Raw genomic sequence first — 144179 nt, 5'->3', positions numbered from 1 at the left:
GGCCTGTTCTTCTATAACAATACTCGTATATGCATTTAGTTCACTATCAATCTTAATAAAGGGTTGAGCATAATACAACGTATCAATCCACCATTTTCTACATAAGAAAATGCCTGTACCAAGTCAGGAATATGACTGTTGTTATCCATTTGTTTGATGTGTTTATTTTTTTATTGATTTTGCCATTTGATTGGGGACTTTCCTTTTTGAATTTTCCTCGGAGTTCAGTATTTTTGTGATTTTACTTTTTAATACATTGCAAAAAATAAACAAAGTATGATGTGATTACTTCACACACCCCATGCCCCAAAACGCACTTAATGCTAATGATAGTCATACAAGTTGTATAGATGTACAATTAAATGTTCAGTAACAGGAATGTGTGATACTTAAATTTCTATTAACAGTGATTATTTAATATCTTGATAACAAATCTTTCATTTAATAAGACTTTTTTCAAACATAGTTATCACTAATTGAAATCAACTGATGTTCTTGTTGTACTTTTTGCAATGTTGAACATACGTTTCAACCTTGTATCCTGCTTTGAGATAAATTTCTATGCTTACACTACATGGTAAATGACAATATATATATTTTTCATTTTATTTGTCTTGTTAAATTTTTAAAGTTGTTTTTCCTTGCTTCATATTTTTATTTAATTCGTAGTTTCCTTTAGAATTGACGTCATCAACGTTTACATACCGAACGATGTGTTTGCTACTGTCCTTTTGGAAATAGACATGTCTGTTTTTGTAATCATAATCCAAGCCATACACCATACTTCGTGCTGTGCCCACCAGTACGGTCACATTGCGTGTAAGCACGTCCAATTCTATTATTGAAGTGTAATTTGAAAACAAAAGTTTTCCACGGAAAGCTGAAATAAGTCGATCAGATTATTATACTTAAAATCAAACTGATAAAATTCGATATTGTGTAGAGTCAAACATTTTAAGTAACTCGTGTGTACTGTACTTACTACAAGTAGATGCTTAACGACCTTGACTATCCTGAGGGTGTCGCACGGTTGGTAATACTTGTATTTACTTTGGTCAATTGGTTGAATGGAAATCTCATGTTGGCTATACTAATTCGAGAAAATAAAAGTAAACATCCCAACCCCATCATATGCGTAAGGTTTTAAAATTACGAGCAAATATTGCTCCAATCTAGTAAAAAAAAAACATCACAACCCACGACAAAATGGAATATCTACATTGGTCATGTTTTCGGTTATTTATACATCCTTTGCATTCCAAAATTTGGTGCTGGAGCCCTAATGATAAAGGTTAATCCAAAAAGGCGCACCAAACTTATGAAGTGTTTCCAGGCCAGGATAAAAGACAATAGGTGCGCTCTTAAAAAAAAGCGAGAGCAATTCAAATGTCCAAAAGTTATAATGGACATTGGTTTTCCCTTTCGAATGGTTTTACACTAGTCATTTTGGGGACCTTTATAGGTTGTTGTTCGGTGTGAGCCAAGGCTCTGTGTTAAAGACCTTACTTTGACCTATAATGATTTACTTTTACAAAATGTGACTTGGATGGAGAGTTGTCTCATTGACACTTATACCACATCTTCTTATATCTATATTGTTATGTCAATGGCTTGTAATTAGTTTCAAAGGTACCAGGATTATAATTTAATACGCCAGACGCGCCTTAGACTCATAAGTGACGCTCAGATCAAAATAGTTATAAAGCCAAACAAGTTCAAAGTTGAAGAACATTGTAATGTATTTAATTATTATGTTACTCTTATTATTGGTTTTCCTAAAAATAATTGGAAGTTGATTACTTTGCATTTAGAAATTATTACATGCATTTAACATTGCGATGTTTGAAAAATTGAAAAGAATGTGAGATAAGTTATTGCGATTCCATAAAAATATGAATTTATATATATATATCTATATAATTATATGTGCAAAATGTATCGGAATGCGAGTTTCTTTTTATTGCTTTTCTCACCTATTCACATTTTTTAAAATATCGAAATAATTTCTGAATTTACAGTAATTAGTTTATTTTGGGAAAATATATAATTCAATCACAATCATACAATTCCTAAAATGTATCCTAAAAGGCAGAATCATGTAATAAATAAGAATACAAGAAACAAAACAAAGATACTACACGAGATCAGAAGGTCCTAAACTAATTGATACCAACACCGTTGATAACACAGAATCCCTATCATGAGCAAATTTGTAAATTGCAAAAGAACGAACATAAACAAATCTTTTATACTATATAGAAAAACGTGGCGATATGAGATCTTTGATAGCTGCTTTTTATCTAGTCGGTAAATTATGCAATCAACAAATGTGCTACTAGCGTAAGAATCGATATTGTCATTCATAAGCTAAAATTTCAGAATCGTAGTATGATTAGAAATTGCGTAATGTCTTTAAGCGTAAAAAAATAACTTACATTCTACAACTTTGATATAATAAAGTGTTAAACATATCATAAAGACGATGTATACATCCATGATCCTCAATATGTTAAAAAATGGAACGAGGAAGATAACAAGCTTTATTCGTTAAGAATGTCAATAAAGTGTCAAAACTTATAGATAACACGTATATTTATAGATGTGTAACTACCTACAAAGGAATGTGGACATGTCAACAATATAATATTCATACACAGTAGAGGTGAAATGACTTAAAAATCAATACCGTGTTACTTCTAATACCACTAGAACACACAATGTATTCGTACTGTCTATCTCAGAAAAGAAATTATAATGCACTTTCAGTCATGTCAACTTTCTTGATCTTAATTCTAAAGATCCATACAAATAACACTATATAAAGTGCATGCGTTTGAAGCGCTTTTCTGGAGTTACCTTCAATAGGACTGTTTAATACCGACTAATTGATCACCAAAGATTGAAAAGAACCAAAACAGTTTAATAGCTAGATGTCCAAAAAGGACGAACAATAATAGCCAAATCCATGGTTAATGATCAAATGTAAAGGTTGTCAATTGTCGATTCTATATATGTATTGCTTGACATTACACAATGTTGTTTGTCAAAAGTTCACGACATCTTTACACTTATTAATCTTGGAAAACATGTTTTTTTAAATCATTGTTATAGAAAATGGCGAATAAAACCTGTTCCAACAGATTTGTAGGTTGTATGTTTTACTGCTACACCATTGGTTAGAGGAAGGGTCAATCGCTCACACACATGTGTAATCTGGTGGCAGTATGTATGTGTCTGACCATCGTCGGACGCTTCTAATTCAGTTGCTGTCGTTTATTGCTGTTGGTCATATTTGTTATCTACCTTGATTTTGTAAATTAGAACCCATTCCTTGTGTTATTGCTTGGTGTTTCACTATCGGACTTTTATGGTTAGCAAATAGGCGATGCAATAGTGGAAGAAAAATGGTTAATCCTTTTGGAGCACCCATTATTGTCTCTACTATTTATTGAAATTGTTGCCATTTGTTATCAACTTAGTTTCTAGGGAATGATTTCTTTTAATATGGATAATTTTGTATATAATTAATAATTTCTGATAAAAAAAGAAATGTGGTATGCTTGCAAATGTGGCAACTATCCACTAAATGAAATGAATGTAAGCAATTATAGGCAACCGTACGGCCTTAGTATTATTACACCTACAGTAACAGAGGATTTATATAGTAATCACATTTTGTTTCCACCGTCGTCTATTATCTGCACCTCATTGTATGTATCTGTTATTTGAAAGTATAGTATGCGTAGCTGTTATGGTCAAGGCTCGGTAACCTGCTCACTTTTGATTCCTTATTTGTGCATTTGATTGTCTTTTTAAAACGTTTAGCAGTGTTTGCCTCAACGGTGGGGGAAATAACCAATGCAGAAATTAAATAAAAAACAAAATCAAAATGAAAATGATGACTAAAAGGACACTCGCAAATTTGATTGATACCCGAATTAAACCCCAAATAGCTCATTATGAATATCATTGGCGGAGTGCACCTACAGTAACATACTAATTTTAAGGTAATGAGTATTATTGATCTGAAAGACGGATAAACGAAACCTTTCTTTGAGTATTTTTTTTTTTACATTTTATTAAAATATTTCAACATTTAAATATTATCAGTAATATTTAGGTCTATGTAAGGGGACGGGAAATTATATCACTGATTTCAAAAATAAGGAACATTTAGTTCACAAACACTTAGTACAAGATCAAAACTTTGTTAAACAACAAATATGCTAGTGTTTAGTAAACTTCCAGTGTTGCGAGTCACCACTGTTACACAATTCGCGTGTGCACGACTACATTTTTTTTTAACTTTCAAACAGTTCTATGTTCTTTGTCGTTATCAGATTGAAGTCATGTTAACGTCTGGTAAACTCCAAGGTTTACAAGCAATGTATAGATGGTTTTTTCTCGATGTCTAAAGGTCTATCCGTCAACATTGATAAAAACTATATATGTTTCATTATCATGTTTTAACAAGAGTAACATGACATTTGCAACATATGGAGCAGGAAATTCAGGCCATTCCAGAGCACCTTGTATCGTCACATGTTTTGGTATGGTTCGTCATGATTTATTTCAAATCGGTAACAACTGTAACATAGTCAACTTACACAAAAATTGAGTAAAACAATACTTTTTTCCTTTGTGTTTTCTGGTTTATTAATAAATGTCAAAAGTGTTTAAAAAAAAATCATTAAAACAGGCAAAAACCTATATAGAAAAATTATCAGAATAACTAAAACCATTCCATTTTTTGTTTAACTCATTTAATCAATATCTATATATGTAGTAATCATTTTATATATTAAGGACGTTAACTGGTGAATTTGTAATGAACCAAAAAGACTGCATATATTCATTGTACCAATGTGTTGATTAGGTTCTTTCCGTTTTGAATTTTCCCCGCAGTTCAGTATTTTTGTGATTTTACTTTTTTTTTTCACTCTTCATTTAGAGAAAAAAGACGATATCTTACTTTTATACACAAAGCAAACGATAAAAAGCATACGTAAAATACAAATAACTGAAAATACAGTTGTTCCTTTTACACTAAACAGATGCCAGATATACACAAACATGTCTAAAAGTGTCTACTCGGGCATCGAATTAGAGCACCTTGATCTCTAAAGTCAGGCAATGGTTGCAAAGTCTGGCGTCCTTTTGTTACTGCGGGATAAGTCTGGTCATATTGGAGACGTTGCATAAAGTGTCTTATGAAGAGAAGTGACTCGCTTTTTGAACGTTAAAGAAACCTTGCATCAACTCTCAGAGGAGTCCGTAGGCATAAGTTCTGTCCCATCAATCGTACCCTCAATTTCAAGATAGAGATCAAGATTGCTTATTTTGTATTGAATGCTTATTTGTTCTCGTCATGAGAGTTCATGACCTATTTGCAATTGAACGTTGATCAATCACATATAAAAAAAAATAAAAACGTAGTTGATTGGTGTGTATGTGTCATTGATAAATAAGTGACACTCGTCTTGATCATGTCAGAACTAGTTAAAGGCAAAGGAAACAATTGACTACATGTTCAATTATCTAATCGATGTAATATGTTACATATAAGTACCAAATTGTTTAAAACTTAGTTCAAGTATATCCATTAGTTCAAAGTACGTCTGCTGTGGATTGTGGATGATTGAAATAAAAATAAGAACATGATTTTCTGACATGTTAATGTGGTTTAGATATCTTACATTATTAATAACATACATTGTTTGCCTAAGATCATGTTCAAAGAACTTGGGTTCAAAATCCCTCAACCAAAGTCTTCCGTTGATGCAGGTAGCTATTTTTAGATCAATTTTAGTCAGGAAGCCCCTCATGCTTTCAAGTAGTTATCGTCTTTGACTTTCAAAATGCAAAAAAAAAAACAAACATGTACTGTGCACAATTATCTGTGTGCGTAACATAAATTTTAAATACTGTTTTGCCTGATAATTTGTCTAATTCGGCTAAAGTGCATGAAACGTTTCAAGGAAACTGTTGTTTTGCCAAGTAGTCAGCTGTGTTGACATGACTTATCGTTTACATGATCATGATTAAAAATTAACTGTTTACAAAACTTTTTTTTTTTTTAAATACTAAAGATATGATGTTCTACCCCAGGAATAGTTACTCTTTTCAGTAGTTGACAAGACCTTTCGGAGTGGTAGTTCATTAATGCTCTTCAGCTTCATAGATGTTTATTTTTGCCTTGATACCTTTTTTTGATTCGAGCGTAAACTACATAAATCGGGTAGCTATGATGATTTAATGTGTGGAGGACTAATGTTCTGATTCGTCTTTACGATCGAAATACAAGAAATGTATTACCTAAAACAATAATTAATTGAACGCATGTTCCAAAGATATATTTGTATGTAACAACCTATGATAATGCAATATTTTTTTTTTTATTCTTTATTCTTTTTGACTACAGGACATTTTAAATCTCACCAATATGTTATAAAACTATTAAGTCGTTTATCTTTATCATGTTTATTACAAAAAAGAAATAATCTTTATCGTGACAAGTATATTTTGTTAAATCTCTTTGAAAATCAATTTTGAATATGATTTCAATTTACATAACTAGATTGCCAAACGACGGTGCATTATTCAAATATTTTGTATTTAAATGCCCTTTACATCAAACTGAGGCAGATACAACACGAAAGTTATGTCGGATCAAGTACAGATCACAGGGAAATACGATGTTTCTTAAACGTATATATATTTCTATTAAACAGCACCACAACAACATATCGTCGTGTGAATTGAAACATTTTGACGCCATTGAAATGTAATTAAATGCTATCAAATCAAAACAAAATGTTAAGTATTAGATTAATCATACTGGACTTGGGTGAAATAGTCAAAGGGTGTACGGTTGTCTATAATTGATCACATTCACTTTATGTTAATGTTGGTTGAGAGTTGTCGCATTGGCGATCATACCAAAAAAAAAAGTAAAATCACCAAAATACTGAACTCCTAGGAAAATTCAATCGGAAAGTCCCTAATCACATGGCAAAATCAAATGACAAAAAACACCAAACGAATGGACAACAACTGTCATATTCCTGACTTGGTACAGGCATTTTCAAATGTAGAAAATGGTGGATTGAACCTGGTTTTATAGCGCTAAATCTCTCACTTGTACGAAAGTCTCATGAAATTCCATTATATTTACAACGATGCGTGAACAAAACAGACATTATAAATAAAATAGTCAAAATATGGGTACAGCAGTCATCACTGTGTTACAATATCAAAACAAACAATTATTTACAAAAAAGCACAAACGCATCTATCAAATTAAAAACCACATTCACTGCTTCGCGTGTCTGACATCAGAAAATGAAAACGTCACATAAGAAGAAATTTTGTCATTCAATGTTTATTCAAAACAATTTTATAATTTCACATGGGGAAAGTTGGTATACAGGGTTAAAAAATCAAAAGTTATGTTAGAATGAATTTCAGAAATAGACCGAGACTTAAAATTGTCCAGAAGTTCTTTAGAATTTTTAAGAATCCACATATGGTTAATACCACTACGTGAGTAAAATAAATTTGTCGTTTGTCGTTCAAAGTATTTTCAAATTTATAATAGAACAATGACATAATGACATATAATAGAACAATAACATAATGACGTGATCTTTCAAAGTACAGAGTCACGTTATAAGAACCACAGAAACACTAAAAGTCGCATATACAAAACACATCAGCAAAAATGAAAGATAATACAAACACATTGACGGGATGTATAAGTACCTAGCCACGTCAAATGGATATCACAGAAAACAAACCGAACAGTAAAAGTAATATAAATAATAGAACAAAGACAAATGAAAGAACAATATAACACGTTGTTAAGATGATAAACAACGTCAGTATGCAGAATCTATACTTCAAGACCATCATGCATTATTTGTGAAGTTGAAACGGAATATTTATCAACAAGGTCTTGGTACCTTCCGATTAACTTTTTTAGAAAAAGGACGAGACGTTCTTTGACATACCCCTGGTTCATCAACTTTCTGCTCAGACACTTGTGACGTTTTACAAGTGTCTGAGTAGAAGCTGCAAGCTCTTGAATATCGAATAAGTTGGGAAATGTATATCCAATATGCAGGTGAAGTTGGTATATTGCTACTAAGGTGGGGACAATTTATAATTTTAAAATTAAAATCGTCTCGTTTGTCATAGATTCTGGTACTGAGATGACTGTGTATGTCAAATTCGAGATATAAGTCTAAAAATGAGGTGGAGGAAGCCGTGTCTGTTGTTTCTTTTATTTCTAGTTCTGAGGGATATATTAATTGAACCCAGTTAGAAAAGTTCGGATTGTTAATGGAAAGAACATCATCAAGATATCTAAAAGTGAAATTAAATAATCTGGCTCCTTTGATCTTCTTGTTTTTGACAAGTGTCTGAAGGAACTCCGATTCATTTGAATCTCCGTATTTTAATACAGTTTGTTTGTAATGTAGGAACCGAATTAATGTACATAAGGGCATGTGAACTTATGATAACTTGAGTATACTGTGTACTTATATTTTGTCAGATTTATACTTTATTCTTGGAGAACATATTTTGTTATTGTTAAACAGTTTTCATCGACTGCAAACATTCTTAGGTCGGTACTGTGTGTCTATTGTCGTAATTATATTGAGTATATGTATGTTGTGCTTCGTTCAAACGTGGCATGTTTAGCTATGTCCGACAAATTTTTACATCCATTATCTAAAGATATAACGAAAGTTCTTGATAAAGATATGAAAAACACATTACGTACTAGTGAAATAACAATTTCCGTCAATTCAAAAGAAATATAGATATTTATTGATAAAACTAGATGTGTAATATAAACGAAACTTACGATACATAACTTAAAACACGTAAATAGAAGAAGAAAAACAAAACCCAGAGTAAAACCTTAAAAGATTACAAAATAAACGTAAAAACTTATGCTAGACCTATATACAACGTTCACATGCATGTTAACTTTAATTTAGATTAATAGGACTAACGTTTCTGTGTTTAATCATACAAGCATTTATAGGCAAACGGCTGTAGGAATAGCACCTTTTGTGTTGTAATTTGATATGCATAATTCTTATTACATGCATTATTTGCTATAGAATTGCAGTAAATTCAAAATTGGTCTATCATATTCAACCAGAGGAGAACTATTCCAGATGTCAAACATGTTATTTTTCTGAGCGATATGTGTGATTGAATAAAAAACTTGAAACGCTCAATTTACTTTTGGAAATGTATTTCATGAAAAAATGTATTAATCATTGATTGTAAATAATATCTATATGCCTTGATAGTTCATGATTTTATAATCTAGAATTGACTTCCTGCAGCAATGTCTGTTAATTATTTCCAAATTTACACAGTTTAAAATTAACCTGCAAAATGCCACTTGATAATACTAAATACAGGTATTATGTGTTTTATCGTAATTAATATACGTAGTTGTTATTGTAAACGGTAATTCCAGTGGCAAACATTACTTTCGTATTCAAATGTTTATTAGAGTCAAAATGCATCAGCTTATTCGTTGTTTAAACAAAACATTTAAAAGATCAGGAATGTATGTACCCAGTTAACACAAAAACATTGTGTTTATGTTTTAAAAACATTTTGTAATGTTGTGAAAATATCGTAGAAAATATCAAAATCACGTTAAAATGTATGGCGCTAAAAATATTTTCAAAACATTTTCCATAACATGTCCAGGATATTTTTAAAACATCATTAAAACGTTTCTGAATTTTGTTGACAATGTTTGTAAAATGTTTTGTAAATGTTTTAAATATGCATGTTTATAAAATATCCTTGAAACATTTTTAAAACATAAAAAAAAATGTTTTTGCAGGATAAAATGTTGTGAAAATGTTCAAAAAACATTTTACAAAATGTTTTAATAATGTTCATATTCTCAAAACATCATTTAAATGTTATATGAATATCATTAGAAAAATGTTTTCTTACATCATCATTCAAATGTTTTATAAAATATTCAAAAAACATTTTAATCATGTTTGATCTGGGGGTGGGGGTCCTGGGTCCCCTTAGGAGCTACAATTATGGTTAATCTAATTCCTACTATTTCACTCAAACTTTGTCTAGTTTAGAGCCTGTGGCCCCTCTTTTCATAATCCTGGATCTGCATATGAAAAACAACTGCTGTCATACTGATCTTTACCCCACATCTCCTTTTACAATTGTTTGTTGATTGCAGTTGAATCTACATATATTTTGTTTACTTTTGTCGGATTTATGTATCATTGACATAACCCTATTTTTTGTAATACCTTGAACACGTAATAATTTGTCATGGTTTTTTTTCTGATTTTAATCTTTGTGCATTTTTTTGAGAAGTATTTCTTGATCTCATGTTTGATCACATGTAGCATCGGACATTTTTTTTCTGAAGTTTTTTGACTGTTTTCTTTGCTGCCTTAGTCAACACTATACAAGATAGAATTACAATTATAAATGCAAAACATTTATTCAATATTTTCGTATCACTGTTCTTTTTCAAAGTTTCTTTTGTTCCATTCTTTTTATTTCTTTTGACATCTGCTGGCTTCTGTAAAATAAAGTGTAAACAAATTAGTCCTTCTGTTTAGTGATTAAACGAGTGGAAATTCAGCTAATTTCATTGAATTACACAATAAAGTATTTTTCTTCAATTTAATCCAGTGTTTTCACAAATCTATATTGAAAAGTGTCATCTAATAGTGTTAATGGATTCAGAAGCAACAATTGTAGCTACTTTATACATCTGTAGAGTTTGGGGTGTATTATTATTACAAAAGTGTAACGGTAGATTTCACCAGTTTATAAAATAAGACATGTATACTGTACACTACAATTATCTCAACTTAGAGTAGCCAGCCGTGTAGGGCCTGTAACATATTCTTGGTCTTACAAAAAAAAAACAAGTTTCGTAATGGTTATTGTATATTTTAGCGCAAATACATGTACTATAGATTGAGGATTTGAAAGAATAAATACGTTCAAAAAATTTGCTCCTCCAGGATGGTTTGAATCATTTCTAAGCTTATATTCTTCTCTATAATCTCCATTTCCATTCTCAATTTTAATCTGCATTTCTGAAAATCTATCCTAAATTTTGGTACGTCTAATCATGCTGATGATCCTACAAAAGTTAAAATAAACAAAATAAATAAAATAAGGTAAGAAAAAGTCACATTGTATTAGTCAGCTACAAAGGCCACAACATTCAAAAATCAACAGCTGCGCCATGAGCGCATGATACGCCCGTCGCATTTTTCGAAAAAAAAAGTTCAATCATTTCTCAATGTCAAATCAGAAATTCATGAAAATTGAAAGGGAGCTTAAGTCAATAGATTTAAACTATTCATTCACCAAAGTTTAAAGAGAACTGCTGAAAGCGTTTTTGAGTTATTGTCCGAAAACTAGAAAATTTACGCTATTTTTAATGAATAAAACTCCAGAACTCGGAAACGTAAAATCTAAAATTTATAAAGTTTTATTCAAATTGGTTAAAGCATTTATGAGTTAATGTCCGACATGTTGACGACAGATATACGGACAACGGTATACCATAATAAGTCCCGTAAACGGGCGTATAATTAAAGACAATTCAAACAATGAAACTAATGGCATAATTTATAAAACAAATATGTCAGAAATGAACCGACAACTACTAAATCAAACTTCTGTCTTGTGACCGGCACATAAATAATTATCGGGCCTTGGGCTGGGCTGTATGGCTAAACACAAATGTACAAGTTACATAAACAATATATTATAGCACAGGGCACGTATCATAGATATTTTGGGGCGGAAATATATGCCAGTCGACTGGTGTGTGTTATATATTGTGTGTTTATAGCTAAACATTGCGTGTTTGAGATTCCCTTGACTAGTAGATACGTAGCCAGCGATTAAGCTAAGGAAGTACTGCTTAAATAGCTCAGTCTGTTAAAGCCAACAAAGCGTCAAAGGGCTGACTTGTAACACAGAACTTTTCAGACATGCTCACTGGTTACAAGTGATTACATTTATGGATTTTAAAATCATATAAATAACCCTTAAGTTTAACCCCTTTTCTATAATTCGTAATTTTCACTGGATATAAACATCATAACATCTAGGTAGACTAAATCGTAATCCCCCTTTTTGCATTGTGCTTGCTTACACTCGTATTAATTCTTGGAATATATTAATTAAATTAACCAAGATATTTCCAGAAGCATAACACTGTTTCATAAATGTGAACTAATGTCATATCTTACCAGTTTTAACGCATGATAAGGTTATTCTTTATTTTGTACGTTTCCTTTGTCTTTGTTTACAGCATGGTAAATAAAACTTCCGGTTACTGGTTTCAAAATTGCTTCGGATCATGTTCGTTGGTCATCGGGAACAGTTAGAATTTCAATGTGTAAACTGTTGTTGTCTGTACTGGAACAGAAAATCCGGAAAATAGCAATACGTGCACTGTAAAAGGCTATATATGGGAAGTACCGCTTCAATCACTGTCATTTGATGAAATAAAGTTTTTCTTCCATAACCTAAATTAATGTTTGCAAAATATTGTTTAAACATTTTCTATTAAATGTTTTTAGGTAAATGTGTTCACAATATTTTTTAAAATGTTGTTAAAATATTAGCAAACAAAATGTTTCATAAATTCATTTTCTCAATATTAAATGCGTAACGTTTTTTAAATGTTTTGGGGTAAATGTATTCATAATATTATTTTAAAATGTTGTTAAAATATTAGTAACAAAATGTTTTATAAATTCATTTTCTCAATATTAAATGCGTAACGTTTTTAAAATGTTTTCATCAAATATTATGAAGAAACGTTGTTAAAATATCTTAAAGGCATGTTATTAAAACATTTCATGAAACATTTTTAGAAAATGTTTTAAAAACATCGCAGCAATATTGTTAAGAATGTTTTACTCATATGCTTTTAAAATGTTTTTCAGAGGTTGAACGTACATATCTTCTAAACATTTATAAAACATTCAAACAAAATATCTTAAAAAATGTCATTGAGAACATTTTCATGAATATTCTTACATCATTGTAAAAACATTTTCAAAAAATGTTTTAAATAAATGTTTTTAAAATACAAGAACAAATATCTACATAACATCAGGAAAATATTTTTTCGACAACGTTTTGAGACGACATTTATACAACCTTATAAAAATGTTTTGAAAATGTTTTGTGCTACCTGGGTAATCAATTCTATAACTTTGTTCTAAACAACACTATGATTTCATCGGAAAATAATCTAATAATTTCATTGTCTACTTATTTGAAATTAGAGCTTTCTCTATTACTTTTTCAAATATAAGTTCCCGGGATCATTGGAAAATGATAAGTCAATTTCATGTACTATTTATTGAGGTGATAGCCCATTAATTTGTTTATTTCAAATGTTAGTATTCCTACAACATTAGTGTCATAGTATGTAACAGTTTAATAACTAAAACATGTCTAGATCTAAAGTATCTGAAGGTTGTACCTTACAAAGGGCTGTCTAGAAATAAATGTATTTGAATTTTATAGCATGAAGTGCAATCTGAAGACTAAAAAATGATCGTGTTCGTCACATCTCTTAAATTGATCATAGGGCCATTTATATCTTTTGGAATTGATATTTCCTTGTAAACTACATTCGACTTTATTTGTTATACTGGACAACGTATCATCCAGCATTTTAGCTCTTTTCCTTCTAACTGGCATGCATGTCAGCTATTGGGCTGGTGAATTATAAGGAAAAGTACTGGTGTCTTTTGAAAAATGATTGGTACATTATCCATACGATAGTTGATCGTATAAAGTATACATCTTTCGGTCACTTTTGATTACGACTAAAATACGTGAAAGTCGAATATTCCCACTTGAATTGTTTTAATATAAATCATGTCTATCTTAACACTTCAAACTGTCTTTTGTTGACATAGTATAACTTAAGGGAGTTGAAAACCACTGTTAGCAATATTTTGACAATTCAGCTTCACCTGAAATAAAAAAACGGACATGATAAACAATGTCACGATAATTCTCTAGTTTAAGTAAAAGTCTGTAGTAAATCTAGATTGTGCAAAATACTAATGCAAATTCTGTAAGACATGAACTAAATTGACATATAATATCAACAAACAGTATTTCGTTTATCAATTATATAAAAAGCATATAGGGCAAGGATAAATAGTATGCGCGGAATATTGGGGATATTCAAAAATGCAATGCAACGAGATAAAACAAAGATAATGAAATACAAACAAAAAATAACTCGATTACATAAACTTTTCCTAGATTCCAGTATATTTCAAACGTTAATGATTTCTTTTGAGACACGAATTCCCTAATAGAAGATGTGTTGATGGTATGCATCGTAATTGTTAAACTTTAGTGAATCTGAGTTGATAAAATTATCAAACTGTAAATGGTGATATGAACTGACCATATTTTAATCAATAGATACCGGCATCAAACAAAACCAACAATGCATATGGTCAGTTTATCATCCTTAAATATAGTGACAAATTAAGTAGAAATACATGTTATCGACATGCATAGCTGTATTCAAACATATGAAATGCACTTAACTGAACATGATCAACTTTACGATGTTGTTCTTAACATGAATAACTTGTTTTTAATCTTGAAAAACAAATTTTCCGAATCCAAAATGCATACTTGAAACTGGGGATGCCTGAAGTAAGGTAAATACCAAGCTCAAACATTGAACAAAACAGTACAATAATTATTGATACGTGTGATCATTGCCAAATGATGCAAATTATTCAGTTTTTTTTTCAACAGAAACTTCACATCAGACGGAATTTAAAAACAAACATGTCAGTATACCATTTCCGGATGACATTATCTCAACATGTCCAATGTCGACTACTGGTATTTTTTTAAAAAAAAGTTTTATTTTCAGTACTCTTTTGTTGACAACACTGTAATTATTTGTATGTGTTTTTTTAGTATTTTATCCTTCTTTGTCAGTAAAATTCATCCGATTGTCAAACAGAAAAAAATTACTATAAACTGTTATTGTTTTATCAAACTTTGGTAAAATTTGGTAACATCTTGATACACACTACCAAAATAGAATACTATTCAAGACATTGTTATACTACTTAAAAAGAAAACGGAAGTTCAAACATACGAACAATACAATTTAGTGATTTCAATCGATTTTTAAAACATAATGAGATTAATTTAAAAAAGACTAACGAATACGTTTTTTGGTCTCAAATGGTGTGTTGTCTCAGTTTGTCAATCATACCACATCTTCTTATTTTGATACTGATAGGGTTTAGTTGATTTCGCGTTTTTGAGTTGTACAATTTCATAAATAACAATTTAGCCTTGCACATTGAAATTACTTTATCTTTATTTACGTTAACAACAATAACACGCATTACACTGTATTTTATAAAAGTAACATGCACAAATTAGATATCCAGTTATAGATTAAAAGTGAAAAAATGCAGCAAATAAAAATATCGAACCTAATTTCTTGTATTCAAATAGAAAAAAAATACTACGTTTTATTTATGAAAACAATGTATAGCTAAAAGAATAAATACGTAACATTAACAATATATATGCAACAAAATGAAGCAACGTGCACGAAAATACATAAGTAAAGTTGGTTAGAATAACAAGCTATTTGTATATTAAGTAAAAGTTGAGTATAAAAATCAAAAAGCAACAAGCATTCACAATCATCATTAAAACACATATAAAACACTATTTGTTGACGTAGAGATTATGAAAACAAAATATACATGTAATGACAGCTGATTGCAAACTGACACAATATTGAAAACGGCTGTCTATGTCGTACATAATTTTAGGTTGCTTTCATAGACTGTATCCCATACATTTTCTTTTTTGTATTTGTAAATTAATGTAAAAGGCGGCTTTTTATATATTTCAATAGGACTACAACACAATCAATTTTAGGTTAACATTTAAATACGTTTCAATTGCTTTATTAATGTAAGTAAATAAGACCGTTTGCATTATTTACATTTTACGTTCTTTGAAAGTTAAGGAAAGATTAACACAATTTGAGCAATGTCTTTGCTTATGTAGTATACAAATGAAAATTAATCATGTATTTATTCACCAAATAATGGGTATTGAGATAAATGGTGCAGCAAAGTGCCTGTATTTGCCTTGTCTTCATATACCCGAGTAAAGAAATGCAAATCAACCTTTTTATTTAGTATTAGGTTGATGACAATACATTATGGCTCATTGTATGAACATATCTACCCACAATACTATAGGTACCTACATTGCACTTACCTTATAATATATAAATAGTTGTAGTGGATCAATATGCATTCTATGTCTTTTTGTCGTTTTGAAACAAACATAAACGTGTGACATCTTTCGATCATTGAAACTCGAAGAAAATTCAAACTTTTTGCTGACAGTCTAGACAAGCATTTAACTCATGCTAGGCAAGTATAATCTGTTAAGTTTCAGTAACAGCAGTCTGAAGTGAAATATGGTCCATTTACTTCATGACAGTTTTCGAAAAAAGATTAAAACTTTCGCGGAGGCAATTTTTTTTCCAAATGTTTCGATGTCATAGCATGAAATAAAATGTGTGCACCATTCACCCATTAATTCGAACGATTGTTTATACATCATTACATATATATTTCAACATATCAATTAACGCTGCAAATTGTAGGCAAGGAAATGTTCAGTCATACCCCCCCCCCCCCCCCCCCCCCACCCCCCACCCCCCCCCCCCCCCCCCCCGAAATTCGAAATCATTAACAAATCAGAGGTAATTGCTGTCCTACTTCAAGCAAATCGCAAACAAATTTGTTTCAAATTGTAAAGAAATTATAAACAAATTGTTATCAAATCTTTAAGAAATCAGAATATAATCATAGTCCTACCTCAAGCAAATCACAAACAAATTGTTTTCAAATTATGAAGAAATTATAAACAAATTGTTATCAAATCTTTAATAAATCAGAAGTAAATCATATTCCTACTTCAAGCAAATGGCAAAAAATCGTTAACGAATTGACATCAATCATCGATTTACAGATTAAATCATTTACATCTGAATCAAAAATTTGTTCTGCCCCTAAGATCCCTAAACTTTGAAGTGCACTTGTCTTCATTTTACTTAGGTATTCCACTGATTGTTAAGGAGTTGCGATTTCTGGTTGCCATGAGGGACGAATTGTTCTCTCATATCTCATATCTAACGAGATTTGGCAACCACATGGCCAACCACGTTTACTAGAAGGATATCTAATAGGCGATGGGTTTTAGTCTTGGTCCAAATCTGCAAATGTAGCTTTTTCCCAACAGCCATAGACCTGGCCAGCAAACATCATGAACAATTTAAACATACAACTTGCCAGTGAATTTTTAATCTGACTCCGGAAGCTAGTCTTTATTTGCAAGCCTCGATCTGTTTACACGTCTTTAACACATTTTTAGTTTGAAAAATTATTCTGACAGTAAAACATTATAACGAGATACTGGAATGCACAGTTTCCGAATTTAAAAGGTTTACACCTATGACATGTTAGAATAGTAATAATTGAATGTGTGAAATAATAAGTTAATGACTAAGATATTTACTACTGTCATCATGGATAATATATCTTACTCTGCATCTTGAAACCTTCTTTGATCAGTGAATGTAGAACAGTATTTGAAATTTGAATCTGATCTCAACCGGAAGTCTGGGAAATAAACAAACCCAGAAAATCCGCATGCAACAACATTGTTTTCATTGTAGCAAATCACCAATGAATCACACCATGATAGCTAACAAAGTTAACAAGTCATTTTCAGACCATTTCCTTTGATATTCCAAGTAAACAAACCATAACGAAATCACATAGTTTTAGCTAACAAATTTAACACATGTTTTTGAAATCATTTCATACGATATTTTAAGTTCAAATCACGATTTGAAAGCAATTTGTTCATTTATTTTTTTTTCTTTACGGGTAGTAAAACATATGCATATTAAGCTTTTTTCGAGACTAATTATCCCATTGTTTTCCTTTTTCACGAATTCCACTGATGTGATTTTTCATTTCAATCTATCTAACACTATTAACTACTTTGAAACCATTGTTTGCTGTTAATTGAGGATAAGCGACCATCTTTATGAAATTGAAAGGGGTTGTTAATATAAAGAGAGAAGAACATTAATGTTTAAATCAATAAAATTTTGAAGATTATTTCTGTTTTAATTGTACACAGAGTGAAAACTTAAGACTAAACATTGGTCGCAGGTAAAGGATGAATGCCATCAACCCCACTTTAAGTAATCAAAATTATCAAGCTCACAAATTCGTTCACATGTCAAATTATATTTTGTCGGTCCCGCATTTGTATTCTTTTTGGTCTATTTAAATTTCTATTTAAGTTATTCGCTCTTGAATTAGAATTTCAATTATGAAGTCGACTCTTAAGTCATACAAAAAGCGTTTGTATATTTTACTGGGGCCCTGTGAACGAACTTGTAAGCTTGGTATCTTTGATAACTTATTATAAATATTCAAATAGATACACAGAAGTATCTCCATATGGCCACAAGCTGTAAACACTGTTCAAATATACTAGGCTTATAATTTGAAACCTTGTTTTGTCTATAAAATACTCCTCATATACACATAAGGAGATGTTTTATGATTGCCGATGAGAAAACTCTGAGTCTTCACAAAAAACCAAATAACAAAGAAATTAACATGTTTAGGTCACCGTACGGCATCTCTTGTAGAGAGTTGTCTCATTGGCAATCATACCACATCTTCTTTTTTATGTACACCATTTAATGGATTTACTGTAAAACAGTCATAGAAAAACATGACCCTATGCAATGTCAAAATACAGGTATCAAAAGATTGTAGAGCCATGCATGTGCATGTGTATATGAAATTAAAACTTAGTTTGATTTTTAATTTACTGATAACAAAATCAATATTAATACCAATAAAACAATATTCAAAGATCTAATTACAATGTTGAATTGGTGACCTTTCAGACCATGTGTATTTCAATGATAGATAAGTTAACCCGGATCATATCTAAAATTTCGGGGCTCGGTAAAAAACATATCTGTACAAATTAGGATGTGCAATTCCGTTTGAAATAAGTTTTCTATAGGTACTAAACTTCAAAACCAAATATGTATATCTATGGAAGAATTATGTAAAGGTTTTAAGTAAACTGCGGTAAAACTTAGCAATAGGGAACGGAAATTCGTCCTGTTTCCAGTGTAAAACTGAAATATCTAAATCTAGGAAAAAAACAGTTATAACCGTTTACATTTAATTTTTATTAAAATAAGTTTTTTGGGGTTAATTTCGGCAGTATATTTAAAAAATTATTGATTATTATACGAAAAAATATCACCAAGATAATGATAAGTATTGTTGAATTTATCCATTAAATAAATATTTAGACGGGCCTCCTCTGAATTGGTAATAAACTGTACAAGAACAAGTATGCTTTAAAAGGGGCACAACCAATACTAGTACTCATAGGAATACCTACAACCTGTCGATCAACGGTATTGCCGTAACGTACATAAATATCATCAAGGAGACAATTAACAGCTTCAATTATCTCTTCATACGTGTACTTCCAGTAAGTATATGTAGTATATTTACCTTTTTCATTACAGAAGACGGCTTTAAATGAGTTGCAACAAATATATTCGCATTCAAATTTATCAAAAAGTGAAATAACAAAAAAAACGAACTCCAAGAAAAACTTAAAACGGAAAATCCCTAATCAAATGGCAAAATCAAAAGCTCAATCACATCAAACGAATGGATAACAATTTGTCATGGTTCTGACTTGATAGAGGCATTTTCGTATATAAAGAATGGTAGATTAAACCTGGTTTTACAGCTATATGTAGCTACATCTCTCACTTGTATGACAGTCGCACAAAATTCAACCACATTGGCAACGATGTGTGAGCAATACAAAGAGACAGAATGGGTAAAAATGTCAAAAAAGGGGTACAGCAGTCAACATTGTGTTATAATCTTTATCACGATAAAAACAAACAAATATGTCTACAAAGAAACGCAAAAAGGCATACTAACACAGCACACCAGCAAAAATAAAAGACAAGAATACAAAAATTCTCCATAGCACAACAACACAATGACGAGATGTATAAGTACCGAGCCACGTCATATGGACAGTACCAAAAATTGACATAACAGTAATGTTTACAAAGACAAAGAAAAGAATACTATAAAACAACGTCAGTACCTAGAATCTACACTTCAAGACCACCGTGTATTATTTGTAAGGTTAATACAGAATATTTATCAAGAAGGTCTTGGTACCTCCCGATGAACTTTTTTTTAGAAAAAGAACGAGTCGCTCTTTGACATACCCCTAGTTCATCAACTTTCTGCACAACCATTAGTGACGTTTAACAAGGTCTGAGTAGCAGCTGCAAGCTCTTGAATACAGAAGAAGTGGGCACATGTATATTTCATATGCAGGTGAAGCTTGTATATTGCTACTAAGGTGGGGGAAATTAGTAACTTCAACATTACAATCGTCTCTTGTGTCATACATTATGGTTATGGGATGACCAAGTATGTCAAATTCGAGGTAAATGTATAAGTTTAAAAGTGAAACAGAGGAAGCCGTGTCTTTTGTTTCTTAAATGTTTAGTTCTCGGGGATATATTAATGGAACATAGTAACACAAGTTTGGATTGTTCATGGAAAGAACATCCTTAATTTATCTGAATGTGAAATGAAATGATCTGGCTTCTTTGATCTTCTTATTTTTGACTAGTGTCTGAAGGATTTCCGACTCATATGAAAATAAGAAGAGGTCGGCAAGGAGACGCGCATAGTTCGTTCCCATAGGAATGCCGACAATTTGTTGATAAAGTCTACCTTCAAATTCTACAAATATGTTGTCGATAAGAAACTCCAGCATTCTGATCTCTTGTTCTTCTGTGTAGCATGTTTTACCCTTTTCAAAATATCGAACACAACCCATTAACATCTTAAGAGGTGACCCCAGATCGGTAAGCAGTTTTTTTCTATGCGGCACCTATCTATCCTGTTAAAAGACCATGCGGTTTGGCTGAAAGTCATAAAATAGACAAGGAATTTGGGAATGTTGCATCTGTGTTCCTTTTAAAAAAAATGCTAAAAAATAAGTTAGTTACCTTAACTTTAGAAATACCTCATTAAAAGAGCTCGTACAGAAAAGTAATCCACATAGAGACAAGCACATGTCAAAAGCAAATAAGCGACATGGGCACTACTTACATACAGTAGCACTACTCAATTTCTAGAAATATTATGCACATTTCGTATTTACTTTTTGAAAAGAATTGTATTGATTAGGTTTCTCCTGCGGTTATAAAAGACTGATTGAAAACGTCCCTTGTCAAATAACAAATTCAAAAGCTCAAACACATCAAACGAATTGAACACAACAGTCATATTCTTGACTTGATGCATTTTCTTATGTAGAAAATGTAAGATTAAACTTAGTTTCATAGCAAGCTAAACTTCTCTCACTTATATTGAAGTCACGATCACATTATTTTATTTAAATAATAAAATGACTAAACATTTAAAAAAAAGAGACAGACAAATGAGCATACAAGTTATTAATCTAAAAATCAATATAAAAATAAACTTCATGCACAAAGTTAAAGTTCCGTGTGATCTTATTTTTGTTTTCACCTTCTATGTACAAAATCAAGGTTTGATGATTGACGAAACACAGTTTGTAAAAAGTCATTTATCCGATACTGCCTCTTTTATGTGTTCATTTTTTTTCTTCAGAAGTACGTAATTGTGTCGAAAAAAAAAGACAAAAAGGACAAACTCTTCCAGACATGAGAACACAGACGAAGTTTTGATTTGATCACTATAGATTAAAATAATAGACTGACGTGCATATCTAAATTCTTTCTCTTTTCAAACACATAATGGTAATTCAGTGGTTTTCTTTGTTGCTGTGTTACATATTGGTGCTTTGTTTATCAATTTGTACATACATTAGGCCGTAAGTTTTCTCGTTTGAATTGTTTAACTTTGGTCATGTCTGGGCAAACTTGAAGCATATGTTTATTACTTCATCGGCGTGTAATGTTTTACATTATCATTTCGATTCTTTTAACTATATGTTACAAGTCAGTGCAGGTCAGTGTTCGATATCACAACATTCAACAGATTAATAGAGAGGGAGAATACCAACAACAACCTTCTTATTTTACAAATAATAGCAGATACAGGAAATGGTATGCGTCATGTGAATACTTTTTTATATACTTTGACTCATGATATTAGTCGATAAATTCCGATACAACGGGAAAAACAGTAAAATAATTTGTGCAACGCCCTGTGAAGATGTACTTTACAAATTCGTGTCATAATATACACTTATCATAAAAAGATTAACACAAATATGGACCGTAAAGATCAATTAAAATAACTTGACAAAATCAGCCGCTTTACTATATCAACTGATGTAAATAATGACAATTAACTGTCATATTCGTGACTTAGTATAATAATGTCACGTCCTGAAAATGCAATGTACCTTTAACATGGACGATTACTTAACTTTAGCTTGAATTTCTATCTTTATGATCAATATACTACTATCCAATCAAATGCTTACATACTGCAAGTAGTTTGCATGCAATTAACTAAAACACTTAGGCAAAATAACATGTTGATTCTAAAAATAAAAGGGGCGAAAGATGCTTAAGGACCATTGAAGCTTAAAAGTAGAAATTAAACTGACAACGCAATAGCAAAAACAAAAAAAAACAAAAAAAAACGAAAAACAACAGTATACAAAACACAACATAGAAAACTAAAGATTGATTATCACACCCTTCCCAAAACCGGGTACCAAAATTACTCATAACTTATGTGCATGTATGGCATTTGCAACAAGCCATCAGCAACAAAATCAATTCAAAAAGAATTTTAGCTGTCCGACTGATTATGTCCTGGTTAGATTTTAAGTTGTAAAGACATATATAATCTGCATTAATATTTACCCACCAAATAATAAAAAAGTACCATTTAATATTCATTTGATTCAAGTCCGATTTGAGATTTCATCTCAAAAGAAAACATTGTGATTTGAATAACCAACCGCTGATGTTGAAATGTTAAAAAAAAGGAAGTATTCGTGCTTATTCTAGCACAAATATCGTGTAACAAGGTGTTTGAATATGAAACGCACGACAAATTTTAAAAGAACAACTCAGAAAAAAAGACATTTTTTTCTTTTCTATTTTCGAAAAGTATTTGAAGACATAGTCAAAGAAAACCCCTGAAATCAGTCGAAAAGTAAAGAACTCTCTAATTTGTTATCAAGTTCTTTAGAGTGCATTCACATTTTATCATATAATTGTCTACTAACCCTCTATGTGTTGACTTGAGTTATCATTGATATGTTCATAATTATAAAGTAACGGTTAACCAAACAATGAATTTTTGAAATACTAAGGCTCTTCAACCTCAGGAATAGATAACCTTAGCTGTATTTGGAAAATATTTAGGAATTTTTGGTCCTCAATGCTCTTCAACTTCGTACTTTATTTGGCTGTTTTAACATTTTTTGATTCGAGCGTTACTGATGAGTCTTTTGTAGACAAAACGTGCGTCTGGCGTAAATATAAAATGTATGATGAGTTTATTTATGAATTTTACCAACTCTATATGGTCCGTATGGGGTTTGTAAATGACCGTACAACAAATGTATCGCACATGGGACTTATCCTGCCACGTTTTGTTGAAAAATTAACAATGCAATACTACATCAATAGATTACGTCACCATTGTTAGTATAAGTGACGTTATGAACCCCATATGAAATCATTGAAACCCATACGAATCGATACGGAGTCACCGCGTGACGACGTTAAACCACTCATAACGTCATCAATTATCCGACGTGTGATATTATTAGATATATGGTTTGCTACTGACCCCCTACGGATCCAAAGAGGGTTCATAAAATCCATTGGAAGAGAAGCCGTAGGGGGTCAGAAGTGATCTGTATAACATATTTACGCATACGGGACTTTTCCTGCTAAGTTATGTATAAACATGAGCGATGATATATAATAACATTAATTGATGATGTCACCAATAATTATTAACCTGACTTCATGCACTCCATATGAAATCTAATGAATCTATACGGATCCAAAGGGGGTCAGCAAGTGTCGGCATTAAACCAATCATAATATATTAATCAGCAGAAGTGCGATAAAACACGATGTTTGTACGTCTGATATGTCAAAGCAGAACATTTAAAAAATAAAAAAACGATGTGCTAAAAGTTACAAATACCGCTGTATATAGTGATCCAAGGACTCCTCCCGCCAGCACGAATAGCATGAAATCCAAAGCATATCTAAAACGTGTAGAATTTTAACTTCGTATTACAATGCTTTTTACGGCAACGTTTAACGCTGAAAACCGCAGTGTCTAAGTCAAGGAAATATGAACGAAATATTTGGTCCTTAATGCCCTTCTACTTTGTACACTATTTGATATTTTAACTTGTTTTTATTCCAGCGTCATTGACGATATATTTCATTTGTTTGGTGATGTGAATTATAATGGTATTATATCAACATGTAGTTTAAATAAATAAAACCAAAATAGTCTGAATTGAGATTGTATATACTTGTTATGTTAATCCCACCTTTAAAATGAAATAAGAGAAGCATGTCCTTGAATAATTATTTGGGTACGCAACTAACTGAACGGTGTTACACAATTCACAATACTATTATTTACAAAGTCAAACATAAGCATGTACCTTATCACGTAATTCTCGTTACTGAATGTAGCACTACTACAGCCCTTGGATGGTGATAACTTCCCCAGAAAACGTGTATGGTGTAATGGTGTATGGCAGATGGTGCAATGGTAGAAGGTGTATGGTGCTAGGGTGTATGGTGTAAGGGGAATGGTGTAATGGTGTACGAGGAATGGTGTGATTGTGTAACGTGCGATCGGGAATGGTGTGAATGAATTGTGTACGACATTTCATTGGTTGAAACCGAAGTTCATTTTATTTTAATGTTTCGGATTGTAAACATAAACAATAATAATAATCTTAATGTTCTTTTTTCCAAGTATAGCAAATTATTTGACTCGTTAGACTCTATGTTATAGATATTATACACATTAACAAAACCTTTTTTTTTTCATATTCTTATTTACATTAAACAATGGCTATAACATTACATACTTGTGATCACATGCAACTATCATAAAAGAAAGGATTTTTTTTTAACTAAAAAGCGGATATAAAGGTTATCCACGCATCGGAACAATTTTTTTATATTATGGGTTATCAACATCATTTTTAACGTTGCTTCGTTCCCCATTTTTGACAGTCTCTTCTTGACTATTTCATCGTAATTCACCTTTGTTTGCCTTAGATTTACGATTCTGTTTTCCAAAAAATGTTCAAAGAAAAATTGTACAGTGTTATTGCAAATAAGGTGTTGTATAATTATGAACAATCTCGTCAATTTCGTTAGATTTGTCTTTACGGATTATACATAATATCTTGAACGTCTGCAAAAATATACTTATGTGAACAGGAATTAAATATTTGCCACTTGATATTTAGATACCGACAAAATCAACCAAAGAGAACTTCCAAAACTGTTCATTATAAAGTACAAATGAAATTTTCCATGTCAGTCAGAGTGGTGGATGGTGTAGTGGAATAGTTTTATTATACAAACCATCCTGGACTACTGAGTTTAAATCACCACACGTCAGCAAGCACGACTAATTTATACACAGATCAACCAATCACACAATAGCCGAAAGGAATCGGTGACGTACTCATCCATATTCAGAAGTGGGAAATGCAGATACAGATACTGACTTAAGTGACAGTTTTATATTACGTATATAAACATGAATGCTGGCACTCTATATTGAAGCGGACAAGATTTCGTAGTCATTGTTTTAGTCATATGTATTATACAAGCCTTTCTAACATCAAAATATTACTGCATTATAATGCAGCTATATATTTATATAATAAAGTAAAAATATGGTCAGTTTAGTTTGATGCTGTCGAATAATTTTGTTATACAAGTCAGCCTGAGGTATCAAAACTACTGAAATTGTGTTGCGAGACAATATTTTGAATAAAAAAAGGACATGCTGGCAATCTATAGCTAGATTGATGGGGACATTTGGTTGTCGTCATTGTGTTGCAATGTTGCTATTATTTGTATAATGCAATCCATTCTGACATCAAAAATATTGTTGATTTATTATGCGGCTATATAGATTTACACAATAAAGTGCAAATATGGTCAGTTTTTGTTGATTCGTTTAAATAATTTTGTTATACGAGTCAGCCTACGGTATCAAAACTACTGAAATGTATAGTGAGACAATTTTTTGAATAAAAAGAGAACATGCTGGCAATCTAGGTTGATGGGGACAAATTGTTGTTGTCATTGTATTGCAATGTTGCTGTTATTTGTATAATGCAATCCATTCTGACAATAAAATATTGCTGATTTATTATGGGGCTATATAGATATACATTATAAAGTGCAAATATGGTCAGGTTTGGTTGATTCGATACAACAATGTTGTTATACAAGTCAGCCTGAGGTATCAAAACTATTGAAATTTTGTTGCGAGACAATATTTTGAATAAAAAGAGGACATGCTGGCAATCTAGATTGATGGGGACAATGTTGTGTTGTCATTGTGCTGCAATGTTGCTATCATTTGTATTTTACAATCCATTCTGACAATAAAATATTGCTGATTTACAATGCGACTATATAGATATACATAATAATGCGCAAACATGGTCAGTTTTGGTTGATGCATTACAATTATTTTGTTATATGAGTCAGTCTAAGGTATCAATATTACTGTAATTTTATTGCGAGACAATATTTTGAATATAAAGAGGACATGCTGGCAATCTAGATTGATGGGGACACATTGTTGTTGTCATTGTGTTGCAATGTTGCTGTCATTTGTATAATGCCATCCATTCTGAATCCATCAATATTGCTGATTTACTATGCGGCCATTTAAATTTACATAATAAAGTGCAAATATGGTCAGTTTTGGTTGATTCGATAAACTAATGTTGTTATACAAGTCAGCGTGAGGTATCAAAAGTAATGAAATTTTGTTGAGAGACAATATTTGTAATAAAAAGAGAACATGCTGATCATCAAAATATTGCTGATTTACTATGCGGTAATATAGATTTACATAATAAAGTGCAAATATGGTCAGTTTCTGTTGATTTGTTTAAACCAATTTTGTTTTATGAGTCAGCCTGAGGTATCAAAACTACTGAAATTTATAGTGAGACAATATTTTGAATATCCAAGTTTTCATAATTAGTTAAAACAGAACATATAATAGACTTATCATTGTCCAGGATGTGTTTCTATTTCAAGTGTCATTGCAGTTTATACTATTGAGTTTGTTAATGCCTTATTCCGATATTCAGTTGCATCATTTGGGTCTTCAAAGATATATGTGGCATGGGTGTTTAAAGACCATTTTTTTTTAGATTCCAAATTGTTTCAACGACCTTACAGCCTTTACACACACCACCTAGATGATATGCTTATTTTCTGTAAATTTACCGATGAATTTTAAAATGTTGAAATCAATCAAAACACTAAGGCTTTTTCTAACCCCACAAATAGCATCAGAGTTTTAACAACCACTGGGTCGCTGTCATTGAACATGGACGTTTCATTCCCTAATGTTTCGCCAGCGTAGTTAGTCATCACTTTTTTTTTTGACATGCAGTATCACTAATTCGCAAATTTATCGTTTACAAAATGCTGAATTATACAAAAAAAACGTAAGTGTTTTCTGCCCTAGGCTTATATTGCCTTAGCCGTATTTGCCAAAGGTTTTTGAATATTTTGATGTAAATGCACTTCATCTTCGTATCTGATTTTGCGCTCGAGCTGTTTTGATTCGAGCGCCACTGATGAGTCTGATGTAGATGAAACATGCGTTTAGCGTACCAAATTATAAGCTTGATATTCTTGATGAGATTTAAGCAGTTGCCTGGCGCTATTTTCGACTGAATATAAAGTTGAGTTTTTAATTTTCAAAATGTTCAAAGAGGCAATACAAAAGAAAACATGATTTGACATTTAAAAAAAAAAAATAAAATGTGTATGTAATTTGAAAAAAGAGAGGTGAAAAATACCAAAGTGACAATCAAACTCGTCAGTCAAAAAACAGTGTAAGCTTTCTCCATCACGCGGCGTCCTTGGTCGTCCTTAGTCGTCTGTAAACTTTTACAAAAATCTTCTTCACTGAAACTATGAACCAAACTAAACCAAACTTAAAACATAAATTGGTTGTCTAGTTTAAAAACAAAATGTCAGATGTCCCCGCTTTTGCCAACCTACATGGCCAACATGGCTAAAATAAGAACATAGGAGTAAATTGAATGTGTGTTTATTATCTTGAAAACCGCTATAGATAGAGAAAATCTGACTAGGGCGAACATGTTGAAACACGTTGGGATCGTCCTACTGCAAATTGACATATAAACTGTAGGTCGACTTCTCTTAGAAATTATTGCCTTCAAATGACAAATTTTACCAGCTTTGTTTCAATTTTGCCTGTGATCTTGAAAACTATAACAGATTTAAAGAAACTTACGATAGTAAAAATGATCAGCAAGACAAGATGTACAAACAGTGAAGCAGCCTAAATCGTCAGTCTATTCCTTTTATGGCAAAATTGCCCTATAGTCATGTTTTACCCAGTTTTTGCGTGTTTGCCTATTATTTTGCAAACTTTAATAGATAGATATAAAGTTTAGCAAATAACAATCAGCAAGACAAGATCTACAAGTAGGTGAAATTGTAGGAATCATCTGTTGACCCCTTTTATGAGTTATTGCCCTTATATGACAATTTCTACGGATTTTGTGTGTTATTGCCTTTTTTTGAACCATTAATAAAAGAGAAAAATTTTAAACAGCAACATTGGTTCACAAAGCAAGATTTACAAATAAGTCAATATATCTGAAATCGTTGATCAACTTCTTATAGAAGTTAGTGCCCTTCATGTAAATAATTACCAATTTATGGGGTGTTTGCCTATTTTAAAAACAACTATAATAGATTAATAGAAGTTTACATAGCAAAATAAAAAAAAAGGGATCAGCTAGACAAGATCTACAAATAGGTCATCATAGATAAAATTGTCAGTTGTCTACTTATATTAGTTATTGCCCTTAGATGAGAGAGAAACTATAAACAGGCAAAATATCAGCAATAAAATAGAGATATTAATCATGAGTAATACCACATCTTCTTATGTTTAGAGGCTACAATATTGAAGATTGTCCATTGTTGAAAATGAACATACACCTAAGTGAGCGTCACAGACTCTTAAGAGCTCTAGTTTTTTTTTATTCGGAAGATGATTCATAGCACAAGTTCAAATATAACTGTGACACTCAATCTTATTGATCAGAGTGTTAACCCTGCTGTGGATTTAAATCAAATTGTTGACACAAACTGATTAAACATTCCTTTGTTGGTAGCTAAATGACTATAATAATGTTTGTAATCTTTGAATATTGTCTCTTTTTGGAAAAAAAAACTCATTGATGGTTATCTTCCTCGTTGTATCACAGCATATAGAGAATCATGGCTGAACGAATTTGGTTTGGCTTATGCTTAATATTTTACCAATTCTCAGCTGTAGAATGTAAGTTAAAATAAATATTTCTTTAACATTATAAATATTATACACAATTTTATATTCTAATATCCATTCTTAAATTTCAGTTGATATAGATTTCTAGCCTTAGCTAGTGGTTAATTTATTGTTGCACAGTGTTTTGATTCAAATGTATTTCTTATCAAACTTTGGATGCGTCAACTGATATTGTATGTTACATATGATTGTTCATATAAACCATAGGATTATGTTGTTCCACTCTTTAGAAAATGAATCATTACCACTAATTGTGTACTAACTTTATAATAAATGTTTACATATGTCCACATTGGGTCGATAAGGGTACTTCGTTTTAGAAAAGTGGTAGGTAATGGTAACTATTGGTTTTGTATCTCAGTCTATATCGTTACGATGTATATGTTTGATGAATCATTTTAAAGACAGGCACTTACATTTGTATAGTTTGATTTTCAAGGTGTAATTCGTTTTCCAATTAAGTGTAAATTCAAAAAGGATAGCAAGCACTCACACTGTCACACTACTCATGATATAACCCATAGCTGTTTCATAGAAATGTTGAAATACAAGTTTTTTTCTGTTGCATCACATCAGCTCTAAAAAACAACGTTAATCCCATGTCAATTTCTACAATCACATTATCCGAAATTGTATGGCAGACGACAATTGTAATGCTATTCCTAATATGTGTGTTCCTTGTGGCAATGTTGATAAGAATTAGTATCAAGTCGTTTGTTTCTCCGCTTTTTGTTTAAATATCTTTCGGAAAAAAAGCACCAGCGATAGAACATTTTCATCACACACATACATTTTGTATCGCATAAAATATTAAAGAAATTTATATAAAACGTTCACGTACTTAAATTATAGATAGATTTGCATGGATTTAAAAAGGTACTGATATACTTTTAATTTGATGTTATAAAAAGGGTTTACGGTCGCGATTAAAATTTATTATTGGCGAAAGAATTTGGAGACAGAAATAAAACGATTCGATTTCATCCATCTTGTTTACATTTTTCGAGTTTATCGGACTTCACCTAATCAGACTATATTCGGAATTCACCATGAATTCGTTTCGATTTTGACATAAAATCAATAATCAGTTGATTGCATTGTATAGCTGTAGGCAACAATGGACTAATTAATAAAGGTGTTGACTGTATTATTTTACGAAATGATTAAATGGTTAAATGGCGTCACATGTCACCTACGGGATTTATTTACAACTGTGCAACGGCACGTATTTGTGGCATTTTACGTCTCCTTGTTTTATTTTTAACCTTTGTCTGGAAAAGAAAACAGTTGTTATGATGAAAACTGTTCAAAAGCAAGAACATCTCCGACTTTTAACATTATCCTTTTATCTTTGATATCAATGATTTATTTGTAGTGGATATTAGTACTTTACAACCATTTTGGTGACGCACGTGTTATAAGCATAATCTTACGTCTCTTTTTACGATGGTCCGGAAACAAAATTGTTGCTAGGATTGATTTGAAAAATCTACTTATAACAATAAAGAACAGTTGCAGTCTACAAAATCTACAAACGATAATCAGTTATAACTGTATTTACGGTAAATGCACGGACGCAACGATATATACCAAGTTGTAGATAATTCATGTGTCCAAGGAATATCATATTCAAGAACTCAAACTAACAATTGATTGGCAGGGGCTAAATAAGACGCAGGTGATATGACCAAATGGAATCTAAAATGAGCAAAATTCATCGAAATTTAACATTTGAAGGAGATGGAGCCTTAGTTTTTTTTTACCTCAATCGAATGTCTTTATCTATTTAAATAACAGCTAGGACAAGCTGTTATCAATTAAGTCGTGTATTCATGTCCATTAAGAATATTTGCATGTTTTATTTTGCTTTCATTGGGAATATATGCATGTACACATTTTGAAAAGCAAAACATAATCAACTGGGTTTTGCATTAGATGACTCTATGGTGAAATGGTGATAGTTTTTAACAACATTATTGTTTTATCTAAAAAAATAAACTTACAAAGTCCATGTATTAAACAAGAATCTGCACACAATCTTGTAACATTCATATATTTCCTAGTAATTTAAATTAATTTAAATTATCTACGTTTAAAACATTATTATTCCACCTTTTCTTTCGCTTCAATTTGAGTGATAAAACTATTATCAATGATCACTAATTATATTATTAACTCTTATATACATACTTCCATGCATTGATTGTAAATACAGTTATAACTGATCATCGTTTACATACTCAATAGATTGAAACTGTGCTTTATTGTCATAAGTCGGTTTTTTAAATAATTCCTAAACCCCGTGCCTCCATATCCCTCTATACTACCAAAACCCACATCCACACCGAAAAAAAGGAGAAAACGATAAAATCTTTAAAAAAATTACCAAGTGTTTTGGTTATTCTTCTTTATTTTAGCCACCAAACATTGATGCAAAAAATAAAAATGAAGCTCAGACAAGAATATATCTGCACTTTGTAAAGTTGTTTCCATGGATCATGTATATCAAGAACAATAGATAATCCTACAAAAGAGTAATAAGTTTTGTTATACTGCTTTTAAATTGTTTTCAATCATTTTTAAAAAATTCAATCATCAAAAGATATTTTTTCAGCTTGCATTGATAACCAACTGAAAGATCAGATTCATTTTACCTTGTCCATGTTCAGATGAAAAACTAAAAGTTAAGACTTCAAAAAGATAAGATTTTAATCTAGAGGAATATTTATATTCAAGCAGTTATAACGAAGGATATACTCTTTGTATCTATCCAAAAATATTGTAAATAAAGATACAATTTGAGTGTTTTCCGACAATCTACTGGACAAGATTTTTGTAAGGTGGAGGAAATGACTGAACAATCGGCATGAACAGTTATATATATTTTTTTTATATTAAGCATATAACAATCAAAAGAGGTAGTCAACTAAAATGGTAGCTGTTTGCTTAAAATACGCTGATCAAAATAAGTTAAAGAGGATACCTCAAATATGAAGTATGAACGACCTATGTATCTACATTTATATTTTGGTAATTCAGATATTTAAAATCATTTAATAATAAAAAGAAATTGATCAACATTTCTTCCTCGTTTTCACATATTAACTCTTTTTATAGCCATGAGTAAATGTCAATTCGGTCTTTCATACACTGTTTACGGATTGAATATCCCAGTGATATGTGATATGCCGGTACAATACACACACGAAATAGATACGCTTGAATAAGCACACTTTTTCATTCGTGTTAAAACCCGAAGATTCACGTTAAAATATTCAGTCGAATAAATGTTGATACAATCCTAGTTCTGATTGAAATGGAAGTAAAAGTTGTGCTTTGTTTGTGTATTTTACTACATTATAGACCACTAGCATCGTGTAAGTATTATTGTGTACTGTATTGTTTTTGAAAGCTAAATAGAAATTTAAACAAACACAATTGTAGAATCAACGATATATGGTTGATAAGTGATCGTTATCAATAACACCACATATTGTTATGTTATATTTACGGAATATTGAAGGTAACCTTTAAATGTATTATGCGGTAAGTAAATGTACTTTTTACCTGCGGAACATTGAGATACGAATTTATAAAATGCAGATTAAAGTGACGTGTCATAATCTTTTGTATGTGTCATGAAAGTTGTTCTCTTTTTTATGTGGGTTACATCCTTTATATTGAATCAATAACAACAACTTGTATGGGTAATTAGGCTGGAGAATGTTGCAACTAGAGGATATATTTTGAAAGTCTTCAAAAAAAATGATGGAATTTACAAAAAAAGTTATTAAATATATGTCTGAATTGACGATGAGGATAATGACATCACTAAGTTATGAATTTTAATATTACGTAATAGAGCTTGACATTTGAGTTAACGATACAAAATGGCGTCATTAGTTTGTATCGGTTGTTTTGATCTTGTTTTTAATGCGTTATATTTGTTTGGATTTGTCTTTAAAAATAAACAAGTATACGACTGCTTAACCACTCAACATCTCCAATTTATTTCTGTTTTTGTTACGTTTTTAGCGCATTCTGTTTGCGTGTTTCGTTCATTTTGGTTGCGTTCATAACGTGTTAAGTTCTGTTCTACTCCCTGGATAAACGAATTCGACCAAAGGCTGTGCAGTTACATATGACTTGTTGAATTCGTCTTTTTTTAACGTTTCAGCATGTGTGAACGATGGGATTATCACTTGAAACAAAAGGTTATTCAATTCATTTTGTAGACAAATTTCGTATTTAATAATCACTACATCACGCAATTGTGTTCTTCACCAGCAAAACTGGCGACCTCACAACTATCATAGTGGTTATCATGTTGTATATTAACTTATTTGAAAAAAATAAGAAAAATTTGTGAACCGTTAAAATTATGTTCAATATAGTTGTATCGGGACTATAAGGCCGTCTTTTATCAATAAATCATGTGAAACTAAGTTTTAATAATGATTTATTTACAACCACTAGGTCAATGTCACTGAAAGTGGAAGTTTACTCGCCGAGGGTTTCGTCAGCTAAGTAGTCATCACTTCAGTGGTGAAATGAGTTATCATTGCTATGGTAATAATACTAGTTAACTGTTTACAAGACCATGATTATTTTCGAAGTGATATGGATTTTCCATTCCAGGAAAAGGATACAATTGCTTTAGTAGAAAAAAATCGTTAGGAATTTTGGGCGCTGAATGCTCTCTTACTTCGTGCTTTATTTGACTTTTCTTTCTTTTTTTATTCATGCGTCACTGATGACTGTGTTGTGAACATTTCGATCTTAGTATCTATAATGAGTTTGTAATATTATCAAGATGAACATATTTAAACATGTTCATCAAGTGTGGTGGTTAGCCCAATACAAATATAGGAACATGATTATTAAATACGAAATTTGTCTACAAAATGAATTGAATAACCTTTTACTTTCAAAAAGATTTGTAAAAAAAAGCTCAACATTCGAAATCACGATATAAAATGGCGTCATTAGTTTGTATCGGTTGTTTTGATCTTGTTTTTTATGCGTTATATTTGTTTGGATTTGTCTTTAAGAATAAACAAGTATACGACTGCTTAACCACTCAACATCTCCAATTAATTTCTGTTTTTGTTACGTTTTTAGCGCATTCTGTTTGCGTGTTTCGTTCATTTTGGTTGCGTTCATATCGTGTTACGTTCAGTTCTACTCCCTGGATAAAGGAATTTGACCAAAGGTTGTGCAGTTACATGTAACTTGTTGAATTCGTCATTTTTTAACGTTTCAGCATGTGTGAACGATAGGACTATCACTTGAAAATAGAAGGTTATCCATTCATTTAGTAGACAAATTTCGTATTTAATAATCACTACATCACGCATATGTGTTCTTCATCAGCAAAACTGGCGACCTCACAACTATCATAGTGGTTATCATGTTGTATATAAACTTAAATTAAGAAAATAAGAAAAAATTGTGAACCGTTAAAATTATGTTCAATATAGTTGTCTCGGGACTACAAGTCCGTCTTTTATCAATAAATCATGTGAAACTATGTTGTAATACTGATTTATTTACAACCACTAGGCCAATGCCACTGAAAGTGGAAGTTTACTCGCCGAGGGTTTCATCAGCTAAGTAGTCATCACTTCAGTGATGAAATGAATTATCATTGCTATGGTCATAATACTAATTAACTGTTTACAAGACCATGATTATTTTCGAAGTGATATGGATTTTTCATTCCAGGAAAAGGATACGATAGCTTTAGTAGAAAAAAATCGTTAGGCATTTTGGGCGCTGAATGCTCTCTTACTTCGTGCTTTATTTGGCTTTTCTTTCTTTTTTGACTCATGCGTCACTGATGAGTGTTTTGTGAACATTTTGATCTAAGTATCTATAATGAGTTTGTAAATTATCAAGATGAACATATTAAAACATGTTCATCAAGTGTGGTGGTTAGCCCAATACAAATATAGGAACATTTAAATGTGTTATGTACCTTTAGGCTACTAAAGCTAACTTCGAAAACAGTCTGGTACAAAGTTAACTTCGTACTGGATAAATCCGATTGCATCACACCTGTTTTACCTTTAAATCTTGGCTGTTCTATTCCACACTAAGTTCAATTATAATAAATGATAAAATGTTTTGGTTCTCAATATGCACAAAACAGTTCAAATATAGTAAATTGATAAGAAAACACATATTTTCCGGTTTGCCTTTCAAAAAATAGAAAAATATATTGATTACCAGGTAACCCCGTTGAAACATCAAACAGCTAATGACATCGTCTATATAAATAGCATAGAATACAAGTAATTTATATTTATATTGAAGATCTGTAATAGCTTGAACAAATTTGTTATGATATCATTGCTTAACAATGCCTGCATGTGTACTTTAAATGGAAATATATATATGATGGCATTTAATATTTCATAACTCAGGTTAGATTGTATGCAATTGATAATAAAAATATAAAAATGATACATGACAGCCATATTAGTGTACAGATGATAACATTCCTTGTCGAATTCAATTCAAAGTGTCTCCAGATCTTCTGTATATTCAAAAATACTGAATTGTTGCTAAAAGATATTAGTCTTGATGTTTTTATCGCACGGATAGATTGTAAAACAAAAATATTGCCGAAATCAATCAACGCTTGTTATATTTTTCCTTTTTAGTATAGATTTTTATGACATTTTGGGATAATAATTCTATTTTTTTTTGTTTCAGCTTACTCAGGAAAACTTTTGTATTCAGTCTACACTGTAATTATGGAATATGATATTGACACACGCAATGTGACGGTACTGGTAGAGGTGGGAAGTAGTTTTGTGCTTGCCATGGACTATAATTACAAAAACAGATTCATTTATTTTCCAAGATACGATACTGGTGACATCGTTAGGTATGTAACATTTATTCTGACGAGTAGGGGAAACATCGATTGAAAATGATAATATTAACTTTAGGATATATATAGGCATATTTGTTCTCATTTATATTGGCTTTCATTTAACAACGGTATACTACTGTTGATTTTATTTATTACAACGTTAAACGAACTATCTGTCTTGTATCATGACCATGATGACAGATTTGTTTTTAAAGTACCAATTAAATTTTTAATAGAATTATTATTATCACATATTACTGACATGTGGACAATTCATTGACACCTTAGTTTGCTTCCAGTAACTTTATTCGGTGTCTACAAATCCTGATAGGGTTTGAATAATGCATGCATGATCTTTTGTTCATCTTTTGTATTTTTCCCTTGTCATATTCTTAACTTCATTAAATTGGATAGTAAATGAACTTAACTTCAAATTAAACATTCTTTATTAGAAAACCATGTTCAAATTCACCTCATAAAGAAAAAAAGTTCACTTACAGACATACACATGTCAACGCGCCATAGGCATACATTATTTGCAGTAGAACTATTTAACGCATAGAAATCAAACCTTTGTTACTAAATAGTTTCCGAATTCACATTAAACATGTATGTTGTAACTAGTTACTTCGTGCTGTTGGCGCAAGTCGAATACTTTTCAATGCCATTTGAAAAAAATCGATGTTTATTACATGTACTATTTTCCGGAATCATGTTGTAGCTTTTACGGTTAATCTTTTGCTTATATATGTTTTTTAAGAAAAATGTATCTACTTTTATTTGCCTGAATATTTCGACTGTAACCATTAATAATGACAAAAAGTATTGAAATTCGACAGACTTATACTTAATACTTAGCAGCATGACGTTTATTTTGGAAAATCAGCAATCAATTGGATTGTCCATATCTTATTTACTTACAGTGGCTGTTAATGATTGTATATTCATATCATTTCGTTTTTGGCATTTGTCTACCGTAGAGAAAAAAAGGATTTGGGATAGGAATTTGGGGGTTGGGGGGGTTGGGGGGGGGGGGAGGGGGGGGGGGGCTAAGTTCAACAGAATAAGTTCAAAACTGTCCCATGACTAAAAATTACGGAGTTAATTTAACAATATCTATTACAACAGGGACAGTTGATTTAATATTATTTACTGTTAAAGATATCCTAAGGTACAAGTGTTTGGTTGAAAAACAAATTCGATCGGTGGAGATTAAAGAAGGTGTAATATAAACCAGTAGAAGAAAAACACTTCAATGTATAGAATAACAGTAGAATACGTGATGATAATGAATAAATATTCAGGACAATAATATGTAAATATAATATGAGTATTAACCCTGCTTTGTACTAGATCGACACGCTAAGCCAGTTTTTTTTACGCGTAAGTTCACATGAAGATATCAGTTCGCAGGAAGAATAGTCACCTTATACCCGGAAATATTTCTGGCTCCGAGCCGACAAGTCTGTTTTTACTGTTAAATACCGCTAGTTTAGCACTGAGACAGCAAATACATGTACCAATTTGTACGTCATTGTTAGACCCCGTCGAGGCTCTAACCAACGACCCCCCGATTTGGAAGAGAACACACACCAAAACAAACCAGGAGAGCGATAGTACAGAATATAATACCAAAAAACCTATATACAGAGATAAATAAAATACAGTTTCACAAACATTTCACAGTTACTAAAGTGATGCTAAAAGTATCAAACCGAAATTAGAAATATAAGTGAAAAGGGAATGACGGACGACTAAAATAAAAGTGTTTGTTTTCATATAATACATTGTATTTCAATTTAAGAATGATGATCAACTTTGCGAAAATATCCCATCTATACACGTTTTGATCGAGCCAGGTATGATTGCTACTGAGACAACACTCCACATAAGTTTTCATTTGGTCTGGTCTTTACGAATCTATTTCATGATTACTGACATATTAAAAACATCAAATATATATAACAAGAATTTTTGGTGCAGAACATGCATTGGTCAGTTGTAAATGAGGTCTGTATAGGGTTTTGATTTCCTCATTTATAAAATAGAAAATCGTTATATTAAAAAGTTGGAGTTTAAAAATATAAATTTACCCCTTTATTTCATAAAACTATCCTATGGTCTTATCTAAATGTTAAAAAAAAATAATAAATAAATATTTAAATGATGTAATGTCATTTAATCGGTCCGTTTTGAATGCAGTTAGGTAACTGTTATTTGTCAATATGAGTCTGAGTACTGTTTAACTAGTATCATTTGTGTTGAATATATTGAGATAAAATTGAGAGTGAAAATAGGGAATGTGTCACAGAGACGACAACCCGACCATAGAGAGACTAGATCAATTCAGGGTATTAGGCTTCTGCAAGTGTTTTAAGTGTACCTTTCTAATGTTTTTGGCGGTTTGTAAGTCAGTAACAGTTCAATGATTAAGTTAATATTGACATTAAAAGACCGCCTCACAAACAGGGCTGTTCAAATCCCCTCGCCATTCGGGTTCGGTGATCTTAACATCCCTTTTTGTTCGGAGGTCTTTTAATATCGATATAAACTTATTATTGAGCTTTTACTATTACATAAATTTAACAAATAAAAATAATTGTAACCCTGTACTCGGATAACAACTCATTTTTTACTCAAATACATTTTACATATTACGATTTCACAATATTTTGCCTTTTGACTTATGGTAAGTTTTTTTTTCTTATTTCAGTCTGCTTGACATAGTTTGCTCAACTGAGTCATGTCTCATCATTCGGATTAGAAAATAACTGTATATCTAAATATTGTTGTTGGTTAACAGACTTTCTTTTTCAACAAAAATCTAATTTCAAGAGGCAAAAGAACACATAAATATTGAAATTGTTGTTATTAAATGACTATAAATGTTCTGTTTTCTTGATAAAACATTTTATTCACTGTGCCAAAACTCACGAGAGGTTAAGATAAGATTTGGAACAGCGTCCATGTACCTAGATATAGATATTTCTTCTTCTTTTCGGTGTAATTTTTTTTTAGTAAAAAAATTGCAAATTAGCAACTGTTAAAGCAGATGATATATTAAGTATAAAAACAAGGAGCAGTTCTGAAAGTATCTTGTTAACTTTTGATTTCAAAGATATGACATTCACCCTCAGCCGTTTGATAACTTTGATTAATGCAAACATACTTCACATGCAGTTTACAAAATAGACAGTACATAATACACCACAAGGGAAAATAAAAGTACAAGACACAATATACATATGTATATATCATGCAGTGCGTGCGGCTACTTTCCTCAATGACAAACACGTTTTAATAAATGAAAACCGAGGATATCCATATCATCTATTTTGAAAAAGGTATTTTGAATTTCTTGTAAACATCCTTGTCCTAAGCAGACTCGGGGTAATTGTCATCTTAATCAATAATCAGCTGCAATCGATTATATTACATAATAATAATTATTTTTAGTCAGCAAAAAATCTTATTAAATATAATTTAATTTAACCAATTACTTTTGAAAATACCTTGTTATCCCGATTGCGTTTTGATTACATTCTGATTGAACATTTCAAAGATAAATGATGATGTAGTGTAATGGACCATAACCAACGACAAAATGTTCATGTATATATGTTGTGAATCATTGTGGTTGATCATGTGTTTATCAAATTGATTAATGTTAAAGTTGTATCTAATAACATATCAAATAAATCCTTTTTCTATATTTTTAGTAGATTGGACAAAGACGGTGTGCCTTTTCTGGGGGTCCCAAATTGAAGGTGTGTAATTGATCAAAATCCTCAAATAATTAATTGGCTTTTTGTTCTAATCAACACCACTCTATTGTAAACTCTGCTTTAGTGAATGGCTTGCTTTTTTTTTTGGCAAACGTAAGACAACTGAAAGACATCTTATTAGCGTGACTGGTTTAAAGTCCTTGCCAAAATGTTCTGGAATGTCATTTATCATGTTTATAGAGATATTTAAAAAAGCTGTCGTCTTGTGTTAAACTCTTTCTATAATTACAGATCAGATATCTTTTCTTTATACATATTATATTTAACTGAAACTTCAGTGCGCTCAAACACTTTTGATAGTTAAAGTTTAAAGTTTATTATCAGTCTAATGTGATTTACAAATGTATATAGAAGGCGTAGTTTCTAAACGGAGACAAATGACTTTTTCAAATCTACAAAACATCATGTTTAAACTTGTAGGAAAACACTGAATAAAGTGTTGTCTTGGAAGTTTCATTTTCTATATTTGGATATGGAATGTTTTATTCTAATTTAAGGTCCGCGAGCGCGGTGGTGTTTGTGAAGTCACGTGACGCTCAAATATAGATGTCCGGAATAATAATTTCTTTTCAGGGTAGACCGTTGATTTTTATTTCAGAAGTTTGTACAGAAGAGGGATTGCATTTTAACAGTAAAATGTACGGGACTGAGCTTCAAGGCGAAATGGGATTCCTCCCAAAAAACAAATTAGGGGGGGGGGGGGGGGGGGGTCCGAGGATAATTGAACTCGGTTGATAAATTAAGATAAGATGCATGTATACATCATGATAGCTGCAAAGTTTGAAGCTATATTTAGTGAATTTTGTTCAGTTTACCGTTTCAGTGGCATAGAACCCCTAAATCAATGACGCGTACCATTTCGAACATTTTCCCCCAGTTATATCATGTCGCAACTAACATTTTGGTCAATTTCTTCTTATACGGCTTAAGGTTTACGTGTTATAGAAACATAAAGACACAAATGTATTTGGTAAAGATAGATAATTCCCATAAGATCTCACTTTATAGCTTCGATCCAAATTAGCCAAACATTCCTGAGAATGTAATGAAATATTCAGAAAATTTTTTCCGTTATCTCTTTCTGTTACGAAGGAGATGCACACACAAGATAAACAGTGAATGAGGAGATAATTCTCACAAAGAACATTGTTCGTCTTAGCAGGGTTAAAGTTAGAAGCGCATACACTGTACGATACAATATAACAAATATCTAAGCGACATATTAAAAAACAAAAATTTCACGCAAGAACAAAATTTGGCGGAAGAAAAAAAAAAGAATAAATATAAATCAATTGTTTTGTAAACAATTGTTAGCGGCGGTCTTTCCCCTCCGTAACATAATTGCTTGATTGATTGATTGGTGGATGGGTTGGTTGGTTGGTTGGTTTGTTGGTTGGCCAAAAAACACATTGGACCTAGACTGCAGGAACATGCAAAAAACAAAAGCAGATCCCTCATTCTCTATTAAAAATATGGACCAGACACCTGCATGAGTGATTGATTGGTTGGTTGATTTGTTTGTTGGTTGGTCAATTGATTGGTTGATTGATTGATTGCATGTATGGCACTTTCTCTTTACAGCTACATTAACGTCTATATTCTGACCGAACGTGAATACGTATTAATACATCCCGCACAGCCAAACGGACGCCTGAGATGTCCTCATAAAAATTGTTTCCACAGAAAAGTGGAAAGACCTAATTAAAAACCAATTGTTCAGAGAACAATTGAAGGTCTTTTTACATCAATTTTCAAAGTTATTGAAAAGAAGCTAGTTCCGGTTTACTCAAAGTTAAAATTGGCATCCAATCCTAATTTTCTTCATACTGATTCAATAAATAAATGGTTTCTATAAATTTTGAGTGACACAAGGGAGATATAGTGCTACTTCTGGTGAAGGAAATATCCCTACCGGTCTCATATGATAGCTTCTTTCACACTGATTCCAAATATATATAGTTTCTATATACTGTTGCCTATAAACCCGGAGATAATTGGCCACTTCCGGTTTATCGAACGTCACTTCTAGTCATTATTGATAAGTTAATGTATTTAAATCACAAACTATAGGAATTCCGAGTACTTTTGTTTTTGAAAAAAGTGCAAAAATGGCTACTTCCAGTTTTCTCAAGGTCACTTCCGATTGTCATTTTTTTAGGGTCATATGTCGACCAACCTTTTGTAAAAGGTCATATGGCTTTATAATGAGCCAAGTTGAAGTAATAATCAATTAACCTTATATAAAGACATTTCAAGGGCACTAACTCCTTTAAGATGCCATTAGATGGTTTCAGACCAAATGTAACATATCTTCATTACAATAAAGCAAACATTTTGCACTTGTTCTTTTCTATATATGTTTAAAAGTGTCGGAGAAAATGCAAAAACAAAGACAATTCAAAATTAAGAACTTGACCTTCACCTTTTACCTTGACTTCATGTTTAAAGTTAGGACATAGGGGCCTCAAATGAAAAGATTTAGGGTTATACGGTTAACGGTTTATGAGTTAAAAAGACATACCGACAAATTTATTTGGTAAAGTTAGATTACTGCTATAAAATTGCATCGAATCGCTTCGATCATAATTAGTTAAAAATTTCTGAGGATGAAAGGAACAATTTACAAAAAGACTTTTGTCTATATTTTTGTTTGTTACGAAGGAGATGCACACACAAGATAAACAGTGAATAGGGAGATAGCTCAAAATTGTTCAGCTTAGAATGAATGAAATTTAAAATTGCATAAACTATACGATACAATATAAGAAATATCAAAGCGACATATTGCGAAACAGAAATAGCAAGAACAAAATTCGGCGAAAAAAAAAAAAAAAATTAAAATACAATTGTTTAGAAAACAATTGAGGGTCTTTCCACCCGAAACGATATATATTGATACAAAAATATTAAAATTCAGTTTAAAATACCATTTCCAGTGTCAAATGATAGTTAATTGTATGCTGATTTCAAAAATATATGGTTTCTATACACTTTTGTTAAAAAAAAGGGATATAATTTGTTACTTCCGGTTGAAAAATGTCACTTCCGTCTTCTGGTATTATTTGATAGTTAACTCGACACTGATTCCAAAATATATGGTTATGTATACTTTTACATTAATTAAGTCCAAAACAAAGCTACTTCCAGTTTACACAAGGTCACTACATATTGGACTTTTCAAGGTCATAAGGCTTACAACCTATTGCAAAAAGTCCTATGGGTGCAATCAACAGTTGTTTTCTATGACGTCATATTTTGAGGGACAATCCATTAGTGACCCTTAGTGGTGGATTGGTTAATAATGATAAAGATGTGCATATCCATGTAGAAATGATACAGACACATTTCACATAATCAAAACTGTATGAAATTCATAGGTGTTTACCTGGCCTTTTAAAACAATATCGCTTCAGGGTACGGTTTCCTGCTTCGAAAAGAGCTACAGAGGCTGCAAATAAGTTTTCAATTATCACTGTTAAAAAAACAGGATGTTTACAGTGTTGTCCCCCTCAAAACATGTATATTTAATATAATTTTTAAAATCATTTTAATCATTCAAAACTGTTTTAATTGAAAACTATTTAACTAATTTTTACAATCAAATACAAAAAATATGATACTTTTTCACCAATTAAGTAAAAAAAAAGGGGATTTCCCTCCATGGTTATTTTTAGGCGGGGAAAAACCCCTAGTTTTGTTTACGAAACTGTTTATAACACCCTTAAGCAAAACCTTGAATGCGATATTTAAAAAAATTCTCAGCTTTTCTGAATCTGTACATTATACCGATTTTAATGGTGTCTTATTTTAACTATTGCCTCGATAAAAAGTGAAACTACAGCTCTTTGTTTATGTCGCATAGAAGTGGCATATTGGCTAGTGGCAAATAGTTTGACTGGCATATTCCAAACATTTCCTGTATCACATTTTCATTAGTTTTACAATGAAAAAAATTCATAAAATTGGGTTTCTTTTGAATGAATGGAATAAGAACTATGAAATAAGCATAAATAAAGTTACTTTAAACATATTTTGTCCCTAATAGTATATGAACTAAGTTGTAGCTGAGTTGAGAGAAACATATTGAAATAGTGTATTTCTTAGGAATGGCACTTGTAGCTTTTTGACTATAAAAAGTACTAAATATATAATATAATGATTAAAAATGTATGTTACACTGATCAGTAGTCAAGGTCAAAGTAGAAAAAATCCACACTGTTCATGTGCAACTTATGGTTTTAAATATATGAGCGAATGAATAAAAATATCATGACGTCATAAAAAGATGAAAAACATTCCAAATTTGCACAGAGTCTGGTTTTCTTATATCTGGTTGCTATGTACAAATCTGTAATATTTGCATTAAACATACCAATTTGATGCTTTTAAATTAATGTATACATGCCAAACAATATTTTTCAGAATTGTTTAACTCTATTCACTAACACATGTCTATGCTAAACCCTCACTACATTATATGTGTGTCCCTTTGAGGGTGCAATCAACAGTTTTTTTTTCTATGATGTCATATTTCGAGGGACCATGCATAAGTGACCCTTAGTGGTGGAATGGTTAATAAAGATACTTGTATAAAACTAGATATGACTGGAATCAGAATTTTCTCTAGTTTATAATAAAATAAAAATAAAGTGTACTTTTAATATAATAACACAATTCTTTTCAGAGAACATAGGGAAAAAATTGCCTAATCTGAACATAAAAAAAAACTGAAATCATTTCATGTGCATACCCATGTAGACATGATACAAGCACATTTCACATAATCAAAACTGTATGAAGTTTATAGGATTTTACCTGGCCTTTCAAAAAAATATCGCATCAGGGTACGGTTTCCTGCTTCGAAAAGAGCTACAGTGGCTGCAAATAAGTTTTCAATGTTCACTGCCAAAAAAACAGGATGTTCACATTGTTGTCTCCCCTCAAAACATGTATATTTAATATAATTTTTAAAATCATTTTAATCATATAACCTGTTTTAATTGAAAGCTAATTAACTACTTTTTACAATCAAATACAAAAAACATGATACTTTTTTACCAATTAAGTAAAAAAAAGGGATTTCCCGCCATGGTTATTTTTAGTCGGGGAATAACCACTAGTTTTGTATACGAAACTGTTTATAGCACCATATGGCTTAAGCACGTAAAAATATGTAGTAAAGACAAAGGTCAAAATCTAGAACGTCAAATTCAACTTAGACCTTGACCTCAATTTCAAGGTCATAAACCAAGGACCTCAAATCAAAATATCTTACGTCTGTATTTGATATGGTTAACGAATTATATCACCATACACATTATTTTGCATATACAAGGGGAGAAAACTGCCTTCATATGTCAACGTACACTTTCAACTAAAATTTATGTTTTACGACATGTCGCAACTAACAATTTAGTAAATATATGTTGTCGTTATCTTTAACGGTTTATGAAAAAAAAGTGCAAATAAGCCAAAATCAAAATTTAGAATGTGACCTTGACCTTTGACATTGACCTAATTTTCTTTTTTTTTACTAAGGACCTAACATTAATAGACCCCAGATCTCTTTCAATTGTGGTTTACCAGTTATAAATGCATATCACTTATATCCAATGCATAAGGGGAAATAACTCTCATATGGAGTCTCCGTAACGCTTTGGTACAATCCAATCTCAACATCCTGAGGATATAACGAGCAAATTGGTTAAACAATTTTGTCGTTATCTTTAACAGTTGTGAATGAGAAGCAAACACAAGAAAAACAGTGTTAGGTGAGATAACTCTTACAAAGAAAAGTATTCGGTTAAGCGGTATCAGTTTTTGAAAGCGCATTAACTGTTCGATATCATATGCCAAATATCAAATCGACATCTTGTGAAACAACCAAACAGCGAAAGAAAATAAATTAGGCGGAAGAAAAAAAAATATAATCAGAACAAAATCAATAGGAAACGTGGAAAGACTTAATGATAATCAGAACAAATACAATAGGCCTTTCCACAGAAAGTGGAACGACCCTAATAATAATAATAATTTTCAGAACAAATACAATTGGTCTTTCCATAGAGAAGTGAAAATACCTAATAATAATGATGATTAGTACTGAAAATGTTCTTGTCTATGATGTGCAGCGTTAGTTAATATGTTGAAATATATATGTCTAAATTATCGGTCAAATTAGTGGCACTATCTCAAAGTGTCTGTTTGAAAAAAAAAAACATCGATTCATCATTGTCTGTGTTTTACACTACGCCACTATCATGATGTAACAGATTCAAAATAGAGTGTGTGTAATATGAATAAGACAGTAGAGATTTTTTAGTATAACAAACAAGATCAGTACAGTTAATGAACCTAAATTATGTCAATAACTTTTTATGATTCATATAGATTTGCATATCCCTCAAAGAACATAACATTACAGACGGTTATCCAGTCATTGTCACTTCCAACAGGAATAGCTGTTGATTCAATCAATGAACATATCTACTGGACTGATGCTCGTACACACAGACTCTCAAGATGCAATCTAGACGGAAGCAATATGACAGTGTTGTTAACTCTTAGTTCTCCTTGGGTGTTAAGATTTGATGTTAAAAACAGGTATGTCGTTTTAGTTAGAAATTGGGCTAATGTGAAAATTGAGAATGGAAATGTGAAATGTGTCAAAGAGACAACAACCCGACCAAAGAGCAGAAAACAGCCGAAGGCCATACATGGGTCTTTAACACAGCGAGAAATTCCCGCACCCGGATGCGGGCTTTAGCTGGCCCCTAAATAAAAATGAGTACTAGGTCAGTGAAAATGAACGTCATACTAAACACCAAAACATATAAGTGAACTTAAATTAAAAAAAAATTACAAGACCAGAGGCTCCTGATTTTGGACAGGTGCACAAATGCGGTGTTTAAATATGTTTTGTGAGATCTCAATCCTCACCCTATACATTTACCTCTAGCCAATGTAGAATGAACAAACACACAGCAAAACTCAGCCTTTCTAACCGATCGATACAACTGTTTCATCAGTTGTGAGGTCTTACTCAAGAAAGCAACATCATAATGTGTTCTTTACTATATGTTTGAATGGTTAAAACGATGTATTTCGTGCTATGACATCGAACCAGTTAAAAAAAAGATTGCCTCCGCAACATGTGATAATTTCTTTTCGAAAACTGTCCTTTAATAATAGAACATATCTTCTGAACAGGAATCATTCAACCTTATCAGGTATTACTTGCCTAGCTAAAGTCAATGCAAGTGAAGACTGTAATTATTTTAAAAAATATTGCATTTACTTCGAGTTGCAATGATTGAAAGATGGCACACGTTTATTGTTGTTACAAAACTTCAAAAAGAAATAGAAAGCATATTGATCCAGTGCAACTATTAATATACTATAAGATAAGTGCAATGTACATATAGGCATATATAGTATTGAGGGTAGATATGTTAATAACATGAGCCACATGGTATTGTAACCACCCTTAGGCTATGGTTATGAAGTCTGTTAAATTTTAAAAGTTTGATCATAAGGGTATAACTAAGAAGGATTAGGAACAGCAAAATGTGGCAATATATATTATTTGTTTATTTATTTCTCTGTCCTGAGTGTTCTTGTGTTTATTCCTGTTATTTAATGTTGTCATTTTAACGGTATTTTTTAACATTGCCATATGAAAAGTAAAATAACAAAAATACTGAACTACGAGGAACATTCAAAACGGAAAGTCTCTAATTAAATGGCAAAATGAAAAGCTCAAACACATCAAACGAATGGATATTCCAGACTTGGTACAGGCATTTTCTTATGTAGAAAATTGTTGATTGAACCTGGTTTTATAATTAGCTGAACCTCTCACGTGTATGACAGTCGCATAAAATTCCATTATATTGACAACGATGCGTGAACAAAACAAACAGACATAATAGGTAAAAATGTCAAAATTAGGGGTACAGCAGTCAACATTGTGTTATAATCTTATTCACAATAAAAGCAAACAAATATTTAATAAAGAAGCACAAAAAGACAAATTTAACAACCTCATTCATTGCTTTCTTATTTGTGTATATTATTTATATTTGTTAAATCCACCCATTAAGGATTGAAAGATTTTCAGTACTGGGACCGAATGGTTAGATTAACTTTAACTCTGACGTAGAATCGCGCGTTTGACGTCAGATTGTAAACGTCACACAGGTAGAGATATAAAATAATTTTGTCGTTCAAAGTATGAAAATAATATAGTCTTTAGTTCTATTAGGCATATCCTCTGCAGAATGAAAATAAGAGGTTTACCTTGTCCTTCTTGCCGGTTGTCTATATGTTTATTGTGTATTTCTTCTAAAAAAGAGCCACGTCATTATGTTTCAAAGTAACACAAAAGGGCATATAGACAAAGCATTAGCAAATATGAAAGGCAAGACTACAAAAATTATAATAGAACAATAACACAATGGCGGGATGTTTAAGTACAGAGCTACGTCATATGTATCAGGGAAACACTAAAAGTTACACGGACAAAGCAGATAAGCTAAAATGAAAGATACTACAAACAACACAATGAGTACAGAGCCACGTCAAATGGATATCACCTAAAACAGACCAAACAGTAAAAGTAATATCAATTAAGACAAAAAAGAAAAGAATAGTATAACACGTTATTAAGATGATAAACAACATCAGTACGCATAATCTATACTTCGAGACCATCGTTTATCATTTGTGAGGTTGATACAGAATGTTTATCAACAAGGTCTTGGTACCTCCCTATGAACTTTATTTACAAAAGGACGAGACATTCTTTGACCTACTCCTGGTTCATCAACTTTCTGCTCAGACACTGGTGACGTTTTACAAAGTCTGAGTAGGAGCTGCCAGCTCTTGAATACCAAAAAGGTTGGGAAATGTATATCCCATATGCAGGTAAAGTTAGTATATTTCTACTACATGTACTAAGGTGGGGGAAATTGATAATTTCAAAATTAAAATCGTCTCGTTTGTCATAGATTCTGGTACTGAGATGACTGTGTAAGTCTAAAAATGAGGCAGAGGAAGCCGTGTCTGTTGTTTCTTTAATTTCTTGTTCTGGGGAATATATTAATGGAACATAATCAGAAAAGTTCGGATTGCTAATGGAAAGAACACCACCAATATACCTGAAAGTGAAATTAAATAACCTGGATTCTTTGATCTCCTTGTTTTTGACAAGTGTCTGAAGGAACTCCGATTCATATGAACATAAGGAGAGGTCGGCAAGAAGAGGCGCAAAGTTCGTTCCCATAGACTGGGTAATGTCTATCATCTCTTCATGATAACTATGTTTTTGTTCATGCGGACAAAGCCTTAAAAAATATTGTCTTTGTAACTATGTAATTCGTATTACTACGAATGTCTTGTAAAAGAATTAGGAATAAATGAGCACTCAGGTAATCCAACATACAAAGACATATCATTTGACAAGGATTAGATTTTGACAAATCATAAGTCCTGCATGGCTTCAATGAACATTGCATTGAACATCAAATCAGAGGACTTACCCTGATTGTATTGGATACCTAAGCTTCATCTGCATGTTCCACTAAAGAATTGTATATTAGATTGACTAAAATTCTGTCCGCAGTGGAAGAGGTTCTTCAGAAATACTGTGAAACTGTTTACTTGAGTAGTGGTATTAACCATATGTGGATTCTTCAAAATTCCAAAGAACTTCTGGATAATTTTAAATCTCGGTCTTCTTCCGAAATAAGTTTTATGAAAACTTTAAATTTTTCAACCTTGTATACCACTATGTGCAATTGAAAAATCATCTAAAAGAAATAATCCACAATGCTTTTCAACCTTAAAATGGTAGCACACGCTATAAATGTATTACTTTGGGATACCATAAGGCATTTTTTGTTAATAGTGAACAAAATGGTAAAACATGCTACAGAGAGGAACAAGTGATCAGTATGCTAGAGTTTCTTATCGACAACATATTTGTTGAATTTGGAGGTAGAATTTTTCAACAAATTGTTGTATTACGAATTACATAGTTACAAAGACAATAATATTTGAAGCTTTGTCCGCATGAACAACAACATACTTATCATGAAGAGATGATATACATTACCCAGCTAATGACTCTGAAAACGGACTTTGGTCGATCAGTCACACAGTTTTTGAACTTATGAATGCGACGTTTTATCAAATACCTGATTGTTTTGACCCATTCTGACAAAGTGTCCAGTTCAACGTGTTCTCGTTTAGCCCATACTCGGGTGAAGTCCTCAATGGAATCCATAATTATTTTGAAGTTATGGTTCCAATTGATATGTTGGGGTTCTCTAAACTAATTAGGACCATGAAAAATCACCTTTCAGAGATTTTCATGTTGAATTATATTTAGATCCCCAGTAATAACATTGGCCAGAGGGGCTGTAATTATAAGGCGAGTGGGAACAGTCATATGTCAGAGTTTTTTTTTAAGTATTGTTCTAAATCAAGGTCCTGCAATGCTTGTTTATATTTAAATACTTTGGGTGCAATGGTTTTGGTGTAACTGTAGGATACAATAGGAACAGACTGATTTTTAAAATAAATAGACATTTTAGATGTTACCTCCTTGAAAGGTAGAACGTTGCAGATGTTGTTGATTGCATCAATTCCTCTATTGGTAAAGTGAACAATTTCCTCTTTTCCTCTTTTCCTCATGTAAAGGTTCCGGTATTAATGGTTTAAAAAGATGGAAAAAGAGCTACATCACAAATTAAACTGACAAGTCTGTATATTGGGGAAAATGTATTTATGCATCCTTTTTCAAGTGCAAAATCTCTCGAACATTTTAGAAAATTAACAGGCAGTAAAAACAGAAAAGTTCTAATGTAATGTAACCCTAGCGGATGATAAATATGTGAAAGAAGGTCATCAAAGATCCCAGAGGGCGATCTAGATTTGGAAGACTTTTTTTAACATTAGGCCGATGGTAACGTTTTTGCCCATGACTACGTTGTTGTCGTCGGGTAGTATTAGATAAACTTATTACATTAACATCACTGCAGGCTGGACTTGACAAATTTCCAACTCCTCTGTCATTGCAACCATATGGCATTGCAGTTCCAAGTTCCCTTATTCAGAAATTGTCTCTATCTTCTCGAAAAGGAGTACTTAGTACAGTGCTTTTTGTGTGGCTAGCCATAACACCTGGTTAAACCCATCATGTTTTCTTAAAATGTCCTTTACCAAGTCAAGAATATGACAGTTGTTATCAAATAGTCTGTGTCTATGTATGTTGGCGTTTGTTTTTGTAGCAGTTCAGTGTTTCTGTTGTTCTGTTGGTTTCCTCTTATAGTTGATGTGTTTCACTCGGTTTTGATTTGTGACCCGGATTTGTTTTCGCTTACTGTGGATTTATTAATATTCGTTGGATACCAATTTTCGTGGGTTTCGTGGGTACAGGTGAACCACGAATTCAAATGTTCAACGAATAACATATTTTGAATATGCTTTGAATACAGAGATTGGAAAAACCACGAAATCAAATATCCACGAATATGCAAGTTTTCAGCAATCTACGAAAATTGATACCCACGAAAATAAATTAATCCACAGTAATCGATTTATGACTATTGAACAGCGGTATACTACTGTTACCTTGATACAAGTAGGTAAATTTTGAATAAAGATCAAGGATAATACTACGTCTCTTGGTATATACGTAGACGCAGCAAAGTGCTTGAATAAAGTCATCAAAGGTACTAAAGCTACTACAAAGGTATAAGAATTAAACGCACGTCTCACCTAAAAAATGTTAATCCTTGTATCTTTTATGACTATATTGGTATGCCATATGCGCGTTTTGTCTTTAAAAGATAAACCAGTGACGCTCGAATCAAAAACGTTTAACAGACTGAAATAAAGAGAGCTTATAAGTACAAACTACTTAGTAACTCGTTAGTGATATGTAATATATTCAAATATTTTCTCAAAGAAGTTCGTAAATAAATGATTTAAAATGGTCGTTTATAGATAGAATTTAAAATATTCCATATCAAGTTTATACTTGAGATAAATTTATAATCCTACTTTGTTTGCTATATATAGACAAAACGAAAAGTAAGGTCTGTTGATTCCTGCACGTGTGCACTAAGTAAATAATCTCATATAGATTCACTAACAAATTGTGCTAGATACGGTGAAATCGTTATCAAATAACAAGTTACAATAGTTTTTGCTGATATGCAATTCGATTTCTTAAATTTAGTCATGATGAACAAAAATTCTCCTGCATTTAAGGATACCGCCAAAAGAATAGGTAAGTTAAGTACCAACCATACCTGATACGTAGCAGATCGAAGAACGTCTAATAAACGATCACAAAAAAATAAGATGAATATCATTTTATAGTATTATAAATTGCAATACTTCGTTGATTAACATAGATAAACAGTCAGATTGAAATTTGAATTAAATAATAACTTGTTAAAATTTATATGTAACCTTTATAAATATTTTGATAAAACTTTTAAACCTTAAATGAAATATTATAACCGGTTACGCTGATATTGTATGATTGTTGATGACCAAAATGCCACATAATGAAACATTTACAGGTCACCATATGACAATCTGGAAATTTTTTGACAACGGGCTAAGTAATACATTAATATTTTTGTTATATTCTATAAAAAAAGCAAAAATCCTGAACAAAATACATAAACAATAATTAATTTGCAACTATTAACGGGAAAACAATAATGGGAGACCGTAAACAACGACAGTCACTGGATTTCGGGCTTCTTTTGTGTGGACAGACAAATATATAATGTGGTTGGGTGTAATATGTTGTTAAGTCCTAAACCATACACTAAGGTTTGACATGATTGAAACAACACAACACCATAACAAACTTTTAGAAAGGGTTTGAATTATCTTATCAATACTAAACACACAAACAAATTAGTAAAAAACAATTGAAATCCATTTACTTCAATTGATTACAATTTATCATTAGGACTTGCCGTGTTTGAACGCTCCAAGAGGTTTCATAAAAAAATGATTTGGAATGTTGAACATGCTGCACCAGTTCTGGTTGGGTATTATGTTACCACTAGAACTTCCTCCTCCCCGATATTCAACAGTTACAGACACAACATCAGATGCGTTTTATCTCAGTTTCACACTTTAAATTTAGAAGTCACATATATCATATCAATTGTATCATAACTCCTGCAAAATAACCATGATTACAGATGGATTTTATGGGTAATGGTTAAAAAAAAAATAAAAAAACAATAGTATCTTTACATCGGGTGCTCAAGCATTATATCATACATTGCAGATTCATAATAATTAATGATATAGATTCATTTATCCAGTAAGAACAAGTATCTTTGTTAAGTTTGGAGGACGTGATTTTCAACTAAAAATCGACATTCCCATGGGAACCAACTATGCCCCTCTTCTTGTCGACTTATTCCTTAATTCATATCAGGCTATTTTCATACAGGGACATCTCAGAAAAAAAGAAAATAAATTGGCAGCATCTTTTATTTTTACTTTATCGCTATGAAGATGATGTTCTGTCACAAAATAATTTAAAATTTGGTGACTATGTTGAACGCATCTATCCCATCGAACTTGAGATAAAGGATGCAACAGATACAGTTAATTCTGCCTCGTATCTTGAATAACATCTTGAAATTGACAATGAGGGTCGGTTGAAAACAAAGCTTAACGACAAAAGAGATGATTTCAGCTTCCCTATTGTGAACTTTCCATTTATATGTAGCAACATTCCAGCAGCGCCTGCATACAGGAGTATATATCTCCGAGTTATTATGATATTTCAGGGCTTGTATTTCCTATCATGATTTTTTGACAGAGGGTTGCTGCTCTCAATGAAGCTATTAAACCAAGAGTTCCAAGTAGTGAAGTTGAAATCATTCCTTCGTAAATTTTACGGACGACTTCGCGAGTTAGTTGACCGTTATAGAATATTTGTTTTACAGATGATAGCGGATATGTTCCTAAAGTCGTAACCACATCATGTACATTCCCACCACTTCTCTCCGAGTGCGACTACCGAATTAGCCTTATTACCGGGTTTGTACTAACATGAGGAACACAATAGGTGCCACATGTGTGACAGGATCTGCTTACTATTCCGGAACATCTGAAATCACCCCGAGTTTTTCGTGGGGTTCGTGTTGCTCATTCTTTAGTGTTCTATGTTATATTTTGTGTGCTGTTGTATGTCTGTTGGTATTTTTAATTCTCTTTTAGACATTGTGTTGTCAGTTTGTTTTCGACTTAAGAGTTTGAATGTCCCTTTGGTATTGTTTTACTCTATTTTACAGTTAAAAACCTTACTTTTCCAATTATGTTCCTTTCTTATAATGTGTATATATTATAAGAGCGCGTTATCGTTCATTTTTTATTCAATTTTTCTAAGTGTGTCTGGGAAATTACTGTTTAGTTGGATTTTTTTTCATAGAATTACAGAAAGTTATAGGCAGTTGCAACAGTTATCAACTGACCATGATCTCATTTCAAAAGGTCTATTGATCAGGTGCTTTTTCATGTATCTGATTAAACATTTATTAAACTCTTTATCACAATTTGCAATTTGCAGTTATTGTTGATTTACCAGAATAGCCATCTCACTATTTTAGAATAATAGTTGTTCATACTGTCAAAAACCTTTTCCAAATACTGATGCAATTTAAATTAAGACCAGTATTTCGACATTCTTTAAATCTGATGAATGAGACCATATCTACTGGACTTAAAGTCTAAACAGAAATATAAATCGCCTGATAACTGACCTTTTTCTAATATGATGTCACGATGCAAGACATTTCAATATATCTTGTTGGCTCTATCTGATCAACATCAAGACCTGAGCATCGTTGCAGACATAAATTGTCGAAAGTGCATCCTTAGCAGTAAAATTGGTAGACACTAACTTGGGTTTGCCACGACATAATATTGACATTTTCTTTAAATAACAAACATGTATTCAAAATTGAACATTTTTTTTTAAAAGGACAAGGTTCACTTATGGCGCAAAAGGGCCTGAAATATTAACTTTAACATAAAACACCAAAAAGGTCACAATTTGGTTCGTGAATGGGTCTATTTCAAAATCCTTAATGCTAAATAAATCAGTTCTTTACATAAAAGTAGATGATATTTCCAGAGTAAGCCCATTTTGTACATTTTGTCAAAAGATGATGATTTTGTTCAATTTTTAGAAACACTTTGGCCGCCACCTACGATCCAAAATGTTTTGTAACCGAAATATTCCAATTTTGATATAGAATTTATCAATATAAAAACTTTTTTGGATCGTGGATGGCGGCCAAGGTTAATTATGCCAAAAACAATTACAATTATGGAAAAAAATTACCGACATTAACCTTAACATACAAATAATGGTCATATAAGGGGTCATAGCTTCATAAATTTTAAAGGAAGGTGCCAAAAAAAATACATTTTTGTCTTGATAGTATTATCACAAGTATTTCTATGTAAAATTTGTAATTTTTGGCCTGATTTAAAAAAAATCAAAAATTTAGGGCCAATTTTAACCCTTCGTGAATTTTCTCCTTTGAGATCATGCATGCAGTACAATCTGTTTCAAACGATAACCTCCATTTTGAAATGTTTGTAACAAATCTAATGCACTGACATCTTTGATTTTCTAAAACACACACACATATATATATATATAGTTGGCAAAAAAGAAACGTTACATGCTCGTAAGATCATTTATATTTTTTATAACAAAAAGTTGATAACAATTAGTTAATGGAATAGTTAGCTAACATAATTTAAAGAGAACGATAACAAGTGTTCTCTATTTAAAAACAATATTGCACATTTTTGGACAGTTTTAACAGGATGAGTACAGAATTCAGGTTAACATGTCAATACCTTGTATGACCTCCTTTTCCATTTATGACCGCCTCCGTCGCATTAAATCAATAAGACGTCGAATAAAGTCTTGAGGGATGTTGTTCCATTCCCTGAAAGTACTGTTCGGAGCTTGGCGAGCGTTTCCGGTGAATTTTGGCTATTTCTGATACGTCGTCCAAGTTCGTCCCAAAGATGTTCAATTGACGATAAATCTGGAGACATTGCTGGCCATGGCACCACACGAATATAGTTAACCTCCAAAAAGGTCGTCGAAATGTGTGCCACGTGACAACAGGCGTTGACCTGCTGAAAAACGTGGTTAAAACGATGTCTTCGGAAAACGGGAGAACAACTGGAGCCAGAATGTCGTCCCTATACCTTGTTGCATTTAGGTTACCAACGATGATTTTGAGCTCTTTGCGTTCCTGGTAGGCTATTCCGCCACATACCATAATTCCGCCACCACCAAACCGATCTGTTTCCTGTACGCACGCATCAGACAATCGTTCATTGCGCCTCTGGTAGACCCTGGCTCTGCCGTCGCGTAATTTCAAGTTGCATTTAGATTCATCGGTAAAAAGAACCTGTCTCCATGTTTGCCTATTCCATTCAGTCCGTACCCGAGTCCATTGAAGTCGCACCATCTAGTGACGCTGCGTAAAGATAGGTCCCTTCAACGGACGACGAGCTCTAAGACCAACTTGACGCAATCGGTTACGAACTGATTCAGCCGATATTCTGTCTTGAGTCATTCCTGGTGCCAACATCCCAATATCGGTTTCTCTCTCATTTTTTTAGTATACGGGGCATTGTCTTACGTGTAACTTTTTTAAATTTTTTAATGCGACCTTTTGTTAACAATCGTGTTCGACACAATTAATGACCAAACGGAGAACTCGATTCCATCTCTATACAGGTAAATTTTAGAAAACATGGTTATTTGTTTGAAATCAGAAAATGACGTCACGTCATTTTCGATATTTTTACAAACGAGTAAATTTGATAGATAAATCATTCAGGTTACTAGTTTTAATCTTGAAAATGTTTGAAACCAATGTAACGTTTCTTTTTTTACCTTGTATATACATATGTCGTTTAAAAAAACAGCCCAACAATTTTAGATCTGTAAATTTTTGGAAGTAAATTTTTTTGTTCTTCCCTGGCCGTAAAAAAATTGCTTTCGCAAATTTACAAATTTAACATTGTTGGGTTGATATTTAGTCGAATTATATATACAGAATGTATTGTCAGCCTTCTATCCGATGGATGAAATATGTCGTAGTGTTGTCACTGGTTCAGACGAACTTATATATCTATATATACTATATATATATATAAAACGTCTGAATAATAGTCAACGGGTTTTCCCACAAGGGCGCTGGATCGTTACGAATAACGATACATGTACACAATAAATGAATTATATAAACGCCTAAAAAATGTACAAAACAACACCAATAACAAAAAAAAGGAAACTATAAATGTAATTATTTATAAATATTTCGGATAACAGATATCCTTCATCAGTATGATTGTGATGTTAAATGAATCATATCAATCTACGTTGATTAAACTATAACAATCTTGAAATTTATACAATAAAACAGTTAAACTGAACATCATAGTTTAGACGCTTGTACAATTCTAAAATGTTTAAACATGACATAGGTTATATGGCTATTTACAACAGAGACTGCAAAGATATGTTTCAACTAAAAATAGTAATGTGCGATATAAACGAGCACAATTCTAAAATTTAAACGATGGTACAAGAACGATTGCGTCAATAAACATTCAAAATAAACAGCACTGACCGATCTAAGTTTGTAAATATTTCAAATTTGACAACGGTAGAGTAATGACAACAGAGGCTGCTTATTTAAACATCCCAAATAAATAGCAGTTAAAACATTATAATACATTTTGACTAAGGTTAAATAGTTGAACGTGAGTTGGTACTTTTATATCCCTCTAAAATGACTAGAACCAAGCAATTTAAACTGGTATACTCACCAAATAATTAATATATATATATAAGGAAGTTGATATCTTAGAATATAGATTGCTCTCCGTAAAAAAAAATCGAGCTTTTGTGTTATAAGGACATTCTTATCGTTTAGTCCAAATAGTGTACACCTCCTTTAAAACAAGTACTCATTTAAAAAACCTGATTGAACAATTAAGCACGTCAGTCGCACTTTTTGTTAAAAACAAGCTCACCAATCGCTGTGAAACCAACACAAAAACCTTTGGAAGGCCAGGTTAATTATGAAATTGAAGTTAATCTAATAAACAATTATCAAAAATGTGTGCCAAATATTGCAAATGCAATCAATGTGATGGAGTAGACATGTTTGATTTACAGAAAATAAGCTAAAATACGTATAAAAGGACACTTATCGAGTTTTTTGAACTCTAATATCACAAACTATCTTAAATTAAACAGCAAGATGTTAAACCTATATTAGTCTGTTCCATCTTAGTAGTTGTACATATATATATATATATATATTAATATTTTATACTTGGACCTTTCAGTTTCTTGTTTATGAAGAATACATAAATTGAAGAAAACATATTTATTACGAATATGACTCTTTTTCAAAATTTTTTTTATATAAATTAATATAAGTCATGGAGATTTCTTGTTTTGATTTCCATCAAACATAATCTTTTGTTTAAATATGCGTAAGAAGTTATATGATTTATGCCATATATGTGTGTATATTTTCCTGTGAAATCAACAATACGCTCAAATTACCAGAGTTTATTATATTGATGATTCAAATATTCAGTGAAATCAAGAGTGCATTGGGATATAGAAAAATGCTCTTGATGACTTTTATTCTGCAGTAACACTCATGCTAAATGAAGTCTCTGTTTTATTGTTCGGGATGTAAAAACTAGCTGTCTCGTCTGGTCCGAGTTAGATTTTGAATACTATGTCACTTTGAGGGAGAGTATCATGCTCCTTTTGTCAATGACGCTTAGCAACATCCACTTTTATGGTCAGTAGGTGTCCTGTGAAAAGGCCAAATTTAAGACACTTCCAGTATATTTGTTTAACAAACATTTTCAAATATGTATCTTTATCTCAGTCGCCCCTCTACGCACAACATACCTATCTCTTAGGAGTAAATTTAGTAAATTAATGTTTGATTTAAGGGGCAATCAAATGTTGTTTTTTTTTATAATCCTCATGTAGCAGTGTCCGCCTTTCTCTTAATTGTTTATAAATAAAGTAATAGTACGTTCATAATCAAACACACATTGAACATGCTGAACTTTAATTTCCTGTATTTGTCACCCTTTGATTTGACTTTCAGGTGGATGTATATAGTTGAACGGCAGTTTGGAATATCAAAGTCTAGAATTGATTTATCCGAAAAACAGACGATCGTTAACTTTGCACCACTATATGTTTCTTGTATGGATATAGGTACGTTGTTACTAGTTATCTATATATGTTATTGTAAGATATTGTATATGCAATTATTGATGATGGGTCGAACTATATATCTATCTGCATAATTATGTTTATGAATAGATGTACCAACATTTTTCGTGCAAGCTTTTTGTGTGTGTGTAAAAACACAAAATAGGAAACATTTAAATACTCGTGTACTCGCTGTTTGTATGAGAAAAACATGCCGTCGATCGTGCATTTATAGTTAGAAACTCATCATGTTCATCAAGTGTATGTAATATGAAAAGAGGGAAAAATTTCTGTTCAAAGTCAAGTAAAATATTGTTCTTGCCGGGAAAACAAAATTGTCTCATAATTTATATTTTATATCTCTCAGTTTATATGATATTCCTGGCTTGTATTTCCTATGAAGATTTCTTTGATAGAGGGTTGCTGCTCACAAAGAAGCTATTAAACCTAGAGTTCTAAGTGGTGAAGTTGACAGCTTCCCTTCGTAAATGTTACGCCATCACGAGTTGGTTGACTGTTATTGACTATCCCTTTCACAGATGATACATGTAGTGGTTATGTTCCAATTGTCGTAATTACACACTCCTGCGCCCTTGTCCACAAATATGACCTACCGAATTAGACTTATTACTGGGTTTCTTCTTTCATAAGAAACACGACGAATTTCACATGAGGGGCAATATCTGCTTACACTTCTGGAGCACCAGCTGCGATCACCTCAGTTTTTGGTGGGGTTCTTGTTGCTCAGTCTTTTTTTTTTCTATTTTGTGTATTGCGTACAGTTGTTTGTCTGTTTGTCTGATTTTTTTTGATAGCCAAAGCGTTTTTTATCGACTTATGAGTTTGAATGTTCCTGTGATATCTTTCGCCTCTCTTTTTTCAGGTTTCTGTTTAAAACAAAACATATGCAACTTAACATATGAACGGCAGATACACATGTTGAAGTTATGCACCTGATATAAATAAATTGTCAGAGGAACTTGTGTTAATCTTTTAATTTGCCAGACTAGCTATCCTTTTGTTCAGCGTGTTGTTCAAAGCAATATCATTTAGTGTAGTTAGCGTGTGCTGTGATTGTTTTTCTAATCCTTTCTAATCCCACTTGTTACAATGTATATTTGTATGCTTATTATCTCATGAATTCAGTTGTGTTTATTTATTCCCAGCTAATTAGACATCTCAAAGTAAAACATGTAGAATTGTGTTATTTTGCCCGTTTTTATAGCGAACAAACACTAATGACATTTAGTGTTTTACTAAAACCATATTTTTTGTTGATGCATTATGGCCTGCGGAAATGAATGATATTATTTATATTTTTTTAACTGAAGGCTTTTTTTCCATTACACTCATTTGGTGTTTAATTCAACCATTCTACAGGTAGCATGGCTAAGCAATAGTTTATATAAATTGACTTATAAAATGAAAAGTAAATAAATTTGGTGTTTTTTTTTTGTAAGAAACAAGAAGACTAATGTTTTTTTTTGTCTTTTTTTTCCATTTGCAAAAGATTATTATAAAAATTATCTTCTAATTGTTATATCGACATATCATAATTTAATTTATTCTAACGAGTCACATAGTAATCCTTTAAAAGGGAATTGAGTAAAACCTATAGTTAGAATCATAAGAAGATGTGGTATGATTGCTACACCAGAGATAGAAGTAAATAATTATAGGCCATCGTACGACCTTCAACAATTAGTGGGACCCATACCATATAGTCAGCTGTGAAAGGGTCCCGAAAGGACGAATGCTAACAATTAAAACGATAAAACTAAAGAATTGATTTATGTAAAAAGATGATGATCAAAAAACGAATATGGTACGCCGAACAACTGACAACCATCAAATTACAGACTCCGGAACTCTATATTAAGAAAATAAAAAAAAAAAAAATTATGTTTATACTCGTATACTACTTAGATATTTATCAGATTGAAATTGGTGCTTATTAGGAAGAATCAATCATATTGTCCATTTGTTTAAAATTGACATGAGCATATAACATTAATAACCTATATGTCAGAAAAAATGCGTTTTATAATTCTGATGTAATATATTTGACTATCTTTTTTCATCCTACATAGCCCAGACAAGTTGTGAAATGATTGTTGTCAAGTTTAAAATAGATTTTTTTTTTCTTAAACGGAAAAAAGAAAAACACATTATTAGTGTTACTATTGATTTCGTCGCTTTACTGCAGGTAATTTTGGAAAAATAAAAACCGAAAACACATAATATTATATAAAAAGAAATACAATGACAAAATAAGTATAGAAAGTTTCATGTTTTTCTTCCAAATAAGTCTATTTACGATGTTATGTAATGTGTGGTTATACCGTGATGGAACACATACATGGGAATTGGTCCAACCTCTTTTATCTGTGTTTTTTTAAAATGCAATATTTAAAAATTAACCCCGTTGTCTTCATACGTTACGGATGACATATACATGTTAGACTAATTGTTTTCAAATTTTGTAGACACTGATGAACAAATAGTGTATTGGATTAATCACAGTGGTGAAATGAAGTCAGCTAATGTTGATGGTTCTGATGTTACAACAATCATTTCAATTAATCGTTCTGGATCTATTTACTATGCTATAGGCGTTTTTGGTGGCTATATTTACTATGCAAAAGACAGTCAGTTGTTAATACTGGATAAAACACAAGGATCAACGCCGACTGTTCTGCATAATGATATCAGCAGAATTAACAGTTTATTTTTATTTAAGCAATCAGGTATGTAAATAATCGGTCAACAATAGGTATTATCATAGACCAACTGGGTTACACCTCAGTATAAAAGCATACTTAGTTTTTGTACAAACAATTTTAAAAAGACATTAGCTACGAGATATAAAAAAATTAGAATATGATTGTTTTGTTCAATCATGAAGGAAAGTGAAATAGTTAAATAATAATTCACTTTAAGCAGCCAGTTTGGTTCAATTTTGTCATAATAAGCTAAGAAATATCGCTAATGAATTATTCACTTGCAAGTCCATACAGTCCTTGGATGGTGTAAACTTCCCACTAAAACCATAACCATACACCATTCACCATACGCTCTTACAGCATACACCCTGTACCATTACACCATACACGTTACACCTGTGCACCATACACCTTACACAATACACCATAATGCAATTTAATTTAAAAAAAAAGCGTGCGACTACAACATTATTTATTTATTTTAGAAAACGAATGTTCATCACAATATTGTAAATTAATGTATAAAATTAAAAATCAGTTCTTATCAATATTTTGCATAGTTTTAAATGTCGTACACCATTCCTGATCGCACGTTACACCATTACACCATTCCCCTTACACCATACACCATAGCACCATACACCTTCTACCATTACACCATATGCCATACACCATTACACCATACACGTTTTTTTGGGAAGTTTACACCATCCAAGGGCTGTACTTCGATCTCATTGAATCCGTATCCATGTAACCATATTTGATCCTAAGCTAGAGTTGGGTTACGCATAAGTTAAGCGTCTTCAGTTATTAAAAGGAAAAGCATGTCAACATTGAAAGTGAAACAAGGGTAAGCAATTTGATTGACTGATTCGATCAACAAAAACTGATTTTTGTACAGGTAAAAACGTTGATTAGCATATTTTTTTCACCTATAATGTAAAACTTACAAGACCTAGCAAAATCCAATTGCACGAGTTTGCTATCTAGTAATATATATGTTTATGTCTATATCGGGCTATATGACCGTCGACACTCTTCGGAGGTTACCTCGATGGTTAATTAGATGGCCTGTAGGCTAAAATACACACAAACACTGATACATATTATCAGACACTGGCATTGTAAATTGTTTATTTTATACTTTTTATCATTTATATAAAATTGAGAATGGAAACGGGGAATGTGTCAAAGAGACAACAACCCGACCATAGAGCAGACAACAGCCGAAGGCCACCAGTGGGTCTTCAATGCAGCGAGAAACTCCCGCACCCAGAGGCGTCCTTCAACTGGCCCCTAAACAAATATGTATACTAGTTCAGTGATAAAGGAACATTAGATATATATGTTTGAGCATTTTGTAAATCAAATATGAGAATTTGAGTCAAATCGATGCACATGCATTTGACAGTTAATGTCCCTTTAAGAACGTTTATTAGTCATACATTATCTATAATTTGAACACGAATGCATTCATTGTAAGTGGACGTATTTCGACAGAAAAGGAAAACGTATACATTCATGAGACTGGATCTAGAAACTAACAATTTCAAAATAAACACTATTAAAATATTATCAGTTTATTATTTTAAAGCCTTTCAGAATAACTGTGACTGATAATGATTTACACCTAATTATTTACACTTTAGTAGTATATGGATGAAAATGATACATGTATAGCCGTTAACACCGTGATTCGTATATTTTGTGACCAACATGTACATAAATCAGCGTAAATTCGGTTTACCTTCTGATTAAATTAAAATATGAATACCACTTCGCAAACTCATCCTACAATGCCTTTAAAATCTTCAAACACGTGTAGTAAAGCATAACTTATTTTTGTGCTATAAGAACACATGAATTAAATAGGATACAGTCTCTGAAAGCAATCAAACATTAGATATGACATAGACACTGGTTTTAGATAATTAACCCGTTTTCAATCAGTTGTAAAAACTTAAACAACAATACTTTGAGTAATAATTGAAATCAATGTTCTTTTTTTAATTGTGTATTCACATATTTAACAAATATTGATGCAACATTGTCTGACATGTGTTTTTAAAATGATTTCTAATTGCTTGATGCTTTTTTTTATATAATCAGCTTTTACTCATATGTAAATACATGTAGCTAGTTATTCTAACCAACTGTAATTGCATATGTTCATCCCAGTGTTGCCTTAATGTGTTGCATACATACTATTAATGTTATGTATTTATTCTTTAAGGTTCATGTTATATAATATTGGTTTCACAAATAACACGTTTTAACAGTGGTTTTTTTTTATCTAAATAAAGTAAATTTGTTTTAGCTGAATATATGTTTGTTTACATTTATTCACTTTTTATTCATTATCATGATTATAATGTATGTTGACTTTTTATATAATACTTTTAAAATACAGTGTAATACATGTTATTGTTGTTAACGTGACAACAATTAATAAAAAGTAATTTCAGTGTTCACGACTGAATTGTTATTTATAAAGTTGTACAACACAAACACGAGGTATGTAAATGATCTTTTCAATGAAATATACTTCTTATGCCTATAAGTATCAAAACAAAACGATGCGGTATGATTGCCACTTTGAGATAACTCCCCACTAGAGACCACATAACGTAAAGTCTTTTTTATTGAATATCATTATGTTTTAAAATCAATGGTAATCATCAAATCTTACTGTTCACATATTTTTTTTAATGATTTATACTTACTTTCTACAAACCATTAAACTTCTTGTCGAAGTCATAGAAGACGTAAACAAAAATATATAAAACAAACTCTGATAGATATATAAATTCTTTTCTTTTCATTTTAATAGATGTCACCTAATATGATACAGCACCATAAATAGAGGACTGAATTCAGGATGAAATGTATAAATCTTAGAGGCAGCAAATGGAAATGGGTAAACTGTTGTATGTTGATGCCTTGAATAGTATTACATTGTAGTAGATTATAACTTTTCAAAGTAAATTTGTTCATTTTGTCAAACGAATACATTTCTATTGAGAAAGAAGGAAGAAATAATTAGATAAACACATACATATAATTATAGATTGGTCAACTCTATAGTACTGAACATAAACCATTATAAAAAAAAAAACGCAAGTCATCGACATTGAACATTTTGAGGTAGGGTCATCTGGAAATGGTATATCGACATGTTGGTTTTATATGCCGCGTGATGTTTAGTTCCTATTGAAAAAAAAAAACAACTAAAGAATTTGCACTATTTTTCAATGATCACAAATATTAGTGATAATTGTACCGTTAGTTTTCAATGCTTACGTTTGATATTTTCATACATAACTTCCGGTATTCCAAGTTTTTAGTAAGAAGTTGTTCTACCTCCAACTTGTCCAAAATATGTACAGATATATTCTATATTATTACACAAACATTGAGTTTTCTTATACTTTGTTTAAGTTGTCGTATGAAATCCGCTCTGCATTACAATTACTTAAATTAGATTGTAAGACTGCAGAAAGTTATACAAAACATGGAAATCGGTAACCAGCATAGTCATGTAAGAGAAATAACGTTATGAAAGCCTCTGATATCTTTGGTTAAGATTTTAAGAAGGAAGATATTAACAATATCAGCAATTTTTGTTTTATCGTACTTTCTCTGAACTTAAAAGTTTCAATGTTCTTGTATACAACCATTATGCTTTTGTTTCTCGTAGTTTCAAGTGGCTTGACCCAAAGTCATGGTAATAGCTTACATTGCAAATAGACAACGTGAAGCAATACTATGTATATGTTAATTCGGTTATTGTCAATAAAAAAAACCCCAAAAATATGAAATCACAGTATATATTCGAATGCTCGTACTGTAAGTGCCTTAAAAGACACGCAAAACAAACATGTGCTCGCTTTACGCTCGATTGTGTGTACATAATGATGGTAACACTACTTTGATTAATTAGCATGATTATGTGTATGGTTCTTGAATAAAACCTGTCAATAGTGTGTGGTGCTAATTGCAGTTAGAAATCGTTAATTCTACGAACATGTTATAGTTGAACAGAGTTCAAATCCGTAAATCTGTGGTCATGGACTATCCTTAATTGCATACAGTCATACGGTAAATTCAAATTAATAAACAAAAAAATAAAACTAAATGGCAAATACATTTATTTGTATGATGCATTGAACAGATCTGCAAAAAATCAATGTGACGTTTGTCAAAACATCGAATTTAAAAATACGTATAGACCAACTAATGTATGTGTTGCTTCAATTACAAATGACATAATTCTCATTTCGCAATAATCATCAATGTGAGTGTGTTTCCTTATTTGCCTATTGATGTAAGAACACAAATGACTCTCTGAATATGCATGACATTTATAATACAAGCAGTGTGCTGTTTATGATAGATGCATACTTTTCCCCACTAACAGGTGATCTAGGATGGTGCAATATAATTAAATTGACAAACAAAACTGACATTCTTGATCAAAAGGTAAATATAATGTGTTGATTGAGTCACGTTGACACGTAATACATGTACTGCGGAATTTTCAGTGTTTTGTAAAATGCAATAAATCAAGAAATGTGCACAAGAATTAGTACATCCTACACATACCATGCACCAATGTGTTCAGTTTGTGTAATTATTTTGATATTATATTTCAGTATATAATTTATGAACATAATGGATTCACAAATTTCATCTTTCTAGATTGAAATAAGAAATAAATACTGATTGATTGATTTATTGATTGATTGTTGGTTGCTTAACGTCCAGTGGCAAATATTTCATGCATATTCAACAAATTAACAATAAATACATTAGGTATGTTCTGTAATAGAGGCGTCCGGGATTAAGGTCGGAGAAATTTGGACTGACACGGGAAATGAGGGTATATTGGATAGGGACAGACATTTAGCCTTGCAACAGGTCACCTACGGACCCCTCAAAGAGTTGTTGCAAGGGTTCTTAACGTGCAAAGAGTGTGGCACTCTCTTTACACGGGGCATCGGATTCAACGTCCCCATTCTGACCGGACGTGGCAGCAAATTTGTACATCCCGCACAGCCAAACGGACGCCCTACTTTAGCAAGGGTTTTACTGCCGGTCGGAGGAAGACCAATGGTGACCATACTTCTATTCCCCAGTCACCCTTGGGGGTAAATCAATACTGTAAACCAACTTAATTTCTGCGGATACATTTCGCATTTATCCCTTTCAAGCCCACTTCGCGGCTATTAAATTAGGCCATTTTCAAATTTACTTGATAAAGTTAAATAGGAAAGACAAAATAATGCATATTCGCGACGATTTATATTCGCGTTATTTTTTTCTACTCATGAAAATAGCGAAATTAAATCGCACGCGAAAATAAGTTGGTTTACATTATTTTGTTATGTTAACATAGACTTCGTAACGTTGATCATGTTCAGATCAGGATATTACATATTTTGAATACAACGATGCATTTCAGTTACAAATACTTTGTTCTAAATGCTTGTCACTATATTTCAGGATGATTAACTGACCGAATAAGTTGTTGGTAAAGTTTTGATGCCGATATCTATCTACTGAAACACGCTCAGAATGTTTCCAAACTTTAAATGGTAAATTTATATCATAATTTACTCTGTAATCATTGTAATCAGCTCAGAATCACTAAACTTTAACAATTAAGATGTAAACCATCACCAAGACATTAGGTAGACAGTATCTCGAAAGCAATCGTTTGACATATACTGAATTTGAAGAATAGTTTACGGTATATAGTAATTATTTCTTTTCTCTGTATATAAACTCTTTGCACTGCATCTTTTACTCTTCCCAACAACTGTTGAATCATGCCAACTTCCAGCAATACAACCAATTAACAGTTTGTGAAATACATTTATAAATGGTGAAATAGAAATAGAAAACACATCATTTCTCATTATTTGATAGCAACGAAAATCGTTGCACATAATTTCTAAAAATCGCAATTATGTTTCTGTTTTGTTAATGAAACATGTACACGATGGAAACATGTTTGCAGTAAATGCCATTTTGTCATTCTGAGATGAGTTTGTATCTGTCTACGTATATCAACTGTCATAAAACTGAACATAATATTTATACTTGACCATTACACTTTTGATACAACCGATACTCGTGACAAGTGTTGTTGAAATAATGTTCCAATTTTGTCATGTCTGAGAAATTTACATCAGTATTTTTACACAATCTGAATTTACTGATGACTTTTGACTAATACTAGAGATTGACAGTGACATCGTACATCATATCTATTTTTTGTTTTTAATTTTAAGTGAACATGGTGAAGCTGACTAGTCAAAGTACTGCAAACAAGTGTTTTCTGACTCCCTAAAGTTAAACAATGTCAACGAAAGGCTTTCACGTATTTGAGTCGAAATCAAGAGTGAACTAATGATGTATGCATTATACAATCAACTAAAGTATGGATACTTTACACCCCCATTATCTTAAGATTAATCAGCCCGGTAGTTTACTCGCATGATCTAAACTAGGAAAAGAACGAATAGACCGGATGATATGTCGCCCATGATAAAAAAAAACAATCGATAGGATGTTGTCAATGAAACAACAACTCCGAAAGAAATTGGTAGCCCTGTTGGTATTTAAAAAGATGTCATGCAAACGAACATTTTTCAGTCTACGGATTGCTCTATGTGCTACAAAAACTAGACAAGTTTATTTATAATCGGTCTTTGTACTGTTTAACTTTTAGGTCAATTTCAACTAGACATGTGTTATGCATTTAATCTGTCCATACTATGCAATTAATTTTGCAGGAATGTTTATATTTAGAATAGCAAACGGAGGGGCTATTATTTCACTTAAATGATAAATGAAATAATCTATTAATTTCCCGATGATCCCGGATATCTATATTTGATATAGCGAAAGAGAAAGCTGGAGTTGTCAATGAAGTAGTAAATAGATTTATTAAAATATGTTCCATTGAACTAATAGTGTTGCTTAGAACAAAGTTATACAATTAGTTAATCAAATTTCTTGTCTTTTTTTATTTAATCTTTACACACAATTCAGCTGATACATTTTAATTTTGAAAAAAAAAACAACATTTGAACACGGAGATAAAGTATGTTATCACACATGTAGACGTTTACAATAGCACATGTTTATCTTAATCTTTATAAATCAAATTATATCTGCAATTTGTATCATCAAGATGCATTATGTAAGGTAATCTAAAATTATGAACATTTCGAAATCATCAACTGACATTGCTGCAACAAGTAATTTTTACTATAAATTTTCACTTCTTCGTACTATGACCATCAAAATTATTTATTTTGTAAAAATATTTCCTTTCTCCGTTTGAACTATACACGTATACCTAACAACAGAATTATTTGCATGTACATGTGTTTATAGTAATTGAAAATGGCTGATATTTTTGTTCAAACATATTGTTTTTCTTATATTATTTAACATTTCACAGCGGTATAACATGTTACTTTAATTATTATTCCCTTTGTTTATTTATTTTGTATTTTCATTGTACCATAGATCAAATTTATTTGTTCAGTGTATGTTCACTGGTGTTAATATGTCTTTTGGTTGATTTAAGCCATTTCAATTGATATTTTAAAGTGTGTCTTTCTATGTTGTGATGTTACACTATTGTTTCAGATAAGGGCGAAGGTCTGGTACCATTTAAAAGTTTAAACCCGCTGCAATTGTTTGCACCTGTCCTAAGTCAGGAATCTGATGTTCAGTAGTAGTCGTTTGTTGATGTTGTTCATACATGTTTCTCGTTTCTCGTTTTTTATATAGGTTAGACCGTTTGTTTTCCCGTTTGAATGGTTTTACACTAGTAATTTTTGGGGCCCTTTATAGCTTGCTGTTCGGTGTGAGAAAAGGCTCCATGTTGAAGACCGTACTTTGACCTATGATGGTTTACTTTTATAAATTTTGACTTGGATGGAGAGTTGTCTCATTTGCAAATCATACTACATCGTCTCATATCTAATTAATATAAGTGTTTACATTTATTGTAAAATATCGTCTGACCTATAACGGTTTTGCTATGTTTTTTTAATCTCTTTTTGATATATGATTATATCATAACTTGTGTATACGTTATACATCTTAAGTTTTGTTATATTTTACATCTATCCAGATTGATCAATTAATTTGAAAACAGCATATTTTTGCTTTATTTGAGGTGAGATAAACCGTTATATCATAGCTTTGTCTAGCAGTTCCGTTATATCTTTTAATCAATGCTTGTATTTTCCTCACCCATAACTTTGATTCAAATTACGATATACGAATTTGGATATACTACTGTCTCTTATGATTTTATGAGCAGTTTAACTTTGATAAAAGACTTTAGGTTTCAATAACGAGCAATTCCTATGCTCAAAACTACAAAAGTCCTCGATATGAAAAAAAGGCAAAACAATTAAACGGCTTGATTTATGACAAAAGAATCAGCCCCAAAAAGATATGACAGAAACAAACCAACATACCACTAAATTACAGCCTCTTGAAATCAGGAATATATAGAATTTTGCGGGTTGAATATGTGTGTAGGCTTGAACCCTTCCCTTTCCTTGGACAGTGGTGTAACACCATTACATTCGGAGCAATCGTTAATATAAATTGGAAATGGTTCGATTCATGAAATTGGAACGAAGCACAAAAACTACTAAAATAAAGACAACATGCACACAGTACTGATCTAAAAGCAGTCGCAGTTGCTGAAAGCTAGTTCAAAGCCAATAACAGCAAATAAAGTAAAAGTCAGAAAGCAGCCAACAGATTTAATGTAACGACGTAAAAACAGTGAAAGAAAGTCTTCTATACTTACGTCTTCTGTTATCTATTATAACATTGGGCTCAAACTTTTTTTTAAATCAGTGTTATTGTGCGTATTGAGGTGTTATTGTTTATTTCACTAGGAAATGAGATAGCCTTAACATGTTAACCCCGTCGCAGTTATGCGCCCGTCCAAAATCAGGAATTTAGCCTTTGTAATTCTTGTTAATCTTGTGTTTTATTTCTTTTATTTTGGTTCATTTATATTTTTCGAAGTTTTGCATATTTAGTGTGGTGTTCATTTTTGCTGAACTCGTATACATTGTTTAGTGGCCAGCTGAATGCCTCCATGTGTATGAATTTTTCGCTGCGTTGAAGACCCATTGGTGGCCTTGGCCTTGGCCTATTTTTGCTCCTTGGTAGGATCAATGTCTCTTTGACACATTCACCGTTTCAATTCTCAATAACTTTCTTAAACTATCCTGGATTTCTACCAAACATGGACAGAAGCTTGTTTATGATCATAAGATAGTATCCAGAAGTAAATTTTGTTAAACAAATCTTGTTTATTTGTATTTTACTTATAAATGGACTTAGTTTTTCTGCCAGTTATCATTACATCCACTCTGTGATTAAAGTTTTAAAAATTTTAATAAATTTCTTAAACTATCCTGGATTTGTACTAAACTTTGACAGAAGCTTGTTTATGATCAAAAGCTAGTATCTTGAAGGAAATTATGTAAACAATTATTTCCTGTTTTTCCGTATATTACTTATAAATGGACTTCGTCCAGTTAACATTACATACAGTCTGCAGTTAAAGTTTTTAAAACATTTACAAGATTCATAAACCGTCCTGGATTTTTACCAAACTTGGCCAGAAGCTTCTTACAATGAAACGATAGTATCTAGAGGAAAATGTTTAATAATGTTTCCCCATTTTTGTTGAGCCTGCGACTTTTGTCGCAAAAGCGAGACATAACAATCCTACATTCTGTCGTCGTCGTCGGCGGCATCCACGCATATTAACTCTGTGGTTACAGTTTTTTAAATTTTAATTACTTTCTTAAACTATCCTGGATTTAAAAAAAAAAATGAACAGAAGCGTGTTTATGATCTAAACGTAGTATGCAGAAGAACATTTTGTAAAATATTTAATTTTGTTTTTTCCGTATTTTACTTATAAATGGACATAGTTTTTTTTTCCAGTTAACATAACATTCACTCTGTGTTGAAAGTTTTTAAATTTCTAATAACTTTCTGCCAACATCCTATATGTTTAACAAACTTGCATAGAAGCTTGTGAATGATCTAAATACGGTCACAGGTATGTTAAATTATGAGTTTTATGTGTTACATATAAACTACTTCAGATGTTACTGAAACCAACTTAGATGCAAAAAAGTCCAAAAAAAACCAGGTTAACTTAGTTCTATTTCATGTCAAGCTTATTTTTATACTTTCCTGTCATGCTAACGATGATTATGAAATTACAAAATAAATAAAGTTAATATAAAAAGCAACAGAGAGCAGACGGAATATTCCGTAAAATTGAAGCTTACAAAACCTGGCATAGTAAAACAAATCAGTGAGTAAATATCTGATTGATAAAACGTTAATACATCTACATATCATAAAACAATGAAGGAGGCCCACAATAGATATCTTTTTAGGAACCTGTAATGCATTGAACAAAATTTCAAGAATAAAACTTTCTCGTCCGTTCTGGGCAAACTTTCCGTTAACAAATTTTCAAAGATCAGAAAACAGCATTACATCAAAACAACAATATGACTGCTATACTGATCGACTTCGCAAAAACGATCAATTGTTTTTCTTGCAATTAAGGTTTGATGTAAAATGAGTTGATGGTACCAAATGGTATCTGTTATATCAAACAAAAAGCAGTGTGTTAAAGTGAGTTCATCTCTATTGCATATGGATCGAACTTATTTAGGATTCCTCGAGGGTCAAATCTAGGTGCTATACTATTTCGTATTTGTTTATAGCATCAATCAGGTATTAACTCAGTGATTTGTTTTGCTATGCCAGGTTTTGTAAGCTTCATTTTTCCGGGATATTCCGTCTGCTCCCTGTTGCTTTTTATATTAACTTTATCTATTTTGTAATTTTATTTTTTTATTTCATTAGTGTAAACATATTTTACTAAATAATTTAACTACAAGAATAAGTGAATACGAATTAAACTGATGAGTAATAATTTGAGTAGCAGTATTCTTATATAAATCCATCGCCATTTCTATTTGTAATATAGACAGCTCTCTTTGTAACTTTTTAGATGATAACTCACTTTTCTATGCAAGTTAGGCAATTTAAAAAATATTTCATATTTAATTTTTTTTCAATTAAACAATTAAATGAAACAATATCACGTCAGTTGAAGTCGGAACTTTAATTCATGCACAGATGTTTCAATTTACAAAGAATTATATGGACAAGTTTTAAATGTAAGTGGTAATATATTATGATTTAATTGAATGAGCACATCGCTAATATTTACGTTCACTATATACAAACAAAGTTGTTTAACAAGGGCATGAATTAATCTAAAACGATCAGGTCGATTAAAGATAAGTTATTCTTTAATGTTCGGTAACATGATCCATTTGTAACAAAACAATACACACACTTACACATATATGAAAAAGATAGAGACACAAACTTATTTATATCGGTCTTGCAGTTCATGCTATAAGATTTTCATAAACAGCCACATGTTCCTGAAACAAAACCTTAAATTGAGACTAATATGTTTACTGTCAACATTACCAGTCGGTGATAATAACATCTTATTTATATACAGTTTGTAGTTTGATCTGTATTTGTCAGTAATGTCCTTTCACAAAAAAAAAGATACGAAAATTAATATGTGTTCACATGTGAAGTCTGAATCGGTTAAATAATCAAATGAACCGTTTGACATTAAATTTGGCAAGCGGACAGCTTAGATAAATAAATCCTTAAACGTATTAACTTGTTGAAGTACAATTATCCAAATTTATATTTTTGACAATTGCTGAAAATCATCCCAATGTTTGTCAAAAGAAGGAAGAATTGTGTCAAGAAACTCAGTAATTTTATTCATATAATACCCTTGATAAAACTTCGAGTAGTTTATGCCGTAAGGAAGTCAACCTTTCAAATGTTAAGATAATTTTACTGAATTGACCTAAAAATTCTTTTGCTAAATATGTGAAGGCATTTTAAAGTTTGAACATGACATTTGATAAATTGTTACATTGTTATGTTGTTTTATTAACCTAGGTTAACATTATGAAATTATTTAATTTCGTAAATCAAATAGTCAATACAAGGACAATTGTCAGATCATGTTTTGCACGATTTATTAAAATGTATCTCATGCAAATAAAACTGATACATACATTCATTTATTTGCATATCTATTTTGTTAACGTATTAGAAACTTATTAAATACTTGTCACTAGTAACAATTCATGTGAAGTTACAATTAGTGATTAAATACAAAAAAAATGGATGAAAAAAAGTTAAACAATGGACCGGTTTTATTTGGTTTTTGTTTTAATAATCAAAATATTTAAATTTAAAATTGTAGAAAGATATTTGAAGAAGCATTTAAATATATGTATTTTTATTCCACATTGACCAGAGGTGGAAGATTGCGATATCAAAAAACATGTTTAACCCTGCCAAATTGTGGCGCCTGTCCAAAGTCAAGAACCTCCAGCCTGTGTTAGTCTTGTGTGTGTGTTTTGTTTTTTTTTAATATTTGATCATTTGTCTGTACCGGAGTTTAGTGTGGCGTCCATTTCGCTGAGCTAGTGTACTGTATTGTTTAGGGGCCAGCTGAAGACCGCCTCTGAATGCATATTTTCTCGCGGCAATGGGGACCCATTGGTGGCCTTGGACTGTTGTCTTCTCATTGGTCGAGTTGTTTTTTTTTTGACACATTCCTCGTTCCTATTCTCTAGTTTATAACTTATTATTGTATCACATCATTCCAGTGATTACCATATGTATCCACGCGAGATAGAAAGTTTGAAAATTTAAATATTGAATGTAGATAAATATATCACTCAACGTGCCATAGTAGCAGAAGCTTTTTTCTTCTGATGACATGGGTTATGCTGAGTGCAGTGTTAATATAATGAGGTGACAATATGTCAAAATACACTTATGTGGCATATCAAAGGAAAACAAACAAGCTGTGAGAAAACTTTGAAAACCAACTTAAAAGCAAATTCCAGAGGAGAAATATTGACAAGGTCTGAACGTCCACATTGTCGCAGGACAATCCACGTCATCAGTTACATATAAAAATAAATTATCAGAAAGAATAGTCGGTTACTTAGACTTGTTGTTGGATCATCGACCAATTGCTATTAGACAAACAAACAAACATAATTTCACGTCTCGGAAAATAAAACTGGAAATCGGTTAGCAGCTTAGTCACTTTGGCTATATCTTATATAGCACTTAACTGTAATTGAAAACATGTAAATCAAAAATGTTAAAAGGGATAAAAAAACAAACTGTCATCTTGAAGTTGTGACAGACATCAAGAAAGGTTACATTAAAAACAAAAAATGAAGTATAAGAAAAAACAAAGGGAAACGCTTACAAATCCAATTAGATTTGGTGTCAGGATAAGGTATAGTTTTGACATGAAATGACTATCACTTTATTCAAACTTAATACAAAACAGCTATGAATGCCTGCAGTTCCAAAATTTAACATAGAAAGCAAGAGGGCTATTAATCAGTGGTGTTATTCCTTTTAGCGTGTTCAGGTAACTTTCAAATTGTTCAGGTTTTGATCATTCTTGATAAAGGTTAATCCAGAAAGCGCTTCGTTAGCATCCATTTTGATAGTTTTTATTTTCATACTAAATGAAAAAAACACACTTTACTAAACAAAAGACGTTGTATTGTTGTTAATTATTGACGCGTAACAAACACTTCCAACAGATACAAGACCACTTCGAGAAACCAGAGGTTTCAAGAAGCAAGCTTTTTCTTCGGTTAAATTTGCATAAAATCAATAATTGTAAAAGAAAAGTGCACCGCTTCTGTATGTAGCCGCTTATCAATTTAGTTAAGAACTTGTTTGTTGCAAATCATTTCCAGATTTAAAGAACTTTACACTAAATTGGTATACAGTCGGACAGTTAGGGATAACTGCCGATGTTCTCCATGTCGACACAGACTGTTTGAATAAAAATGAGAAAATTATGAAGACTGATCTACAGGAAGTGGAAACTGTATTTTGTATTTCAAGTCTTATTTTGATTCCAAGAAGTGTATGGATCGAAAAAAAATATAGGTCACCATATTGATGTCAACAATAATGACATTGAGCAAATATCATACCGCATACATGTAGCAAGTTACAAAAGGCACCGATATAACACATGTTAATCAAATCGAGAAAACTAACGGCCTGATTCATGTGAATCCCCCCCCCCAACAAAAAAATAGAAGAAAAACTAGGTCGTAATTGTGATACGATAACTCGAACATATATGTGGTCATATGTTATACATATATTTTAAACAGATGACATTCAACAAGACAAACTACAACGAACAAAACTTTCCGCAATCACTTATGAACTTTTTTTTCTTCACACAAAGTTCAGCTTATTCTAATTTGATCTTAAACAATGCATATAGGAACCAACCAAGTTGTCATCAACAGCATTGATATTTGACATGTATCTTGTTGATTCATATTTTTTTTCAGTTTACTTATATCTTTATTTCTATTTTATTGATATACATTAGTAGGATTCTGTTCCATATTTGTTTATTCAAATTAGAAAAATCTAAATTACGTAGTTTAAAAACATTCATGCAAACTGGCCTTATTTATACTGCCACTGGTTGTTGAACAAATACGATCTCCTATTTATAAAAGCCTCCTTGATTATTATTCAAGATGTGTGAATACAAGCAAAAAAAATACATTGAAAATATAAAATCATGCTATACATTTTGCATGATCAAATGAAATGACTTTATAAATAGATATGGATGTCATAATATTTAAACTGCGTAGGACAATAAAGTGAGAAACCTAATACGAAATACGGAAACATTTTGTGTTAAAGAAAAAAAAACTAAGTATGTCGTGATGTTTTATTGTAAATGTATTTTTGTTTGCATTCACACCTTTTGAATAGAAATCAAGGATGTTTTTATAAAATATGGATCTGATTACATCTAGTTAAATAAACATTGACAGATACAACAAGGACATTTTGCATAAACTTTTCTTATACGAGCGAACAATTGAAAATCGTCAATTTAATAGCATCCCACTAATAAATATCATAAATAAACAATAACATGTTTTTTTTAAACAGAAAAGTGTTTGCTAGATTTAAAGTCAAAACAGAAATGTCTCATATGTATTGTAATTGTTTCCGCAATCGATGTGATAACAAAAAATTTATATTCCAATACCACCTGTCAACATGACAAGCCAGTACTTTATGGACAGTGGATGAAATTTGTTTTATTATCTTTATTCCCTTCAACCTGTTAAATACTTATGTTCATTCTTTTGTAAAGATCAATCTGTATCTATCATTTCTTATACTTATACCAAACCAATTGCAACTAAAGTTTTAAATTACAAACACGTGTTACAGGAACTCAATATTGACGACTGCAAGTCTAAACCTCCTGATTGCACCTGTGCTAGTTTCCCATTCATATATAATGTTGTTTGTTTAACTCAACGAGCTAACTGTACTCGATGTTTTGTGTAAATGGTCATGGATGAAAACTTTGAATCATTTGATGTAAATTTATGGATATTATTGATTCCTTTAAACGACATGACAACAATTTGTGGAACGAAAAGTCTTAAGCAATTGGTATGTATAAGAAACAATGTATAACTGAAATACTGCACTCAAAGGCAAATTAAAAAAGAGAAGTCCATAAAAAATAATAAATCAAACGGAACGGGTGAAAAACAACTGCCATATTTGTAACTTTGTACAGGCATTTTCAAAAGATAATGGTGGGTTAAACCTTGTGTTTTAGCTAGCTAAACCGCCTACTTGTAAGACAGTTGTTTATAGCTTCGTTATATTGACGAAATTAGGTGGGAAACCCAAACAGGCGTAGAGCTGAAAATAGTTTAAATCCGAATCTTTAAGCTTTTATGTACCTTCCTTAAGTTCCTAGAGTGCAGTAGGATTTAGGAAGAGCTGATACGAAATTGGATTTTGTTTTTATTTCTAATGATTGATTGATCATCAATGTAAAATGTTTGACAAAACCATGGATTCACAACATCTGTAAACCAATTAATGTTTTTGTCACTTCAATTACAAATTACAGAATTATCATTTCATGGTAATCAATAATCTTAATGTAGATTCCGTGTTTGCTTATTATAGTTAGGACACAAATACGTAGAAAAATGCTATATGAACTATGTCATCCAATAAAGATCATCACAAACATGATTGTTTTTTTTGCAAAAAGCATGATATACAAAAGACATGCACGTGAAATAATTAATATATATATAATTTGTGTATTTACAGTTGAACTAAGTGCAATATAATTCAATTGACAAACAAAGCAGAAATACCAGACCGAAAGGTGATCTTATTTTCTTAGCAAAAGTACACGTACATATGAATATTTCGTTGGTTGCTATATAAAGAATTTATATAGAAACTAATACGTGTGCACACTAATTGGTATGCCTGTGATATTTTTACTGCATACCCAGGCAATGTCTACGTACGTGAAGTTTCTGAAATTTTTCTGATATTATATCATAATTAATGATGATTATAAATTAGCAAAATGCGTCCCTCTAACTTGAAAATTAAGTAAAGAAATAGTTACTTCATTATTATTGACCAAAGACATGTGTGTCGTGTTCAGTTAAAAAATGCATTTCATTTTTGTAAGAAAGTTATGCATTTCAGTTTCATATAATTTGTTTTAAATGTTTAGCACTATATTTAAGGATGATTTACTGACCATATATATTTTTGATAATATTTGGATGCCTGCATCTATCTATCGAAAAGTGGTCCGAATTTGAAAATTTTACATGGTAAGTTCATATCATTTTTTATACTGTTATAATCAAGGGTATTATCGTATTTTCGCTTATATTAGACAATTAAAAGCATAGCATTACCAAGTATTGTATTAAGTAGAAAGTATCTCTAAATAAACTCATCATATATACCGGGATTAAAATTGTGTACGCTAGACGCCCGTTGCGTCTGCAAAAAGACTTATCAGTGACGCTTGCATCGAACAGGATAAAAGACCACATAGAACGAAGTTAAGGAGCACCGAGGACTCAAAATTCCGAATTTGCCAAATACAGCTCTGTAGTCTATTCCAGGGTAGAACAATCGTTAGTACTTCGATAAAATTCAAATGTGTGGTAAACATTCAATTTATACTTATGACCATATCAATGATAATTCATGTCAGAAGTGTTGACTACTGGGCTGGTGAAAACGTCGGGGAGACAAATCCACCAGAAGCGGCACCGACCAAGTGGTTGTAAATATACTTGTTATAGATACCTACCCCATTCCTTGTCATTTGAGATTAACATAAATCGACGGAAAGTATGCACACAAAAATACCGAACTCCAAGGTAAATTCAAAAAGGATTCCTTAAAAACCTACAACATCATTGTTTGGACTGTATCAACTAACATAATCGAGTAAAATGGAACAAAATGAACATAATTATCCAACAGATGCCATTTTTTCTAGATACTCACAACTGCATTTTAATTTTTCAAAGTATATGAAATCTCATTAAAATAAAAAAAAAATCTGAATATCGCACATATGTATTATACATAGCCTTAAGACATTTGATATAATCTATAATCCTGATAATGTTTGTTATAACATTTTTCAATTTATTTCGTGTTTTAGATAACTTACGTACAAAGTAATTTTACACAATATGTGAACAATCTTCATTTACTGATAACTTTTGAATTATACTAGAGATAGCACATTATTGAAACATATCTGTTTTCTTTTATTACAGGTGAAGTTGAATGGTTAAAATACTGAAAAAGTGGCTAATTAACACATTTAAATCAACGGAAGAGAGTTCCAAAAGTGGAAATTGACATAACTTACATTCGATAAAAATTGTATAAACAATTTTAAAAGTGATTAAACTTATGAACGGATAGGACGTTGAAACAACATGGTAACGCAAGTGGCAATCAGGAGATAGTCTATGGATGAATGAATCCTACAATGAAGGTAGAGGCGACACATAAGGGACATTCAAACTAAATATTCGGAAAGAATCATGTAATGTGCTTAAAGTTATGGGACATCATTTAGTTTAATCAGCACATTTTTTGGTCTCTGGTGGAGAGTTGTTTCATTGGCAATTACCACATCTTCTTATTTCTATACAGACACTACTGATGTGTAACCCATACGATTGTGTGGCTAACTAAACAATTTTCCTTCAATTGAAACTGATATCAATACTATGTCAAGAAACATGTATCATGGCTATCTTATAATAACATCGATTTACATTCAAATTATTCACTTTAGTCTTTTTGTATATGTAATACTAAAGGTTCCTCCTAGGTATGACATAATTAAATGATCAAACCCTTTACTACACGATTTTGAAAATCTTTTTAATACGTATTTTGAAACAAACAAAATGTCTCATTCACCAACATTATCAATAGATCAATACAAATGTTTCCTATTCGCAAAATAGAAGTGCACAGATTAAGTTGTGTAGATACGTTTATGTTACTCTGGCATCGCCTTAATTTCAATAACGTTGTGACTCATTTAATGGTTTGACGAGCAAAACTAGTGATATTCAAATGCCACTGTTTTTGCCTTTGTATACTTTGACTATTCCTTTTCCAAAAACAAAACCAACACATTTTCTTTAACCATTATCAATAAGGCAGACTACGTACATAACCGTTACCTGAACATAACAAGTATTCGAAACTTTCAAGTGAAGATTGTTGCTCTAACGAATGTTCACCTTCACCTTAAACCGTTAACCAGTTAGATATGCTCGAAGAAAACTGTTGTAAGCGCGCATTTTAAATTGTGTGTGAAACACGTGAAATATATACTGAAAAAGCATGTACACATTATTTTTTTTTTTAAATATCAGATTTCTGTCATCTGCTGACTGAAGCATTGTGTTCAAATGAAACATAGAAAATGGATGCAAAAATGACCAATAGAAATGTGTTTGTATTGACAAAAGACAGAGTCGAATTTTACACCAATATTTAAAAAAAAAGTCCTGGTATTATAAGAATATACTTAATGTAACTTAAAGCAGACAATAATGCTGTATCATCCGCTGTTTAATTTTTCAGTTGTCAAGGCAATTTTGAAATTCATAAGCTTTATATGTAGTTTTTGTACAGGTCATATGCATTTAAAGTATAGATGTTCATTGTTTTTTAATGTTAATCATCTAATGTTTATAACACCATCTCAAATACATGATATGTATGATAAATACCAGCATTATACATGTTTATTTAGCAGAAAAAAACAGCTGTGGTGTGTGCAGTTTAAAGTATAGATATGCAATACTATTAACGTTATTGTTATACAATTATTTTCCTCGTAAAAACAAATGACTCATAAAATCAAAATAATGTATCATTAAATATACAACCAAATCGTTTGTGTTTATTGTAAAGTGACGGACAATCTTTACCGAAAGAAAAAAAAATGTCTTGACATGAAATAATGAGATGTGGTATGGTTGCCATTTGAACAACTCTGGAGTGCAAACGACTTAGATTAAGCTAACTCTAGGTCATCATTTACACTTCAACAATGACCAGACCCATACCGTAAAGTCAGATACAAATTATTAAACAAAACAAACAAAAACAACGGCCTGACTTTTAACATAACAATAAACGAAAACCAAATATGACAGACAGCAACCAACGGCCACCATGACATTACATGCACCCTTCTTTTGACAGACATATGTATCGTGTTCGTGAGAGCTGGGACTGTAGTATGACTTGATAACATACGAAAAGACTGTAACATGTATGGATATAACATTACTTGCAGCCACTAAAAGCTAGTTAAGAGCAAATGCCAACACATAAATGAGTCATATTCTCTCCGACTGTAATTCATTACATTGTCAAATATACTTAATTTTGCAGGTAAAAAGAAAATGCTGATACAGCTTTATAACATTTCTAAATTTCATAACCGGGAAAACAACTCCTTTAGTTTTTTCCCTTTAAACGTAAATTATACCTGCTGAAAGGATGTCTGTGTCAATGTTATAAAGTAATCACTTGTTAACAGAGTTAAACACAATGTAATATAAAAATGAAAATAACACTTTCACATTTAGTGCGTCCGCAGCGCCTTTTGTGATTTAACTTGATAAAGAACACTCCAACCTAAAGAATTGAAGCCCCGAATGAATAAGTACTTTAATACTCGATGACTCAAATTACAAAAAACTGACCAACAATTTATAGCAAATTACGTACAGTCAACTTTGCAAAAAATATTTTGAAGACAAAACCAGATTTCATACACCATCGATATCTTAATATACATCTATGACCAACAGAAATCAATAAAACACATAAAGCAAAGAAAGACTGTAATAGAATATAAATTACGATCGAGTACACTGTTCTTGCATAACATATATAATGGTTATTGATTGCTATCATGGTTTTCAGTTAAACACGAAGAGTGCAGATTTCAATCAAGAAGTCAGAGGTTATCATAATTATTGTTGAACGTGAATTGAAAGGATACATATACCTGAATTTTTCAATTATTTCTGGATAAAAGAAAAGACGTAGGATATACATCGAAACAGTGACATAATGACTAAAAAAAAACAAAAGGGCAACACAGAGCCTTCTGTAATATAATGTATAGTTCTGGTTACATTTGTTGTGCCTTTGAACATAAAACAATCAACTGTTGACAATCAACATCATGATCAAAGTCCAAATCATATACACAAAATACATCCAAAAAAGACCAAGGTACAATTTAAGACAACTACTGCCGATGATTTGGAGTGGGATACGTCAATAAGTATCTGCTTATAACATGACCTTTTTTTTGTATAAAATTGTTATTCATTATATACACTTATGTTTGATTTACCCCAAGGCATAGCTTAACGTTTAAAGCATAACGTTTCGAAATGTATGCTACGTGGTAAGGGTTTTGCTCATTGTTTAAGACTGTACGGTAACCTATAGATGTTAACATTTACGTCATTTGGTCTTTGGTTGAGAGTTGTCTCATGGATAAGTATACCACATCTTCTTATTTTTATATTTTGAATTTGGTTTTCTGAAGCTTTTCATCAACTTCTCATCTGATTTGGTCTTGTAACTGTATTGATTCGAGCGCCACTTATGTAAACAGAACGCGTGTCCATCGTACACAATGCTTAGCCTGGTATTTCAAAAGAGTTTGAAGTATCATTATGTTGTAAGTTTATCATCTTTTGTAATCACGATCCGTAGAATTTCAAAGCGTACACAATAGAACACTACCATTAGATGAATAGCCATTATTTCTTAATAAACGGTGTGATTCATTTCGGCCGCACAAAATAACAAATTACAATATATATATATTATAATTTAAAGTATGCTTGCAGTTTCTGAACACAGACTTAAAAAAAATACTCTAAAATTGAGACAGAAAATAAAAAAAAAAGGTGACCAATCCGGTATAAAAAAACACACCGTAGCCATGATGATTGCTCTACTTTATTGACGATGTCAACCATTAACGAAATAAACATTCAGGGAAAACATTATCCAGGGCAATACCCAACAAACTGATAAAAAGAAGCATTTGATAATTAAACTAATACACAAATTAATATACGTGACTTTAAAGAGAATTAAAACAGATTGATTGATTGGTTGTTGGTTGCTTAATATTCCATGAGAAATATGTCAGGCATAGTCATGACGAAGATAGGATTCAGGATATCTACCAACATATGTTAGCTTTATGATCAAAATTACTGTAAAAAAAACTCAATAAGCAATTTATTTTGTTTTAATTCCTAAACTTTAACATATACATGCACACTAAATCTTAATATTAGTGATACAATTCAAGTACACGTTTAACAAATGTATAGACTCTATATCCAATCTGTAACGACATCCGTTGCTTAGATTTTGTTTCATAAACAGATGAATTGATTTAAACAAATGTTATGTATTATAGCAGATTGATTTTCACAAAAATATTGTTAAATTTATTGTTTCACTTTGTACATGTTATGAATGATGGTGCACACTCAAACGTCATTATACATTTTGACTTGGAAACGGAATTTGAATACATACATTTTAACAGAACGCTTGATCTGTTTGGTATCAACAACGGATTCATATGATGATGCTGCAGTTTTAAGATATAATGTAACATGAGAAATTCTTTAAACCATTTTTCTCAGTTCCGTTTGATTTCTTGATACGAATTATATATCAAAATAATTGACGATGTGCTGATATACATGTCGTATTTGATTGTAAACGCTATTTCCTATGTTATACTAACGAGATGAATTATCCATTTCTACTTAAAAGTAGCTATTTGTAATTGTATTCATAGTACACTTTAAAGTCCCTGTTAAAAGACAGTGTAAAAAATAAGAAAATATGTCGTGTTACAAAATATGTTGATTACTATCGTTAGTGTTTTTTAATATTGTAGAATAATGAGAGAAAAAAACTTCCTGTCAAAATGAAGTTCTCGGGATATCTCTTTTCAGCCTTTTGATTTGAAATACAAAAAAAAAATGATAATGCAAACTGGGTCCTACTGAAATGTATTCAACAGAAAATATAATCACTGATATTGTTTAAACATTTTTAACATAGTTTAATTCTATTAAAACTATTTTAAGTTATAACCTTGACACAGAAAAAATGTTTTTGTTGTGCCCCTTTCCATTCATATGAGAACAGTATTGAATACGTCATTAATTGACCTCCAAGGAAATAATCATGTAATACAGTTTAAAGTATCAACATATAATTACAACGCCCATTAGATACAATGCCTAAAACGAACAGCAGTTGTTCAAAAAACAAAGGATTGTAATTTCGAAATAATATATATTTCCGTCTTTTTTACGATCACCGTATCTGTGAGGTGAAATGTTTTAGTATTGTTAAGAATAATGCAGCTGCATAAAAATCGTCGGAAAGGCAATATATAATAAAAATAAAATAAATTGAACAAACAAATCAAATCTTAATCTGTTTTTGAATTCATATACTCCAAACGGTAACACAAAACATTTGGAGACAGTGTAAAAGAGGGACGAACTAAACCAGAGGGACATTCAAACTCATAGATCGAAAATAAACCGGGAACGCCATGTAACTGACCATAAAATTTCAGAAAAGACACATCCAAAGACTATTTTGCATTCGTTGTTAACTCTATCATGTCTATCTGTATGTAGATGTTTATTTTCTAAAACTTTTCTTGATAAATTTAGTAATAATTAGAAAGTTCGATTACAAGTGCATTAGGCAGATATCACCGTAAGTTATCTTAGATCTCTGTTTGTTAATACAACTTCTCTAGTATTACAATATTTGCACATCCTTGGTGGTCCCTCCATCCTTAAGTACTGCAAATTCAGATATTAATACGTTCCTTTTTTTATTGAGAATCATTGACAAAAATTCGAAATCGAAATTATGTTAGGTAAAACATATGTCTCTTTGACACATTCCCCATTTCCATGCTCAATTTTAGAACTGAAATGACGAATACGAGTTATTACTAGCTAGCAATCTGATAAAGTTGCATATTTCGTATTGATAAAAACATAGTGACCTATCGTTGTTAAGTTCTATGTCATTTGGTTTCTTGTGGAGAGTTGTCCTAATGGCAATCAAAGATATAGGAAGAGGTGGTATGAGTGCCAATGAGACAACTCTCCATCCAAGTTACAATTTATAAAAGTAAACCATTATAGGTCAAGGTACGGCCTTCAACACGGAGCATTGGCTCACACCGAACAGCAAACATACCACATTTTCTTATTTTTTTATTGCAATCTATTTTTGAATTTACAGTATTCAAGTATGTACACATCTCTGGTCATATAAATTATCCAGTATTCAAATTTTTCCAAATCCTTTGTTTCCTCTCTGTTGGTCATATAGTGTATCAAGAATTCAACCAATAACACAGCATTGACATATTCTTGTTTGGTCATATAGTTTCGTAAGTATTTAAGTATTCAAACATTTTTGGTTTTCTCTTTTGTTTCCATATCTTCCACAGATCCTGAAATATACATGCCACTGGTATTTGTTCATTTGGAAATATAGCTTCTCAAGTATTCGAGTATTATAAAATTAAGAAGATGTGGAATGATTGCCAATGAAAATACTCTCCACATGAGGCCAAATTACACGGCAATTAAAAACTAGATGTCAATTTACGGCCTTCAACAATGATAAAACCCATACGCATAGTCAGCTACAAAACATGTAGAAAAAGCCCAAAATGACAAATGTGATACACAGCAACAAACGACAACCACAGAATTACAGGGTCCTGACTTGGGACATGTACATACAGACTGTGGCGGGGTAAAACAATTTGAAGGCGTTAACCCTCCCCTAACATGGGACAGTGGTGTAACAGTACAATATAAGAACAAATTATAAAAATCAGTTGAAAATTAACACATTTCTGAAATATTTTTCACTAAAGAATCATATATCTATTATCAATGGGGCATACTAAAACTGTTTTATTCATAACTAATAGATTGAGGCGTATATTCCTTCCTCACAAATACAATTGGACATGATATTTCACACCTGATTCTCAATGTTATATCATTATGTCAATCATAAAGGTATCAGATGTAGGAATTATTCTCAATTTAGCTGAAAACTGTAATTGAAAAATGTAACAAGTATGGTTTTGTTGTGTATTATTTTTTCTGGTGGTTGTTGTTTACCAAGTCACTAATATATAGTTTCTTGTACACAATTTGTTTTGTACTTCTGCTTCGAATTACACTATCTAGCTCTTGACATTACTGGTGTTTGTTTCGTCATGTGCTGTGATTATTACTGCTGAATGAAAACAACTACTCTGATGTAACTTAAATACCTTTCGGAGTAGATTGACATGTTTATTTTTTTTTTATTCAACAACAGTATTGCACACGCTGTTAACAATTACTCCACTGACATAGCTATCTCAGTAAAGGTCCCTGTTTCATTAGTACCAGAAGTTCAGGGATTCTTCATGTAGATAAACTGCATATTGTTAGTCGTTTACAAATATTAATATAACATCAATAGATAAATAATGCTATTATATTTTAATAAAGTAGTATTTATATCATCTGGCGTTATTTTCGGAATTTCATAGTTCATCCGAGTTTGGGATGATATATAACCTATTACCAGTTTCCATTTGTTTCCGGATAACGGTTTATTTTTAATCAATATCGAACAAGATTGTAATTAGCTTTTCTACATCATTATTCAGGTAAGACAGTTATAATTTGAAAGATTAATAGTCATACGGTAATCGAAAAACAATTGTGCTGTGTTTTTTTGTAATGTATATACATCGTACCAGATTATATAAATATTGCAATGTCTATCATGCATCATAATCATATAAATACAAAATTAGATAATAAATCAATTAATACACAAAGATAACATTACTAACCATGTCATCAGTTCATACAATTCAAATACACCTAAATATTTTTTCTAATATACCTTTTCTTTCATGGTTAAAAAATTTGTTTTGTAGAATGAGCCTATTTCTAAGCTCAGTTTTAAAAACAGAAAAAAACATTAATATTCTTTGTTCTAAACTCTGACAGATAGTGTATTTTGTGAATTGAAAACATAATCACTGTAAGAAAAAAATTAATATCATAGTATTCTATATCACTTATTTTGTAACCCCAAATCAAATTTTTTAGTGTTAAAATGTGTTTTCCAAGTTTAACTTTTTCTGACAAATTAAATATTTCTTTCGAAAATTTATCAAGGAAATGGCATGTAATAAAAAAGTGTTTATAATCTTCTGTTATATTACAGTGATTACAGTCTGAGTTTGGGCATATTTTCCATTGTTTTAATAAAACTTTGTTTGGAAGAATAAAATGTAAGAGTTTCCATCTGAACATTTTTAATTTATTTTCTTTCAAGTATTTATGAAAAAATTTTAGTATATTTTGAGCTTTATTTTCTATGTTCTCAAAATTAAGTAGTCTCTTCCATTTGTAAACGCCAATTGGTATTTCTTTATCTTGTTCTAATAATATTTTGCAAATTTTACTTGTTTCTAATTTATTTATATTTTGTTTAAAGTTATCTTTGTCATAAATATATAAAACATTATCTATTAGTACATTTGTTGTTCTTGAACAGTTTTCAGCTAATATATTAACCCATTCTTTTGGTATAGCTTTTTTTAATTTTTAAAAATTCAGTAATCCAGTTTGTCTTTTTATTAAGCTTTTGTCTAATAAATCTTTCTGTTACATTTCCAGATTCATCAATGATATCATTTATGTATATTATGTTGCTATCTATCCATTTTTGGTTTAATAATGTTTTTTCCTGAAATTTTATCCACTGATTTCCCCAAATAACTTGTTGGCGGATTAGTCTGTAGTTTTTTGGGTATTTATTATTTGTATTATTATTTTTATTCTTAATCCAAACTTTGATTATATCAAGATAAAACTCTGGTAGTTTTTTTATATCTGGTATTGAATTTACACTATCCAGATTCATTTGCAATATAAGAAGATTGTTTCCGAATTTGTTTAAAAAAAAATTTGGTATTACAGTCCAGTTTAAAATTGCTCTGCATTTAATCTTTTAATCCAACCTATTTTTATTGTTTCTATGTATTTCTCTAAATTAATAATTTTTAATCCCCCATTTAATTTGTCATAACTAAGTACAGAACGTTTAACCTTTTCTGTTTTGTTATTCCACAAAAATTCATATATCATTTTTTTTAAACTGGTTTAAATACTCTTTATCTATGGTCGAGACAGATGCTAAAAATGTAATATTAGGAATAATTAATGATTTAGTAACTGTGATCCTTCCTATCATGGTTAAGTTTCTCTTTTTCTAATTAAGAATAATTTTTGCTGATTTTTCTAAAAGTTTTTCAGCATTTAATCTTTGACACTTTTTTTTATTATGACCAAAATATATACCTAGGCTTTTTACAGGTATATTTGTCCAGTTAATATTTTCATGTTTATCTTTGCAGTTTTTTTTTTGTTTCCCTAGCCAAACACCCTCAGTTTTAGCTCTGTTTAATTTCAACCCTGACAATGTTCCAAATGTTTCAATCATATTAAGAGCTTTTGAAATATCTTGTTTTGTTCTAAGAAAAAGAGTTGTATCATCTGCTAGTTGACTAATCTTTAATGTGTGAGTTTTGCCATCAAGTTTAATTTCAAAGCCTTTGAGGTCGTGGTCTTGTCTGATCTTACATGCTAAAATTTCAACAGCAATTACAAAAATTAACGCACTGCATGGGCACCCTTGCCTAATCCCACGAAAAATGCTGATAGGTTTTGAAATCCAACCATTGTTTATAACTGAGCTTTTAATATCAGTATATAGAACTTTAATCCATTTCAACATTGAACTTTTGAATCAAAATTTTTGTAAAGCTAAAATCATGAAATCCCACTCTAAAGAATCAAAAGCTTTTGAAAAATTTAAGAAAAGTAAAGCTCCCTCTATGTTGAATTTTTCTGAAAAATCAATGATATCTTGAATTTGTCTAATGTTATATCCAATATATCTATTTTTAACATACCCGTTTTGATCCCCATGAATAATTTGTGGTAATATTTTGCTAATTCTTTGAGCTAATGACTGAGCTACAATCTTTGTATCTACATTTAATAATTGGCCTATAGTTATCTAGAGAGAGAGGGTCATTTTTTTTTATGTAGAAGGGAAATAACCCCTATTGATATGTTTATTACATGGTTTGTTTTCTCTATGTGGAGGTATCCGTGGTATTGATACACTTGAATTTACGTTAAAATGTCTATTTATCCGTGATTATACACTTATTTCTAAGGTATAAGGTCTTGGTGGTTGGTACTGCTGTTATTCATTAAATGTCACCCCTTACCTTTTGTTTAAAGTATAATGCACTGACAATACAAAAACAAAGTCTTACTGACAATACATACAACAGGAAATAAATGAAATAGTCAAGGTAACAAAAAGGTGACCGTATATATAACATTTAAGCGAAGATCAATCCGAACACCACTTTGTATATATTGTCAATTTATTTCCATGTAGGTAGTCAATTTCCTAAATTAAATGTCGATACATGTAGGAATAACTCTTGCAAGGCATATTCAACATTTTTAAGGATGTATGTTCATGTTTGGTGTACATCAGATATAAAACTGAAATCGTATTACTTTAAAAAAAAAGCCCCGATATTCAGATAACTCATTACTCCGACATCCCAATAGTTGCAAACCCCATTGTTTCGGTATTCAAATAGTCCGACAGCTATATATTGAGACCGATGATTTAAATAATGAGAAGTTTAAGACATAATATCCGGTATATCGGCTTAACAGGTAACACACATTATAATGAGTTTATTAAAACCTTTATTTTCAGCAAATGAGGTAAAAAGAACAATTGCTTTTTAATTATTTTAGAATTTGTACAGTTTAAAATCCGAAACAAAGTCAAATTTTTATTGAATTGTAGTTATGTTCAGCTAAATTTTAAACAATAACATCAGTCTGTAGGAAACCCTATGAAAGAACTCTTGAAACCTCTGGATGTAAAAACAAATGTAAAGTTGACGTCAACTCTAGCGTAAACAAATCATACACATCTCATATCACATTATTTATCTCCTATCGTTGTATGGCTCATATGTCATGCATATTGATAATCCAAAACATAGTGTGGCGACCGGTAACAAACAACAAGCAATAAGATTGAAAAAAAAACAGCACGTTATCAAGGTCATGCATCTGAAGGTCCTTTTTGGATTGACTTCATCAGGAACTCTCAAAGCCGAGTATTTGAAAGCCAAGGGAGTATTTGAACAGAAACAGTTGAAGAGCTATATTACCAAAAAAGGACCTGAATAGGGTCAACCTTGCTTCCGGTAGTTTGAACCTGAGTTTATAACAATTTAAAAATTTATCAATGCACACTTTTTGAAAGGCTTATTATAAATCATGCCAGTACCGGAGTACCGACTACTGAACTGATGGTACACTCGGGACATATACCCCTGCTTTTAAGTGTGTGTCATGTTCGATTCACCTTAAGTAAATTGAAAACGTTCTACGCCTGGTTGATTATTTGGAGATACAATAAGCAGACTAAAGCAATCCTTTCTGAAATGTCATTGTCCCAGGTATCTTAGATAGATATCTTACGTTGACTTACAATAAAAGCTTAACGAAAAGGGTTGTAACAAGTGATAAGTAATATACCCTTGAAAGAACGGTCACATAAAAAGTACGCTTACATAAACAGATTATGCTGTTAATATAAAAACCGAAACATTCATGGTAACAGCATCAGTCAAACAAAGTTCGAAGAAATTCTAGTACTGATAGAAATGGAAGTAAAAATCTGGTTGTGTATGTGTCTTTTACTTCATTGCATTCTACTTGCATCATGTGAGTACACTTTTGTATTATATTATATTTTGTTTTATATATTTGTATTATAAGTTTAATTGTACTTGAACACAATTTTTGGGAAAGAGCTTTCGTCATTTCAATTTTTTCATATGAAATCAAAGTACTTTGTGGAATAGTTATCTCATTGGCAATCATATAATATCTTCTTATATTAATTCAAGGCATCTTGTAGACAATTGATTAATTCTTGTATTGTATGAGCGAGATTTTCAATAAAATGTCATACGTATGCAGTTCGAAGTTCGTACCGAACGATAACAGTTATTGCCAAACTATACATTTTGATATATGATGTACATCCACTTATAGTACGTTATCCTTCGTATTCATATACAAATTAAAGGGGCACCAAATTTGCTTTACTGCATAAATCGTTGAAGTGCATGTGTCACAAGTAAGATACATAGTAACATAGAACTTGATAAAATATTGATCACCAGTGCAGTCTATACGAAATGCCATTGTTTTCCTTTTAATGTTTGTATTCCACATTGAGTGAAAAAGATCGTGAGGTTGCTCAACGGGATGTAGGCCCATAACTGTCCATTGCAGATGTATGTTTACTATGCATTTGCAGGTCGATAAGATGAATAGGCACCAAATTTTGTAATGTGCCAGTTCACAAAATAACAGATGTCAACCTACACGGACACATTGGTCCAACCATTATTTGCTCTAACGCCACAATCGAGGCGAGCATAGTACAACAAGACTACCGTTGTGGTAATGAATACTGTAGATACACATACTTGTACATTTATATTCACAACTTTGTTAACAAGAATGTGTAGCTATAATACACCGTGCTACTCACATTATTATATATCCATGCTCAGTGGAGCACTTTATCTGTGCCGAGCCCTCAACTAATATGGAATCTTAAATATGTAACGAGGCGGATGAACGGATGGACGCACACACTAGAACATAATTTGGTCATAAAAATAAAAGGGCCCCACTTAAAATGTGTAATCAAATATTTCATACATGTTCGTTTTAAACGTTACTTTTATAAGTATGTATGATAATTTTATTTACAACCCGACATCAGTGCTACTGCTGGTGGATTTTTTCATCCCAAGGAAATCACCAGCCAAGTAGTCAGCACTTCTTTGCTGACATGAATGATCATTGTTATTGTAAACATTAAATACTTACTTGAAATTTTTCGAAATATTAAGGATGTTTCTCTCTAGGGATATATTACCTAAGCTGTATTTGGCAAAACTTGAAGTAGAAATTTTGAGTCCTAAATGTACATCAATTGTCATTTTTATCTTTTTTAATTCGAGCGTCACTGATGATTTTTTTGTAGAAGAAATGCACGTCTGGCGTACAAAATTTCACGTACAAAATTTCAGTCCTGAGAAACGACACCTTTACATCGAAGGCAAACACTAGCGGGGTATAAGTATTTGCGTAATACTAACTATACAACATATACAACATATACAGTGTACGTAAACAATCACATCATTATAAAATCAAACGTTTGACAATAAACATTTATAAAAATGAACCATTTTCCCATATCATCACCGAACACAAAGGCAATTAATTGCAGTTTATAAAAGCTATGCAACTCTGAGAAACACCCCGGTTCCAGCAATCAGAAGGAAATCGTGCAAAACAGAAAAGAACGTTCTCGAATATCAGTATATGCCTACATGTAGCATTCCAACAATACATGCAAAACATATTCTTCAATACAATATGTTTGACATGTATCACTATCTTTCAATTTCGTGCGGATTAACATATCATTCAGTGCACAAAATACAAACAGAAAACTTAGCGATTTCTTTCATTCTCCAAAACCGTGCGTACAGGAACTACACACACCGACGGACCATAAACGTAAGAGAAGCGACGGAAGAACAACACCTACCTCCGCGGATAGAATAAGCAAGCGGTCCAATACTGAACCAAAAAAAGATTAACTCAAAATATGTCAAAATCAAATTGTTAATTAGAAAAAAAAAAAACAAAAAACAAAAAAAAGAAAAAAATGCATGCAGTTTTTAAATTTTGGAAATATGTCAACTACATTCATACATCATATTTGTATATTGTTTTTATTGATTGTAGACTGTAGTTTTTATTTCATATATCATATGTATAACAAGAACTGGTTCAGGAAAGATGAGCAGTATAACGTCAAATTATTCAATATTTATGATAAGACTGTTTTGTCTGACCAAATACGGTTATGTAAACACATTATATGTCATATTTAGTGTATATATTGTATGTGTTAAAGTTTTCGTTAAGGTAATTACTGTTCATGAATTTAAAAATCTATTGTTTGGAAACAAAAGTAAAAATCATCACGTGTCACTAAACGTTACATCAGAAGTAAACAAAAATACCTTTTCAAATTAATACAATGAGTTTAAAAATAGCATCAATAAACGTAAATGGACTAAGAAATATTAAAAAACATGCATTAGTTTTTAATTGGATTGATTCACAAAACATAGATCTTGTTTGTTTACAAGAAACACATTGTACACAGGACCAAAGTTGGCTTTGGAACAGATAATGGAAAGAATATGGGGGTGGTGAAAGTTTCTGGAATTGTGGTACAAACGAATTGAGAGGTGTAGGGATTTTATTAAAAAAAAGATTTTACGCTTAGTTTTGATGTCTCAATGATTGATGATAACAGTAGAATGCAAATTGGCGAATTTAAAACTAGCACTGCGGTGTACCATATATTTAATTTGTACACCCCAAATAAGGGTTCAGAAAGGAAACATTTTTTTTGAAAATCCGAAAAACTTTAAAAATGGCTTGTATTCAGATGATGGCACAGATCATTATAATATCTTCTTGGGAGATTTTAATTGTGCGTTAGACAGAAAACTAGATAGGGCCCCTTCACATCAAAATGATGATACAGGATTAAACGAATTGAAAAGTCTTCTATTCAATTTTGATTTAGATGATATATGGCGATCTAAATTTCCAACAAATAGACGGTATAGTTTTCAAAGAGGTTATTCAAAATCACGAATAGATTATATTTTTTGTACGAAATCTCTTAGCTGCAAAATGTTAAACACGCGTATAATCACATTTCCATTTAGTGATCATGACATAGTAACTTCAAAAATAAAATTATATGATATTGAAGAGGACCGGGAATGTGGATTATCAATCTAAATACAATTAAGACAGATGAATTTTCAAATGCATTTAAAACGTTTTGGGAAAATTGGGTTAAAAGTAAGAATCGATTCAATAGCATTCAAGAGTTGTGGGATGTAACAAAATCAAAGATTAAATTTTTGACCATGGAAATTAGTCAAAAACTAAACTGTTTATCAAAACAAAATAATGTCATTGCTTTAGAAAAACAGCTTGAAAAATTGAAACTTCAATTGAACGAATCAAATAAATCATGTGACAAAATTTAAGAAATAGAAAAAAAAATTAAGGAATATTATACTAAAAAAAACAGTCTCCGCAAAAATTAGATCACGGACTAAATGGGCCGAAGATGGGGAGAAGTCAACCAAATACTTTATTAATTTAGAAAAAAAAAAATGGGCAGAACAAATTATGGCAACGTGTAAAAACAGAAAACGGTGAGTATAAATGTGACATTGATTCTATCTTGAATGAACAAGTAAAATTTTATACTAAACTTTTTGCCACGGAAGGCTGAGACAAAACAGCGGGCCAAAAACTTTGTCAGTTTATAATAGATAAGGTAAGTAAGGAAGATAAAGAAATGTAGACAGAGATATAAATATCTGTGAAGTAGAAAAGGTACTTAAATTACTTAAACAGAACAAATCACCTAGCGAAGATGGTATAATATCAGAATTTTATATTTTATACTGGGACATAATAAAAGACGATTTCTTTAGTTTACTACAAGAAATTTTTAATGATACTATATTGAGTAACTCTCAACATAAGGGGGTCTTAACCTTACTACATAAAGGAGGAAAAAAGGGGGGGGGGGAGAAATGGAGACCACTAACTCTACTAAATTGTGACTATAAAATTATTGCAAAGATTCTTGCTGAAAGATTTAAGATAGTATTACCTAAAATTACTCATAGCGATCAGAAAGGGTTTGTTAAAGGTAGAAACATAAGCGAGGCTAACCGAATGATTCAGGACATTATAGAATACATTGACAACGAAGATGAAGAAGGAATTATATTATTTTTGGAGCAACAAAAAGCGTTCGATTTGGGTTGAATGGGAATGGATAGATTTTGTACTGGAGAAATTTGAATTTGGCGGGAAATGTATAGCATGGATAAAAATGCTATTATACAATGCTACTTCGTGTATTAAAACCGATGGATTTGTATCAAGATACTTTTCGATTACTCGCTCCGCTAGGCAAGGGTGTACAATAGCGCCTCTCTTGTATATCATACAGGCTGAACCCATGGCATGTGCGATTAGGGGTAACATTGAAATAGAAGGATTAAAATTACCAGGAGAGGGAGGGAACTTTATAGAAACTAAATTATGTATGTTTGCAGATGACACCCAGGTATTTAATAAAAATGAAAAAGCTGTAGAAAATACTTTTAAAATTTTGTCCTTATACGAAAAAGCTTCGGGTTCTTGAATAAACTATGACAAAACAAAAGGCTTACTTTTAGGGGCTTCTAAAAGAGAACGCTTTAAATTTGATAAAATAAAATGGATCACAGGCAATGTTAAAACATTAGGGGTGTGTCATGGTTATGAAATAGATGACGATGATATTTGGAGAAATATAATAGATAAAGTAAAAAATTGTATACACGTATGGAAAAGTAGGAAGCTTACATTTACAGGTAAAACACTTATAGCAAAAAATATGATACTTTCTCTCTGTTCTTACGAGATCGAAATGCGAGGAATTCCGGATAAATATACTAAAGAGCTAAATAATATAATTTGGAACTTTATATGGGACGGAAAAGTGAATCAGGTAGATAGAAATGTCTGCTGTTTGAATGAAATAAAAGGGGGGGTGGGTATGGTTAGTATAGATATGTTTATAAAAAGTAAACACATAAAACTTTTATATCGTTTAATGCAGGATCCATTGGAAAGCTGGAATGCGATCGGTAAGTATTGGCTTCGGAAATTTGATGAAAAATATAATGATGCCTTTTTTGTATGTAAATGTTCAAGTTTAAATGGTTTAGATATGAACCAATTACCACAACTTTATCAGAAAATCATAAATACGTGGTCAGGAAAATATTGATACACCTTCAAATAAAAGTGATATTTTAAAGAGGATATTTGGAAACTCTTCTATTCTGTTCAAATATAAATCATTGTTATACTCTTCTTTTTTAAAAAGCGATATCACAACTATCCAGGGCATTTGGAATCCAGAAACTACAGATTTTATTAGCTGTAATGAAATTTATAGGAAGCTGATTGATCGGAGAAATTGTTTAAATTTTCAAAGTTTAAACAGGCAATTCCTAAAGATTTCGTGCAAATTTTGAAATCTTGCGGAAACCAGAGTTTGTATTTTGAAAGGAAATTAAAGATATCAAATGACCTTGAGATCATTAACTTAAACAACCAAACAATCAAACCATCAAAGTTAAAACTCAAATATATTCGTACGGTTTTAAATAAAGATGTATCTCCAAAAGGTCAAATTAAGTGGGAGGAAATATTTGGAAACAATGTACTTTGGGAAAATATATGGTCGGGATTAAAACAGTTGACAGTTGAAAATAATGTAAAAGAATTTCAATGGAGATCCATTCACAATATTGTATATACTGAAAAAAGATTAAAAAAAAAAGAAGATATCAAATGGAAAATGCCACATTTGTCAAAATGACAACAATATAGAAACCCTGCAACAATTATTTTTCAGCTGTAGTACATCACAGTTAATTTTAAAAAATCTCCAAGAAATACTTATCAAATCAAACATAGGAATAAATAATCCTCTTGTTGAAAAAGGATATTCTGTTAGGTAAAAACACGGGAATACTAAAATATGATAATTGTCTAAACATAATTATCATATATTTTAAATGGACTCTATGGAAAATTAGGAATTCAATAAAATTTAACAAAACGCCTAAAGCACCTCAGGATATTTATAATATCTGGAAACATAACTTGAAAAATAATCTAAAATTTGTTTTTTTATTAAAAGACATTGACATCATCGATAAGACAAAATTGGAGTCGGTGATAACGAAAATTTAGACAGTATAAGCTTGAGTCAAAGTACATTTTTTATTGTTTATTGTATCAGAATATCGATTTTATCAATTTATACAAACATAAAAAAAAAAAAAAATGATAAACAAGTGCTAGCCTATCATGTTTATTGTAGTAAATGCACATCTTTTGTGTGGGTATCCTATTATTTACTTACTATTTTGAAATTAATGTATAGAACTGTTAGATGCTTCTAACATTATAAGATATATTTTTGACACTAATTTAAATCCAAGGTAAAAAGTGGACTACATTTTTATTGCCTTCTTTTACCCCTGGATAGATTGTTCATTTTGTAAGCAGGGACCCTTAGCCTGTTCCTGGACGACTAAGAAAATTGTATACAGGAAATATTTAGGAATAAAACGTTTATATGTGTTAAAAAATGTTAAAAAAAAACAAAAAAAACCAAACATATCATTCAATGGAAGACAGTTTGTTTCAGCTAGAAACCTAAGACGAGAGGCTCAAAAATCGTCCACTTTTGTTAATTAGGATTGTCGTGCTTGTGTAACGTAAAATGAACTTTAATCATTGAGGCTTCGTTTTTCAACGATTTAGGACTTATTACAAGCTTCTTTACCAAAAAACTAATTAAAAATGTTTATATACACATTTCAATGTATACATTGGTGTATTCCAGTGGACTAGAACATGCCAATAATATTTTTTAAATGTTTCGTTTATGATAATTTAAGTTCGTTAAAAATCATTCTGCAATATCTTGTATCAGATAAAAAAATCTATCTTTGCAAATTATGTGACCCCCTGACGGTCCTTATAATTTGCTAAAGAGTCCCATCTTAACTCTGATAAAACGAAGCATTTTAGAAAGTTCATTTAAGGGGGGTAGATAACACCTAAGAAAAGATAACTCTTACTCATAGTCTATTTCAGTGCAGCGTTTTAAAATCCACATGCAATATGCAACAACTTAAAAGATCCTGATCAGAATGTTTACAGTGTTGCTAAGAGCAGATGTACACCAAGAGTTCCAAATGGTGAAGTTGAAATCATCCCTTCGTAAATTTTACGGACGCCATCAAGAGTTGGTTGACCGTTATGGAATAACCGTTTCAAAGATGATATCAGATATGTTCCTTATGTCGTAATTACAATCCATTCCTTTTTCACCACGAATGTGACCTACCGAATTAGACTATTTACCGGATTTGTAATAACATGAGCAACACGACGGGTGCCACATGTAGAGCAGGATCTGCTTACCCTTCCGGAGCACCCGAGATCACTCCCGGTTTTTAGTGGGGTTCGTGTTGTTTAGTCTTTAGTTTTCTATGTTGTGTCTTGTGTACTATTATTTGTCTGTTTGTCTTTTTGTTTTTGGCCATGGCGTTGTCAGTTCATTTTCGATCTGTGAGTTTGACTGTCCCTCTGGTATCTTTCGCCCCTCTTCTATTGTTATTCATTTAATCTTTTAATCCATTTATAGTTACACATTTTCCGTAAATGAATCCTCAAAGAAACAAAATAGGAATATTCAAAAGTAAAATAAATGTACAAAAGAAAACCAGATTTTTCAAAGTGACAAATGGAGGGAAACACAAATTGTTTTCTGTTTTTTAAGCTATGCCTTACAATTAATATAATAGAGTATAAAGTTCATAAAGTAAAAAGCCTAACAATAAAATTATAACCAAATAAATGAATAAACCAAGGAAATTAAAGCTTACATTAGTACCAAATTGTTTGAAATCCAACCAGAATTGACTCCACGATACATTTTTTTGAAAACCGTAGTTTTGAATGAAATACACTTGGAAGTGTAAAATTTTAGGTTACAAATAATTTATACATAACATGTGTATTTGTGTGTTGAAAAAACGCTGGCATGTTTTTTTATGCAATTGAAAATTTTAGGCCATGATTTATATGGATATAAAAAGTAGGAAGATACCAAAGGGATAATCAACCACTAGTGCATCATTTACAAGTCGAGAAACAAAGACAACAACAAGAAAAAAAAAAAAACATCAGATTCAGTCCACAAAACATTACATGTAAACTTACAATTTTTGCATATTTTGGCTTTAATATTGATTCACTTATAGGGTCTTTGCATCGGAATTAAACATATTTATTCTAAAACCAGTTGTTGGCTTGACACGGGTTATGTTCTTCTCATATATTTTATGACGGTATAATACTAAACCCCTAACAGGAGGGATTGTGCCTGATATTCATATGATGAAGACATAATCTTTCAATCAGTTTAATTGAGGTCTGGAGCTGGCATGTCAGTAACTGCTAGTAGCCTGTTGTTATTTATGTATTATTGTCATTTTGTTTATTTTCTTTTGTTTCCTATTCTGACATCGGACTCGGACTTCTCTTAAACTGAGTTTTACTGTGCGTACTGTTGTACGTTTGTTTTTTCTACATTGGCTAGAGATATAGGGGAAGGGTTGAGATCTCAAAAAACATGTTTAACCCCGCCGCATTTTTGCGCCTGTCCCAAGTCAGGAGCCTCTGGCCTTTGTTAGTCTTGTATCATTTTTAATTTTAGTTTCTTGTGTATAATTTGGAGTTTACTATGATGTCCATTATCACTGAACTAGTATACATGTTTGTTTAGGGGCCAGCTGAAAGACGCCTCCGGGTGCGGGAGTTTCTCGCTGCATTGAAGACACATTGGTGGCCTTCGGCTGTTGTCTGCTCTATGGTCGGGTTGTTGTCTCCTTGACACATTCCCCATTTCCATTCTCAATTTTATTACAATTTAGCTTTCTTAATTTTTTCTCTATAAGAAAAAAAGCGATATCATTCAAATCTCTGTGTTCAACCTTTATCCTGGCAGGTGTAGAAAAAAAAACAGGTATCTTCTACTGTGTCCGCAATTGTTGGGGAATGTAAAGTCTAAAATTAGAACCATGGTTGAAACTGAAACTACACATGCATGATAAAAATAGAAAATAGAGAAGTAAATTGTAAGGGGGCACACCCCCTCATGATGATACAGCCACATGCAAAGATGTAAGGTTAAGGTCAAAAGACAATGAAGTTATGGCCGGGTTGTGTTTCTTGCAAAAAAATATATTAAGTTGACCTTGAGGTCAATATTGAAGGTCACATGAAGGACATCATGATACAAGACACTTAACCTCATGATGATATATCTACATTCTAAATATACAAGGCCTAGATCAAAGACAAAACAGTTATGGACATTATGTACCATCAGAGTGTATTTTGCGCTTATTTATTGAGCCAATTTGATGGTAGGGTGTATTTAACTTTAATACGAAAAAATCTGGCGGCTAAATTTGTATAAATTTTTGCAAGATCAACAGACTACAAATAGCACTACAAACGGTGGGAGTCTTGCAAAAATCAAACGACATTTTTTCTTCTTCAAATACTAGACACATCACATGACTTTTGAGGACTGACTCTGATACCCCCTTTTTTTGTTCAGACATAAGTTTAAATCCAGAATAAAAAACTTACAGGTAAAGGGTATCGGTGAATTAAAATTCACCTCCGTTATAATTATAAATTATGCTATTGTCAATTAAGAATTATTTTTTTTAAATATTAATATATATGCCCCTATACCCATATTTCTAAACTTCCACATTTCGCCGATATTAGCATGTAAAAGGTGCCATATTCGAGTTGCCACATCTTTTAAACCTATGGTTCAAATCTTTTGATTAGCTAGGCCTAGTTTATCAATGAGAGAAAAAAAAAACATCACAAGCATGTGCAATGCTGGACGTATAACCAAAATTCACAAAGTACAGCCTAAATAAAACCGATTCAAATCACCGTATTCTCATAAGACACAAATAATATAGTTAAGTTTCTTTTCAAAGTTTTCCTTTAAGTATTTCTAAATATGATGATTAAATTTTATCGTTTTTGAGAAATAAACTCCCAAGTATTTGTATTCATTTATTGTATTATTCAAAACATCCACTAGAAACGAGTTATTATTTGCATTACGTATTTATCTTACAACTAGAACTTTTGATTTTGTGGCAATACACTTAATGTTCAATTTTGAAACTAATTCAATTGCAATATTCAACAGATTTGTAATTCTATTTCGGTTTTCCCTAGTAAAACAATATCGTCTGCGAAGAGTAGACTACTAATTACTACAGCCACTATATTAATATCGAGATTATTTTCTTTTATCATTGAGACAAGATCAGACATTATAATAAAAATAATGTAAGAGATAAAATGCATCCTTGTTTTGGGCCAATTTCTTGATCAAACCAGTCTGATTCGTAATGAAAAAAGACATCATTTGTTACTTACATTCTTATAAAATATCATTTTATTTAAATACCAAAGAAGACATACATACCATCTTTCCAGACTTTAAAAAAAGCCGAGGATATATTTAAAAAAGCTAGAAAAGTTGTTTTTTTTCTTCTTTTTTTCTGAAAGAGCAGAGTTCATGAAGGAAGAACACATGATTTCAATAGATATAAGAAGATGTGGTATGAGTGACAATGAGACAACTCTCCATCCAAGTCACAATTTATAAAAGTAAACCATTATAGATCAAAGTACGGTCTTTAACAGGAAGCCTTGGCTCACACCGCACAGCAAGCTATAAAGGGCCCCAAAACATTACTAGTGTAAAACCATTCAAACGGGAAAACCAACGGTCTAATCTATATAAAAAACGAGAAACGAGAAACACTTATGAACCATGGTATATAGACCAGATATAACCCTGAAACATTAAATAACAAAAAAGAATTACAAATAGTATCAACAGGTCAAATTAACAAGAAAGTACGATTTGAGAGTACTCGCAGTTACTGGCAGCTAGTTAAAAGCCAAAAACAATTAATAATAAAAAAACACCATGCATCAGAGACTAAAATCAACTAAAACACATCCCAGGGATTTAGTATTTAAACGTCATGGACAGTCAAAGAAGACATGACTTGTGCAATGCCAAAAATACATGTATCGACAGGCAGTAGGATAGTTAGGAGTTAACCTCTTAATAGATAAAAATTAGCGTGGATGTGTCTTTATACATCCCGTTTGAAAAGAATACAAAGTTAGTTATGTTTTAATTTGCTGATGACAAAATCGATATTAGTGCCAATGTAAACTATATTCAAAGATCTAATTACAACATTGGTAAGATAACCTTTACTAATACGTTTGTTTAAAGGTTTGATGAGTTTACTCGCCCTTTTAGTACAATATTACCGTAAAATTTAGGATGTGAAATACAGTTCAACTCTTCTTTCTTTTTCTAAAGGCGCCTCCAGTTTCACCTAAACAGTTTTTATCTTTTTTTTCTCAATTTTATTTGGAAGTTAAAGTTATGCCCCTGTAATTAGCCAAATCATGAACCGAACCTCCTTTGTAAAATAACTTTATTATACCTTTGTGCCATTCTACTGGAATGCATTCAAAGTCAAATACTATGTCTTGCTTATCTATTGAAAGCAATAAAGGTGTATCTGCCTAAATTATTTTTTACATCAAAGATTCAACCTCGGTAACTAATTCGATTGTGCTATTTTGCATTGATCCTATTGAATTAAAATGGTCAGATAAAGCTTTATTAATTTGATCAGATTCCGTTCATCTTAAACTTGACTTCACATGATTTATTATTTAGCATGGCGCACTACCGTTTTGATTTATTTTATGAAAATCCTTAAAGCCTTTAATTTCATTATCCATTGTTATTTGAATTTATGCATTAGTTTGTGAATTGTTTCATTTAAACTAAACGTTCGTTTTTGTAATAGGTAGATGAACTTTTTTTCGGTTTTTAAAGATATTTGTAAGTCGCTGGCCTAACGCATCGTCATGTGTATTTTTGTTTTATCATGTAAACGTATAAGTGGATTTGCAATGCTTTAATAGTATTACTTAATAGTATCTTACTCATTGTCCCAAAAGCTTCTATCATTCTGAACATGTTTAACTGACCGATTGAATTTATAGCTGCATTTTCTACATATGCTTTCCAGCAGTTCCATATTGGATGAATATGCATTGTTTCTTTACAAAATACATCTATGATGAGTTTATTTACAACCACTGAGTCGATGCAACTGCTAGTTTTTCTCCCAGAGGATATCAACGGCCATGTATTCAGCACGTCTGTATTGACATGAATGATCATTGATTTGTTCATAATCATAAATCACCTGTTTATAAAACATTACATTTTTTCGAAATACTAAGGATTATGTACGCCGGGAATAGATAACTCAAATTGTATCTGGTATCTTTGATGAGTCATTTACCTCATTAGAATTAGTGACAAGAAGTAAAAAATAACTGATTTAGATAAAGTGTAAAGTTAAATCACAATAATACTGAACTCCGAGGAAAATTCAAAACGGAAAGTCCGTAATCAAATGGTATAACATTGTGCTGTTCAATCAATTCCCTTTGCTTGAATTATTCAAGATATCGACAAAGGCTGTCTGACATAACAGAGATTCAATAACAAGTATAATCAATACAAATGGACGGGTTTACACAAAAAAAAATCATATTTAATTGTAATAATCCACAAGTAGTTATATGTTTTACCACCAAATCATAGTACGTCACATCCGGTTGAATACGATAAAGGGTCGAACACAATATTTCCTTGAATTTGGCAGTTGTAGAAAATGAATCCTACATTCAATTGCAGTAAACAAATTCGTAGTCTTAATGGTGTATTACACCTATTAGTTTTTCTATCTAAAGTAAATATAAATACAGATTGTATACTTCTTTCCGACTGAATGAGCTTCAATGAAAAATTGTCAATTTTAAAGCCTAAACCCGGTTTTTAAAATTCACCTGGGTAAAATTTCATCTTTCATTGAATAAAGATCAATTATGATGTCATTTTCTACATATGCTTTCCAGCAGTTCCACATTGGATGAATATGCATTGTTATTTTACAAAATACATCTATGATGAGTTTATTTACAACCACTGAGTCGATGCCACTGCTAGTTTTTCTCCCAGAGGGTATCAAAGGCCATGCATTCGGCACGTGAATATTGACATGAATGATCATTGATTTGTTCATAATCATAAATCACCTGTTTACAAAACATTACATTTTTCGAAATACTAAGGATTATGTACGCCGGGAATAGATAACTCAAATTGTATCTGGTATCTTTGATGAGTCATTTAACTCATTAGAATAAGTGACAAGAAGTAAAAAATAACTGATTAAGATAAAGCGTAAAGTTAAATCACAATACTACTGAACTTCGAGGAAAATTCATAACGGAAAGTCCCTACTCAAATGGTGTAACATTGTGCTGCTCAATGAATTCCCTTTGATTGAATTATTCAAGATATCGACAAAAGCTGTCTGACATAACAGAGATTCAATAACAAGTGTAATCAATACAAATGGACGGGTTTACAAAAAAATCATATTTAATTGTAATATTCCACTAGTAGTTAGATCTTTTACCACCAAATCATAGTACGTCACATCCGGTTGAATACGATAAAGGGTCGATCACAATTTTTCCTTGAATTTGGCAGTTGTAGGAAATGAATCCTACAAATCATTTGCAGTAAACAAATTCGTAGTCTTATTGGTGTATTACACCTCTTAGTTTTTCTATCTAAAGTAAATATAAATACAGATTGTATACTTCTTTCCGACTGAATGAGCTTCAATGAAAAATTGTCAATTTTAAAGCCTAAAACCGGTTTTTAAAATTCACCTGGGTACAATTTCATCTTTCATTGAATAAAGATCAATTATGATGTCATATAATTTAAAAACATACTTTGCTGATATAAAAGCCGAGTGATATAGTTTTACGAGTCTTATTAGTTGAATTAAATATAAAGAAAGCCTTGCGTTGACGAATATGGGAGTACGAATATGGTTGTGTATGTGTTTATTAGTTCACTGCGTACCACTGACATCATGTAAGTATAATTCTTTATCTTATTGTATTATTTAACTATTCTATATTGTATATTCTGAGGCATTTTGTTTGATCAATATCAAATAGTTGTTTACTTCTGATTTTAATTTGTTCTTGAAGAAAGTCTCTACTTGTATATTGCACATGTGGAAGATGGATGAATTCTTAAGTTTGTTTATAAAATTATTTCGAGGTTATAAAGACATCATACTCAATGTATATTTTGCCAATTATTCGATTCCTAATTCCTATCATCCAGAAAAATATATAATAATGAAATAATCATATGTAAGACAAACAAAAAACTTTACAAAATAATACTTCAAAACATTTTAAATTGATTATAAGTGTGTGTTTCTTTAAACTAGGCGTTTAATTGATTATGTCTGACCGTTTTTTTTTCTTCATTTTGTGTTAATATCTTTCATATCGAGTCAATAAGGCAAAACATGTATCTGTAATTGAGCAAAATGAGTCTTTAAAACAATTCAAATATGTTATCTTTATATTATATATCTTTTATATGACATGAAAAAAATAAATTACTGCGTGTAAACACAGCCCACAAGTTTTGAATTTCTAACACAGAAGCTTAACATTTAAAACTTCGATACAAAACTGCGTCATAGGTTTGGTTTGTTTCGTCTTCGTCTAATTTCATTTGGTTTCTTTTCGTTTGTTTTTGTCTTGAAGCTTTTTCATTTGAAACGATTAAAACGTGTGTCATTTATTTGTTTTGACCTGCTTGCATCTGCACCATTTTTATGTCGATTTGTCGTTAAAACTGTTACGGGGTAATGTTAATACACACAATACTGCTCTATCAGCTACTTCATAATAATATTCTTACACCGAGACATCATATGTGTAGTCTACAAGCCCATAATGTATCTAGTCAGCTACAGTCGTCATTTTGTTATTATCCGTGTAGTTGTTAGGAGTTATAAAAACATGTCCATAGATCTGTGTTTGAAATATGTACGACTTGAATGCATCAAAGAAACGTAAACAGTGAAGTTAAATACTGCACGGTGTCTGATACGATTGACTTAGATACTTGTTCGTGCAGTAGTGCTGCTATAAACTACTTTCGTACCTACCATTTATATTTATAAAGAAGCCACACGTTAGGAATAAACACACAAGTTATAAAACTTCTTCGAGTTGCCGACAAAATGAACCCCTCTTTTACTCTCAATCGATTTATGACTTTGGAACAGCGGTATACTACTGTTGCATTTAGTTATCCATTTCCTATTTTGTATTGGAGTACACCTTATATCTCTGGGCGATGGAACTTTTTAAACAAGAGGGCCACTTCTGTCTAACTACCTTGGTTATAAAATGTAGAGTATAATCAGTTGTTTTTTTAATAAATGCATTTAATGTCTTAAAAACAAAACACATGAAGTTCTCTAAACAATAATGCACGTGTGATTTATGCCAAGCATATCCTAAATTGGACGTTGATGTATCTGCATAGTTTTTGACAGACCAGTAAAATGTGCACATGCCACAGCATCCCATTGTTTAGAACCTAATAAAGTAGAACATTGTCTTAAATAATATTACATAATTGTGTGACATTATTTTGAAATTTATCATCATATCGAAATATCCAAATTATCTTCAAAAGGTGTGTGACAAATTCAAAGCTATTGATCTGCCTATTATATATAAAGACATTCTGTCTTTTTGATTTAATGAAAAGCGTAGTCATCATATTTGTTGGACAGATAGACCAAACCAATTTTAGTGTAATTGCAATAGATCTGGATTAAACAGGTACCTTCCTTATCTAACGTTCATGTTGATACTGATTTTATTTACTCTCAACAGAATGAGCAATGACAAATTTATCATTAGTATAGCCTAAGACCGGTTTTTAAACTTCATTTGTGTACAATATCTTTAACTGAAGATAAATCAATTATAATACCTGGTAATTAAAAATCATTTTTTTATTACAAAATAAATAATTTTGTTTTTCATAGTACTAGTACAGAAGTGAGCATTCATAATTATACCAAACACTTAGTGACAAATGTTTATTCAAATTTGACGACGAAGATACTGCCACAAAGATAAAGAAACAACACGGGAACACAATCAATTTTTTTTTTAAAAAGATTTTGTAAACAAGATTTGAAATCACGATACAAAATTGCGTCATTAGTTTGTGTTTGTTGTTTTGATCTTGTTGTGCGTTATATTTGCTTGTCAATAATTTAAGACATTTGATATTTAACAAAAAAATGTTAAAGATAAGAAAATAGATTAAAAATAGGAAAATACTTGTAGTCCTAAGTTAAGTTCTGTACTACAATGAAGTTGTAGGCTTTTTTGTAACAAAATTCCTTAAAGCTTTCTTTTCAATAAGAGTTTGAATTTAAGAGTATAATATATAAACTGTTGATTCGTCATAAAGGTATGTTATAAAAATTAGAAAAGAATACAAAATCGTTTTGACAATGAACCAATGCATTAACATTTTTGTTCGGTTATAGATATAGGTATCCCATTTTGGCATTAAATTTATATTTTTTATGATTTTGAATAGAGAATAAAGAATTCGCAATAACCTTCTTGTTTTTACTAATCAGATGATCAAAGACTTTTGATAAATGAGACACAGACTTTGCTTTGATTTCAATTATGTCACATTAAGTGAAAGATTTAATTTGTTATATTGTCCTAGGTTTTTAATTGGTCTCCATTTTCAGTTTTATTACCTGTAATTAGGGGAATTTCCATCTTTTAAAATTAGCTGAACTAATTCTTAGTCTTTGATTCATTTTAACCAATTAACGAAATAAAGAGATCGCGAGTTACGTAAGACTGTTAGCTACTGACGTGGCTTTATCACATTTAGTGTTTTGTAGTAAAGATTTGTTTATGAAATAATAAGAATAATTATCATGACATTTTCAGCTTTCTCAAGCAAAGTTTTGTATTCAGCCAACAATGCAATTATGGAATTCGATCTTGATACACGCAATGTGACTAAACTGTTAGAGCCTGGATCTAATCGTGTCTTTGCCATGGACTATGATTACAAACACAGATTCATTTATTTTCCAAGATACGATACCAATGACATCGTTCGGTATGTAAACGTTTATTCTTATGACGCTAATAGTAAGGGAAACATCGATTCACGTATAATGAAAAGCTTCATTTTTATCAATTGTAATAAGACTTTTTATAATGATACATGCAAGTATCTGTGTTCCCATTTACCACAACGTTAAACGAACAATCTGTGTTGTGTCATGAAAGATTTGGTTTCAAAGTATCAAAATTCATTTTTACCAGAATTATTAGTATCAAATATTTCTGACATGTGAACATATCATTGACAAATTGTTTGTCTTCCAGTAGCTTTGTTTTACAGGGTTAAAATTTGCAAATCCTGAATGGCTTTGTACAGTGCATCATCATTTGTTCGTGTTTTGTATTTTTGTTTTCCTTGTCATATTCTTAACCCTTGATTAAATTGAGTAGTAAATTAACGTCAGATAAAACATTCTTTATAAGAAAACTATGTTCAAACTCACCTCATAAAGGAAAAATAATTCATGTACAGACATACTCAAGTCAAAGCGACATAGGCATACATTATTTACAGTAGCATGAATTAACACTTAGAACATATTACTTTTAATACGCAATATTGATTCGATTTCTTATTAAAAAATGTATATTGTTGCTAGTTCTATCGTGCTGTTGTGGAAATCGAATACTTATCAATGCCACTTGAATCAGGAATCATATTGTAGCTTTTACAGTTGGTCTTTGTCTTTTGCTCTCATATTTTTTTTTAATAAAAATGTATATACTTTTATTTGCAAGAATATTCGGACTGTTACCGTTAACAGTGACATAAAGTACTTAATTCACAGCAGCATAACGTTTATTTTGGAAAATTCTAAAAATAGCTATCATTTTGATAAATAAGTTTTTTAATAGGATAAGTAAAACTAGGCAACAGCGAAAATGTCAGTCTTGTTTTTGTTTTAAAAGTTAAGAGATACAAACTGAAAACCAAGCAATCAATTATGTATTCAATAAGGCCAGTACATTGTATGTCCCATTAGGTATACAATGTACCAATGAAGCGACACAATCATAGTGTTATCGTATTTGGCAAGTCAAGTAGTGTTTGGTTATTAGTTGGTATTCCTAATAAAATAACAGCTTACTAATGTGCACCTAACACATTATGTATTTGTTTTATTGTATCATAACTATCTATCAAGAAATGTAGACATGGGATCACTTAGTTTTTTTTCTCATATTTTTCTATTTCCAAGGGCAAAACTCCTGTAAAATAAGTTGGTTGCCACGCTACAAAGACATTGTTGATATGAGCATTTGACATAAACTTTAGATATTCTGAAATGAAACACAAGAGTGAGAATCCTTAAAATGCAATGTCCAATATAGTATTTTCAGAGATATATAACGTGTTCAAAAAATGATTTATATATTTAAGGGACACAGTTCCTGTAAAAATATGTGAACAGTGATGTTAAGATCGTCCAAGATATTATTTAATCAAATCTTCGATATAAATTTTATTATAGTCCTTTGATTGATGTAAACTTGAGGGTACTTACGATGATATTCTCCATTTAACTATTATTCAAATGGTGATAGTTCCTTTAAAATAGTTCCTTGGCACTGACTTTCTATTTTGTTTTAAGACATTACTGATACAAATATGAATCTCATAACAATCTTGGAAGAAGTGTTCACGTGATAGCGGTAACAAGACCAGATAACCGAATACACGGACGGAAGCCCGATATAATCATGTCTCCTGCATCAGGTTTGGTAGGGGACAATACAAAGTGAATGGAAGTTAAATTTACTTTGATGACATAATGCTGAAACATCATATACCGAATGAAAATGCATAATGCTTGACGCAAAAAAAAAAAAAAAATGAGTCATATATGTTGCTGTTATTTCTGGGTTATTTTTGGTCATATAGCTTTTTAACTGTTTCGGTTCTGATAAATCTTGGTTTTCAAATATTTGTCTTAAAGCATTCCTGATGAAGATTAATCTAGAAAAGCGCTTCGTACCAATGAAATATATAGAGTTTCTTTTTTTCATTTTTGACGTGTCAGCGGAAAAGACATTAAACTGGAAGACATTTTTAGCAACTGTTCAAATAGTTCAAACCCTATTAATACAAAATTCAAGAACGAACATAACAGGTCATCATTCATGTATGATGCGGATAGACTTGTATTACTGGGTGTCTTCAATAATGTATAAAATACCTCTCTTTGAAATATGTTTGTCAAAGGATGCATTTGTCTAAGTCTATTAACTTGAACAATCAAAATTATCGAAACGTGCAAAAAAGCATGAATAGCAAATACACAAACTGTTTGTCTGACTTGAATTGAACGACACAAATGAGTTTTGTGTGTATATATCATTCATTTAGAGCTTTCAGTTAATACGTGTAATTTATTAAAATAATTGAAAACTGCGATTGAGGTTACCTGAACAATTCAAAACAGACATTATTAATTCAGTTAAATGTTTTACATCAGACACCATACATTTAACAAATTAAAATAATTGTTACCATGGTAAGAGCGCGTACAACATGTACAACCCTGTACTCGGTTAACACTTTCAAATTATATCCTCTCCAATATTTCAAATTATTCCTTATTTTTAACTCAAACACATATTACATATTGCGATTTCACAATATTTTGCCTTTTACTTATGGTAAGTTTGTTATTTCTTAAGCCAGTCTGTTTGATTCTTAAATATTGTTGTTGGTTAACAGTCTTTTTTTTCAACAAATATCTAATTTCAAGCGGAAAAGAAAACATAAATATTGATTACTGTTGTTATTAAATGACTATAAAGTTTCAGTTTTCTCATTGGCTAAAAAACATAGGAAATCCTCCTTGATGAAAATTGTATGCACCGCAGCAAAAATCACGAGAGATTAGATTAAGAATTCGAACAGAGTCCATGTACCCATATATATATATATATATGTATATATATATATTCCAATGCAACGTCTATGACGTAGGTTTCTTACGTCATGTGCATTTCCGTTTTATTCTTTCTTTTCTTGTTTTCGATGTATCGTTCAAGTAAACATTTTTGGACATTTCAACTTGTGAAAATCAGCAACTGCAAAAGCAGATGATATATTAAGTATAAAAACAGTGAGCAGTTTTGAAAGTATCTAGATGAAATACTAGAAAACCGGAGAAAGATAACAACTAATTTAATAAAACAATTGTTGACTTTTGATTTCAGTTGATGCAAGATTTGTCAACCACAGAGATATGACATTCACCCTTGACCGTTTGACTTGGTGCATATCATATCTTTGGAGTTAAACAAATTATGGTATCAATCTCATTAAACGTCAATAATTGTATATCAAACATTACACAATTTTATGTTTTCTAAATCCGTTTCAACATGTTCAACAAAAGTGTCGGTTCAGTTAAGTGCTTTCCCAAATCAGACATAAAGTGTCTTGTGAACGAAACAGACGTCTGATTTTCAAATTATATGCCAAGTATATTTGATCATTGTATACATCTGGTCTTCACATGGAGATGGTTTTGTGTATTAAAGTGAATATTTGTACAAGTTATCAAAGAAAACAAGCTTAAAAATTTGATAACAAGGCACGTGAGAAATGTGCAAACTCTAATTCAAGCACGTATAATTTAAATACAAGCTATAAATAATCCCAACAGATGACAAATTTGAGAACGAGTGCGTGCTGCTACTCTCTTCAATGCCATATCCATATCGTATATATTTTTTTTTTTATAAAAATCATTGTCTGAAGGAGGCTTGGGGTAATTGACATTTTAATGATTAATCAGCTGTCATCGATTGCATTACATAATAATTATTATCATTAATCAGCATACAAAAGAATTCTGGTTTCAACAATATTTTCTTGAAGTAAACATGGCTCAATTGTATAATTCTTTTTGACTTAACTATAACTATATTAGATAATATTTACTGTTAAAAAAGACAACATATTACATAGAAGTACCTTTAATGTTAGATATGCTTGCTACTTTGTTGTAGTGCTTGTACTTTTATATTTACATTTATTAGATATGATCCTATCTCTGACCTCATTGCAATAGTCAATGCTTTTATTCTTAAACCTAGTATTTATTTGCACAATTTAACATTTGCAATAAAACTTCCATCACTGATTTGAGTAAAATATTATCTTTATAATACTATTGAGATTTAAATATTGTTTCCTAGTACTCCATATAACAACTTTATGAGCTATACAGTAGGCAATACAGTGTGTATTGACGGACACTGATACGTACAGCCGAAGGAATACATGGAAGAACGCGAACCTTAATATAGACACGTATAATTGACGGATAAGAAGAAACTTGTAAATCAAAGTTCCGTTATACCACCACGGACCTTAATAATGTACACCTCTGAGGAGCCAAACATTTTTAGAATTAAACTTTTTTTCTTAACCTGATTTTTCAGATTTTTAAGACTGTAAAAGAATGATTGGTGAAGAAAAAATCATATGGTGGTGTACTTGTTTTTTTGCCACGATCCAAATCAACAGACTCTAGGTCTCTATCACTTATGGTTTACTATTTACAAATGCATATCACTTATTTCAAATGCATTAGGGGAAATAACTCTCATATGGAGTCTTCGTATCGCTTCCGTCAAAATTGGACAACACATCCTGAGGATATAACGAGCAATTTGGTAAAATAAATTTGGCACTTTCTTTTACTGTTACGGAAGAGATGCACTCACAAGGAAAACAGTGTTCGGGAAGATAACTCCTACAAAGAAAAGTATTCGGTTGAGCAGGGTCAATTTCAAAGGCGCACAAACTGTCAGACGTCAGAAAAAAAAATAATCAGAAGAAAAGCAAAAGGTCTTTCCGCGAAAAATGGAAAGACCTAATTAAAGGGAAACAAATGCAGTTGTCGTTCTTTTACGTTGACAAGATAACACACAGCTTCATTCAAGAATTGTAAGAGGAGGGTACAAAAAAGGGGGGGACAAAAGGGGGTCCCAGGGAGACATTTTGTGATATAAACGGTACATAAGAATGGTTAAAAACGCCGATTTACAATATAAATCAATTGTTTTAAAAATGCAATTGTAAACGGTCTTTCCTCCTACTGAAACATGATTGATTGGTATGTGTATGTGTGTGTGTGTTTGTTTGTTTGTTTGGTTTGTTTTTTGTTTGTTTGTTTTTTTTTTTTTTTTTTTTTTTTGTTTGTTTTTTTGTTTGTTTTTTTGAAGGGTCCATATTAGTGTGTTGGTTAAGTTTCTATATTTAGTTAGTTGGAAAGTTTTTATTCCAGTTCAGGTCCCGCGCGTGTATTTGTCTCGCGCCAGATTGTGACGTCACGTGACGAAGCTTTATAATAGCGAAAACTTAGCATTTGTATTTCTTTTTAGGTGGAGACGTTAAACAGACAACACGTATAGCGACGGAATACACACAATGTATTTCTTTTGTCATTGTAGGTAATTGCCGTTTTGATCACAGTTCACGAGCAGTGCAGGCTTTGGATTCAATTGATCCTGTATAACTTTAAAACAAGTTTATCGATTATTTTCATACAATATACATTTTTCATCAGCAATTTGTAAAACAGATTTGTATTTTAATCTAGGAGCAGATATTTTATTGTAGGATTTCACGGAGATTTACGGAGCTAGCAAGCGATTTTTACGGCATTTCTTTTCTTTACGGAAATTCTTGGGAGGTAGCTGCACCAAGTTGTTCTATGAAGATGTAATACATGTATACCCTGCTGACTGCAAATTTTGAGGTCAATTGGACATGTTGTTTCAGAGTTGATCAGATAACAAGCATGTGGATTTTTTTTCAGAAGAGATGTAAATACAATATAAAAAAACAATTCTTCAGGGAACAATTGAAGGCCTTTCCACCTCGATATCAAAGAATGAAATTTAAAAAAACGGTGTTAGAAAATGTCACTCTTGGTTCATGTAATTTGTTACTTCAAACTGATATTAAAAAATAAGAATTCTAGATACTTTTTCATAGGATTAGTCTAAAAAATGGCTACTTCCGGTTAAATAAGGTCATTTCCGGTTGACCTAATAAATTGGGAAATGTCTACAACCAAATGCAGAATTCTTAATTGTTTTATAAAGAACCAGTACGAATTTTTAGCAAAAGTCAAAATCTAGAACGTCAAGTTGACCTTTGACCTTGACCTCAATTTCAAAACCATAGGTCAGTGATCTCAAATCGAAAGAAACCATGTCATTCACTTGTATGATTGCAGAATAATCTGATTTTAAATTCAAAAGGGGATAAAACTCCTATAAGGGTTGACCAAAAAACTTTGACTTAAACGGGTCGAAGTTGCGCCCTATTGTAAACTATTATTTGGCAAAAACATCATATCATTAACTGTTACTGTTTCTTTTGAACAAAGATAGCAAGCAAAATTCAAAATTTAGAATATGACCTTGACCTTTGACCTTGACCTCAATTTCCTCCTAATGGACCAAGGATTTCATAACAAAAGACTGTAGGCCTCTATAACTTATAATGTATGAATTTATCCAACATATCACCTATGTTAAATTTTCAAAGGGAAATAACTACCATAAGATGTCATTCGATCACATCAGTTAAACTTAAGCAAACCATTCCTAAGAGTAGACGAACAATTTGGCGAAAACAGTTTGTTAAAATCTTTTATGGTTTCAGAGAAATAAAGATAACAAGAAACAATCTTTTCGATCCAAATGTAACGAAGAACCAGGGTCTGGTCCTGAACAAATTTCACCCTTCGCTTTTTTTCTACCTATAACGGTTACGGTGTTTGAATAATAACAAGGTTTTTAGGTTTCGGAGGGATTACTCCGGACCGACAAAATGTTTCGACTCACAGGGTGAGTTCCGAATAGGTATTTGTGACACCGATACAAAGTATGAACCTGAAAGCGACACGTCTTACGGTTAAGGCCGCTCACTTCGTCAAAGTTTGGCGGAAAAAGAATAATTATAATAATAATCAGATGAAATACAGTAAGGTCTTTCCCTTTTGGAAAAGGAAAGACCTTAATAAGCGTATAATGCATAGGAAAGCTCTAAAACACACACATAACCCTTGAAATATGGTAAAAAACACATAATTCGGAATTTGGGACATGACCTTTACTTTTGACCTTATAACCTTTGCCAAGGTCATTGGTCCACGATGTCATAACAAAAGACTCCATGGGTCTAGGACCTTTGATTCGTGAGTTAAAGCTAATTTTGTCTTTTCTAAATCAGTTAAAAGGGGTTATGCCCCTTACGGATAGGTCAAATCACTTCGGTCAAATTTTAAAAAGTTGTGCCTTATTGACCTTAACATTTTTCACTATTTACTGTTTCTGTTAGTATAATCATTTTTGAGATATCCAATAAAAAGTTTTAAGGTCAAAGGTCAAGGTCAACCTTAAAAAGCTTCAAAACACACTGAAAATCCTTTAAATAAGGGTAAAAACACACAATTTGTGGGACATGCCCTTGACCTTTGACCTTGTGACCATTGTCAAGGTCATTAGTCACCAATGTCATTGTTGAAGACCCAATGGGTCTAGGTTTTTTTCCTAAACCTAAAACAGGGGTTATGCCCCTTACAGAAAGGTCAAATTTCTTCGGTCAAAATGTAACAAAGTTGCGCATTAATGACCCAAACATTTTCCACTATTCAACACTTCTGTAAGTATTAAGGTTGCTGAGATTATCCCATAACAAGGTGTTAGGTCAAAGGTCAAGGTCAACAAATAAATTTGACCTTGAGGAATTTTTCAAAGTCACATGAATTGATGATGATTGGTGAAGATCCTAGGTGTCTACGACTTACGGTTTCTGATATTTGGTGGCCAACTGACTGCGGTTAATTTTCATAGGGGCATAACCCTGCCACTGAGTCCTTGAATCTTTTCGATCCAAATGTAACGAAAAACCAGGGTCTGGTCCTGAACAAATTTCACCCTTTGATTTTTTTCTACCTATAACTGTTACAGTGTTTGAATGATAACAAGGTTTTTAGGTTCCGTAGGGATTACTCCGGACCGACAAAATGTTTCGACTCACAGGGTGAGTTCCGGAGAGGTATTTATGACACCGATACAAAGTGTGAACCTGAAAGCGACATGGCTAACGGTTACGGAGGGAAATTTTATCAAAGTTTGGCAGAACAAAAAGAATAATAATAATAATAATAATAATAGTAATAATAATAATTATAATAATAATCAGAAGAAACACAGTAAGGTTTTTCCCTTTTGGAAAAGGAAAGACCTTAATAATAAACAGATGAAATACAGTAAGGTCTTTCCCTTTTGGAAAAGGAAAGACCTTAATAATAAACAGATGAAACACAGTAAGGTTTTTCCCTTTTGGAAAAGGAAAGACCTTAATAATAATATTCAGAAGAAGAAATACAGTAAGGTCATTCCCTTTTGGAAAAAGGAAAGACCTTAATAATAATAATAATAATAATAATAATAATAATAATAATCAGAAGAAATACAGTAAGGTCATTCCCTTTTGGAAAAGGAAAGACCTTCATGATAATAAACAGAAGAAATACTGTAAGGTCTTTCCCTTTTGGAAAAGGAAAGACCTTAATGATAATAATAATAATCAGAAGAAGAATTACAGTAAGGGTTTCCCTTTTGGAAAAGAAAAGACCTTAATAAACGGAAGAAATACAGTAAGGTCTTTCCCTTTTGGAAAAGAAAAGACCTTAATAAACGGAAGAAATACAGTAAGGTCTCTCCCTTTTGGAAAAAGAAAAGACCTTAATAATAATAATGATAATAATAATAATAATAACAATACTAATAATAATAATAATAATAATAATAATAATAATAATGATAGTAATAATAATAATAATAATTATTATTACATCACTACAACTAGACATTTGCGGAAACTATGTCTCTACCTAGGATTACACTTACAGTTGATGAAAAACAAGTGGTCATATCAAAATTTGAATTAAAAAAATAAGAACAATAGAGATACATAGTAAAACCAAATAAATTGTTTATTATGTAAATATGTCTTCTGGAGTTTTCGAACAATCTGATATCTTGTATAATGTGTTAACTGGATGTTCGGATATATTTTGTCGCCCAACAAAAATAGCAGAGAACCGAACGCTTTCCCCGAAATTTCATTAGAGGAAACTACAAACGGTCCACTTGAAAATCACAGTAACTATTGTGATAAGCAAGGTACGCAATATTATTTTTACCCGACACAGCGCAGTGCAGTGCATTTGAAATATTGTTTTTAGGATGTCGTTATTCTTTTTCACTATTAAACCTTTGCATCCGCAACTGCTCCCTAACCGACTTAAATATTGTGTAATTGTGTTTCGCTTGATATACCTTTGCCCATTTTATCTCATTCAATCAACGGAATTGCGGATAAACTGTGTGTTGACATGGGCACGTCAATAGTGCACTTTATAGTACAATTACGAGAAGATTGTATCAGGAGTCGCTGGTCATGCTTCGAACATACCAGACTCATTCGCAAGACTGCACACAAAGGAAAACAACTTCGAACACGGATATCATTTTGTTTTTATTTGAAAAGAAATATAGTAAAATTCCAAGTACTTGAGCACACCAATTCTTACAATTCAACAGATACTGACGAATAGTTTAAAATATATATTTTCGACATAAAGATCATCATCATCATCATCATCATCATCATCATCATCATCATCATCATCATCATCACCATCATTATCATCATCATCATCATCATTATCATCATCATCATCATCATCATCATCATCATCATTATCATCATCATCATTATCATCATCGTCTGAAATATTATGACTTATATTTATAGTTTTAACAAAGTTTGAAATGAAAGATTACATGAGTGGATTTTGAGAAAAGGGAAATAACCGGGGTAATTTGTCTGGACAAGCTTATGATCTATATGTTTTACTAGTTCTAGATATGTTTTCGGATATGATGTGCAGCGTTAAAAAAAACAACATCGATTCGTCATTATATATCATTTACACTATTCCGCTATCATGACTTAACAGATTCAATATAGTGTGTGTGTAATATGAATCAGACAGTGGATAAATTTTGTTATAAAATACACGTACAGTTAATTAATCTATTTAATGTCAATAACGTTTTATGATTTATATAGATTTGCATATCCCTCAAAGAACAGAACATTACAGACCGTTGTCCAGACTGATCCATATCCATTAGGAATAGCTGTTGATTCAACCAATGAGCATATCTACTGGGTTGCTCCTGCTTATACTAACGCACTTTCAAGATGTAATCTAGATGGAAGCAATTTGACTTTGTTAACTACTCTTAGTGTTCCATATGTGGTACGACTTGATGTTATAAACAGGTATTAAGTTTTATGTTAATAAGAATTGAGAAAGTATGACTGAATGTTGTAACCCGACCAATACAGCTGTCTTTTTAAGTCAGAAATTACTCAAGAAATTAATAGCTTAATGAATTCTTAACTAAATATATATTAATGGTTATAACGTTATATTTTGTGCTATGACATCAAACCATTTAACAATAATTGTCCTCCTATGTCCATATAAGGCATAGCATATAAGGAACCAAATCAGACACGGAGTGGTTGCGTTGTGATACATCCAAATGAAGTGTTCTTCTTGTAAAAGACAATAACAAACGTTAATTATAGGATCTATTTGGCAAATAAAGCAAAATTAAATTGTGACAAAAGCATTTCGATATAACAAAAACCAAATTAAAGTTTCATTGTTACAAGGAACCCTCTAATTGAATAGTTCTTACATGTTATTTCCAACTTCTCTCAACCTAAGAGGTGCACTCGACTCCAATCTTAATTGACTAGGATTTTCAGTTTTCCTATCGAAGGTCGGTGGTTTTCTCCGGGCATTCCGACTTCCTCCACCAATAAAAACTGGCCGCCACGAAATAGCCCAAAAGCGGTGCTTTAAAGTGGCGTTAAAACACCAAAAAACCTAAATCAAATCTCAACCTAAGAATGTCAATGCTGTATATCTAAAAGTAATAAACGATCATACAATTCATCGTCTATCACAAACAATAAAGTGAATACTATAAAATAGTATTACTACGTTGATTTAAATAGGTGAATACGCAGATTTCCATTTGAATTATACGATATCTTGTTAATATGTTTCTGCAAATACACAAATATGTGGATAGCTCTTTCGAACCGTATATGCAAAACAATAACCATATACGATGATATTGTATGTTTGCAAATTATAACAAAACTCAAAATGAAACGTTCAAATGCAATACGTTTGTAACGATAATTTTCATTGGACGTTGACAAATATTTTGATGTGATAAATTTCGCGTTCTACCAGTCCGTAACTAAGAAAGTCACCATGTTTAATTCCGATTTGTTTTTATATGTATTTTCTCACATAATAAACATGAAAGTCACATTTTGAGCCTCAAAATGTTCTTTTTGTCAACATTGAAACCATTCTGAAGCGTATGAAAGTTCAAAATACATCTAAAGGTTTATGTTTGCCATGCGAGTATATTTGTGATGTCACATTGTTTAGTTGCTAAAGACAATTTAACAGTTTCGCAGAATTTTTTTCATTTTTGTCTTTTTACGCCAAAATATTTGTTAAATGGTATTTATTTAAATGTGCTGCATTAGAATGGAGATAATTGTATTGTATTTTAAGCTTGGCCTTCGTAAACTTGATTTTAATGTCGCAAATATCCGTTCACCTAGCGACGCGTATATTTTCTCATTTAGAGGTCACCATACGACCTCCTGGTAATTATATGACAACGGTCACAATACTGTCTATCTGTTTTTTAAATCTATAAAAAGAAGATTAATCCTGAGTTAAAAGTAAACCTGTTCCATCTTTGATAAACTGTTGCTTTTGATGATGATGTTAAAGTGTAAAAAAGGAGATGTGGTATGATAGCTAATGAAACAACTTTTCATTCAGGAATGCAGTAAAAGATGTAAACTACTTCATTCGACTACAGAAGCATTCTGAGCAGGTCCTAATTCTGCAAGTAAGTAACTCAAGTAGCAGAAAATTAAAATAATCAACAATGACAAATATACATATAATGCACAACAAGTAATTAATATGTTTTTAGAATATGTAATTGCGACCAAGTTGATTACACATTATTGGGTAAATAATGTCTTCGTAGAGGTCAGCGTTTATCGCGGAGTTCGTTTTACATACACATTTTAATATTTATTTGTATCCGTACAAGCCGTGCATATACTTAATTGACTGATCGATTGCTGACTGTCACGGTAACTCTCACATAGCAAGTTTTACGTATCTGACGGATTATGTGTGTCATATATCACCGATTGTTCAAACATCTGTCACCGATCATTCACCGATCAGTCAAGCTCACGTCAAATAGTAACGTATATGGTTTCAATTACTGAAAAAGAGGCTTTTACTGGCATTAGGCTGACACATTTTTTTAATCATTGAAAAGAGAAAAAACAATGGTCTGACAACATCTAACGTCATGCAATTATGTGAAACAGTCGACAACCACTTGATTTCAGGCACATACATATTGTGGTTTGATATAATATGTTTTGACTATTTAACGTTTCACTAACATCTGACATTCCGTAAACAACACAACACCAGAACATATTGAAAAAATTTTTTATAGGGTTTGACCTACCGGATCAACAATAAGCCAGCAATAAAATTACTGATGTATACGAGACGTGCATTTAATTCAATGAATCAACAATTTACCACTAGGACTTCCAGTTTTTGAATGATTACTTGATTGATTGTTGGTGTTTTAACGCCACTTTTAAGCGCCACTTTTGGACTACTTCGTTGTGGTCAGTTTTTATGGGTGGAGGAAGCCGGAATGCCCAGGGGGAAAACCACCGACCTTCGATAGGAAAACTGACAAACCTAGTCAATTAAGACTTTAGTCGAGTACACCCGCACAAGCGGGATTTAAACTCACATCCTCAGTGTTGACTAGCTAGTGATTACAGTAGTTGAACTACTTAGACCACTTGGCCACCGAGGCCCCAGTTTTTGAATGCTTCACTAATATCACTTGTGAAGAGATTTTTATAAAAAAAAATGTGTCGGAGTCCTTAATATGCTGCAAATTTTCTTGTTGTTCATTGTTTTAGCAGTAAAACTTCCTGATACACTGAAATTTAACAGTAACAGAGTAAACGTGTATGTGTTCTATCTTAGTTACGAATATACATTTTATTAATCCCAATTTGACTCCTTCGTCCAAACTAAAATATAATGTTTAATACCAAATGGCTCATCCTGCATTATTAATGTACCAGATCACATGTTTCTGATATCAGTTCAAGAATTTACAGGTGAACCAGAGGAATGTAAACATATTATCATAGTGTCAGATCTCTCAAGATTCTGCTTGAATATTATGTATACAAATCAGACATGACATTATATTGAATTGTCAAAGTAATACAGATAATTTTTAGAATCCTATAATATAAAAACGAATGACTTTTGTTTGGTCATAGATATTTTTCTATTTTACATATTAAAAACATTCTCAATATTAAAATAAAAGAGTTAAACCAGTAATATTTATCAGTTTAGCTTGACTTTGAACAGGCTTTTATTACCTGCCAATTATGTTGAATCAGTAATGTGTATATAGATTAGAAATGTCGGTCGTTGTGTGTTTTGTGTCACTCTTCTGTTTATGTTTGTTCCTATGTTCTACTATAACACATTCGTTTCGTATAAGGGCGAGAGTTGATCGCCTGCAAAACACATTTGGGCCAAACCTATCCTCCAAGTGCCTATTCAAAATAGAGAACCCTTATTTAGAAGTTGTCGTTAGTTTACTGTCTGTCGTATGTATTTCTGTAATTAAATACACCGCCGATGTATGTTAAAAGCTATTACGTACTTGGATCAAATACGGTTACAACACTTTCTGAATTAAAAAAACTATGTAGTTACAACTTTACTAGACGTGGTACATATCGACGCTAAATGAAACTTAAATATATAAACGCGTATGAAGATGTCCATCTTTTTTCAAGTATACGATTTAATGTACTCTGTTGTATAATACGGTAATTCTGTTTACGTTTCATTATACAATGCAGTATGAACACAGTAAAACAAGATCAGGTTTGATTTAATCCAATGTTTTATCGTTTGTAAACCTGGATACAAAACGTTACCACCCATGTCATCATTTACAAATAAATCTACTGTGCCCACCTTCCACAAAGACGTCATCATTTTGCCAGAAAGCCGATTGATAAATGATTATTATGGAAACAAATTAAAATCAAAACAGAATTACCACATATTGCCATTCTTGTTAATTGTTTGATACAAATCGATTCGCAGGTTTTCACAATATAAAAATATTGAATCATTTCATCAAACGCCATCCTCACTAGTACGGTGATCGAGTAAGGAAAAGTTTAATTGTGATTTGGACTATACGTCTATACATCACAGTATTACTGTGGATTCATTTATTTTCGTGGGTATCAATTTTCGTGGATTGAGGAAAACTTACACTTTCGTGGATATTTAATTTCGTGGTTAAGCTAAAGTCTGCATACACCCCCAATGGAAAATTTGTAATTTGTTGAACATTTAAATTCGTGGTTCACCTGTACCCAAGAAATCCACGAAAATTGGTATCCAACGAAAAATAATGAATCCACAGTAGTAGATCCACGATTAGACTTTACATATTGGCTTGTCGTCAAAATATTGAACGGTACAAATTTTGGTAAAAAGGGCTTTTAACATGTTTAAGTAAGTTAGCTTACTTTAAAAAGAAAAATTTACATTGAAAAGTGTTTAGGTCTGCATTGTTCAAGATCATTCGTAATATGCTTTCTGTTATTATATAAATTGTTGTTACACCTTATGTTAACGATTTCAAATAAAGTTTAGCCAAGATTATTCGTTATTGAAGATTTTTAGTAAAAGTTTAGTACTACGAATATTTACATTTAATAGAGTACGTTTCAATTCAATTCCATAATTGATGTTTTCGCTAAATGTAAAATAATCGACATCTATTTAATATTCCATACCTTAATCAAACAATCAATTCAGATTTTGAAAAATGTATCGTTTGTCAGAGAAGTAGCAATGAAATGACTGATAAAAGTAAATATAGCTTCTTTTGTCAGTTGAAAGTCGTAATGATGGAATCATTTGTACTTGAAAATAAAAAAAATATGAGAAGTTCTCTTCTTGGAAAAGTATACTGTTAGTACATTATGTCGGTTGATTATTTTGTTGGTAGGTAAACATCAAGTGGCAAATATTTCATAATAATAAATAACCTTTCTATCAGCCTTCTACTTAAAAAAAACAGTTTTTTTTCTTTTTTGATAGCTGCATGTGATCACAAGAGTGTAAATTTATACCCATTGTTTAAAGTATATAAGAAAGGTCATGTCTAATATGAAAAGTCTTAAACACGGTAATCCGTCATTAGCAGATCTGTCATCAGGTCTGGTCAGAAGCAGACCTGTCCACATGTATGGTCAGGAGCAGACTTGTTCACAGGTGTGGTCTGATGCAGACGTGTCAATAGGTCTGAAACAGTCCAAATAAAACAGGCATCAGTTCTGGTCTACCAACGACGAAGTTAACTTGCGTGTCTGCTTAGAATTTCTCAAGTTAACTTGGAAAACAGTCAACAAGTCTGCTCCAAGTTAAGTTTTGTACAGGTTAGGATTGCACTCATCTGCATCATAAAAGATTTTGCCCGCTCAATTCCAGTTTTTTTTCAATAAAAAATGTTCCATGCACAATAGATCATGGACACGCTTTAGTTCTCAAAAGGTATTAAAATATAAAAAGGATAAAAAGACATTTATAAAAAAAAATATAAAATCCTTGTTATTTTTTGATACTCTTTGAAAACAAAAACATGTCAATGATAAAGATATGAAAATTGAAGAGAGAACATAAGATGTTGTACCCGCTAAAATATCATTGGCTAATGTCTAGAAAAACAACCACACGGATCTTTGTTATTTTTTTGCTCTTTTTGCTCCTTTATCAATCCCCTATCAATACATAACAGGTTATTGAACAGATTGCAATTTTTAAACTGAGAAGCGAACCTTATGCTTCTTCTATTTTTTAGCTTTTATATTTATTACATGTATATATATATTCAAATAGACGATCAACGGTACAGATATCGGTGATTTCTTAGTCGATGACCAGTGGCAGAACCAGAATTGTTTGAATAGAGGGGATGGTGAAACATGTTTTGATTCCATAAGCAGGGGGCTCGTACAAAATTTTGTTAAAACTCACTGTTAGTTTTAAAGACGTCATTGCATTGGTAGCATTAAACTGGCACACGTTTCTCGCTTGAATAGACTATCGGACGGGTAATTTAGGAACCATATTCAATTACTATTCGCCAATAATCTTAATATTAAATTATCTTTACAACCGTTAAATTTCTAGTCCGGGGTGCAGTCGGGGAAAAAAGGAAATTTGTATTGTTCCTTCCGGCTGCACTTCTTGGAAACCGCAAAACATTTCCCAGGATAAAGTTTAGACATTCAAACTTATTATGCTTAACTTTATAATTATATATCGCGCAACACAAAGTGAACAACATAATGAAATTTATATACAACATCATGGACGCAAGAACTTACTATCAGGTAATAATTAAAATTTCATTAGAACTATCATTTGTTTTGTGTTGCATGTTTTGGCTGTTTTTTTGCGTCTTTTCAATTTGTTTTTGGTTGTTTTTAGTTTTTATATTGCTTTTGTACTATATAGTAACACAGTCATAGTTCATTTGATTACTCGCCAATATGTTCACGGGGTAGAGGAAGCTTTATACATATGTCCTGCTGTAATGGGTCCCTTTGTATAAGTCAAATATATCATTCGGTTGCTATTTCACCAAGGTAATATGACAGGTCAGTAACACAATAAATTCTTTTGATCTCCTTAATTTATGATAACTGTAAATGTATATATCTTTGATGCTTTTAATTTTAATCGATAGTACATAATGTAATAGGTGTTTGCACATAACGTAATAATTGTTTGTCATTAACGTAATATGTGTTTGCAGGTAACATAATATGTATTTGCACATAACCTAAAAGGTGTTTGCACATAACCTATAAGGTGTTTGCACATAACGTTATACGTGTTTGCACATACCGCATAGGCATTTTGCTCTTCACGGTATAAGTGTTTGCACATTATGTTTTAGGCATCAATACAGAACGTCATAGGTGTTTGCACATTATGGAATATGTGTTTACACATATCGTTCCATTAGATTTACATGACATCTTGAAATGACAGGACGTAAATACAAAGCGACAAAACACATTGAATATTTACACTATAAGACAGTTTTATATATAACCATTGATGTACATATATACCTTAATAAAAGTGACATTTTCATCACTTTGGACCAAAAAACCCCCCAAAAGCATCTATTGTGGATCAAACTTATTTTCAAATCTTACGATTGTTCATTCAGGTCAGAATTTTGATATCCTTTGAATGTGATAAATGAAACCACTGTTACTAGATTTAAAGTCTAAAGCAATAATATAATCTTCAAAAATGACATATATTGTTTGAACTTAGCATCAGTGTTGTAAAACTGTGTAAGCACATGGTATTACAATGTAAAATTACCGTATTGCCCTCTTTGCAGCAACATTAAGCTTTACGTTATTTCTATTGTATATTGAATGAACACGTTATCAAGCAATAACCTATATAAAATGATTCAATTAAATGGGACAATCTTTGGTAGGCTATATGTAGCCTTTTTATGTTTGTAACAGGTTTTGAATTTCCAAATTTCTGGTTTCGAGCATCATTAAACAGACAGTAATTATCAAAACCGTATCTGTAGCCGTAAAATCGGTACCATTTTATTAATTTTAGTAACAAATGCACAGTTTGAAATGTTATAAATGCTTGACTTTTGCAATCAAATTTCTTGAATATGAACGAAAACAACAAAACAACAATAAAGAATACAATTATCATAACTAATTATGCTCTTTTTGTTAAAAATCCTTGATATATACTATAAAAAGTAATGCAGATTTCTTACATTGATCTCAATCAGAAATATTATTTATTTCTACGACCCTATTTCAAATATAATTAAACGAATCATGTACATGCAACATCTTCTTTTATTCAAATATGCCTAATGAACTATTTGTTTTTGAACATATATATACATTTGTATAGATCGAACATTGTTGGGCTGTTATTAAGACGAATTATTTATACATAATGTGATTTCAACCTTGAATCACCATCACTTTTGATCCGATGAATACAGTCTGTCGTAGAGTTGTCACTTATTTTCACGTTCTTATACTATGATTATTTCTGTGACTGCATCCTACCTTAATTTTTAAAATCCTCTACAACAGATGATCCAACTAATCTGTACTATTCCATCTTTATGCCTTATTTATCATGTACTGTGTTTCGACGCTAGATAAAAACTGACGAGGAAAGATAACACCCGGCCACCGAAGGCTTGACTTTTGTCGAGCCTAGGTGGTCGAGTGGTCTTATGGGCCGGGCACAGTGCAAGGCGATTTAATGCCACCATATATCAGTAGCACGAGTTCGAATTCCGGCCAGGAAAGAACAAAAAGTTAATTCTACAAATTAACAGATCTAGCATAGTCGGGCTGTTATTTAGACGAATTAATTACACCCATGCTAAGTTATGCTTCTGTTTTGCTGTTCGTGATATTTTAAGCGATATTCTTGTCCAGTCCAAACTAAATTTGGAATACAATGTCTTTTTTAGAGGATACACCTTGTTTTATGATTTAACATTCACAATTGATGTCAGTAGGTGTGATATTGCAATGTCAAATTTAAGCTCCTTCCCGTTTATCCATTTCGATAAATCTTTTTGGCTATACATCCTTTGTTGTAGTCAAACCAGCTACTATGCACAACCTGTAAATCGGTTTATAGTTAAACATTATATTATATTACGTATTTTAGTGGTCATCAAATGTTTTTTTTTTATCATATTCTTCGTGTACTATCGTCTGCCTCTCTCGTAATTGTGTAAGCATTAAGTAACAACAAGCCAATACACGAACGCAAAATGAACATGACACATTACCATTTAAAAGTTGTCACATTTCCAATTTTTTTTCAGATGGATGTATATTGTTAAAGCGTATATCGGGGTAATGAAGTTAAGATTTGATTTAGCTGACCAGCAGATGATCGTTAACATTACTTCATCAACAATCATCCATTGCATGGGTATAGGTATTTATCTGTGCTAATGTTGCTTAAATGTCAGAATTTCTAATTGTCTTCAATTAAGACACTGTCTATGTATCCATCTATGATCATTCGATCTGTATATATATTTGTATAATTATGTTCACTTAAATATGTACATTCAATTAAGGTAGAAGCCGTTGTGTATATGAAATTAAATCCATTAAACAGGATACAATATACAAGAGGGATATGCTAGCTGTGCTTATGAGAGAAAAAAAGCCGTGTTAAAAAATAGTGTAAGGAGATAATGATATCAGTAGTTCTTTACATCATGCACATTACTGTAGAAAAACTTTATTGGGGTTTCTGAAATAGAAATAGAATATCTAATTCGTTTTGAGACAGAAACATTCATTTCATCCGTTTATTAGACTGAAACACCAAAAATTGTCGTGGACGCACTTTTTAAGTTTCGAAACAAATAATATGAAGTTTTTTTTAACTTATCACTACAATATTGGAAAATGATGTGAGATGAATTTAGTAATGCAAACCTTTTCATAACACTTTTAAAACAAGCCAGATTTAATTCATTCGTATGCAGGATTTTGAAAATCAAATTGATCCACACTGTATTTAATACAATACTTTGACCTACGTCTATGAATATTCGTTTTCCGTGTTACATGTACATGTATCATAATTACGTGATCTCTTCGTGCCAGTTCTTAACTTTTTACATTCATGCATACATCAAATTACTTAATAATCTTATTTTCTATGGAATAACAGCCACGTACTTTTTAATAGGGGGAGGGTAAACAAATAATCTTGATTTTCAGCTTGATTTTTTTTTTATTTTGCCATTTAAAAGAAACTAGTTTTGAATAGTTCAATTCGTTCAAAACTGTTGAATAATAATTAGCTTTTTGCGATAATATGTGATGATAAAAAAATGGAAAGCAAACATAGCATCCATCTTCAATAAACTGAGTTAGTAACATGACAATTGACTTGAAATCCTTTTGAACAGTTACTAGGCAGTAACACTATTAATGTTTGTCTTGCTTCGTGCAGAAAAAGTAATATTTTTATTATACCTGGATAATGATTTTATATAAAGTTAACATCTAGATTTATAAGTTAGTTTTATTTCACATTACCAAAGAGCCATAGGGTGTATTAAAATCTAAACGCGTTACAAAAGCATATCAAAATTTAGTTTGGTCGGTATAATAGGTTGCAAATGTAGCAGAGAATTATTTTTTTTGGCGGTATACAGTTCAGATAATGCATATTTTCATGTGTTTTTAGTTGTCAAGGTTGCCAAACGAAAGACCTCCCTACGTTCGGTCATCCATTTAATCAATCATGACACCCCTTTGTTTGTTTTACGATAAGACACATCTTAATATGCAGTATCTATAATATATAACATTTTCAATTTAAAAGTTAAAATACTGGCCCAATACTTTTGTTTGTATCAATTTGTCCAAATAGCTGATAACGTTTTGAATTTGCAAGTGTGATGTTTTTTTATTTATTGATCAGATATGACTAAGTCATTTAATCAACACAACAAGTAAGCGAACTGTTTTACTCGGTGATAACAAAACTCATTAAGTTAATAGTATTATCTAAAAAAGGTTTTGGGCTAATAGAAAAAAGAATAGAAAACACGATATAGTTATGTTATGTTTCATGTTCTTGCTTTTCGAGCAGTTAGGAAATTTACAAAAAGGACCAGTACAACGTGTACGACCTCAAAAGCTGACGGTGAATTGAATAACTATTAACTTTGAAAATATTGATGCGCTGTCAATTTACGATAAATAATACACTTTATGAACATATGTGGTTTCTTGTAATATCTGTTTTGTTGTTAATCTGGGTACTTGAACATTTAATTAAACGAGCCCTTTTTTAGTGATCATGGTTTAATGCTCTGTAATGTCATATACTAGGAATGAAATATTTAGGTGAGGATATGACCCCTGAAATTTAATTGGCTGACCTGTTTGTAAGAATAATCAATTGGATCATGAAAATATATGATTGTTGCCATGAAAATCAATGTAGTGATGAGTCCATGATGTGTTTGGTTCAGACACAAACAATCTATTTTAAATATGCTCTTAGTTCGTACTTCAACGATAAATAGAAAACCCATATGCTGATTGAACCAATGATCCGACATGGTTTAGTGCACAACAGTTGAGGAACTTAGTGATTATGTTATATAGATACAATGGATAAGCGTGGATTCTTGAAAAAGAAACCATGAGCCCGGAGGGCGAATGGTTTGTTTTTCATGAATCTACGCTTATCCATTGTATCTATAACTTAAACTATTGTGTTAATTTCTTTTCAAAATTAAAGCCTTTTCTTAATTAGAAGGTATTGTAAGTGAGTTTAAATAACCATGTTATCGTGTCCAACGATGCAATGATAAATCTCAGATCACAATTAATTGGTTAACAAAAAAATACAAATATAACACTTCTACCTTTAAAGAATTTTATATTACCAGGCATATGAATATTATCTGTTTATACAAAATAAGACATATTCGAAATTATTTCTAATAAAATTGAAAATGGAAATGGGGAACGTGCCAAAGAGACAACAACCCGACCAAAAAGCATATATAAAGTATATATAATAAGTATGTTATCGAAATTTTTCTAGCAATCTAGGCACATCACGATTTTCTCGCATAGGAATTTGCGAACAAACCTTTGTAAAATTATGTAGTAAAACAAATGAAATCATACTATATTTATAAAACAAAAATTGACAAATAGAATGTAATCATTTTTGTTTCAAACATGTGAAATAGCCAATAATAATAAAAAAAAAAAACGGTAAAACTCGCTATTATTACAAAAATATCCACTATAACTTGCAAAATTAGAAAAAAAACTAGGATAACTTAAGAATTGGTACAACAAAGAGAATACAGGGATTCGAACCTAAACCGACAAATCCCGATCTTTAACTCATTGATTTTAACCATGCTAACCTCGCGGCAACCAACTCATACTATACGACTGCCTATTGTGTCTATATAAAGGTACAAGCCCTGTGTGTCCGATGAACCGATGTATATCAGATGTTCATTTAAATATATATAATAAACATCTATAGTGTAACCCATTGGTAGCCGAGAGGTTTCGTCGGTGTGTTGTCAGTCACACATAACAGATTTCAAGGAAGGGTTCGATTCCCAGTGAAGGCATATAAAAATTACAAAAATTAAAGATAAGTTTTTAAATTAATTCCATTAGTGAACAGAAATCAGTAAATTAGCCTATTCAAACTTAATGAAATTAGGCACACAAAGGAAACAATTGAATATAATTTGGTGAGTCAATTTCAGCGGCAGATTTAGGAAGCGTTGATTCTAGAAAAAGAATCCACGGTAAATGAATAGGCTGACGTCACCACAATGGTTTAAGCTTATAGATATCATTTTATTCTGGTATCACCTAAGTTGAACAGTGATATACAGAAAACCGTATTATTCTACATTACATTGCGTTGTACATTTGTTGAGGAAGCATACATATGAGTTACATAATAACGGTACCATGAGCAATATAGCCGACATGTTAACATCACTTAAATTCCATTAGTAAATGATAGCTTCGTGGGTAGCGGTTCAAAATTTACCAATAGTTGTACTCCAAGATTTTTGGGAAACAATGTTAATACTAATGAATTCAGGCCTCTTGTCTGTCGGCAACTTCACCTTGTATAGACATATGAGGATACATCCCTATATTATAAATGGTATATGAATATTTGATACCATATATAATGGTTATTTAATGACTGTATCGGTATACAGTCCATATTTGTTCAAAATTGGCTAACGGATTGTTTCATTTGCTTTAGTGTAATTAATTTAAAATTTTCGGATTTACAATGATTTACTGACAAAAGCATGTCTAATGTTAGAGTGATCGTGAGTAACTAGTTTATAGTTCCAATAATGTAATGGTTCAAACGGAACTCCGAATTTGTTAAAAGAAAATACTAAAAACAATTTCACCAAGTCTCTAAGTCTCTATACCTCTACGAGCGCTTGTTCTATAATCATTATCCTAATAAGAACATTTCAAGTACGTAAATCCAATTCATATTTGTAAATGGTCAGGCATTACAACGTGAGTGTCGTATATATATATATATATATATATATATATATATATGAACTTCGGAGAGTGCCCTGAACGTCACATTATAAACTCTCTGTTGAGGTTTGGTCTTTTACGTTTATCAGGGTACAGAATATGTGTAATGCTGATCAGATATATTAACGTCTTACAACAAAATTAATTGAATTTGTGAAATTTCTTTGTTCATGATATTGATCTGTTCACTTATGGTTCTTCTGAGGAATTTAATCGTAATGTAACACCACATTTTTTAAAAGTAACTGTAATACACTCATCTATTATATTTGTGAGAATGACTTCAAATTGTTCCACAATTGTATTTCCAAATATTGTAGACACTGAAGAAAGCAGAGTATATTGGTTTGAAGGAAATGGTGAATTGATTTCAGCTAAAGACGATGGTTCTGATATAAACACTATCATCTCAACAAATACAGGTGGGAACAACTTTGGACTTCGTGTATCTGGTAGCTACATATATTATGCTGGTAACAAACAGTTGTTAATGGTAAATAAAACACCAGGATCCACGCCAACTGTTCTTTATAACGAAACCAGCAGGATTGAAAGTATTTTTGTGTTTAATCAGTCAGGTATGTAAATAATTATTTCTAAAAAATGTTTTACAAAAAGCCATTACATGAAGAGACTTATTTTATCATATAATATTTATTATATAGTATTTAATTATGATGCAACCATATCAAGAATTGCATACATTTATAATTATCTTACATTTTCCTAGTCTTTTAAACACGAATATATGCTTTGTAGGTGGATGTATTATGGTAGAGATCGATGTGACATCTCATACATCTACGTTAATGGATTTTCACAATTCGTTACTTCCAATTTTCGATTAATAATTGTGAAATGTCATTATTTGAAATTTAGTATGCATGTGAAAACGGTAATGCAGGTAGTCAATAATTTCAAGAGAATCATCTGCATGATCTGGTGACCTTCAATTGTTATCAAATACATATAGGCAATTAAACATCAATAAATAATATTAACATGGTTAATGGTATTGTTATACATGTTATATATAACGTATTTTGTATATGCTGTTACCCAAATGGAATTAGAATGAATTTCGATATCGAGGCACATCTTTTTTTTTTAAGTATTTGTTTTTCTTTGTCAAATTATTCGTTCAAAAACTGAGAGTAAAAAGTGTATTCACAGTCTGTATTTAATTTCATTATATGAGTACTAACGTATGGATGCATTTTGTAATTTAGAGATGTTTCGATTATATGTAATAAACGTAAACAAAAACAAAAACATCTCAAAATCATACTCTACAAAGGAATGCATTTGAATGAAGTAATCCGTTAATCATTTGTTTACAGTCATAACTTAAAAAAAGACTGGTAGTTAGAATGAAAATTGAAGAGAATCATACAATTATTTAAAATCATTACATTTTATATGATATTTTGAAAGACATCTTTTGATTTATTATTTTCCGACATGTGATTATGTCGTTTATTTCGATTGTTGTTTTTTTATTTTTCATATATTTAGCTTTTTTATTTAGTATATACATGTCTTGTTGTTCTGACTAACCAAAAGTAGTTTTATCCTAACGTAGGCTTCAATGCAATCCATGCACTTTGCTTATTCATTGTTTATATTTTATAAGTTACAATACAATTTGTATTCTATAAGTTTTGTATTGGCTTCACTGATAAAATGTATTCATATTGATATATGTTGTTGTTGAATAAAATACATAGTGTTATTTCTACAATCTCTTTCATTTATTTTCTTTTTTTTTTTAAATTCCATTAAATAATGTCATGTATCTGTTTTTCAAACATTGACAACAAATTTAAATTAGCAAGTAACTTATTTTTTTACGACTGAAATTGCTATTAATGAAATTATAAGACACACTCACCAGGTATGTAATTGTACCCTAAGTTTTAATGTGGTATCATTTTAAAAAATATACTACTTTGTCCCTTAGTATTAAAATTCATACATGTGGTTTCATATTTAACTGAGACAACTCGTTAATATTGTTAAATTGAATAGCAATTTCATGATTATGTTCATAAAATCCTGTTGTTCGAAAAAATTGATTTTGTTTTATCTACTTTAAAGAAATGGACTTTTTTGCTAAGCCGTGAAATACGCAAAGAAATGAAAATTAAAAAAAAATAAACTCTAGGAGTACATCAATACTTTTATTATTCATTTTTCATTTTAATACATCTCATCTGAGTGTGATGCAGCACCGTCAGTACCAGATTGACGTAAAGAACATAGAAACTGAAACATAACATGGACATAGATCATAGAAGTAAACTAAACACTGGTAAATTGTGTTTTAATAAGTTCTTTGGTAGTCCTGTTTTTTTGTGATTTTTATCAACATGCTAACATTTTTTCTTATCAAATTCTATAATTCTATAATTCTATAAACAAAAACCGGTCAACACAATAACACGTAAAACAAACTTTTGACTAAAAAAACTTGAGGCATTAAAGTCGTGTCATCCGGAAATGTTAAACTGACATGTTTTTAATTGCGTTTGGTTTGTAGTCAATCCAATGTTGTACCTTTCACATTGTTTCGACCATATGCATCGTTTGATAACTAAAAACGGATATTGTGTAGTAACTCGTATCACCTGAACTGAACGTTGAACGATTTACGGTATTTGTATTCAAAAACCCGATGGCTAATTTATGTTGCAAATTATTTGTGATTATAATACTGCCAATTTTGCTCAAATCATTATTATGTTTGTTTTCAATCTTTGTGCTTGCTATTTACACCAATTCGGGTATTCAGAATCTAGAAAGATTGATAAACGATATCATTGGGCCTTTTTCTGACTCACATTTCCAAATTATCTACAGGTATTTCCGGTTCATTTCAAAAGATATATCATTCTTATACTGTGCATTATTATTATTCGTTGGATACCAATGTTCGTAGTTTTCGTGGATAGAGGCGAACCAATTATTCGAATGTTCCATGTGTTACATATGTTATATAGGCTTGTTTGCAGAGATTGGCAAAACCACGAAATCAATGATCCACGAAAATGTATGTTTTCCTAAATCCACGAAAATTCATATCCATGAAAATAAAATTATCTATAGTATTTTTGTACTTTGCTGTTTGAATTCCTCCGTTTATAACAGTCACTTACGTTAAATTGTAAGACGGCAGGATTTCATAGAAAGATTAGTAATATCTTCAGTATTAGTAAACTATTTACCATACACAAATGATGTAGTATGAGTTTAAATGACATAACTCTCCATTGACGACCAACTAACTAAGAAGTAGACAAGTTATAGGTCACATGCATGTATGGCCGTTGACAATGAGCAAATCCCGTACTGCATAATAAGATATAAAAGCCGAAAAATTACAAATGAAAAACGAATGAAAGAAAAAAACTGACGATTTATACATTTTATATACAAAATAATAAACAAAACCAAATATGATATACAGTATCAAACGATTACTAAATACCGGTTCCTGACTTGGGATTTTCAAATGCAGAATGTGGAGTAGGACATGTACCTTTTCTGAATGTACCTGTAATTCTATAAACTATCATAAACAAAATGCAATCTAAACTCCGCACATATCCTTTATACTTGACATTATGACGTTTTGTTACTAATTGTTGTTCTATTTTCTCAATTTTTTAAAAATCTAAACCTACTGGTTTCGCTTGACTAAAAACTAGAGTAATGATCGTGTCATTGTAAATCATATATGTTTTTTTTTTTAATTTTAGGTCAATCTGAGTCGTAAAAAAACTGCAAAAAGTAGTGTCAAATCCAACAAGTTTTACTTTGTCAACGAGAGACAGTTCAACTAGTTAAAATTGACTGAATTAATATGCAGAAAAAAAAGTTACCGAAAGTGTTCAAACTGAAAAAAAGAAAAAAACGTTTAATTGAACAGAAGTGAACTTAGAATTTTACAATCAATAACGTATGGATAGTAAACCCATAACCTTTCAGTAGATTGAGATTTCAATATCATGAATATTGCGTCCAGATTCATAATATGTATTAAACATGACATTTCCTGACTTATTGACGAGATTGGAACATCGGTTAACTAATGTAGTCTTAATTCATCATCAAATGGTTAGAATATCTACGGACAGTGTGTTTCCTTGATGATTTACAAGCCCGGTCACTTATGCACTTCAAATATTAGAAGAAGAACCGATAAACGTCATGGATGAAATTGAATAAATGAGGTGTAGTCAAGGTCACAACAATTCCGAGAGAGAAAGAAAGAATGCCCTAGGATTGTTTAAAAACGATGCAATTAAACAAACTTTTTTGGTTTTCGAATTTCTCTTTATACTGCAGAAAATCAGACAAGTTTATGTATAGTCGTCCAAGTGCTATACAACTTCCAGATAAAATAGATCCCGATATTTGCTAGCCACTTAATCTGCACATACTGAGTAATTATTATTACATGAATACTAATGTTTGAAATAGCTAATGAAACGGCTGTCCATTCACTTAAAATAGTAAATGAAATTATTTGAAAAAAGTGTAGATAGAAAACACAAAGTTCTACACTTTTTTAAAGATTACCATCATCTATTTTAGTTTTCTTTAACAAACGATAGTGTTGATAACATTGAAATCCAATTATACACTAACCTATAATATTTTTTTTTCTTCATCGGTACACATAAGTGTATGTAAGAACGTAATTTAGGATGAACTTCATTTCGTTTTAAAAAGTCCTGTTCTGAAAGATACAAGATCACAATACCAGTCTACTTTAAATTCTTAATTAAAAAAAAATAAAAATCTCCAGATGAGATGAACTTTGTTTGGATTCTTTTATCTGCAGATTTGTTAGCTACTTCAAACTTATCTTATGTATGTCACCCACTGTTTTAAGAAACTCCTAGAAATATCAATGTAGTTTGATAAAAAGAAAAAGAAAAAAGTTGATCAAGAGTTGTGTCTCATAGTCCTATGTCTACAAATTGATTAAGAAATGAATGTTTACCAGGTCACAGTGGCTTCCAAATTACTAAATGTTTTATCAATGACATTTTTTATAATTGTATTACTTTGTTTTTATAGTGTTGTCTGCTCTTTGGTCGGGTTGTTGTCTCTTTGACATATTCCCCATTTCCATTCTCAATTTTATGTTTTTGTTTAAAGGTACTTTTAATCACTATAATCATTCTAATCAATTACTGTGCTTTATTTTGTAATTCATTTTGTTGTAAAGCTCAAATTTTGGGCACCTTGATTGGTTTATAAAATATCTTGTAATTATGATGTATCTTGTATGGTTAACTTATCTTTATGATTATACAACGTATCATAACTGCATTTCTTTTATTAAGTTGTACTCCTCGTTGGTTATCTTCAACAGTGGGAATTTCGAATCGGTTTAAGGAAATGTTAGCAGTAAGTCGATTCTAGAAAACACATATCGTCAAAGATAAATACATTTACAGAATACCAGGAATAAAACATTAGTAAATTACAATAAAATACACTTCTCATAGTCAATTGAACTTCGTGGGTACACAACTTGATTGTGTTATTTGATCACAAATATCGCAGAGGTCCTTGGCATGTCACGTCTAAAATATTTTTCTCTGATTAAATATAATAGACTCTTTTTTTATATTTTGCACTTCTATAGTAAAACATTCATGTTGTCAGGATATCATAGAAGATTAAACATGTCAAAAGTTGCTATATTTTCGTTGTTTGCCTTTAAGTGTGTGTTGTAAAGGATATAAGCCGATAACAGTGCATTCTGTAAAATATTGAACAGGTCTGAGACCGCAGGCGAGGATGGACCTACCGTGTGTGTGGCTGTTCTATGTTACACTTCGTTAGATAAAGCTGAATATTTCCATAAAAACTATAAACTGCATGAAATATTTCTTAAATAACCGCTAAAAATATGTGTGTTTAATTCTTTTAATTTTCAGTTCCCAATATTTGCCCTTTTTAATTTTCATTTATATCTCGTAAACTACCGTCACATTCACATTTGAAATTTCGTAATTAAGAAGCCGCCATGTTGAGATGCTGAAATCTGTAACTTGTTCGAACAATGCAATAGAATAGAAAATGAAGCAAGACGTACCTCAAAACTGAATTTAATTGCAATATTATCCGAGTTTTGCGGATTCACGTGACGAAAGAACATTCAGCTTTAGTGTTTTTATTCGTATGTCGTCATGTTTTGAAATTACCTTAATGCGCCAAAAGCACTAATTGAATTTTGAAGAATTATATTTCATTTTGATTTTGTATATTTTACCGAGCTCAAATGCATGAATTCTATTTGTTTTGCATCGCATAGGTATACAGGTTCTGCATTGCAATTTATACAACTGCGAAATCGGCACAGCGTTTACCATAGGTTGCAATACATGTGGATTTACCTGGGAGGTATATTGTAACAGTCATTGTTATGAACACCTCTGAATCTGCGCTTAGTATAGATATATTGAGAATTTTTGAATATTTTAACAATGCTGTTTACCAATAGAAAAAAATTGTGAGTTCTCCGTTTCGCTAGGGTTTCCAGTCAAACGATGATTCCTTGATACGAATTGTATATCAAAATAACGCTTCTATATACCGGTACTGATAATGTGCTGATATGCCTATCGTAGTTAATTGGAAATGTTATTTCCTATGTTAAACTAAAGAGTTGGATTGGCTGATACATCGCAATAATTTGGTGCATAGGTGATTGTCTAGCTTACGGGATAAAGTCACATGCGTTGTCTCTATATTCAATATCGCCTTGTCGAAATATACTTTTCAAGTTTAAAAACAGTTTCCATATAAGTTGTTGACGAAATAAAAGTTGAAGCGAACACTCGCACCTAAAGATATTGATGAAATAAAAAAAAAAGAATATACATCTTGCAGCGAAACATCTTTTTTTGGGTAAAGCTATAGCTGATTTAAGAAATAAAGACGTGATCTACAATTAAATTTTTTTGTAGATTTTGGAAAATTCAATAATTTTGAAGACCTGTTGAAAATATGTAAAACCGAATCAAAAGAACAAATCGCCATTTCCAACAAACGCATGTATGATGAACACCGGGTTGATGTTTTTTTAATAGATTTATAAACAAATTCGATTTTCAAATTCAAAAGGCAGAAACATTACCTTTCCAATTTTCGTTTTATAGACTCCTTTTCCGCCTATAAGTAGGCGTATTTTTAATTGGTATGTTTTGTAAATTTATTCATCGTCAATCAGCATGTCATATACTGAGAAATGGGAAGTTGACAATGGGGAAATAAAGCGCATTCAACACTTTTTTTTCGTTCGTTGAAACCTTTTAACTCGAATATCTGAAATGCAATGAGACATTAATGATTGACGAGCAGTATGCTTATAAAAAAGCTCAAATTCTGTTAATGATACATTTTTCGAACGTTATTGGTTGTCGATGATCGATGGTTCTCTGCGGGTACTCAAGCATTCCAGAGTATTAAAATAATTGGTTGCAATGATAAATGTAATGCCACTGAAAATTAAAAATGTTTTCATAGATAACATCATAATAGGTTAATTTCTATTCATGTTAATGTACAAATGATGTCCCACTTCGTATCGCTACTCAAGACACACCTACCTTGTCGAGGCATATGGCATTTTTCTTTGGTTCAAGAAGGTCCTCTTGGTAATGTTCAATTGGTTTTGTACATTCAATAGGGATTTACGAGATTCGAACCTCAATGAACTAACGTCAACTCTGTGAACAGTCGTGTTTATATCTCACATATCTGATGTTAAGGAAACACAGTCCTGAGGTTCAATAGTAACAGTCGTTGAGATTAATTTTACGGTGGAAAATGCAGTTTCAATTATGACGCATACCCCATCAATTCCATAATATACGGCGACCACTGTTCAACTATATTACTTTTATTCTTAATAAAATGAATTAGATACAAAAACTAAAGTATTAGAAGTTTGAAAAATGTAAGAATTAAAAATAAATTGAAACTCCACGACACAAAATGAATGATAACAGTGGCTATACACCATGACACAGTATGGCTTCATACGTATATATATGTAAAACTGAAGGTGATTTCATTACATTGTGTACACTTCATGCTTCAAAATCGAATAATGTTTTATCACAATCATATTGGTATGAGTTGATTTAAATTGGTTTTTATTGTATTCATCATGAAACATTTGTGTCAGCAAGTATATGTCGGCTTACTCCTTTCTAACGACTAGTCAATTATAGATTCGACAGTGAAAAAGGGTGTTATATACAAAATACATCTGAAGCCATCGTTTGTCAAGGGTAAGAGAGATAGTCTAAATTGAATCATGGCGCATCTCGAATTACAAATTAAGTATAAGTCCGAAATTTACTTTCAATTTAAATTATGTATAAGTGATGTTGCATTCCTGTAAATTGCGAGACGAAGTTAGATACATTTAAGACTTATATTCACTTTATTGAGACACACTTAGATACAGTTTAGACCGTCGAAACGAACTTAAATACACTTTACACTGTCGAGACTAGAAAAGAGACGAAGTGAGATACACTTAAGATTGTCGAGACGAACTTACATACACTTAAGACTGTCGAGACGAACTAATATACACTTTGTCGAAACACACTTGGATATACGTTATACCGTCCAGACGGACTTAAATTCACTTTAGACTGTCGACACGAACTTAGATTCATTTTAAACTGTGATTAATGTAACAATACAAGTTACACTGTAGAATGTTGAAATTATTGAAACAAACTCAGACACAGACTAGAATGTCGAGAATGCACTGTTCGGACCGTCAAGACCGTATCAATCCAAACATATTAATTATTTAGCTAGACTACATAGCGCGAATCATTAAGATGCTTTAAACAGCATTTCAAACAATGTAAACACTTACAAATGTCGATTAATGTGTCAGCCACATGTAGACACCAATTGCAATCTACATACTATACGGTTAATTTAATGAACAAAGCATATATACATAGTTTCATTAAGTATCATTCAACATGTAAAAAAAACCCACACATTATAGGAGAATCTTTGAGATTCTAATTCAAAGAATTAGGATTACGAAACAGATTGTTTGAATTGTCATCAAGTTAAAGCTCTTGAGACTCTCATTACAATAAAAACAACTGTTAACGAAATAAAAAACCTGTTTGTGAAAACATTAACATGCAAACACAGTACATGTTGTTACTGCTTTTTGTTCATCAACCAAGAGCTATAACTCGCAAGTAGGTTCATTATTTGGATACAGTGTATCGTTTCTCATACATTTAATGCTTTGAATGTTCACAGCAAACTGAAAGACACAATTTACAAATAAAAGAGGAGTATGGTCGGTGATATTTTGTGAATCAGTAGCTTTCTTATAATGAACATTTTGTTTCGTATGATTTTGAACATTATACGAACAATGTAAAGATAGTTATTAACTGCGACCATAATTTGACATGATGCGTCGATACTACAAAAAGTACCGGATACAAATTACGACGATGAAACATATTCGTTGCAATCGTTTACATACGTATTATATAATGATCAACAATGTCAAAAAACTATCCACATAGATGCAATAGATAACTTCAATCGGAAATTCATACGTATAACTCATATGTTATACTTTATTTGCAATGATAAGACCTGTATACAAAAATAATAGTATCACAATCCGTATTATTCACGAAAAAAGACCAGAAAATACTGACATATAATACTTCATGTGCATTTTCAAAAAAATTTAGCAAAAATTTCCCGATGAAAAATAATTAAAGCGTTTGACAACTCAGCACTGCACTGTCGTTAAACATGTGATTATGTTTCTTTTGCTTAATACTCGGTTGTCTAACAGAGTATATGGTACAGTTACATCCTCTGCTTTTAAAAGCTTTAAATAGTTATAGTCAACTGTAAATTATTCCCAGATCGTAACATAAATTGGTAAAACGACCAACAATAAATGTTTCACAAAAAGTATCCACAATGTCTCGTTAGACAATGTTGTCTACTGTACATATTGACAAGATAATTTGTTTTTCATCTTATAATGAAATTGAACAGATAGTTACTTTATGTGCATTTTAACAAAAAATTTAGGAAAAATTTCACGATGGAAGATTATTAATACGTTTGACAACTCAGCACTGCACTGTCGTTACACATGTTATCATGTTTCTTATGCTTAATACTCGGTTGTCATGAATTTGTAAAACGACCGACAATAAATTTTGAACAAAAAGTATCCACAATGTCTCGTTAGACAATGTTGACAAGATAATTCGTTTTTGATCTTAGTATGAAATTGAACCAATTATTACTTTTATATAATGTTTCTTTTGCGTATATATAACACAATTAGAAAGCAATAGCAAAAATCGGATTAGTTACGGTAAAAAATCTAAGCGAAAATGCTTAAACATATGTAGCCAAAGTTTCTGTGGGTATTATTTTCGTCAACTGTTTTGGTATACATATGTGTTTCTCAACTAAAGAAGGAGACACCAAGGATGTAATTCAAAATCATAAAACAAAAATTACTGAGGAATGTAACGTACTGGAATTGTTTATCTAAGGTCACTTTTTTTAACAGATGCATACCGATATAATCGCGTCTTATGAAATTTATCAAAATCTTTAAATAGCAAAAATATATATAAAAGTTTATTGATATCGATTTTCCCCATTTTTTTGCATTTTGTCTTACTGATCATTTTTGTTTTTTAAAGTGTCTATCTATCTATTATAGTTTTCAAGCTAAATGACAAAAATGCAAAAAAAAAATAGGAAAAATCGTCATTAATAAACGCTATAAGGAGTCTCCTAGATTTCGGTCATGCTGATCATTTTTGCTATTTAAGATTTTTTTTTATCTATTATACTTTTCAAGATACTAGGTAAACATGATGAAATTTGAGCAGTTACTTCAATATGGTGTTGACTTACGATTTCAATCATTTGACTCATTTGTAGATCTTGTCTGGCTGATCATCTGTACTTTTGCTATTTAAAGATTTTGTCTATCAGTTGTCGTTTTGAATAATTGAGGGAAAAAGTAAATAATCGTTTTACACCTATAAGAAGTTGTCTATATTAATACACATTATGTAAATCACATCATTCTGAACATTTTAGCCATTGTCAGATTATTTCTCTTTAAAACGGTTTTCAAGTTAATGGATCAAAATCGTATGTTATCTCCATGTTCTTATGTTAGCCGTGTGAGTCATGTTTATTCGGCAAGCGAGGTCATCGGACTAATTTTTCAATCTAAATACCCCATTTATGTCCAAGTTTGGTTACATTTGGCCTATTATTGTCAGAGGTGATGAT

The 144179-nt window shown here is 31.4% G+C and overlaps 1 protein-coding gene and 2 long non-coding RNA genes across 3 annotated transcripts; all 3 read left to right on the top strand.

The window, feature by feature from the left end:
* Positions 1-33070: 33070 nt before the first annotated feature.
* On the top strand, positions 33071-128681 carry LOC127705498 (uncharacterized). The gene is made up of 4 exons (XM_052209824.1): positions 33071-33196; positions 36537-36711; positions 119499-119714; positions 128549-128681. Exons 1-4 carry the CDS (start codon positions 33136-33138, stop codon positions 128679-128681), a joined length of 585 nt encoding a protein of 194 aa, XP_052065784.1. The 5' UTR covers positions 33071-33135.
* LOC127706919 (uncharacterized) lies at positions 40392-70121 on the top strand. Its single transcript, XR_007984633.1, has 6 exons — positions 40392-40466; positions 46875-47087; positions 59711-59823; positions 62307-65470; positions 68046-68137; positions 68837-70121. It is a non-coding gene; the product is annotated as an uncharacterized LOC127706919 (long non-coding RNA).
* A 5803-nt stretch (positions 128682-134484) lies between the features above and the next one.
* LOC127706931 (uncharacterized) lies at positions 134485-137099 on the top strand. Its single transcript, XR_007984647.1, has 2 exons — positions 134485-135129; positions 136577-137099. It is a non-coding gene; the product is annotated as an uncharacterized LOC127706931 (long non-coding RNA).
* The last annotated feature ends 7080 nt before the right edge of the window (positions 137100-144179 follow it).

Source organism: Mytilus californianus, unplaced genomic scaffold, assembly GCF_021869535.1.
Source record: "Mytilus californianus isolate M0D057914Y unplaced genomic scaffold, xbMytCali1.0.p SCAF_6, whole genome shotgun sequence".
NCBI classification, from domain to species: domain Eukaryota; kingdom Metazoa; phylum Mollusca; class Bivalvia; order Mytilida; family Mytilidae; genus Mytilus; species Mytilus californianus.
This window is presented reverse-complemented; position numbering and strand designations above follow the sequence as displayed.

What these genes read in the sequence shown, in the direction of transcription:
- LOC127705498 (XM_052209824.1), top strand. Translation starts at nt 33,136, where the DNA reads ATGGAAGTAAAAGTTGTGCTTTGTTTGTGTATTTTACTACATTATAGA. An exon ending in GATACTGGTGACATCGTTAG is followed by an intron (nt 36,712 to 119,498) that starts GTATGTAACATT and finishes TGATTTATATAG; the next exon opens with ATTTGCATATCCCTCAAAGA. An exon ending in CGACTTGATGTTATAAACAG is followed by an intron (nt 119,715 to 128,548) that starts GTATTAAGTTTT and finishes ATTTTTTTTCAG; the next exon opens with ATGGATGTATATTGTTAAAG.